General features: G+C 48.8%; 3 protein-coding genes across 8 annotated transcripts; 2 read left to right on the forward strand and 1 right to left on the reverse strand.

Annotated features, from left to right (window-relative positions):
* Positions 1-4,270: 4,270 nt before the first annotated feature.
* Positions 4,271-49,527, forward strand: ALS2CL (ALS2 C-terminal like). The gene is made up of 26 exons (XM_071560013.1): positions 4,271-4,354; positions 4,771-4,879; positions 8,751-8,943; positions 12,563-12,628; positions 14,875-15,040; positions 15,626-15,754; positions 17,296-17,415; positions 18,802-18,878; positions 20,034-20,100; positions 21,868-22,064; positions 23,175-23,240; positions 25,430-25,528; positions 27,711-27,869; positions 28,051-28,162; positions 30,960-31,037; positions 36,691-36,818; positions 38,094-38,267; positions 39,609-39,702; positions 40,192-40,349; positions 42,308-42,376; positions 43,469-43,642; positions 44,347-44,389; positions 44,547-44,608; positions 46,201-46,350; positions 47,556-47,652; positions 48,203-49,527. Exons 1-26 carry the CDS (start codon positions 4,274-4,276, stop codon positions 48,272-48,274), a joined length of 2,940 nt encoding a protein of 979 aa, XP_071416114.1. The 5' UTR covers positions 4,271-4,273; the 3' UTR covers positions 48,275-49,527.
* A 1,336-nt stretch (positions 49,528-50,863) lies between these two features.
* JMJD4 (jumonji domain containing 4) lies at positions 50,864-75,729 on the reverse strand. Its single transcript, XM_071560014.1, has 7 exons — positions 75,645-75,729; positions 70,340-72,642; positions 56,750-56,915; positions 55,406-55,531; positions 54,560-54,827; positions 52,436-52,582; positions 50,864-51,325 (listed from the first exon to the last, which is right to left on the reverse strand). Exons 2-7 carry the CDS (start codon positions 70,602-70,604, stop codon positions 51,014-51,016), a joined length of 1,284 nt encoding a protein of 427 aa, XP_071416115.1. The 5' UTR covers positions 70,605-72,642; positions 75,645-75,729; the 3' UTR covers positions 50,864-51,013.
* Positions 75,730-75,877: 148 nt separating this feature from the next.
* Positions 75,878-98,836, forward strand: SNAP47 (synaptosome associated protein 47). 6 transcript variants are annotated; one of them, XM_071560000.1, is made up of 6 exons: positions 78,678-78,734; positions 79,433-79,557; positions 85,233-85,785; positions 88,534-89,021; positions 93,934-94,064; positions 96,562-98,836. In XM_071560000.1, the coding sequence occupies exons 3-6, from the start codon at positions 85,289-85,291 to the stop codon at positions 96,706-96,708; spliced, it is 1,263 nt and encodes a 420-aa protein (XP_071416101.1). In that variant the 5' UTR covers positions 78,678-78,734; positions 79,433-79,557; positions 85,233-85,288; the 3' UTR covers positions 96,709-98,836. The 6 variants fall into 6 exon arrangements, with proteins under 6 accessions (XP_071416102.1, XP_071416097.1, XP_071416098.1 ...); XM_071559998.1 differs by lacking the exon at positions 78,678-78,734 and adding an exon at positions 78,738-78,806; XM_071560001.1 differs by lacking the exons at positions 78,678-78,734; positions 79,433-79,557 and adding an exon at positions 75,878-75,913.
* The last annotated feature ends 41,884 nt before the right edge of the window (positions 98,837-140,720 follow it).

Below are 140,720 nucleotides of genomic sequence, written 5' to 3' on the forward strand. Positions count from 1 at the left end.
TGCCCTCACTGTGCTCTTGGGTGGTCCCAATCCTTTCCTTTGCCCTCTGTGGCTGAGCAGGGGTGGTTTGGGTCACCAGGAGACCAAATTCCAGCCTTCTTTGCCTGGCTGAGCTGAGAGAAGTGTGGAAATAGTTGGGATATTTGGGGAAGAAAAAGTCTTTAGTGGGAAGGTGGGGAGATCCCAGAAAAGCAAAGCTGTGGCTGCTCCATCCTTGGGAGTGCCCAAGGCCAGGTTGGAGCAACCTGGGACAGTGGGAGGTGTCCCTGCCCATGGCAGGGGGTGGCACTGGATGATCCTTAAGCATTCCATGCCCCTGTGCCACCAGGGGCAGCTCCACCAGGCCTGGTGGGGAAAGGCTGGAAGTGGTGGCTGGAAGTGGTGACTGGAAAGTTTCTTTGTGGGATGAGGTGACAGGATGTGGCAGTTTGGTTGGGTTTAGTGTTTTCAAAGCTGCTGGTGCTGCTCTGCCACCCACAGGTGACCCTTCACCCACCTGCTCAGGCTGGAAGGGGCTCAGAAACCTTCAGGAAGGATGAGGACGTGGTTCCTGAAAAGGAAAAAAAAAACAAACTCAAAGCAAAGCATTTTGTTAAAACTCTACCAGGTTTGATGGCAAAGATCCAAACGTTTCTGGGGATTTTTTGGGAGAGTTACCTTGGCTGGTGCTGCTGTTGGGGTTTCCCAACCCATGGGAATGGTTTGGGATAATCCCAAGGGGTCTTCATGGGAAACAGCCCCTCAGTGGCCAAGGCAGGAGCAGGGAGGGCCCAGCTGATGGTTGGAAGGGATGATGTTTCCCCCAGGTCTGCCTTGGACATCCCTTTTCCTTCCAGATGCTCCTTAGGGAGGTCCCTACATGGCACTTGGGCTGGGTCAGGGATGTTCCTGTGGTGTTGGGAGTGGTCCCTCCAGCCCTGAGGAGGCTCCTCATCCTCATCGTGCTCCTCATCCCCATTCCCCATTCCCCAAATCTCCAAATCCCCATTCCCCAAATCTCCAAATCCCCATCCCCAAATCCCCATCCCCAAATCCCCATCCCCAAATCCCCATCCCCCAATCCCCATCCCCCAATCCCCATCCCCCAATCCCCATCCCCCCAATCCCCAAATCCCCAATCCCCCATTCCCTCAATCCCCCATTCCCTCAATCCCCCATTCCCTCAACCCCCCATTCCCTCAATCCCCCCTTCCCCCCTTCCCCCCCTTCCCCCCTTCCCCCCCTTCCCCCCCCTTCCCCCCCCTTCCCCCCCCTTCCCCCCCCTTCCCCCCCCTTCCCCCCCCTTCCCCCCCCTTCCCCCCCCTTCCCCCCCCTTCCCCCCCCTTCCCCCCCCTTCCCCCCCATTCCCCATTCCCCCACCCCCCTCCCTCTCCCCACCCCCCTCCCCACCCCCCCTCCCCTTTATTCTGCTTTTTTCCTGGCTCAGTTCCCTTCACTGGGAAGGGCCAGGAGGAGTTTGGGATTCTGGTTCTGGAATATCTGGAGTTTTCCTGTGGGAGGAATCATTGCAAAAAACAAAAACGAGTCTGGGGCTGCAGAGCTCGGTGGGTGGGAGGAGATGATGGATTTTCATCAGCTGAGGAGATGATGGATCTTCTGAGTGGCTCCAATGAATTCCAGGGGCAGATGCCTCCTTCATCCCTCTAGTCCTCCCTGCCTGGATCTGATCAACATTCCAGCTGCAAAGAATTCCTTGTCCTTCAGCACCAGCCCAGCCCAAGCTCCAGGATCACCTGCAGATGAAGCTCCTAAGAAGAGTTCAGTGATTTTTTAGGGAGCTCAAATTCCCATTTGGCAAAGGATCCACCCACGTGTGAAGCTCAAAAATGGCATTTCCCCACCCAGCTGAGTCACCTCCCCCTGGTGGGCTTTGTCCTGCCTGAGCTTCTGGAGGTATTTCCTCCCCATGGAGTGGAAATGAGGATTAGCTTTGGAAATCTGATTTCCTGATGGATCAGCAGGAGGGGAACTCATCAGACCTATTGTTTGGAGCAGTCAGGGTGGAGGCTCAGGATGTCTCGGGGTGTGACCCCAGCAGGGATCCAGCTCAGCTCCTCCTGGCACCAGGAAAAGCCTCTCGAGGGTTGGTTGTGTCTCCTTTAGTCAATTAGTGATGTCTGGAGGCAAGTTCTGCTCTCTGTGAGCAGGGACAGGACCCAGGGGACACCTGGAGCTGTGCCAGGGAAGGGACAGGGCACAGGGAATGGCTGGAGCTGTGCCAGGGCAGGGACAGGACCCAGGGGACACCTGGAGCTGTGCCAGGGCAGGGACAGGACCCAGGGGACACCTGGAGCTGTGCCAGGGCAGGGACAGGACCCAGGGGACACCTGGAGCTGTGCCAGGGCAGGTTTTGGTGGATCTCAGGACAAGGTTCTTCCCCCAGAGGGTGGTGGGCACTGCCCAGGCTCCCCAGGGCAGTGGGCACAGCCCCGAGGCTGCCAGAGCTCCAGGAGGGTTTGGATGATCCTCTGAGGGACAGGATGGGATTGTTGGGGTGTCTGTGCAGGGCCAGGGGTGGGACTGGATGGTCCTGGTGGTCCATGATCCTACAGAGCAGCTGCTTCCCTGTTTTCTCTCCCTCACTTTCCCAAGGAGGCCACATTGGCCCCAAACACCTAAAAGTTGTAGGATTGGGACCACCCCAACTATGATCCCTGTGACCATTCCTGGTGACCATTCCCACCACAGGCTCCTGCTTTTTGCTCCTTTTCCCTGGAAAATGAATCCAACAGTGCTGTTGTCCAAACCCTCCTGGGTTCTCCTGTGGCCCCTCCTTTCTCCTGAGAGTTCCCATGAGATGTTGGGCTTTCCAAAAAGGGTCTTGGGAATCTCCAAGCCAGGGGGTGTTTCTGGATGAAGGTGGGAAGTTCAGCTCATAGATCCCTTCCTTCTGCTCCCAACTGAAGGGGTCTGGGATTGAGGTTGGACTGGATGGTCCTTGGGGGTGCCTTCCAACTCTGTTCCATGATTCCAAGTCACCTGTTCCAAACACTCCCAGGACCACAGGGGCCTGTCTGGAGATGGTGCCCATTGGCACATCAAACCTGTGCCAAAGGCTCTGCCACCAACTCAGCAAAGGAAATGTTGGCACCACAATCCCATGTCCTTGTTTGATTCCCAGGAGGAAGTTTTGGGCTGAGGACAAAGTGGGCAGAGCAGCAGATGGTGACAGGACAAGGGAGATGGTTTTAAACTGAAGGAGAGGAGATTTAGGGGGGATATTGGGAAGGAATTCCTGGCTGGGAAGGTGGACAGGGACTGGGATGGATTTCCCAGAGCAGCTGTGGCTGCCCCATCCCTGGGAGTGTCCAAGGTCAGGTTGGAGCACCCTGGGACAGTGGGAGGTGTCCCTGGAACTGGATGACCTTTAAGGTCCCTTCCAACCCAAACCATTCAAGGATTCAGGATCAGATAAAAAGGGATTTAATTCAGACCAAAGGGTTCCATTGATGGCTTTTGACCTGAGTCATCAATTCAAGAAGCCAAACCTTTGTTTTGGTGGGTTTGGGAGTTTCTGTGACAGAACAACAGGGGATGGAGGAGAAGGAGGAGACAGGCAGGGGAAGGGAGGTTTGGGTGGGATCTTGGGAAGGAATTCCTGGCTGGGAGGGTGGGCAGGGACTGGGATGGATTTCCCAGAGCAGCTGTGGCTGCCCCATCCCCAACAGGGGATGGAGGACAAGGAGAAGACAGGCAGGTGAAGGAAGGTTTGGGTGGGATCTTGGGAAGGAATTCCTGGCTGGGAGGGTGGGCAGGGACTGGGATGGATTTCCCAGAGCAGCTGTGGCTGCCCCATCCCTGGGAGTGTCCAAGGCCTGGTTGGAGCACCCTGGGACAGTGGGAGGTGTCCCTGCCCATGGCAGGGGTGGCACTGGATGATCTTTAAGGTCCCTTCTAACCCAAACCATTCCATAATTCTATGTCCAACCCCTCGAGTTCTCTGTTTTGCTTCACAAAGTTCACATAATGTGGGAATTTCGTACTTTTGCCACCTTTGGTGACATCAGCTGATCCTGCCCAGGGTTTCTTCACCAGCTGAGCTTTGTGCAGGGCAGGGGTGACACACTCTCAGCTGGCTGTGCTCACATCCTCTGGTGATGCATCTTTGCTGGGAGCTGAGGCTGGGAAAGGAGGAACCTGCTGGGCTTTGCTCACGTGGCTTTGCTCCCAACTTCCACTTTGAGCAACTGCCCTGGGTGACGCAGCTGGTGACACAGAGCCAGCAGGGCACTGTCCTGCCAGGAAAGGAGCAGCCCCAGAGCTCTGCTCAGGCATGGCTGGCACGGCCCTGCAGGGCTGGGCAGCACCTTGGACCCCCCAGATGTGCAGGTTGAGGCCCCTGGGCAGGAGAGTGGTAAGAGGATGGGAGGAGATGCTTTGCTTCATCCCCTGGGAGATTCTCTGCTGGGAGAACAGACCTGGCACTGAGCAGGATTAAAGCAAGAAATTTAGGGCCTCTCCAGGCATTGTGACCCACCTGAGAAGATCTTGCCTTTGGAGCATCAGGAAAAACGGGCTGTAGCTTTGGTGGTCTCTGTGACAACAGGAGCTGTTTGGTCTCTTCCTCCTCTTCCAACATTTTTGGGGACAGCAGCAGCCCCTGGATGTGCTGCCAAGAGCAGAAGAGGCTGATGGTTTGCCAGGAGCACCAAAATCTTGGGAGATAAAGCCATGGGATTGGCCAGATGGGAAAAGACCTCAGAGATCTTCATGTCCCATCGATGCTCCTCGTGCAGTGGGGTTGATTTGTGCCTTCTGGTTTGTCTGCAGGACATGTGTGTGGCTGAAGCTGCAGCCTCTCTGCTCCAGGTGGAGGAGACCTTCTCAGCATGCCTGGCACGGATAGATGCCCTGGTGCTCAAGCCTCTGCTGCAGGCAGGTAAGTCACAGGGCACTGGCTTTGTCTGCAGTGCCCACCTTGAGCCCCTGGCACAGCTTTGGGGGGATGGAAAGTGGAAACTCCACGTCTGGAGCTCTTTTGTTGGAGTCTTTTGTGGAGGTGTTTGAGCTGGTGAGGTCTCTGGGGTGTCCATGGTCTTTCAGGACTGTGGTTCTGTGGGGGTTTGGGAGGACCATGCCCGTTTTAACCCCCTGCACACTCAGTGCCAGGCTGGTTCTGGGACTCCAAAATGAATCTCACTCCAACATGACCCCAAAACTGGTCCCATCCTCCCTGCTCTGGTCCCGTGCCCATCCCTGAAGGTCCAACCTGTGGGTGCAGGTTCTGAGCTGGCAGGAAATCAGAGCAGCTCCACTGGAATAACAAACCCAGGGAAATATTCCCAAGCCTGTCTGGCCCAAAGTGGTGGGACTGGATTGGGCACGGGGGTGGTTCCCTCTCGTGTCACTGCGGTTTGGTCTCTACTCCAAGGACACTGGGAATGTTCTTTGGGAAGGGGAAGAGAATTTCCATCTGGTGCTCCTGTCTGAGCATCACAGAGTTCATGGAGTGGTTTGGGATGGGAGGGAGTGGGACAGGTTTAGTTAGGCCAGGCTTTAGTTTCTTGTGTTTCTGTATTAGATGTAGGAAGGGACACAGGCCATGGGTGGTCAGCTGAGTTTGGGGACACAGGCTGAGGGTGACAATGGATTGGTCAGCTGGCCTGGGGACACAGGCTGAGTGTGGCCATGGGTGGTCAGCTGGCCTGGGGACAGCGTTTGGCCATGGATGGTCAGCTGGCCTGGGGACAGAGTTTGGCCATGGATGGTCAGCTGACCTGGGGACAGAGTTTGGCCATGGATGGTCAGCTGACCTGGGGACAGAGTTTGGCCATGGATGGTCGGCTGACTTGGGGACAGAGTTTGGCCATGGATGGTCAGCTGGCCTGGGGACAGAGTTTGGCCCTGGGTGCTCAGCTGGCCTGGGGACACAGGCTGAGTGTGGCCATGGATGGTCAGCTGGCCTGGGGACAGAGTTTGGCCATGGGTGCTCAGCTGGCCTGGGGACACAGGCTGAGTGTGGCCATGGATGGTCAGCTGGCCTGGGGACAGAGGCTGAGTGTGGCCATGGGTGGTCAGCTGGCTTCGGGACACAGGCTGATTGTGACCATGGATGGTCAGCTGGCCTGGGGACACAGGCTGAGTGTGACCATGGATGGTCAGCTGAGTTTGGGGACACGGGCTGAGTGTGGCCATGGATGGTCAGCTGGCCTGGGGGCACAGGCTGAGTGTGGCCATGGGTGGTCATCTGGCCTGGGGACAGAGGTTGGCCATGGGTGGTCAGCTGACCTGGGGACAGAGGTTGGCCATGGGTGGTCAGCTGGCCTGGGGACAGAGTTTGGCCATGGATGGTCAGCTGGCCTGGGGACAGAGTTTGGCCATGGGTGCTCAGCTGGCCTGGGGACAGAGGCTGAGTGTGGCCATGGATGGTCAGCTGGCCTGGGGACAGAGGCTGAGTGTGGCCATGGGTGGTCAGCTGGCCTGGGAACAGAGGCTGAGTGTGGCCATGGGTGGTCAGCTGGCCTGGGAACAGAGGCTGAGTGTGGCCATGGATGGTCAGCTGGCCTGGGGACAGAGGCTGAGTGTGGCCATGGGTGGTCAGCTGGCTTCGGGACACAGGCTGATTGTGACCATGGATGGTCAGCTGGCCTGGGGACACAGGCTGAGTGTGACCATGGATGGTCAGCTGAGTTTGGGGACACGGGCTGAGTGTGGCCATGGATGGTCAGCTGGCCTGGGGGCACAGGCTGAGTGTGGCCATGGGTGGTAATCTGGCCTGGGGACGGAGTTTGGCCATGGGTACTCAGCTGGCCTGGGGACAGAGGTTGGCCATGGGTGGTCAGCTGGCTTGGGGACACAGGCTGAGTTTGGCCATGGATGGTCAGCTGGCCTGGGGACAGAGGTTGGCCTTGGATGGTCAGCTGGCCTGGGGACAGAGGTTGGCCCTGGGTGCTCAGCTGGCCTGGGGACAGGCTGTCACCTGAGTTTAACTGACCAAAGAGAACATTCCACACCACCTGACACCAAGGCAGGTCTAAAAGGAGCAGGGAGGAGGTGCCCTGTGTCTCTCTCATGGCCTCCATCCTCAGGAGGTGCCATCCTGTGTGCCAGGGCCTGGGCCCTCCTCGCTGCATTTCTGGGGAAGGAGCTGCTTTTCTGTTGGCCTCACTCTTGTGTGTGCCTGTATATTGTTTTATTTTATTTTATTTCTTCTTTCCTGTGTAAAATATAATCTGCCTTATGGCAAATTGTAGTTTTGTAGGGTTTTTTTTTCTTTCCTTCCCCCTCTGGGGAGAAGGGGCTGCCATGGACTGGGTGAATCCTTGGCACAGGGACCTTAAAGCTCCTCTCACTCCACCCCCTGCCATGGGCAGGGACACCTCCCACTGTCCCAGGTTGCTCCAACCTGCCCTTGGACACTCCCAGGGATGGAGCAGCCACAGCTGCTCTGGGAAATCCATCCCAGTCCCTGCCCACCCTCCCAGCCAGGAATCCCTTCCCAATATCCCACCCAAACCTTCCTTCCCCTGCCTGTCTCCTCCTTCTCCTCCATCCCCTGTTGTTCTGTCACAAAAACTCCCAAACCCACCAAAACAAAGGTTTGGCTTCTTGAGTCAATAACTCAGGTCAAAAGCCATCAATGGAACCCTTTGGTCTGAATTAAATCCCTTTTTATCTAATCCTGAATCCTTGAATGGTTTGGGTTGGAAGGGACCTTAAAGGTCATCCAGTTCCAGGGACACCTCCCACTGTCCCAGGGTGCTCCAGCCTGACCTTGGACACTCCCAGGGCTGGGGCAGCCACAGCTGCTCTGGGAAATCCATCCCAGTCCCTGCCCACCCTCCCAGCCAGGAATTCCTTCCCAATATCCCACCTAAATCTCCACTTTTTCAGTGGGAAGCCATTCCCTGTGTCCTGTCCCTCCCTCCCTTGTCCCCAGTCCCTCTCCAGCTCTCCTGGAGCCCCTTCAGGCCCTGCCAGGGGCTCTCAGGTGTTCCTGGAGCCTTCTCTTCTCCAGGCTGGACAATCCCAACCCTCTCAGCTGCTCCAGCCCTCTGGTCCTCCTGGTGCCTCCCTGCTCTCATTCCTATTGGAATTCAGACATTTTCAGGCTGGCAAACCAAAGACAAGTTTGCAGGTGGAGCTTCCAAGATAAGAATGGAATTTGTCTGGAGACCTTGAGCTGGTGCAGAAGAAATGAAGCTGCAGAAACTCCACGGAGTGACATCAACAGAGCTCTTTTATAAAGTTAAAATAAGTTGCATTAAGGCTGTTTAGATCCAGCAACGTTTAGGAAATGGGTATTATTTAATAATTAGCTATGGCTGTGTGATGTTGGATGGTTTGCAAGGGGTGTGTAGGTTTTAAGATTGTGGGAAACTGTGTGAAAAGATAGTTCTGAATGTAGACCCTCCTGAAACTTGAATATTCTTGGGCAAGAATAGTTTAAATATTGTTGATGTAAACAGAGTTGTTCCCTTTTTCCTTCTTCTGCTCCTCTTCCCTTCTCTCCACAACCACCCAGGAACTGTAACCCACGATGGAGAGGACTGAGAAATAAACTACCAGAAAAAACCTCATAAAATTAGACACAATCAAGTGATTTATTTAACAGGGGTTGGAGCCCCTGAAAAGCCCCTAAAAGGCTCAGTTGAGACCTGTCTGTGGAGTTCAGTCATCGTGACACTTTCCCATGACATAAATGTGCTTTATACTGGAACTTGAGGCTGAGGATTGGATATAGGCACAGAATCCCACGAGCCAAGGCTTTCTCACAGTGTTTCCCCCCCTCCCTCACCTTTTCCTCAAAGAGCCCAATGACCAGAAGGGGAAGGAGCTCTTCAAGCTCTTCATGCTCCTCAACGATCGATTCCAAGCCCTGTGGAACCTCACGGAGGAAAACCATCGGCTCCTGAAACAGAAACGCAGCAGCTGCGAGTCCTTCTGCATCCAGGACATCTACACCATCTGGAAAGGGGACCTGTTCCTCAGCCTCTACATCCAGTAAGTGCAGAGGCACCTTGGAACAATGTCAGGGACCAAATGGATCAGGGATGACTTTGTGGGAGCAAAGCTGGAGGTGTCAGCAGGGCCATCAGGCACAGGCAGGGTGAGAGCCCTGGGGGGGTGAGGAGAGAAATGTCCTTGGGCCCAGATGAGATGATGGGTTTGGTCCACGTTTGAATGCCTTTGGCAAGGGGGATGGATGATGGGAAGTGATGGATGTGATGTGGAAGTGATGGATAATGGGAAGTGCTGGGTGTGATGTGAGCAGTGCTGGGTGTGACGTTCTGGCCAGGTGGGGGTTGGACTCTTCTCCCGGGCACTCAGCAATAGGACAAGGGGGCATGATGGAGTCAGGCCACACCTTGAGTGTTGTGTTCAGTTCTGGGCCCCTCAGGTCAGGAAAGATCTTGAGGGGCTGGAGCGGGGCCAGAGAAGAGCAACGAGGCTGGAGAAGGGACTGGATGTGGCACTGAGTGTCCTCTTAAACACCTCCAGGGACAGAGAATCCACCATGTCTTGATCCAACCCCACTGTGATCACCAGCCCAGGGCACAGAGTGCCCTGGGCTGGTGATCACAGTGGGGTTGGATCAAGGGTTGGATCAAGGGTTGGATCAAGGACTGGATCAAGGGTTGGATTTGATGATCTCAGATGTCTCTTCCAACCCAACTGAGAAGAGCAACGAGGCTGGAGAAGGGACTGGAGCACAAGTGCTGTGGGGAGAGGCTGAGGGAGCTGGGGGTGTTCAGCCTGGAGAAGAGGAGGCTCAGAGGTGACCTCAGCACTGTCTGGAACTGCCTGAAGGGAAGTTCTGGCCAGGTGGGGGTTGGTCTCTTCTCCCAGGCACTCAGCAATAGGACAAGGGGGCACGATGGGCTCAAGCTCTGCCAGGGGAAATTGAAGTTGGAGATCAGAAGAAATTCTTTGCAGAGAGAGTGCTCAGGGATTGGAATGGGCTGCCCAGAGAGGGGGTGGATTCCCCATCCCTGGAGGTTTTTCAGCTGAGCTTGGCCGTGGCACTGAGTGCCATGATCTGGTAAAGGGACTGGAGTTGGCCCAAGGGTTGGACTTGATGATCTGGGAGGTCTTTTCCAACCCAATCCATTCTGTGATTCTGTGATTCTGTGCTGTGAGAAGGGATGGAAGTGGTGTTAGAAGGGATGGAAGTGGTGTTAGAAGGGATGGATGTGATGTGAGAAGGGATGGGTGTGACGTCAGAAGGGATGGGTGTGACGTGAGAAGGGATGGATGTGACGTGAGAAGGGATGGATGTGACGTGAGAAGGGATGGGTGTGACGTCAGAAGGGATGGGTGTGACGTCAGAAGGGATGGGTGTGACATCAGAAGGGATGGGTGTGATGTCAGAAGGGATGGATATGACATCAGAAGGGATGGATGTGATGTGGAATTGATGCTGTTCCCATTACCAATCCCATCTGCTGCCCTTTGGTCTGCAACCCAAACTCAGGTATTTACTGGGGGCTCCATAGCAGGAGTTGATGTCCCACCATCAAACATCTGAGGTGACATCAAGGCCAGAAACTCTTCAACCCCTCACTCATCATGTGGGCCACAAATGTGGCCAGCTGGGCTTGACCATCTGTGCAGTCTGGGATGGACACGCTGGATCCTGGAATGCCCCTCATCCTGCCATGCTTTGGGTGGATTTGGGGCATGTGGAAGGGAGGAAGGACTACCCTTGTCTTGTTCTCCCTGGGACATGACTTTAGTAGTGGGAGAAGGGTTTGGAGCAACCTGAGTTTCCATTTGGGATCCCACCGGGGGAATTAAAGCTGGTTTGCCCCAGGCAAGTGCAAAGTGCAAACTTGGGCTGAGGTTTCCGGTGACAAAAAGGAGAAGTTTATCTTAAGATCTTATTTCCCTTCCCTTTGAAATTAAAACCAGCCTTTGTTGGGAGTCCTGTTAGAAGCAAGAAGGAGGTGGTTCCTCCCGATCCTCACTGGAATGGCAGAGGGGGAAGGAAAGCTGCAGGTCAGGGGCCTGAAAATCAGCTGTAAACGGGTGTCCCTGAGAGCTGGAATAAATGATAATTAGTGTGGAGGTTCTGCACGACTCAACTGCGAACACCACGAGAAAAACATGTGGCACTTGTTGGGAAAATAGAGCTGGAACTCCCTCTAGTGTGAGATGGGAGACATTGGCCAGGGACACCTCGGGGGGAATTTACCATCAGTGACAGAGACCTGATACTGTCACACCACCCCAGGATGGTTTGGGTTGGGAGGGACCTTTCCTACAATGCCAGGATGGTTTGGGTTGGGAGGGACCTTTCCTACAGTGCCAGGATGGTTTGGGTTGGGAGAGACCTTTCATAGAATCCCAGGATGGTTTGGGCTGGGAGGGACCTTTCATAGAATCCCAGGATGGTTTGGGCTGGGAGGGACCTTTCCTACAATCCCAGGATGGTTTGGGTTGGGAGGGACCTTTCCTACCATCCCAGGATGGTTTGGGTTGGGAGGGACCTTTCCTACAATCCCAGGATGGTTTGGGTTGGGAGGGACCTTTCCTACAATCCCAGGATGGTTTGGGTTGGGAGGGACCTTTCCTACAGTGCCAGGATGGTTTGGGTTGGGAGGGACCTTTCCTACAATGCCAGGATGGTTTGGGTTGGGAGGGACCTTTCCTACAGTGCCAGGATGGTTTGGGTTGGGAGGGACCTTTCCTACCATCCCAGGATGGTTTGGGTTGGGAGGGACCTTTCCTACAATGCCAGGATAGTTTGGGTTTGGAGGGACTTTTCATACCATCCCAGGATGGTTTGGGCTGAGAGGGACCTTTCATAGAGTCCCAGGATAGTTTGGGTTTGGAGGGACCTTTCATACCATCCCAGCATGGTTTGGGTTGGGAGGGACTGTAAATCCCAACCAGTCCCACCCCCTGCCATGGGCAGGGACACCTCCCACTGTCCCAGGGACACCTCCCACTGTCCCAGGGTGCTCCAACCTGGCCTTGGACACTCCCAGGGCTGGGGCAGCCACAGCTGCTCTGGGAAATCCATCCCAGTCCCTGCCCACCCTCCCAGCCAGGAATTCCTTCCCAATATCCCACCTATCCCTGCTCTGCTCCAGTTTGGAGCCTTTACCTTAAGCTCAGCCTTTACCTTAAGCTCAGCCTTTACCTTAAGCTCAGCCTTTGCAGATTTGCTCTCCAGCACTTGCCAGGTTTTCCTTCTGCTTTCGCTAATCCCAGGATGAGTTAAACTTCCTGTAACAACCCAAGTGCAACAGGGCAGATAAACCAAGGAACAGGGAAAGGGGACACAAGGATTGAGCCAAGGTGGCAAGTGCAGCACCTCCATCTCTCCTGGGGGTCCCTTGGAAAGGTGGACATGGCATGACATTTCCAAATGAGCTTCTTCTCCCTGTCACCAAATCATTTGGGCTGGAAAAGACCTCCAAGGTCATCAAGTCCAACCTTGGAGCAAACACCACCATAGCAACTGAACCACAAACCATCAGCCACGCTTTGAGCTGTGAGATTTCCTCTCTTCCCCCTTTGTGGGAGTAGAGGAACCACCCAGCAGTTTCAGCCCTCACCACTGGTGTCCATCTCCACCTCAGCTCACGTGTCCTGGTTATTCTTTTCTTGCCCACAGGTATTTTGTCACCTTTGCAAACTATGTGGTGGTCCACGGCTTCGAACACGTCACCAAGAGCAAAAGGTCAGTGGGGTGAGGGACACCAGCTGGAGGGGCTGGTGGGACCACAGGGGTGTTGGTTGGGTTGGACACCAACTGGAGTGACCAGCACTGACCATGACACCGCAGTGGGACCCTGCAGCCACTGGGGAGAGGTTCCAGGGAATCAGAGGATTCCAAAATGGTTTGGGTGGGAAGGGAACTTAAAGCCCAGCCAGTCCCACCCTGTGCCATGGGCAGGGACACCTCCCACCAGCCCAGGATACTCCAACCTGGCCCTGGACACTCCCAGGGCTGGGGCAGCCACAGCTGCTCTGCCCAACCTGTGCCAGGGCCTGCCCACCCTCCCAGGGAAGAAATTCCTCCCAATGTCCCACCTGAAGCTACTCCCTGTCAGTTTGAAGCCCTTCTCTCCTTCTCCTGTCACTCCACGTTCTTGAAGAAAGTCCCTCTCCATCTTCCCTGGCTTCCATTCAGCTCCAAAAAAGAATCCCAGAATGGTTGGGGTTGTAGGGACCTCAAAGCTCTTCCAGTGCCACCCCCTGCCATGGGCAGGGACACCTCCCACTGTCCCAGGGACACCTCCCACTGTCCCAGGTTACTCCAACCTGGCCCTGGACACTCTCAGGGATGGGGCAGCCACAGCTGCTCTGGGAAATCCATCCCAGTCCCTGCCCACCTTCCCAGGGAAGAAATTCCTCCCAATATCCCACCTGAAGCTACTCCCTGTCAGTTTGAAGCCCTTCCCTCCTTCTCCTGTCACTCCACGTTCTTGCAGAAAGTCCCTCTCTGTCTTCCCTGTGGCTTCCCTTCAGCTCCAAAAAAGAATCCCAGAATGGTTTGGGTTGGGAGGGACCTTCAAGAACATCAGTGCCACCCCCTGCCATGGGCAGGGACACCTCCCACCAGCCCAGGATACTCCAACCTGGCCCTGGACACTCCCAGGGCTGGGGCAGCCACAGCTGCTCTGGGAAATCCATCCCAGTCCCTCCCCACCCTCCCAGGGAAGAAATTCCTCCCAATATCCCACCTGAAGCTACTCCCTGTCAGTTTGAAGCCCTTCCCTCCTTCTCTTGTCACTCCACGTTCTTGAAGAAAGTCCCTCTCCATCTTCCCTGGCTTCCTTTCAGCTCCAAAAAAGAATCCCAGAGTGGTTGGGGTTGTAGGGACCTCAAAGCTCTTCCAGTGCCACCCCCTGCCATGGGCAGGGACACCTTCCACCAGCCCAGGTTACTCCAACCTGGCCCTGGACACTCCCAGGGCTGGGGCAGCCACAGCTGCTCTGCCCAACCTGTGCCAGGGCCTGCCCACCCTCCCAGGGAAGAAATTCCTCCCAATATCCCACCTGAAGCTACTCCCTGTCAGTTTGAAGCCCTTCCCTCCTTCTCCTGTCACTCCATGTTCTTGCAGAAAGTCCCTCTCCATCTTCCTTGTGGCTTCCCTTCAACTCCAAAAAAGAATCCCAGAATAGTTTGGGTTGGGAGGGACCTCAAAGCTCCTCCAGTGCCACCCCCTGCCATGGGCAGGGACACCTCCCACTGTCCCAGGGACACCTCCCACTGTCCCAGGTTACTCCAACCTGGCCCTGGACACTCCCAGGGATGGGACAGCCACAGCTGCTCTGGGAAATCCATCCCAGTCCCTGCCCACCCTCCCAGGGAAGAAATTCCTCCCAATATCCCACCTGAAGCTACTCCCTGTCAGTTTGAAGCCCTTCTCTCCTTCTCCTGTCACTCCATGTTCTTGCAGAAATCCCTCTCTATCTTCCCTGGCTTCCTTTCAGCTCCAAAAAACAATCCCAGAATGGTTTGGGTTGGAAGGGACCTCAAAGCTCCTCCAGTGCCACCCCCTGCCATGGGCAGGGACACCTCCCACTGTCCCAGGGTGCTCCAGCCTGGCCTTGGACACTCTCATGGATGGGACATTCTCTGTAGGTCTCTCTCCTACCCTTTCTGACCACACACAGCTCCTTTTTTGGGAGGAAAAGCTGTAAATTTGGCCTTTGGGGACCTTGGTGAGGGGTGGGACCTGAGAAAGGAGTCCATGGGAGTCTGGCAGGGAATCTCCACCGCTTTTCCTTGTCCTGGAGTCTCATGGAAAGAGCAGATGAAAACAAGACTGTTGGATCTTAGCAAATTCACAACCACTTGGTCATCTCCCTTCCAAGTCTTTCTCCCCTTTCTATGAGGGTGAGGTGGCACACCAAGTTTGGAAGGCAGTTTGCAGACAAACTGATTAATGAAGCTTGGTCTTAATTGCTCCCCTTGCAGTGAGGTCTGGAAGCTCCACAAGACGGTGCTGAAACAGTTCCTGGCAGACTTTACCTCTGAGACCTCCCTGGCCCTGGCCTTGCACACTGTCCTTCACAAACCCCTCCGAGATCACATCCAGCAGTACCTGCTGCTCCTCACCAAGCTCAACGAGGCCCTCAAGGAGGTGGGAAGCTTGATGTGATGTTCTTTGGGCTTACACTCACCCCTGATGGCTGGTGGGGCTTTAGGGATGAATCCAAAGCAGGATGGAAGGAAGATGATCTCCCGTGGGCAGATGAGGTGGGAATAACCAGCACTGGGGAAGCACAGCCCACCTGGAGGTCTCAAAGCAGCAAAGAGTGGCCTCTCCAGCACAGTGTGGGCTACTCATCATGGGGAACAGCAGCCAAAGGTCAAGTGACTGGCCGAGGGTTGCCCACTTCTGCTGGATTTAGGAGACATTCCTGGAAAAGGGGATTGGAGGGTTCATTCTCATGCCTGAACCAGAATCCTTAAGGTTGGAGAGGACCTCCAAGGTCAAGTCCAACCTTGGATCAAACCCCACTCTTCCCACTAAACCATGGCATGAAGTGCCACATCCTCTTGATTTTGAACTCTTCCAGGGGTGGTGACTCCAGGGGTGGTGACTCCAGGGGTGGTGACTCCAGCCCTTCCCAGATCAGCCTGTTCCAGGGTTTAACAACTGTAAGTGAAGAAAGTTCTCCCAATATCCAACCTGAACCTCCCTTGGCCCTGCCTTCTCCTACAGGGCTCTGAGAAGGACGTGGTCACCGGTGTCATCAAGGATTATGTGAAGTTGGACTCCTTCATCAGCCAAGTCCTGGATGAAGCCTGTTTCACCAAGGCCTTATGGAAGTCCCTGAGCTACAAGTTCACGGTGAGTCCTGGATGGAGAAGGGGGAACCTCTTCTGATAGGGGGTACCCCTTCTGAAAGGGGGTACCCCTTCTGAAAGGGGGAACCCCTTCTGAAAGGGGGTACCTCTTCTGATAGGGGGAACCTCTTCTGATAGGGGGAACCTCTTCTGAAAGGGGGTACCTCTTCTGAAAGGGGGTACCTCTTCTGAAAGGGGGAAACCTCTTCTGAAAGGGGGAAACCTCTTCTGATAGGGGAAACCTCTTCTGATAGGGGGAACCTCTTCTGAAAGGGGGTACCTCTTCTGATAGGGGGAACATCTTCTGATAGGGGGAACCCCTTCTGATAGGGGGAACATCTTCTGAAAGGGGGTACCTCTTCTGAAAGGGGGTACCTCTTCTGAAAGGGGATACCTCTTCTGAAAGGGAAACCTCTTCTGAAAGGGGGAACCTCTTCTGATAGGGGGAACCTCTTCTGAAAGGGAAACCTCTTCTGAAGGTCTCACATTTCTACATACCCACAGAAGGAATTTAATATGGATCAAGAATTTGAGGCTGGAATTCCACAGAGCAGGGCTGGGTGGAGGTGTTGGAGAAACCTGAGGGGGGTTTTAAAGTTGAGCTCTGGGTCCAGTTCTGCTCTTGCTGTCGGTTCAACCCCAGCTCAGATGGGCTCTGCAGGAGCTCTTGGCTTGAGTTGCATGTCCTGTCCCAACTCCTGGTGTTCCCTGGTGGTGTTGGTTGTTGTGTTGGTTTAAAGATAAACCAGCAGGAGAAATGAACCCAACACCAAAGAGATGATAAGTCAGAGCTACAATTTAATAACAATATTACAATCGATGCAATGGCACAAAGAGAAATTGGGTTTAACCCCCAAGCCCAGCAGTGGAACCCACCCCCTGGGGCACAAACACAGGGGGGTTTGGTGGCCCCTGTGCTGAGCCCCACGTGGTTCCCTCGAGGCCAAAGGAAAAGGAAGGGACAAACCTGTTGGTGCAGATGATGACACAGTCTGGGCCAGAGTGGTGGCTCCTCCTGGCCAGGGGCTGCTCCTCCTCTGGATCCCATGAGTGGTTCCAGAGGTCCCCAAACCCCCAGATTGTCTCCCCTCAGGTTTGGGTGGGAGCCCCCAGTGGCTCCCCCAGGGCAGGGAGTTCCACACTGGGGGATCTGACTCTGGCAGTCAGGGGGGAGTTTGGAATGGTTGGTGGCCCCTGGGCAGAGCTGAGCCCTCAGGTGGGTGTGGAGGTGCCAAGGAGTCCCTGCAGGGCAGTTCTCCCAGCTCCTCTGCCAGGCTTCTTTCCCAGCCAGCTCCCAGCCTGAGGGCTCAGCTGTGCCCTGGGCAGCTGCTGCCAATGGGCCCTTGGGAACAGTTGGTGGGCAATGAATGGAGGGTGGAGGATCCACAGCTTTGGTCACACCCACCCAGGGACAAACTGGTCCCACCTACTGAACTGGGACAGCTCTGCAGGAGCTCTTGGCTTGAGTTGCATGTCCTCCCCCAATTCCTGATGTTCCCTGGTGATGTTGGTCCTCCCTCCTGACCTCTGTGGTCCCCTGTGCAGGACATGCTCTGTGTTCCTGAACGGAGGCTGCTGGAGGACAGCAGGAACCTGCCCATCTCCACCAGCACCAATCGCTCCGACCGCGTCCTGCTCTTCGACGACGTCCTCGTGCTCCTCCAGGTGAGTCTGCAGCTCTCCACAGGGACTGGTTGCAGCAATGCCTGGCAAATTCAGGGACAGGCAAATCTGGGTTCCTCTGGTGCTGAAAACGCAGCAGAACTTGGCTGTTGGCAAAGCTTTGCCCCAAATCCAAATGGCCCTGGAGAGCAAAGGACAACCCAACTGGGAAGGAGAAGAGGAACCCACAGAACTTCCCTTGAGGAATGTGCCCCACAGGCACCTTTTGAGTGATCCAAGACCATTCCTGCAGGTGGTTTTGGTCCTTCCTTAGCCAAAGAGGTCCTGGTGGGTCAATGGTGTGATGCTGTGTGGGATTAAATAGGATCTTCCATGGTTGACTCTGGGAGTGGCACAACAGCAGATGCTGCAGGTGGTTTGGGGGCTGTTTGGGGTATTTTGGGGCAGACAGGGAGGGGTTTTGGGCTGTTTGGGGTATTTTGGGGCTGTTTGGGGTATTTTGGGGCAGACAGGGAGGTGTTTTGGGGTTGTTTGGGGTGTTTGGGGGCAGACAGGGAGGTGTTTTGGGGCTGTTTGGGGTATTTTGGGGCTGTTTGGGGTATTTTGGGGCAGACAGGGAGGTGTTTTGGGGCCGTTTGGGGTATTTTGGGGCCGTTTGGGGTATTTTGGGGCCGTTTGGGGTATTTTGGGGCCGTTTGGGGTATTTTGGGGCCGTTTGGGGTATTTTGGGGCTGTTTGGGGTATTTTGGGGCTGTTTGGGTTTTTTTGGGGCAGACAGGGAGGTGTTTTGGGGCCGTTTGGGGTATTTTGGGGCAGACAGGGAGGTGTTTTGGGGCTGTTTGGGGTATTTTGGGGCAGACAGGGAGGGGTTTTGGGGCTGTTTAGGATGTTTTGGGGCCGTTTGGGGTATTTTGGGGCAGACAGGGAGGAGTTTTGGGGTCATTTGGGGTATTTTGGGGCTGTTTGTGGTGTTTTGGGGCCGTTTGGGGTATTTTGGGGCCGTTTGGGGTATTTTGGGGCAGACAGGGAGGAGTTTTGGGGCTGTTTGGGGTATTTTGGGGCTTTTTGGGGTATTTTGGGGCAGACAGGGAGGAGTTTTGGGGCCGTTTGGGGTATTTTGGGGCAGACAGGGAGGTGTTTTGGGGCCGTTTGGGGTATTTTGGGGCCGTTTGGGGTATTTTGGGGCCGTTTGGGGTATTTTGGGGCAGACAGGGAGGTGTTTTGGGGCCGTTTGGGGTGTTTTGGGGCCGTTTGGGGTATTTTGGGGCTGTTTGGGGTGTTTTGGGGCAGACAGGGAGGTGTTTTGGGGCTGTTTGTGGATCACAAAGGTGCTGCCAGTGTTCCTCTGCCACCCAATAGACTGACAGAGTAGGGACAAAGTGAGACCTTTCCACCAATAACTGGAACATCTTCTCCCTTTTGTTCCAGGGAAACAGTTTCCAGAGTTTTGACCTGAAACTCGTGTGGGTGGATGAAAACTGTGGAGAGAAATCAGCTCCAGGACTGTGAGTGAGAAATTTCCACTTGGGGGTCCACAAAAAAGAACAAAAAATGTTCAAGTTGATTGTGAAACTGTGAGAAAATGGTTCAGAACTTTGGGTCATCTCCTTCCCAACCAGCTTTGGGTTTGGGCTGTGGTTGATTGAGGAACCTCTTGGGTGGGGTCACATCAGCCTGGGCTTTGCTCACCTTTGCTGGCAGACTGGAATCCCAGAATCACTGAGGTTGGAAAAGCCCTCCAAGGTCATCCAGCCCACCCTGTGCCCGATGCCCACCTTGGCACAGCCCTGCCAGCCCATGGAGCCCACCCTGTGTCCTATGCCCACCTTGGCAAAGCTCTCCCAACCCCTGGAGCCCACCCTGTGCCCGATGCCCACCTTGGCACAGCCCTGCCAGCCCATGGAGCCCACCCTGTGCCCAATGCCCACCTTGGCAAAGCCCTCCCAGCCCCTGGAGCCCACCCTGTGCCCGATGCCCACCTTGGCAAAGCCCTCCCAGCCCCAGGAGCCCACCCTGTTCCCGATGCCCACCTTGGCAAAGCCCTGCCAGCCCCAGGAGCCCACCCTGTTCCCAATGCCCACCTTGGCAAAGCCCTCCCAGCCCCAGGAGCCCACCCTGTTCCCAATGCCCACCTTGGCAAAGCCCTCCCAGCCCCAGGAGCCCACCCTGTTCCCAATGCCCACCTTGGCAAAGCCCTGCCAGCCCATGGACCCCACCCTGTGCCCGATGCCCACCTTGGCAAAGCCCTCCCAGCCCCTGGGCCCACCCTGTGCCCGATGCCCACCTTGTCCCCCAGCCCAGAGCTCTGAGTGCCACGGCCAGTCCTGCCTTGGGCACCTCCAGGGCTGGGCACTCCCAACCTCCTTGAGCAGCCCCTTCCAATGCTTGACCACTCTTTCCATGAGGAAATTCCTCCTGGTGTCCAGCCTGGACCTCCCCTGGCACAGCTTGAGGCCATTTCCTCTCATCCTGTCTCCAGCTGCCAATCAATAATTAAATGATGTAGATGATTAACAAAGATGAGTTGCCCTGTTGAGTGTCTCTCCAGAAGATAAAACCAAGTGTGAAAGCACCATCCTGGAGGGGAAGGGGAGAGCAGGAGGTGCTGCTGGGCTGGGAGATGTGTCCTCACAGCCTCTGTCCTGCCTTCTGCCTCCCAGGCACTGGCTGCGTGTGACAACCCCAGAGGAGACCTTCTTCCTCTCTGCCAAGGACCTGCAGGTGAAGGTCAGTCTTGGTGACTTGTTCACCTCTTTGTTATTTAAAGCAGAATGACCAGCAGGGTGGGGGTTGATTTGGGGGTTTTGGTGCCTTTGCTCCACCAATCCTGTCTTAGATGGCCAGGGGTGGCTTAGACAGTTCAATGAATGTTCTGGGTAGGAAGGACCCACAAGGATCATCAAGTCCACCCCTCAGCCCTGCATGGGACCATCCCCAAGAGTCACATCCTGTGCTCCAGAGGATCATCCAAAGGTTCCTGGAGCTCTGGCAGCCTTGGGGCCGTGCCTACTGCCCTGCTGATGGCAGATGGCAAATCCCCAGGTGGTGGCAGTGCCATGCCCTGGGCAGACACAGCATCCCATCCACAGGGTCCTGTGCCAAGGCCAGTTAGAGAGCCAGGCTTAAATGCCATGGAGTTGCTCAGTCCTGAGGTGTCCAACTTGCAGGACCCACAGTGGATGCTGTAGATGGGCCACACCCCAAGGGGTCTGGTGGGAACCCAGGGTGTTGGTGGGAACCCAAGGGGTCTGGTGGGAACCCAGGGGCCGTGTGGGAACACAGGGGTCTAGTGGGAACCCAAGGGGTTTGATGGGAACCTAGGGGTCTGGTGGGAGCCCAGGGATGTGGTGGGAGCCCAGGGGGTCTGGTGGGAACCCAAGGGGCTTGGTGGGAACCCAGGGGTCTGGTTGGAACCCAGGGGTCTGGTGGGAACTCAGGGTGTTGATGGGAACCCAAGGGGTCTGGTGGGAACCCAGGGGTCTGGGGGGAACCCAGGGGTCTGGGGGGAACCCAGGGATCTGGTGGGAACCCAGGGATGTGGTGGGAGCCCAGGGTGTTGGTGGGAAGCTAGGGTGTTGGTGGGAACCCAAGGGGTCTGGTGGGAACCCCGGGGTTTTGGTGGCAACCCAGGGGCCTGGTGGGAACCCAAGGAGCCTGGTGGGAGCCCAGGGATGTGGTGGGAGCCCAGGGATGTGGTGGGAGCCCAGGGGTCTGGGGGGAACCCAGGGGTTTGATGGGAACCCAGGGGTCTAGTGGGAACCCAAGGGGTTTGATGGGAACCCCGAGGTTTTGGTGGCAACCCAGAGCCTTGGTGGCAACCCAGGGGCCTGGTGGGAACCCAAGGAGCCTGGTGGCAACCCAGGGGTCTGGTGGGAACCCAAGGAGCCTGGTGGGAACCCAGGGGTCTGGTGGGAACCCAAGGGGTCTGATTGGAACCCCGGGGTCTGGTGGGAACCCCGGGGTCTGGTGGGAACCCAAGGGGTCTGGTGGGAACCCAAGGGGTCTGGTGGGAACCCAGGGGTCTGGTGGAACCCCGGGGTCTGGTGGGAACCCAAGGGGTCTGGTGGGAACCTCGGGGTTTTGGTGGCAACCCAGGGGCCTGGTGGGAACCCAAGGAGCCTGGTGGGAGCCCAGAGATGTGGTGGGAGCCCAGGGATGTGGTGGGGACCCAGGGGTCTGGTGAGAACCCAAGGAGCCTGGTGGGACCCCGGGGTCTGGTGGGAACCCAAGGGGTCTGGTGGGAACCCAGGGGCTTGGTGGGAACCCAAGGGGTCTGGTGGGAACCCAAGGGGTCTGGTGGGAACCCCGGGGTCTGGTGGGAGCCCAGGGATGTGGTGGGAACCCAAGGGGTCTGATTGGAACCCAAGGGGTCTGGTGGAACCCCGGGGCCTGGTGGGAACCCAGGGGGTTGTTGCCCTTTCCCCCAAGGTTGCTCCCACTGGCAGTTGTGCCACCCCCCCCCGCTCATGCCCCGCGCTGTCCCTGTGCCCACAGGCGGTGTGGCAGTGGAAGCTGAGCCAGGCTGTGCGCCAGGCCCTGACTGGCAAGAGGGATTTCCCGCTGTGGGGCAGCACTGGCGAGGGCAGCGAGCCCCCCGCCCGCCGCTTCTTCTCCTACGTCTTCAGGCTGGAGGGCAAGTTCCGGGGCGCAGCCTACGAGGGCGAGTGGCACTGCGGGAAGCCCCAGGGCAAGTAAGGAGCCCCTTTTGCCCCTTTCCCTGGGCACAGCCACCCAAGGGTGGCCCTGCTGGGGCTGTGGCACTGCCTGGACCCGGCGGATGCAGGAGGGGAGGTGTTGAATTATAGACTGTTAATGGTGGAAGGGATCTTAGTGATCACCTCGTTCCACCCCTGCCATGGGCAGGGGCACCTTCCACTGGCCCAGGTTGCTCCAACCTGGCCTTGGACAACTCCCAGTTGTGCCACGTTTGGGTGGTGCCACATTTGGGTGGTGTCACGTTTGGTTTGTGCCGTGATTGGTTTTGCCACGTTTTGGTTTTGCCACCTTTGGGCTGTGCCACCTTTGGGCTGTGCCACGTTGAGGCCGTGCCATGTTTGGGTTGTGCCGTGTGTGCCATATTGAAGTTGTGCCAGGTTGAAGCTGTGCCAGGTTGAAGCTGTGCCATGTTTGTGTTGTGCCGTGCCATGTTTGGGTTTTGCCATGTTTGGGTTGTGCCATGTTTGGGTTGTGCCATGTTTGGGTTGTGCCATGTTTGGGTTGGGTTGTGCCATGTTTGGGTTGGGTTGTGCCATGTTTGGGTTGGGTTGTGCCATGTTTGGGTTGTGCCATGTTTGGGTTGGGTTGTGCCATGTTTGGGTTGGGTTGTGCCATGTTTGGGTTGTGCCATGTTTGGGTTGTGTTGTGCCATGTTTGGGTTGTGCCATGTTTGTGTTGGGTTGTGCCATGTTTGGGTTGTGCCATGTTTGTGTTGGGTTGTGCCATGTTTGTGTTGTGTTGTGCCATGTTTGGGTTGTGCCATGTTTGTGTTGGGTTGTGCCATGTTTGGGTTGTGCCATGTTTGTGTTGGGTTGTGCCATGTTTGGGTTGTGCCATGTTTGGGTTGTGCCATGTTTGGGTTGGGTTGTGCCATGTTTGGGTTGTGTTGTGCCATGTTTGGGTTGTGCCACGCTGAGGTTGTGCCATGTTCATGTTCAGGCTGTGCCATGTTTGTGTTGCTCCACGTTTGGGCTGTGCCACGTTTGGGTTGTGCCAGGTTTGGCCTGTGCCCTGTTTGTGCTGTGCCTGCTGCTCTCAGCATCCCTTTCTGTGCCCTCCCTGTCTGACCCCCCTTTGCATTCCAGGGGCACCCTGAAGTGGCGCGACGGGCGCAACCACGTTGGGGACTTCCAGCAGGGCCTGGAGCACGGGTAAGCCTTGGCCAGCTGAGCCTTCCCTGGTGCCACCCACCCTCAGATGGGCCCTCCCAGGGGCACCTCTGCATCAACCTGAGAGTGGTGGCACCTGCAGAGGGCGGGGTGGTGGCACCTGCAGAGGGCGGGGTGGTGGCACCTGCAGAGTGTGGTGTTGGTAGCACCTGCAGAGGGTGGTGTTGGTGGCACCTGCAGAGGGCGGGGTGGTGGCACCTGCAGAGTGTGGTGTTGGTAGCACCTGCAGAGTGTGGTGTTGGTAGCACCTGCAGAGGGTGGGGTTGGTGGCACCTGCAGAGGGCGGGGTGGTGGCACCTGCAGAGGACGGGGTTGGTGGCACCTGCAGAGGGCGGGTGACACCTGCAGAGGGTGGGTCGGTGGCGCTGGCAGAGGGTGGGTTGGCAGTGAAGAACCTCAGGGAGATGAGCAGTTCAGTGCAGACATTCCCACTGGGCTGAGTGGACCTGACCCTGATCTCCAAATCCATGAGATTCAGGAACTTGGAAGTGGATTCTTCCCACTCCTTCCTGAGCATGGGAATGTTTCTGGCCTGGAATCCTCCCAGTGCAAAGCAAAGTCCAGGAGACACCTGGAGAACTCCTGTCCCTGTGCTCTGAGGAGGGGTTTGGTGTCAGCCATGGGGGCCCACCATGGGTTGGGAGGGACCTTGGAGACCATCCAGATCCAACCCTGCCATGGGCAGGAACACCTTCCATTGGGCCAGGCTGCTCAAGCCCCATCCAGCCTGGCCTAAATGTTTGGCCTGTGCCATGTTTGGGTTTGCCATGTTTGAGTTGTGCCACGTTGGGGTTGTCCCACGTTGGGGTTGTCTCACGTTGGGGTTGTCTCACGTTGGGGTTGTCCCACGTTGGGGTTGTCCCACATTTGGGTTGTGCCATGTTGAGTTTGTGCCATGTTTGAGTTGTTCCATGTTCATGTACATGCTGTGCCACGTTTGGGTTGTGCCACGTTTGGGTTGTGCCACGTTTGGGTTGTGCCACGTTGAGGTTGTGCCAGGTTGAGGTTGTGCCACGTTGAGGTTGTGCCACGTTTGGGTTGTTCCATGTTCATGTACATGCTGGGCCATATTTGGGCTGTGCCATGTTGAGGATGTCCCACGTTTGGGTTGTGCCATGTTGAGGTTGTGCCACGTTTGAGTTGTTCCATGTTCATGTATATTGCTGGGCCACGTTTGCCCTGTGCCACATTTGGGCTGTGCCACATTTGGGCTGTGCCATATTTGGGCTGTGCCACATTTGGGCTGTGCCACGTTTGCCCTGTGCCACGTTTGGGCTGTGCCACTTTGGGGCTGTGCCACTTTGGGGCTGTGCCATATTTGGGCTGTGCCACATTTGGGCTGTGCCACGTTTGGGCTGTGCCACGTTTGGGCTGTGCCACATTTGGGCTGTGCCACGTTTGGGTTGTGCCACGTTTGGGCTGTGCCACATTTGGGCTGTGCCACGTTTGGGCTGTGCCACGTTTGGGCTGTGCCACGTTTGGGTTGTGCCACGTTTGGGCTGTGCCACGTTTGGGCCGTGCCACATTTGGGCCGTGCCACGTTTGCCCTGTGCCACGTTTGGGCTGTGCCACGTTTGGGCTGTGCCACATTTGGGTTGTGCCACTTTTGGCTGTGCCACATTTGGGCTGTGCTACGTTTGCCCTGTGCCACATTTGGGCTGTGCCACGTTTGGCCTGTGCCACGTTTGCCCTGTGCCACATTTGGGCTGTGCCACGTTTGGGCTGTGCCACGTTTGGGCTGTGCCACGTTTGCCCTGTGCCACGTTTGCCCTGTGCCACGTTTGCCCTGTGCCATGAGAATTCATTCCCAGGAAGTTCCTTGGCAAAGTTATTTTTGGGTATCTTTGAAAACTTCTCTTTGTGAAGACTTTTCAGGGGTGGGTGAGAAGCCACAACCTGCAATTGAAGGATTCTTAATTATTTAGAGCTTTTCACCAGATTCCTCATTTTTACAAGAATTCCTGAATTAAGGATTTTTTTAAGGGGGAAGTATCTCAGATACTTCATGTGAGGAATAACAACACATTGAGCTCATCCCCTGAGGTGGGGCAGGGGCAGAGGAGGTAGAAGAAGGTTGGGAATCTGGAAGGGTTTTCAACTCCATCCACTACAAATGGGTCTCCTTTTTCCACCCTGACCTTCTCCATGTGCTTCTCCCTGTGCCACCCCAGCTTTGGCATCTGCCTCGTGCCACGCAGGGCTGAAGACAGGTATGATTGCTACAAGTGCCACTGGTACGAGGGCAAGATGAGAGGCTACGGCATCTGTGAGTAAGTGACACCCACAGGGGGGTCTGGGGCACAGGGTGGGGTGGTCCCACCTGGAATCTGTGAGTAGGTGACACCCACAGGGTGGGAGGGTCCCACCTGGAATCTGTGAGTGACATCCTTAGGGGGTTCTGGGGCACAGGGTGGGAGGGTCCCACATGGAATCTGTAGGTGACACCCACAGGGGGGTCTGGGGCACAGGGTGGGGTGGTCCCACCTGGAATCTGTAGGTGACACCCACAGGGTGGGGTGGTCCCACCTGGAATCTGTGAGTGACATCCTTAGGGGGTTCTGGGGCACAGGGTGGGAGGGTCCCACCTGGCATCTGTGAGTGACACCCACAGGGCGGGGTGGTCCCACCTGGCATCTGTGAGTGACACCCACAGGGTGGGGTGGCCCCACCTGGCATCTGTAGGTGACACCCACAGAGGGGGTTCTGGGGCACAGGGTGGGAGGGTCCCACCTGGAATCTGTAGGTGACACCCACAGGGGGGTCTGAGGCACAGGGTGTGATGGTTCCACCTGGAATCTGTAGGTGACACCCACAGGGTGGGATGGTCCCACCTGGAATCTGTGAGTGACATCCTTAGGGGGTTCTGGGGCACAGGGTGGAGTGGTCCCACCTGGAATCTGTAGGTGACACCCACAGGTTGGGATGGTCCCACCTGAAATCTGTGAGTGACACCCACAGGGTGGGGTGGTCCCACCTGGAATCTGTGAGGAAGTGACACCCACAGGGGGTTTTCTGGGGCACAGGGTGGGGTGGTCCCACCTGGAATCTGTAGGTGACACCCACAGGTTGGGATGGTCCCACCTGGAATCTGTGAGTGACACCCACAGGGGGGGATGGTCCCACCTGGAATCTGTGAGTGACATCCTTAGGGGGTTCTGGGGCACAGGGTGGGGTGGTCCCACCTGGAATCTGTGAGGGAGTGACACCCACAGGCGGTTCTGGTGGCACAGGGTGGGATGGTCCCACCTGGAATCTGTGAGGGAGTGACACCCACAGGCGGTTCTGGTGGCACAGGGTGGGATGGTCCCACCTGGAATCTGTAGGTGACACCCACAGAGGGGGTTCTGGGACACAGGGTGGGATGGTCCCACCTGGAATCTGTAGGTGACACCCACAGGGGGTTCTGGGCAAAGGGACATTCAGAGGGTGGGATGTTCCCATCTCTTCTGTCACTCCAAACTCTGGTGGTTACTTGGGTGGAGCCTGGTCTGGGCAGCACCGATTGTGGGCACGTGGAATCCTGGAATGGTTTGGGTGGGAAGGGACCTTTGAGCTCATCCAGTGCCACCCCTGCCATGGGCAGGGACACCTCCCACTGTCCCAGGTTGCTCCAACATGGCCTTGGACACTTCCAGGGATGAGACACCCACAGCTTCTTTGGGCAACCTGTGCCAGGGTCTGCCCACCCTCCCAACCAGGAATTCCTTCCCAATATCCCATCTAAACCTCTTTTCTTCCAGTTTGAAGCCATTCCCTGTGTCCTGTCACTCCATGCCTTGTCCCCAGTCCCTCTCCAGCTCTCTTGGAGCCCCTTTAGGCACTGGAAGATGCTCTCAGGTCTCCCTGGAGCCTTCTCTTCTCCAACAGCATCCTCACCTCTGCTGAGGTCCCACATGGCTCATACCCAGCTGAGTTGGCCAATGAGCAGCCTGGACTGTCCGTGGCTGCTTCTTTCCCTGCACCAGGTGGGATGAGAGAGCAGAGTCCAACATTCCAGCTGGGACAGGCCTATGGGACAGGCCACCTGCCTCCCTCCAAGCTTGTTCTGCACCTTGTGACTCAGAGTAGCTCAGAGAGAAGACCATCCCAGGAGAAGGGGTGGTTGACCACCACAGAAAGGCTTCCTATTGATCTCATCTTCTATTCTGGGTCAACCAGTGGTCACTGTGACCCAGCTGGTGACAGCTCAAGGCCTGAGTGGCCTCTCCTAGGACAGCTGCAAGCCAATGTGTTGTGTCCTGGAAACAGTGGGGTGACTGGTTGGTGATGCCCATTCCTCTCAGGGAACATCTCCCAGCTCCAGAGCCATCACTCAAACACTGGGAATACTTTGCAGGAAGGTGACCCTTACTGTAGAATCATCATAGAATCAGTTGGGTTGGAAGAGACCTCTGAGAGCATCAAGTCCAACCCTCAAAGAGCCACAGCCTGAAGCTGTGCCCCTCCCTGCAGGTATGGCAATGACATGGTCTACAAAGGTTACTTCCGAGACGACGTCCGCCAGGGCTTCGGGATCCTGGAGAGCTCCTCGGCCCAGAGGAACTTCAAGTACACTGGGCAGTGGGAGAACGACAAGAAGAACGGCTACGGGGTCTGGGAGGACAGAGACAGGTCAGGGTGGCACGAGGACAGCTCCTGGTGGGGAGGTGGGGTGTGGTCAGCCTTTTCTGGAAGGCTTGGACTCCTGGGAAAGATGGAGTTGGTGTGGGGCACATGGGAGTTGTCACAGTCAATTCCTGAAGAGCTCAGAAAACAGGGAAAACCCCATGATTTGTTTTCTGCTGCATTCCAGAGGGGAGAGATACATTGGGACGTGGCTGGATGACCACAGGCATGGCCAGGGCATTGTGGTGACCCAGTCTGGGGTCTGCTACCAAAGGACGTTCCATGCTGATAAGATGGTGGTGAGTGCTCGTTGTTGGTGGGCTCTGCCAGTCAGGGGGAGGTGGAACTCACCATCAGGGGAAAGGTTAATGTTTCACCTTGTAATTAATCTGGAAGGGTAATTAGAAAGTGAGAAGACACACTCAGACCTCCAGACATTCCCAGAATGGTTGGGTTGGAAGGACCTTAAAGCCCATCTTGTTCCCACCCCCTGCCATGGGCAGGGAAACCTCCTCCTATCCCAGGTTGCTCCAACCTGGCCTTGGACACTCCCAGGGCTGGGGCAGCCACAGCTGCTCTGGGAAATCCATCCCAGTCCCTGCCCACCCTCCCAGCCAGGAATTCCTTCCCAACATCCAATGGAAACCCACTCCCTGTCAGCTCAACCGAGGATGGTGCAACACCAAAACCATGACGTGGTTGTTTGACCTTCACTGGGATTGTTGTTCCAAACCCCCCAAAAGTCACAGTCATCCCAAGTGGATTTAAAATCCATCTCCTTTGGCTTTGTTGGTAGGAAGGTCAGCAAAGGGGAGCAAGCCAAAGAGGAGAAGGGAACAGCAGGAGCTGTGCCAGGGCAGGGACAGGGCACAGGGAACGGCTGGAGCTGTGCCAGGGCAGGGACAGGGCACAGGGAATGGCTGGAGCTGTGCCAGGGCAGGGACAGCACCCAGGGAATGGCTGGAGCTGTGCCAGGGCAGGGACAGCACCCAGGGAATGGCTGGAGCTGTGCCAGGGCAGGGACAGCACCCAGGGAATGGCTGGAGCTGTGCCAGGGCAGGGACAGGGCACAGGGAATGGCTGGAGCTGTGCCAGGGCAGGGACAGGGCACAGGGAATGGCAGGAGCTGTGCCAGGGCAGGGACAGCACCCAGGGAATGGCTGGAGCTGTGCCAGGGCAGGGACAGGTGGGATCTCAGGGAAAGGTCCTTCCCCCAGAGGGTGGTGGGCACTGCCCAGGCTCCCCAGGGCAGTGGGCACAGCCCTGAGGCTGCCAGAGCTCCATGAGGGTTTGGACAATGGGACAGGGTGGGATTGTTGGGGTGTCTGGGCAGGGCCAGGAGTTGGACTGGATGATCCCTTCCAGCTCAGGGTATTCCATGATTCCATGTCTGCTCCAGCCATGGGGATGGTTGAAGCAACTTTGGAGTGGGAGTGTCCCCTTGCCCCACAGCAGCCCCTCTGGGACACTGGGACAGGACAGTGGGAATGCAGATGTTTCTGCTGGAAGCCCCATTTCCCACTCCCACAGCTCTGCCTCCCCCTCAGAGGTGGCCCTGCCACCCAGGCCAGGTTGGCTGCTCCACGACCTTCCATCAGCAGCAGGTCCCACAGCAGAGGAATTCCAGGAGTGGGAAGGAAAGGCAGGTCATGGAGCAACCCAAAGCCCAGAGTTTGGGACACTGAAGTCACTGAATTCTGCCACCAGTTTCCCAGGATGCCTCAATGAAGTCACCAAAGGGGAGCAAACCAAGGAGGAGAAGGGAACACCTGGAGTTGTGTCAGGGGAGGGTTGAGATGGATCTCAGGGAAAGGTCCTTCCCCCAGAGGGTGGTGGGCACTGACCAGGCTCCCCAGGGCAGTGGGCACAGCCCCAAGGCTGCCAGAGCTCCAGGAGGGTTTGGACAATGCTCTGAGGGACAGGGTGGGATTGTTGGGGTGTCTGTGCAGAGCTTTGATGACCCTTGTGAGTCCCTTCCATCCTGGGTTATTCCATGATCCTACGGAGCAGCTGCTTCCCTGTTTTCCCTCCCTCACTTTCCCAAGGAGGCCACATTGGCCCAAACCACCTCAAAAGTTGTAGGATTGGCACCACCCCAAGTGTGACCCTTCCTGCTGACCCTTCCCGGCGACCCTTCCCGGCGACCCTTCCCGGCGACCCTTCCCGGCGACCCTTCCCGGCGACCATTCCTTGCTGACCATTCCTTGCGGACCATTCCTTGCGGACCATTCCTTGCGGACCATTCCTTGCGGACCATTCCTGGCGACCATTCCTGGCGACCATTCCTTGCTGACCATTCCCGGCGACCATTCCCGGCGACCATTCCCGGCGACCATTCCCGGCGACCATTCCCGCTGACCATTCCCCGCTGACCATTCCCCGCTGACCGTTCCCCGCTGACCGTTCCCGGCGACCGTTCCCGGCGACCGTTCCCGGCGACCGTTCCCGGCGACCCTTCCCGGCGACCCTTCCCGTCGACCATTCCTTGCTGACCATTCCTTGCTGACCATTCCTTGCTGACCATTCCTTGCTGACCATTCCTTGCTGACCATTCCCGCCGACCATTCCCGCCGACCATTCCCGCCGACCCTTCCCGCCGACCCTTCCCGCCGACCCTTCCCGTCGACCATTCCCATCGACCATTCCCATCGACCATTCCCGCTGACCATTCCTTGCTGACCATTCCCGGCGACCATTCCTTGCTGACCCTTCCCGCGGACCATTCCCGCCGACCATTCCCGCCGACCATTCCCGCCGACCATTCCCGCCGACCATTCCCGCCGACCATTCCTTGCTGACCATTCCTTGCTGACCCTTCCCGGCGACCCTTCCCGCTGACCATTCCCGCCGACCATTCCCGGTGACCATTCCCACCACAGGCTCCTGCTTTTTGCTCCTTTTCCCTGGAAAATGAATCCAACAGTGCTGTTGTCCAAACCCTCCTGGGTTCTCCTGTGGTCCCTCCTTTCTCCTGAGAGTTCCCATGGGATGTTGGGCTTTCCAAAAGGTTCTTGGGACTCTCCAAGCCAAGGGTTGTTTCTAGATGAAGGTGGGAAGTTCAGCTCATGGATTCCTTCCTTCTGCTCCCAACTGAAGGGATCTGGGATTCTGCTCTTGGAGGACGACTCCATCTACGAAGGGAACTTCACGGAAGATCTGACCTTTGTTGGGAAGGTGAGAAGTTCCTTCCCCTCCACCTGCACTTCCCCCTTCCTGCTCCTGCCTCCCAGAAATTCCCATTTTCCCGTTTTTTGGGGCTATTTTTGCCTTACATGGAGCAGGTTCAGAGGGGGAGGCTCAAGCTGAGCGACTTTGGGGAGGAGTTTTGGGCTTTAATGTTTGATTTGTGTTCAGGATCTTGAGGGTTTGGGGGTTTTTTGGTGGGTTTTGGATTTTTTGGTGGTTTTTTATTTATTTATTTCGTTTTGTTCTTGTTTGGGTCTTTTGTTTTCTTCCACTTGGGTTTGTTTGGTTTTTTTTATTTCCTTTTTTGGTTGTTTTTTATTTTTGCTTTTTTTTTTGGTGGGGTTTTTATGACTGGATTTGGTTTTGACTTTTTTGATTTCTTTTTTTTTGGTTTGTTTTGGGTTTTTTTTGCCCTTTTTTGTTTGTTTTCTTGGTTTTTTTTGGGTTTTTTGGGTTTTCTTATTTACTTTTTTGTTTGTTTTTGTTGTTGGGTTTGTTTTGGTTTTGGGTTTTTTTTGGTTCAATTTCTTGCTTTTCTTATTTTCTTTGGAGGTTTATTTTTTTTTGTCTTTTTTTTGTCTTTTTTTTCCATTTTTTCCCTTGAGTTTCTTTGCCCTTTTTTGTTTGTTTTCTTGGGTTATTTTGGTTTTTTGGGGGTTTCTTATTTACTTCTTTTTGTTTGTTTTTGTTGTTGGGTTTGTTTTGGTTTGGGGTTTTTTTTAGTTCAATTTCTTCCTTTTTTTGTTTCTTTGGAGATTTTTTTTTTGTTTTTTGGCCTTTTTTTGTCATTTTTTGCATTTTTTTCCTTGAGTTTGTTTTGCCCTTTTTTGTTTCTTTTCTTGGGTTTTTTTTTTGTTTTTTTGGGTTTTCTTATTTACTTTTTTTGTTGTTTGTTTTTGTTGTTGGGTTTGTTTTGGTTGTGGTTTTTTTTTTGGTTCAATTTCTTACTTTTTTTTATTTTCTTTGAAGGTTTATTTTTGGGTTTTTTTTGTCATTTTTCCATATTTTTTTCCCTTCAGTTTCTTTGCCCTTTTTTGTTTGTTTGGGGTTTTCTTATTTACTTTTTTTTGTTGTTTGTTTTTGTTGTTGGTTTGTTTTTCTTTTATGGTTTTTTTTTTGTTCAATTTTTTCCTTTTTTTGTTTCTTTGGTCATTTTTTTTGGTCTTTTCTTTGTGTTTTTTTCCCCTGAGTTTCTTTGCCCTTTTTTGTTTTTTTTTTCTTGGTTTTTTTCGTTTTTTTGGGTTTTCTTATTTACTTTTTTTGTTGTTTGTTTTTGTTGTTGGGTTTGTTTTTGTTTTAGGGGTTTTTTTTAGTTCAATTTCTTCCTTTTTTGGTTTCTTTGTGTATTTTTATTTGTTTTTTTGGTCTTTTTTTTTTCATTTTTTTGCTTTTTTTCCCTTGAGTTTCTTTGCCCTTTTTTGGTTTTTTTCTTGGTTTTTTTTTTGTTTTTTTTGGTTTCTTATTTACTTTTTTGTTTGTTTGTTGTTGGGTTTGTTTTGGTTTGGGGTTTTTTTTAGTTCAATTTCTTCCTTTTTTTGTTTCTTTGGAGATTTTTTTTTTGTTTTTTTGGCCTTTTTTTGTCATTTTTTGCATTTTTTTCCTTGAGTTTGTTTTGCCCTTTTTTGTTTGTTTTCTTGGAGTTTTTTTTATTTGTTTGGAGTTTCTTATTTGCTTTTTGGTTGGTTTTTTGTTTGTTTTTTGTTGGGTTTGGTTTGGTCTTTTTTTTTTGTTTGATTTCTTCCCTTTTTTTGGTTTCTTTGGGGATTTTTGTTTGTTTTTTTTGTTTGGTTTTTTGTCATTTTTTTGCATTTTTTCCCTTGAGTTTCTTTGCCCTTTTTTGGTTTTTTTTGGGTTTCTTATTTATTTTTTTTGTTGTTTGTTTTTGTTGTTGGGTTTGTTTTGGTTTTGGGGTTTTTTTTTGGTTCAATTTCTTGCTTTTTTTATTTTCTTTGGAGGTTTATTTTTGGGTTTTTTTGTCATTTTTTTTCATTTTTCCCCCTTGAATTTGTTTTGCCCTTTTTTGTTTCTTTTCTTGTTTTTTTTTTGGGTTTTTTTTGGGTTTCTTATTTACTTTATTTTGTTTGTTTTTGTTCTTGGGTTTGTTTTGGTTTTGGGGTTTTTTTTGGTTCAATTTCTTCCTTTTTTATTTTCTTTGAAGGTTTATTTTTGTTTTTTTTTCTTTTTTTTGTCATTTTTTTCCCTTTTTTTTCCCTTGAGTTTCTTTGCCCTTGTTTGAGTTTTCTTATTTACTTTTTTTTGTTGTTTGTTTTTGTTGTTGGGTTTGTTTTGGTTTTGGGGGTCTTTTTTTTGTTCAATTTCTTACTTTTTTATTTTCTTTGGGAATTTTTATTTGGTTTTTTTGGTCTTTTTTTTGGTCATTTTTTTGCGTTTTTTTCCTTGAGTTTCTTTGCCCTTTTTTGGTTTTTTTGTGTTTCTTATTTACTTTATTTTGTTGTTTTTGTTGTTGGGTTTGTTTTGGTTTGGGGTTTTTTTTAGTTCAATTTCTTACTTTTTTGGTCTCTTTGTGGATTTTTATTTTGGTTTTTTTGGTCTTTTTTTTTGTCTTTTTTTGTGTTTTTTTTCTTTGAGTTTCTTTGCCCTTTTTTGTTTGTTTTCTTGTTTTTTTGTTTGTTGGGTTTTCTTATTTACTTTTTTTTGTTGTTTGTTTTCGTTGTTGGGTTTGGTTTTTTTTAGGGGTTTTTTTGGTTCAATTTCTTGCTTTCATTATTTTCTTTGGAGGTTTATTTTTGGTTTTTTTGTCTTTTTTTTTGTCATTTTTTTGCCTTTTTTTCCCTTGAGTTTCTTTGCCCTTTTTTGTTTGGTTGGTTTTTCTTATTTATTTTTTTTTGTTTGTTTGTTTTTGTTGTTGGGTTTGTTTTGCTTTTGGGTTTTTTTTTGGTTCAATTTCTTGCTTTTTTTATTTTCTTTGAAGGTTTATTTTTGTTTTTTTTCTTTTTTTTTTTGTCATTTTTTTCCCATATTTTTTCCCTTCAGTTTCTTTGCCCTTTTTTGTTTGTTTGGGTTTTTCTTATTTATTTTTTTTGTTGTTTGTTTTTCTTGTTGAGTTTGTTTTTGTTTTATGTTTTTTTTGGTTCAATTTTTTCCTTTTTTTGGTCTCTTTGTGGATTTTTATTTGGTTTTTTTGGTCTTTTTTTGTCATTTTTTTGCATTTTTCCCCTTGAGTTTCTTTGCCCTTTTTTGGTTTTTTGGGGTTTCTTATTTATTTTTTTTTGTTTGTTTTTGTTGTTGGGTTTGTTTTGGTTTTAGTTTTTTTTTTGTTCAATTTCTTGCTTTTTTATTTTCTTTGGGAATTTTTATTCGGTTTTTTTGGTCTTTTTTTTGGTCATTTTTTTGCGTTTTTTTCCTTGAGTTTCTTTGCCCTTTTTTGGGTTTTTTTGTGTTTCTTATTTACTTTATTTTGTTTGTTTTTGTTGTTGGGTTTGTTTTGGTTTGGGGTTTTTTTTAGTTCAATTTCTTACTTTTTTGGTCTCTTTGTGGATTTTTATTTTGGTTTTTTTGGTCTTTTTTTTGTCTTTTTTTTGCATTTTTTCCCCCTTGAGTTTCTTTGCCCTTTTTTGTTTGTTTTCTTGGTTTTTTTTGGTTTTTTGGGTTTTCTTATTTACTTTTTTTTGTTGTTTCTTTTTGTTGTTGGGTTTGTTTTGGTTTTGGGGTTTTTTTTTTGGTTCAATTTCTTCCTTTTTTTATTTTCTTTGAAGGTTTATTTTTGTTTTGTCTTTTTTTTTTCATTTTTTTTGCGTTTTTTTCCTTGAGTTTCTTTGCCCTTTTTTGGTTTTTTTTGTGTTTCTTATTTACTTTATTTTGTTTTTTTTTGTTGTTGGGTTTGTTTTGTTTTAGGGGTTTTTTTGGTTCAGTTTCTTGCTTTTTTTAATTTCTTTGGAGATTTTTTTTTGTTTCTTTGGTCTTTTTTTTTTGTCATTTTTTTGCCTTTTTTTCCCTTGAGTTTCTTTGCCCTTTTTTGTTTGTTTGGGTTTTCTTATTTCCTTTTTTTTGTTGTTTCTTTTTGCTGTTGGGTTTGTTTTGGTTTTGGTTTTTTTTTTTTTTTGTTCAATTTCTTACTTTTTTATTTTCTTTGGGAATTTTTATTTGGTTTTTTTGGTCTTTTTTTTGGTCATTTTTTTGCATTTTTTCCCTTGAGTTTCTCTACCCTTTTTTGTTTTTTGGGTTTTCTTATTTACTTTTTTGTTTGTTTTTGTTGTTGGGTTTGTTTTGTTTTAGGGTTTTTTTTGGTTCAATTTCTTCCTTTTTTTATTTCTTTGTGGATTTTTATTTGGTTTTTTTTTGTCTTTTTTTTGTCACTTTTTTGCATTTTTTCCTTGAGTTTCTTTGCCCTTTTTTGTTTGTTTTCTTGTTTTTTTGTTTCTTTGGGTTTTCTTATTTACTTTTTTTTGTTGTTTGTTTTCGTTGTTGGTTTGTTTTGTTTTAGGTGTTTTTTTGGTTCAATTTCTTGCTTTTTTATTTTCTTTGGTGATTTTTTTTGTTTCTTTGGTTGGTTTTTTTGTCATTTTTTTGGCTTTTTTTCCCTTGAGTTTCTTTGCCCTTTTTTGTTTGTTTTCTTGGGGTTTTTTTTGTTTGGTTGGTTTTTCTTACTTTTTTTTGTTTGTTTTTTGTTGTTGGGTTTGTTTTGCTTTGGGTTTTTTTGGTTCAATTTCTTGCTTTTTTAATTTTCTTTGAATGTTTATTTTTGGTTTTTTTGTCCTTTTTTTGTCATTTTTTTGCTCTTTTTTTCCTTGAGTTTCTTTGCCCTTTTTTGTTTGTTTTCTTGTTTTTTTTTTGTTTTTTTGGGTTTTCTTATTTACTTGTTTTTGTTGTTTGTTTTTGTTGTTGGGTTTGTTTTGGTTTTGGTTTTTTTTTGGTTCAATTTCTTGCTTTTTTATTTTCTTTGAAGGTTTATTTTTGGGGTTTTTTTGTCTTTTTTTTGTAATTTTTTTTGTGTTGTTTTCCTTGGGGGTTTTGCCCTTTTTTGTTTGTTTTCTTGGTTTTTTTTGTTTGTTTGGGGTTTCTTATTTACTTTTTTTTGTTGTTGGGTTTGTTTTGCTTTGTGGCTTTTTTGGTTCAATTTCTTGCTTTTTTTATTTTCTTTGGAGGTTTATTTTTGTTTTTTTTGTCCTTTTTTTGTCATTTTTTTTCCTCTTTTTTCCCTTGACTTTCTTTGCCCTTTTTTGTTTTTTTTTGTGTTTCTTATTTACTTTATTTTGTTTGTTTTTGTTGTTGGATTTGTTTTGTTTTAGTTTTTTTTGGTTCAATTTCTTGCTTTTTTTATTTTCTTTGAAGGTTTATTTTTGTTTTTTTTTGTCTTTTTTTTTGTCATTTTTTTTTCTCTTTTTTCCCTTGACTTTCCTTGCCCTTTTTCATTTGATTTCCTGAACGTTTCTTCCCTTGGGATTTGCAGGGAACAAAGAAGGAGTTTCCCTCTGGGCTCGTGGGCTGTGTTGGCTCCACTTGCCCCCCTCGAAGGCCACCATTGCCTTGGGGGGGGTGGAACCTCCCCCTCCCTGGTGCTGCTGGGGGGGTTCTTCTCACCCACCTTTGAGGAGCTGCCACTGTTGGAAACTCAACTCAGCTCTGGCTCCATCTCCTTGGTGAGATGTTGGCAGAGTGACCTCTGGTTTCTCCTCCTCAGGGCAAGCTCTCCTTTGCCAACGGCTTCATCCTGGAGGGAACCTTCAGCACCAAGTCTGGCCAAGGCCTGCAGACCCACGGGGTGCTCAACACCTGTGGGGAGCAGCTGGAGGAGAACATGTCCAAAACGTGAGCAGAACCTTCCCTGGGCTGTGCTTTGGGGTTGGGCTCCTGGAGCATCCACGTGATGAATGTTTTTAGGATCAGGTGACCCACCTGGTGGATGAGGGGAAGGCTGTGGGTGTGTCTGTCTGGACTTCAGCAAGGCCTTTGACACTGTCTCCCATAATATACTCCTGGAAAAGCTGGTAGCCCATGGCCTGGACAGGTGTACCCTCTGCTGGGTCAGGAGCTGATCCAGAGAGTGCTGGTGAATGGAGCTGCATCCAGCTGGTCACCAGTGGTGTCCCCAGGGGTCTGTGTTGGGTCCAGTCCTGTTTAACATCTTTAGTGATGATTTAGATGAGGGGATTGAGTCCATCAGCAGCAAATTTGCTGCTGACACCAAGTTGGGAGGGAGTGTCGAGCTGCTGGAAGGCAGGAGGGCTCTGCAGAGGGATCTGGATGGACTGGAGAGATGGGGCTGATTGCAATGGGATGGAGTTGAACAAGGCCAAGTGCAGGTCCTGCCCTTTGGCCACCCCAACCCCCTGCAGCGCTCCAGGCTGGGCACAGAGTCATCAACATTTCCAGTCCATCAGAGTGTTCCTGTTGCAGAACCAGCTGCTGGTGGTGGTTGCTCAGCTCCTCTTGCCCTCAGCCTCTTCTGCAGGTTTTGGGGTGGGATAAAGAGTCCATATTTAGGGACCTCCATCAGTGGAGCACAAAGTCCATGATCCATTCACCAGATTATTTATTTTCCATGCCCCAGGAATTTTTTTTTTCACCCAAAGCACCTCATTGTCAGTACAAGAGACTTGAGTTGCTTTTGTTGGATGACCATTTGGGCACTGCCAAGTCCCTCATCATGGAATCATCATGGAGGGGCTTGGGGTGGAAGGGACCTTAAAGATCACCCAGTGCCACCCCTGCCATGGGCAGGGACAACTTCCACCATTCCAGGGTGCTCCAGCCTGGCCTTGGACACTCCCAGGGATGGGGCAGCCACAGCTGCTCTGGGAAATCCATCCCAGTCCCCACCCACCCTCCCAGCCAGGAATTCCTTCCCAATATCCCACCTAAATCTCCACTTTTCCAGTGGGAAGCCATTCCCTGTGTCCTGTCCCTCCCTCCCTTGTCCCCAGTCCCTCTCCAGCTCTCCTGGAGCCCCTTCAGGCCAAGGGCAGGGGCTCTCAGGTGTCCCTGGAGCCTTCTCTTCTCCAGGTGAACCCCCCAGAGGCTCCAGAGTTCCAGGAGGAGGTCCAGCCCTCTCTTCAAATCCTAATACCATGTCCCATTTCTCAGCCAGCTGGGCCTCAGGGACTTCCCAGTGGAGAAGAGGTGGAAGGGCATCCATGACCAGTTCCTGGAATTCATCCGGTCTGGCTGCAGAGAAGAAATGGAGGAGTCTTTCATGGGATTCCACATCCAAACGAGCAAGGAGCTGAGGAAATCCCAGGAATATCTTTTCTGCCAAAGGTAGGAGTGTGCCAGGACCTCTCTGCCAGGGAGGAGCATATTTGAAATCACAGAATGGATTGAGTTGGAAAAGACCTCCCAGATCATCAAGTCCAACCCTTGGTCCAACTCCAGTCCCTTTACCAGATCATGGCACTCAGTGCCACGGCCAAGCTCAGCTGAAAACCCTCCAGGGATGGGGAATCCACCCCCTCTCTGGGCAGCCCATTCCAATGCCTGAGCACTCTCTCTGCAAAGAATTTCTTTCTGCTCTCCAACTTCAATTTCCCCTGGCAGAGCTTGAGCCCATCGTGCCCCCTTGTCCTATTGCTGAGTGCCTGGGAGAAGAGACCAACCCCCACCTGGCCACAACTTCCCTTCAGGCAGTTCCAGACAGTGCTGAGGTCACCTCTGAGCCTCCTCTTCTCCAGCCTGAACACCCCCAGCTCCCTCAGCCTCTCCCCACAGCACTTGTGCTCCACTCCCTTCTCCAGCCTCGTTGCTCTTCTCACTTGGGTTGGAAGAGACCTCTGAGATCATCAAGTCCAACCCTTGATCCAACCCCACTGTGATCACCAGCCCAGGGCACAGAGTGCCCTGGGCTGGTGATCACAGTGGGGTTGGATCAAGACATGGTGGATTCTCTGTCCCTGGAGGTGGATTCTCTGTCTCTGGCCCCGCTCCAGCCCCTCAAGATCTTTCCTCAACTGAGGGGCCCAGAACTGAACACAACACTCAAGGTGTGGCCTCCCCAAGGCAGAGTCCAGGGGAAGGGTCACTGCCCTGGGCCTGCTGGCCACGCTACTTTGGATCCAGGCCAGGATCCCCTTGGCCTTCTTGGCCACCTGGGCACACTGGTGGCTCCTGTTGAGCTTCCTGTCCCTCAGTCCCCCCAGGTCCCTCTGCCTGGCTGCTCTCCAGCCACTCTGTGCCCAGCCTGGAGCGCTGCAGGGGGTTGGGGTGGCCAAAGGGCAGGACCTGCACTTGGCCTTGTTCAACTCCATCCCATTGCAATCAGCCCATCTCTCCAGTCCATCCAGGTCCCTCTGCAGAGCCCTCCTGCCTTCCAGCAGCTCGACACTCCCTCCCAACTTGGTGTCAAGTTGACTCAATCCCCAGAGCTTTAGACCAGGCCCTTCCATGATTTCCCTGAGCCTTTCCCAGTTGTTCCTCCCCACAAGGCAGGAGGATGAATTTTACCCCTCAGTTGAAGGTTTTGCTGCTGGGACTGGTTGTCCTAAGTGGAAAATTCATTTCTGCTCATTGTCTGGTTGTCCCTTTGGGATCCAGCAGTGACACCATCCTGGATTTATCCCAGGCTCTCCTTCTGGGCTTTTCCCATCTCCCTTTTCATCTTTCCAGGGGGACTGAGGACATATCCTGGAAGATAGAAGATATTCTTGAAGAGCTGGTGCAACACCAGGAGCTGGAGTCACTCCAGAGTTATTTGGAGAAGGTAAAGGTTGTATTGATCCAGCTTTGCCCACCAGACATGGACACAGGTCCAGGAAAATCACCGTTACCTTCTGACAGCACATCAAGTATTGCCAGAAACTGCAAGAACTTCTCTGAGCTGTGAGAAGGACAGAGTTGTCCCTCATGGTTTTTCCACCCTCCTTTTGTGTAGAGGCCAGGAGGGGATGATAAAGCTTCACTCTTGATCCTCAAGCTGCTGGGAATGAGTCATCAAGTTCCTTGTGCTCTTGGAGGTGGTTTTTGCTCTATTCAACCTTTCCCTGGAGCACTTTGTTCTCCTGGAGTATCCCAGCAGTGCTTGGTGTGAGAAGGGGAGGAGAAGGGACTTGTGGCAGCAAAGCCAGACCAAAATTAAGATTAATCACCTTTGGGCTTGTCCTCTGCTGCCCAGGGGAGGTTGGGTGGTTGGTGTGACCCTCTGTGATGGCAAGGGCTGACAGGTGGAACTGAATTGTCCTCCCCTATGCAGGCCCTGAAGTCCTCCCTGCACCCCCTGGGGAAGCTGCTGAGGGTCCTCACAGTGGCTTTCCAGGCCACCTACTCCGGGACTGGGGCCAACAGGCACCTGCTGACCATGGCACAGGAGGAGGTCAAGTTCTATGCCAAGAAAATCTGGGAGTTCTACCAGTGAGTGGAGCATGTTGAGTCCTTCCAAAGGGGGTGGGCACGGAGGGCTCGGGGAGTGGAATGTTGGGATTGTGTTTTCAGGGATGGGTTTTATTCCCAGAGTGTTTCTTGCCAGAGGTTCTTCAGGATGGTGGCAGAGAAGGAGTTCTCTGCAGTGACTGAGGCCACGTGGAGATGAAAGGTCCCTCCCAACCCAACCCACCCTGGGATGGTATGAAAGGTCCTCCCAAACCAAACCATCCTGGGATTCTATGAAAGGTCCTCCCAACTCAAACCATCCTGGATGGTATGAAAGGTCCCTCCCAACCCAAACCATCCTGGGATTCTATGAAAGGTCCTCCCAACCCAAACCATCCTGGGATTGTAGGAAAGGTCCCTCCCAACCCAAACCATCCTGGGATGGTAGGAAAGGTCCTCCCAACCCAAACCATCCTGGGATTCTATGAAAGGTCCCTCCCAACCCAAACCATCCTGGGATGGTAGGAAAGGTCCTCCCAACCCAAACCATCCTGGGATGGTAGGAAAGGTCCTCCCAACCCAAACCATCCTGGGATGGTATGAAAGGTCCCTCCCAACCCAAACCATCCTGGGATTCTATGAAAGGTCCCTCCCAACCCAAACCATCCTGGGATTCTATGAAAGGTCCCTCCCAACCCAAACCATCCTGGCACTGTAGGAAAGGTCCCTCCCAACCCAAACCAGCCTGGGATTCTATGAAAGGTCCTCCCAACCCAAACCATCCTGGGATTCTATGAAAGGTCCCTCCCAACCCAAATCATCCTGGGATGGTAGGAAAGGTCCCTCCCATCCCAAACCATCCTGGGACTCTATGAAAGGTCCCTCCCAATCCAAACCATCCTGGGATGGTAGGAAAGGTCCTCCCAACCCAAACCATCCTGGGATGGTAGGAAAGGTCCCTCCCAACCCAAACCATCCTGGGATTCTATGAAAGGTCCCTCCCAACCCAAACCATCCTGGGATGGTAGGAAAGGTCCCTCCCAACCCAAACCATCCTGGGATGGTAGGAAAGGTCCCTCCCAACCCAAACCATCCTGGGATTGTAGGAAAGGTCCCTCCCAACCCAAACCATCCTGGGATGGTAGGAAAGGTCCCTCCCAACCCAAACCATCCTGGGATTGTAGGAAAGGTCCCTCCCAGCCCAAACCATCCTGGGATTCTATGAAAGGTCCCTCCCAGCCCAAACCATCCTGGGATTCTATGAAAGGTCTCTCCCAACCCAAACCATCCTGGCACTGTAGGAAAGGTCCCTCCCAACCCAAACCATCCTGGCATTGTAGGAAAGGTCCCTCCAAACCCAAACCATCCTGGGGTGGTGTGACAGTATCAGGTCTCTGTCACTGATGGTAAATTCCCCCCGAGGTGTCCCTGGCCAATGTCTCCCATCTCACACTAGAGGGAGTTCCAGCTCTATTTTCCCAACAAGTGCCACATGTTTTTCTCGTGGTGTTCTCAGTTGAGTCGTGTAGAACCTCCACACTAATTATCATTTATTCCAACTCTTGGGGAGTCTTTTCCAACCTCAATTATTTAGGTGGGATATTGGGAAGGAATTCCTGGCTGGGAGGGTGGGCAGGGACTGGGATGGAATTCCCAGAGCAGCTGTGGCTGCCCCAGCCCTGGGAGTGTCCAAGGCCAGGCTGGAGCACCCTGGGACAGTGGGAGGTGTCCCTGGGACAGTGGGAGGTGTCCCTGCCCATGGCAGGGGGTGGAATGAGGTGATCCTTAAGGTCCCTCCCAACCCAAACCATTCTGGGCTTCCAGGAAACATCAAGACAAAGCCCCTCAAACAGCAAACCAACAAACACAGCAGGAATTCCAGGGAGCTTTCACATCCCACCTGGGGCTGGGCCAGCTGAGCTCCTCACTTGGGAATAACAAATTATCCCAAAACAAACCAGGAGGGAGGGAACTAAGCCTTGTTCCTGCTGCTCTTCCAGGGCTTTGCTCCACCTGGCACTGGAACAGAAAGGCCAACTGGCCCCCAAGTGTGTGGATGGAGACACGAGGTAGGTGTCACCACCTGGGGTTTGATTCTGAACTGTGTGGGCTTCTGGGGTGTCTTCTCTGAGCTGTGTGGGCTTCTGGGGTGTCTTCTCTGAGCTGTGTGGGCTTCTGGGGTATCTTCTCTGAGCTGTGTGGGCTTCTGGGGTGTCTTCTCTGAGCTGTGTGGGCTTCTGGGGTGTCTTCTCTGAGCTGTGTGGGCTTCTGGGGTGTCTTCTCTGAGCTGTGTGGGCTTCTGGGGTGTCTTCTCTGAGCTGTGTGGGCTTCTGGGGTGTCTTCTCTGAGCTGTGTGGGCTTCTGGGGTGTCTTGTAAAACACACCAAGTGCTGAACTCATTGTCTGGCTCAGTCTGAGTCAGGTTTGGTGCCCACACTTGTCTCTGAGTGCAGAGTGTTCAGCAGTTCTGCTTGAAGCATGAGAAGAGCTGCTCTTCCTCCTGTTCTGGAGCAGAAGACATTGGCAGGGGAGGTTTGTAGTGACCCAGCTCAGGAGGAACAGCTGGAGATCAGTTTGTAGTGACCCAGCTGAGAAGGAACAGCTGGAGAGGAGTTTGTAGTGACCCAGGTCAGAAGGAACATCTGGAGATCAGTTTGTTGTGACCCAGCTGAGAAGGAACATCTGGAGAGGAGTTTGTGGTGACCCAGTTCAGAAGAAACATCTGGAGAGGAGTTTGTAGTGACCCAGATGAGAAGGAACATCTGGAGATCAGTTTGTGGTGACCCAGATGAGAAGGAACATCTGGAGAGGAGTTTGTAGTGACCCAGTTCAGAAGAAACATCTGGAGAGGAGTTTGTAGTGACCCAACTCAGAAGGAACATCTGGAGACAAGTCTCTGGTGCTCCAGGTTTCTCCCAGGGATTCAGGAAATCTTGTGGAGGTCTGTCCTGTCCCACAGCACAAGATGCACTTGTGGGCACATGGATGAGTGTCCTGTAGGTCACCAGAGCCCAACTGTGTTCTGGAACTCAGGAAGAGGAAGGAGGGGACAACAAGGAGAACACCTTGATGTCTTGGAAGCTTCCCTTGTGGGCTGTGTGGGTTTGGGGGATATTTAGGATTGTAACCTCACTGCAGGACTGTTTTTCTCTCTGCCCCAGTGACCAGAAGGCCTCCAGTGTGGTCCTGCCCCTGATCCTGCCCTGCTTCTACCCCGAGCTCTTCATGCTCTACATGCTCTACCACGAGCGAGAAGATGATCTCTACTGCCAGGGCATTGTGGACCTCAGCCTGTTCCCTGACATCAAACTCCTGGAGTTCCTGGATGTGCAGAAGTAAGTGGCACTTCTCCAACCCTGGATTCGAGTCCATGGTCCTGGAGAGGACCTGGAGGTGCTCCTGGTCCACCAGTGGCACTGAAGTTCTGTGCTGCCAGAGGAAATCCTGCCATGGAGGTCCTGCCTGTCCTGGAGGGACAACACTGACCAGGGAAAGCTGAAATTGTCTGCACTGATCTTAATTTTTGGGTGGAAACCCCTTTATTTGCTCACCAAATGCTTTGCTCCAACTTGGGACCAATCAGGCAGAGCTTAGAAATGTCTTTAGAAGGGGCAACAGTGGCATCTGCTGTAAGTGAGCAGACACAGAGTCAACAGAGGGCAGCCAGATGTTTCCCTCATCCATTCCTGCTGCCAGATCCACCTTTGGAAGGGACATGTGGGACCAAATGGCTCAACCTCCTATCTCAGCTTTCCTACCACAGCATCTTCTGCACCTCAAGGAGACCCTGAGTGTCAACTTGGTTCACTCTGTGCTCAGTGAGAGGAATTAAATTAATGGGAAGTTCTGGGATGTTCTGAGGAGCATCTCTGAGTAAATGAAACCCTCAGTCAGAGCTGCTAATTTTTCCTGGAGAGGAGCAAACCCATCCTCCTGCACCTCCCAGGCTTTAACATCACCTTGAATGAGGAGACAGGACAACCAGGAGGGACTTGGGGTGGGCTCAGACCTTCTCAATGTCTCTGCAATCTCCTTTCAGGCACCTGTGGCCTCTCAAAGACCTCACCTTGACAACCAACCAGGTAGGAAACAACTCAGCCCATCTTTGGTGTGGTGGGGAGGGACTTTGGGCCACATGGGGGTGCTTCATCTAATTAACCACAGCAATTAGAGCTCTGTGAGAGTTGTTAATTAGTTCTGTGCCTGGAGATGGTTCAAAGGTGTCTCTTTCCCTTCCAGAGGCGCTCCCTGGTGAAGGACAAGTGTTTCCTCTCTGCCACTGAGTGTTTGCAGAAGTTGATGTAAGTCCTGGCCAGCAGCTCCCCCTGATCACCCAGGGGAAGTATCTGGAATTTCTGGGCTTTGCTGGGAAGCACCTGGAATTTCCACCCATCCCAAAAGCATTTTGGGGTCAGCCTACAAGGTTATGGAAACCAAACCTCTTTGTGATGCCTTCTGTGGGAATTGTTTCCCTCAAAAACTCCCTGAAGGCAACACCAATGTTCAAGTGCAGCTCATTCCTCCCCTGGATACTCCAGAGATGTTCCTTAGGGAAAAATTATTCCTTGGGAGGGTGGGGAGGGACTGGGATGGATTTCCCAGCAAAGCTGTGGCTGCTCCATCCCTGAGAGTGTCCAAGGAGCAACCTGGGGCAGTGGAAGGTGTCCAGGCAGGGGGTGGCACTGGTAGGGCTTTAAGGTCCCTCCCAACCATCCTGGGATGAGGATTCTACAGAGGATTTATGGAATAAAGGGGTTCCCTCCTGTCAGTGTAGAGCAAACTGGGCCTGGGGGTGACTCCTGGTCCCGTTGCTCTGGACATGTGGAGCTCCATGAGGATCATCCCCCAGTATGGCACCCCCAGTTATGGATGTGGCACCCCCAGAGGTTGATGTGGCTCCCTCAGAAGATGATGTGGCACCCCCAGAGGTTGCTGTGGCACCCCCAGAGGTTGCTGTGGCTCCCTCAGAGGTGGATGTGGCTCCCCAAAGGGTGATGTGGCACCCCGAGAAGCTCCTGTGGCACCCCCAGATGCTCCTGTGGCACCCCCAGGGGTTGATGTGGCACCCCCAGATGTTGATGTGGCACCCCCAGGGGCTGCTGTGGCACCCCCAGAGGTGGATGTGGCTCCCCCAAAGGTTGATCTGGCACCCCCAGAGGCTGCTGTGGCACCCGCAGAGGCTGATGTGGCTCCCCCAGATGTTGATGTGGCTCCCCCAGATGTTGATGTGGCTCCCCCAGATGTTGATGTAGCACCCCCAGATGTTGATGTGGCACCCCCAGAGGCTCCTTTGGCACCCCCAGAGGTTGATGTGGCTCCCTTAGAGGTTGATGTGGCTCCCCCAGAGGCTGCTGTGGCACCCCCAGAGGCTCCTGTGGCATCCCCAGAGGCTGCTGTGGCATCCCCAGAGGCTGCTGTGGCACCCCCAGATGCTCCTGTGGCACCCCCAGGGGTTGATGTGGCACCCCCAGAGGTTGATGTGGCACCCCCAGAGGCTCCTGTGGCACCCCCAGAGGCTGCTGTGGCACCCCCAGAGGCTGCTGTGGCAAAGCAGAGCTCAGCTGTAGCAGCTCAGCTTTGTCTCTTGAAGCCCAGCCTGGGTGGTGGCTCTGTGGAGGAAGTTCAGGGAAATGCTGTGGATCCACCAGCCCTGGAGCTCTCAGATCCCTCAATCCTGAAGAAGGCCTTCCCAGGACAGCCACTGTGGTTCCCTAACAGGTTGTCACAGGCAGAAGTCTCATGTCCCACCTTGGAGATGTCCCTTGTTGACTCCCCTTTGGTGCAGATGATTGATGGCCTCAGTCCTCTGATTTTGGGGTGTTTCCAAGTTCTGCTCCCTCTCTCGAACCCTGTGGTGGGAGCAGCTCTGACAGGGCTGTTTGCCCACCCTCAGCACCACGGTGGACCCCAGGGAGAAGCTGCTGATCCTGCAGAAGACCTACGAGGAGATTGAGGGCACGGTGTCCAGGGTGCTGGAGAAGGACTACAAGCTGCCCATGGATGACCTGCTGCCCCTCCTGATGTACGTGGTGTCCCGAGCCAAGTAAGTGGGAGCTGGTCCTTTCCTGGTCCTGGTGGGGTGGGATCCCTCAGGGAAAGGCCAACCACAATCCCAGCCCACGGGGTTTTAATTAAAACCAGGAGTTTGTGGTTTAATTAGGCTTTGCCCTGAGCTGGGTTTGGGTTTCTGTGGGCTGGGCTGGTTGTTGGCCAGGATGGAAAGGGATGAAGGACTTCCTGAGGGTCCAACTCTTATCCTTGAGGATAACTCAGGGTTGTCATGGGAAATAAAGTCTCATTTTAGCACAGGAAACAGGAACATGAAGCCCCTGAAGCTCAAGGTTTGCTGAAGGCATCTATGATGCCTTCAAGGAATTATAGATGTCCCACCTCTCCTCTTTTCCATTCCCAGCTGGGCCCTGGGATTCAGTTTGGAGGCTGGGAAGGTCCTGAACATTCTATTAATTAATTAGAGTGTTCCTGGGTGGGAATGTCTGTGGAGGTGACACCTTTTCTGCCACAGAGGCTCTGTCTGTGCTGCTCCCAGTGGAACTGCAGGAACCTCCTTTCATCCAGCACAATCCAACTGTTTCCTGGCAAACCTGAGGCAAAATCCTTGCCTGGCTTCCTGGATATGCTCCAAAATAGGGTGGAATATTTGACCTTGCAGGCATGAAATTCATATATTTGGTTTTTTAACAGAATTATGAAGGTTAAAAAGGTCACCATGTCCACCCAACACCACCACGTTCACTCAACCACATCCTCAAGTGCCACATCCACATTTTTTGAACAATTCACTCCATCCCTGTTCTAATGTTTGACAACCCTTTCCATGAAGGAATTTTTCCTAATATTTAGTGTAATCCTCTGGTGCTCCTTGAAGGTGTTCCCTCTTTTCCCATCAAAATATCCCATGGCTGTGTTGGATGATGGAGATTTTCTTGGGGTCTTTCTTGGCTCTAAATGAGACCAGAAGGGAATAAAAGAGTGAAAAGTGAAGTTTTGTTAAGATTGAACATCACTAATTGTGGCTGCCCCATCCCTGGGAGTGTCCAAGGCCACCTTGGACAGGGTTTGGAGCAACCTGGACTGGTGGGAGGTGGCAAATAGTGGAAGAGTCAAAGTGGATGATCCTTGAAATCCATTTCAACCCATGTTTGTGCCTCCTCCTCTCCAAGATCTGATCTCCAACACACCCCAAAGTGCCCAGAGATGTGTCCTAACTGTGACCTTCTCCTTTCCCAGGATCCAGCACCTGGGAGCTGAGATCCACCTGATCAGGGACTTGATGGATCCCACCAACCAAGGGGGAATGTTTGACTTCCTGCTCACAGCCCTGGAGGTGAGGAGATGTCCCAGCAGTGCCTGAGGAGCAAAGCTGGGCTGGAACTGGATTTTAGGGGCTGTTTCTGTGCCTGGAACAGGAGGGGATTTCCCTGAGTCTGGGGAATATCCTTATCCTTCATTTACAAAGGATCTAATCCTGCCTTTGGAGCAGCACAGCTTGTCTGCAAGAGCCCTGACTTTGGCCCTGAATTCCCTGATTTTGGCCCCGAGATCCCCAATTTTGGCCCCGAGATCCCCAATTTTGGCCCCGAGATCCCCAATTTTGGCCCCCAGTTCCCCGATTTTGGCCCCCAGTTCCCCGATTTTGGCCCCCAGTTCCCCGATTTTGGCCCCCAGTTCCCCAATTTTGGCCCCCAGTTCCCCAATTTCGGCCCCCAGTTCCCCAATTTCGGCCCCCAGTTCCCCAATTTCGGCCCCCAGTTCCCCAATTTTGGTCCCAAGCTGGAAGATTTTGGCCCCAAGTGTGGAGATTTTGACTCCAAGTTCCCCAGTTTTGGCCCCCATTCCCCAATTCCTCCCTAATGTGTTGCTCTTCCCTTGCCCAGTCGTGCTACGAACACATCCAGAGGATGAGGCTGCACCAGAGGGAGAACTGTCCCCTGTCCCAGAGCTCCTGATTCCCAGGATCCCAAGGGAATGTCCCTCCTGACCAAACCTGGCTGAAGAATCCATCAGAATCCATCAGAAGGGAAGGATTATGGATCACCTGAGGGTTCCCTTGGCCTGGCTCTGCTCCCAAAGCCCAGGAGCTCTCCAAGCCTTCCAGATCCAACCTCAGCTGGTGGTTGGGAATGTCTTTCCAAGTGGAGGAGGTTCCTTCTGCCCTGTGGTTTCCTTTCCCTGTGCCCTGGAAGCTCCTTGTGCTGTTCTCTGGGATGTTTGTCCTGCCCTGGGGAACTGTCAGGAAGGAAAAGGGATTATTTTATTTTGGAGAAACCACAACTCAATGGGACCATTTCTGGTTGGCATGGCCAGGAGAGCTCCTAAAAAACCCCAATCCTGGAGGGAGAGAGGTGGTTTTTCCTTCTCTTAGAGGAAGGTTTATCCACTCCTCCTCCTCCCCATGCCAAGTCAGGAAGGAAAAGGGATTATTTTATTTTGGAGAAACCACAACTCAATGGGACCATTTCTGGTTGGCATGGCCAGGAGAGCTCCTAAAAAACCCAATCCTGGAGGGAGAGAGGTGGTTTTTCCTGCTCTAAGAGGAAGGTTTATCCACTTCTTCTCCTCCCCATGCCAAAGTCAGGACCCCTCCATGGTGTTAAAGCTGCTACTGACCCATTTCCTTGTTTTATGATACTAAAATGTGTGTATTTATACTCTGCTCACTCCTGTGAAGCCTCAGGGATGTCACACCTGCACCTTTGGAACATGCTCTGGAATTCTCCAGGGATTCCTGTGAGCCTGGAAGAGAGAAGGTTATTCTGGGGTGAGAAACTCAAATCCTGGGAAAAGAAAACCAAAATCCCACCTGGATTTGTGCCCTGTCTGAGCTGCTTTCCCAAAGGACCCCAAAACACACGCTGGGGTTGTTGTGCCCTTGGAAAAGGCAAAGGGATGTTTGGAGTCTTGTCCCATTCCCACAAAAACAGTCAAGGCTGAGCTGCATTTTTAGAGCTCTGGCTTGAGATTTTAACCTGCTTTTTTTTGTGGTTTTTACAGTTTGTTTTTTTAGTTGTGCAGGGCAGTGACTTCAGGGAAACACAACAGAACTGGCCAGGCTGTTTCCTGCTGTTTCTCACAAGTAATTATGCTTTAATAAATAACACACTGATTACAAGAATTAATATATTGGTATCAGAGGCTCCTAATGAATGTTTGACAGTAACCTGGTATTTAAATAAAGCTGTTGGAATTTTTTTAAGAGAGATTCCAGGCTTGCATGCTCTTTATTCCAATCTCCTTTCAAGAATTTATTTCTTTAAGTTTAGAAAACACGTGGCTCTTTTCCTGCCATGGGAATGAAGGATTTGAGCCACAAATCTGCCTCAAGAAATCTCATTTTTGTGCTTCTTTTCCCAGTGAGAGAACGTGGCTCAGGCCACTGTCCCAGCATGCAGTGAGGAACACAAAGCCAAAAACATGCTTTTCCTACCAAAACACTGATTCCCAGCTGGAAATCCTTCTTCCTCCCCTTTGGGAAATCTCCTTTCATTCATCTAAAGTCCAGTTTGTTTTGCAGAGTGGGAAAACAGCCCTAAGGAACAGCTGGGAATTTGGAATTTCACACTTGCTTCCAACTGGTGCTTTTCCAGCCTAAAACCTTCTAGGCAGAGTTTGGATGACTGAGGTGGTTGAACTCAAAAAAAGGGCTGTTTTCTCCACGTTTTTTCCATGCCCTGGGTGAGGATTTTTCATTTCAGGTGCTACTCAAAATGCAGAATTTTTTTCTCCTAGAAAAAGGACATGCAAAGTGCATGCGAGTACAAACCCAGGGAATTTTCTAGAAAACAAGGAATTTCTCACAGCCTGCTCAGGGTTTCTACTCCTAAACATCCAGGTTGGAGCTGCTTTCCCAGAGTGGTGGGAAATCCAGGAAGTTCTGGAGCAATAATTAGGTATGAAGGTAACAGTGTGCAGCCATTTGTGCCTCTCCAGGCTTTGCCACCAAGTGGGAGAGCAAAAGGGATGTTTTATTGGGAATAGCTGAGCCCAAGGGTGGCATTCCAGTTGGGAATTGTGCTGTGGAACCATGCAAAGTGCTGGTTGCTTTTGTGGCAGCTGAGAGGAGGTTCCTGCTTGATTTCCCTGATAAATCCCTGCTCTTGGGAATGCTGTGCCTTGGAAGAGCCTGTGGGAAGGTGGGAGGACATTCAGATTCCTCCTTAGCAGCTTGGGTGGGTGATATGCTTAATTAACAGTGCTCTAATTGCAATCAGGGCTGTAGCTTCCTAATTGGGGTGTGAAATCAAACCCTGGAGCAGTTTGAGGGCTGACTCTGCCTGAGAATTCCAGATTTTCAGGACTCAGGGAGGAGCCAGCACTTCCACATCCAGGCTCCAGCTCAGCCTAACTAGTTCCCTGGAAAAAAAAGAAGGAAAGGATAAGCTGAGCTGCACCTGGAAGCAGGAAAGGTCTTAAAATCCTTGAGCTGTGAGCAGACAAAGCAGAGCTCAAGTGCAGTTTGGAAGCACAGGGAATGTGGTTCAGTGTTTTATCCACAGGGAATTTCTGTCCCCTTCCCTGAATGCATGTTCAGAATAAAATAAGATTTGGGTTTTCCTTTATCTGGGAGTATTTTATCCCTTTCAAAGCTGATGAATGTGCTCCCTCCCTACCTTGTAGTAAAGCTCTTTGTACTGGTAACCAGGGAAGGGAGTGAGTTTTCTCCAAACCCTTTGGAAAAAACTGGGAATTCAGAGCAGGGCTGTATCTATTGCTGCTTTCAGGTGGTGCAGCAAAGCCTCAGGAGGTGGGGACAGGGAGCTCAGGTCCAGCTTCTTGAAATCCTCGTTAGCACTCAAGGATGTCAACACCTTCACAGTCCTCTTGAGGTCAAACACAGCATGGAGCATTCCCAAGGTGGAAATGGCAGCTTTGGGAGTGTTCTTGGCTGAAGTCTCCTCATCCAGGCCCTTTTCCAGCACAGCAATCCTGTTCTCTGCAATCACTTTGAGGAAGTTGTAGAACTCCTTGTAGTCAATGCCCGTGCAGGACTTCATGATCAGCTAAAGGGGAAAAGGGGGAACAGCATGGAAATGGAAACAGCACAGTGAAATTCCCAGGAAAAAAACACAAAATCACATTGTAATTATATGGAATCACAAATAATGATGTTTCATAATGTTTTGGTGATTGGTATTTGAAATGGCAGCAGCCCCAAAGCAAAGTCTCTTCCTCCCCATGTCCTGAATTGCTGTTTGGAAGGAAATGGGCCCAGCATTAACAGCTTCCAGAAATAACCTTTCCATTGGTTTCTTGGCTAAGGTTGTGGAAGGGAATGAATTCTTTCCCAGGCCAAACCAGGGCAGCACAGAAGACAAAACCCTGCTCAGGATAAAGACATTCTCTTGAAGCATCACTGTGCAGACCCAGGAACCTGCTGGCACATCCACCTGAACGTTGCTTGTTTTGGATTCCCTGCTTGGAATTCCAGGATGGTTTGGGTGGGAAGAGACCTTAAAGCCCATCCAGTGCCACCCTGCCATGGGCAGGGACACCTCCCACTGTCCCAGGGTGCTCCTTGGACACTTCCAGGGATGGGGCAGCCACAGCTGCTGTGGGAAATCCATCCCAGTCCCTTCCCACCCTCACTCACAGCCAAGAATTCCTTCCCAGTATCCCTCTGGCAGTGGGAAGCCATTCCCTGTGTCCTGTCCCTCCCTCCCTTGTCCCCAGTCCCTCTCCAGCTCTCCTGGAGCCCCTTCAGGCCCTGCCAGGGGCTCCCAGGTGTCCCTGGAGCCTTCTCTTCTCCAGGTGAACTCCCCCAGCATTCCCAGCCTGGCTCCAGAGCAGAGCTCTCCAACCAGGAATGATCTTGAGAAGATAAACTGAAGGAGAGCAGTTAAACATTTGCTTTCCAGACAACATCCCATGGGTTGGACTTGATGATCTCAGGGGTCTTTTCCAACCCAACTGATTCTATGATAACAAACACCCTCTGGCACAAGCTGATGAAGGGAATATTTGACTTCCTGCCCAACAGAGCTGTCACCACTTCCTAATTCTTTATGAAACATGGAAATTCCAGGTAGGAGGTGAAGGACTCAGAGTGGTTCAATGAACCCCTGGAATTTGGGATCCCTGAGCAGATTCAGGCAGGCAGAGCCACACTGTACCTGGCATTGCAGGTGCCAATCATCCATAGGGTCCTTCCACTGGTTGATCTCCCTCTGGACAGCTGCCAGTTCATCCTGCAGGAAGCACCACATGATGGCCACGTTGCAGCCATTCACCCAGTTGTGGTTGATGGAGATGGTGTCCTCCTGCAGGGAGGAATAACAACAAGGACTGTTCCAGTTGGGAGGTTTCCTCAGCAAAGGAAAAGCTCCCCTGGCACCAATACCAAGGTGTCTCTTTCCATGTTGCTGATTTGTGCATTTAAGAGTGGGAGAAGGTGAGGGGAGAAAGGGGAGTGGTTGTTAATTTGGGGATGTGATGATGAAGATCAGTTTGGTGGCATTTTCATTGTTAAACTACAATTTACAGTCAGAACCCAAGAATAACCTCCCCACAGGTCTCTGTCCCTCCTGCAATCCTGTTTCTGAGTGACTGGAAGGATTTAATGACAAAAAGAACAGGAAAAGAGGATGCAGGGAGTGGTTTCATTGCATATTTCCCTATGACCCCGGGAGCTTTGGAATTCAGGTTGGGTTTCAGCCATCAGACAAGCCCAGAATGGCTTGGGTTGGAAGGATCTTAAAGACCATCCCATTCCATGGGCAGGGACACCTCCCACCAGCTCAGGTTGCTCCAGCCTGGCCTTGGACACTCCCAGGGGGCATCCAGTGTCTCTGTGCCAGGTGGAATTCCTTCCCAACATCTCAGGTTGCTCCAACCTGGCCTTGGACACTCCCAGGGGACATCCAGTGTCTCTGTGCCTGGTGGAATTCCCTCCCACCATCTCAGGTTGCTCCAACCTGGCCTTGGGCATTCCCAGGGATGGGGCATCCAGTGTCTCTGTGCCAGGTGGAATTCTTCCCAACATCTCAGGTTGCTCCAACCTGGCCTTGGACACTCCCAGGGGACATCCAGTGTCTCTGTGACAGGTGGAATTACCTCCCAACATCTCAGGTTGCTCCAACCTGGCCTTGGACATTCCCAGGGGGCATCCAGTGTCTCTGTGCCTGGTGGAATTCCCTCCCAACATCTCAGGTTGCTCCAGCCTGGCCTTGGACACTCCCAGGGGACATCCAGTGTCTCTGTGCCAGGTGGAATTCCTTCCCAACAGCCACGGATTGACCTTCCCTCCTAAACCTTTTGCTCTCTCTACATTTTTTGCCTTTTAAACATTCTGGGATCCCTGTTGGGCAATGAGAGTTTGAGCTGCTCCAGCCTGGCCTTGGGCATTCCCAGGGATGGGGCATCCACAGTGTCTCTGTGCCAGGTGGAATTCCTTCCCAACATCTCAGGTTGCTCCAACCTGGCCTTGGACACTCCCAGGGGACATCCAGTGTCTCTGTGCCTGGTGGAATTCCCTCCCACCATCTCAGGTTGCTCCAACCTGGCCTTGGACATTCCCAGGGGGCATCCAGTGTCTCTGTGCCAGGTGGAATTCCTTCCCAACATCTCAGGTTGCTCCAACCTGGCCTCGGACACTCCCAGGGGGCATCCAGTGTCTCTGTGCCAGGTGGAATTCCTTCCCAACATCTCAGGTTGCTCCAACCTGGCCTCGGACACTCCCAGGGGGCATCCAGTGTCTCTGTGCCAGGTGGAATTCCTTCCCAACATCTCAGGTTGCTCCAGCCTAGCCTTAGACATTCCAAGGGATGGGGCATCCACAGTGCCAGGTGGAATTCCTTCCCAACACCCCCTTGAACAGCCACCTCCCACCAGCTCAGGTTGCTCCAGCCTGGCCTTGGGCATTCCCAGGGATGGGGCATCCACAGTGTCTCTGTGCCAGGTGGAATTCCTTCCCAACAGCCACGGATTGACCTTCCCTCCTAAACCTTTTGCTCTCTCTACATTTTTTGCCTTTTAAACATTCTGGGATCCCTGTTGAGCAATGAGAGTTTGAGCTGCTCCTGCCTGGCCTTGGGCATTCCCAGGGATGGGGCATCCACAGTCTCTGTGCCAGGTGGAATTCCTTGAGCAGACACAGATGGATCTTCCCTCCTAAACCTTTTGCTCTCTCTACATTTTTTGCCTTTCAAACCTTCTGGGACCCCTGTTAACCCCCTGGACAACGAGAGTTTGAGCTGCTCCTGCCTGGTTGTGCCCCTGGCTGTCCCCAGGTGTCTCACCAGGTTGTACACCTGGTGGTGCCACCCACTGGGGATGAAGACAATCTCGCCAGGCTCCTGCAGGATCTCCAGGGGGGGCTGGCTCTGCCCATAGCGAGGGTACACCCTGCTGTCCTGCAGGCTGGGGGCAGTCACATCGAAGGGGAGGTTGCCATGCAGGTCCTTCAGGAACTCCTCCTGCCCTGCTGGGTACAGCAGCCACTTCTTCCTGCCACAGATGTTGGCAGACCAGCTGTAGGAGCGGAAAACGTCGGCGTGGAACGGTGTCCTGTGGGCAGAGCAGAGGGGTGAGCAGAAGGTCATCTTGCAATTCATCTTGAAGTCTCAGATTCAGAGATATTGATCCTTTTCCTTCATGGAATTTTATGTGGTTTTATCTCTATAGGTTTATCTGGACCTACACTGAGTGTTTTCCATCCTCTGTGCTCCTCCATCACTTTAGTTTTTAAGGTATCCCACAAATCCCAGCAGGAGATTCTGTGATGGGAACTGATGAAAATCCTTCAACCAAAGCAGGGTTGAAATTGTCACCTGCAGAACATCTGACTCATCTGAGGCTTCTGCTGACCCTGCAAATCACAAGTGGCTGATGATCCCAAGGGAATTTCTGGTCTAAATCCTTACATAAGGTACAAGATAATTTTTGGCAGGTTTTGTGTGGACAATTCAGGGCTTTTCCTTTCCTAGAGGGGTCAGCTCAGAACCAAATGAGCTGCCTGGGAGATGAGGCTGGATGGATTCAGGTAGAAGAGTGTGGTGATATCCTCAAGGAGAATGGGAGAATCCCTTGGGAAATTAAACCCCAAAATGAGTATCTAGAAGGAGAGAGACCCCCTCAGTGCTTACCAGGAGCCCTTGGGTCCCATGTAGACAAACCTATAGTCATCCACAGCCACAGCATCCCAGTATTCATTGAGCCAGTCCGAGGAGAAGTACACGGGGGTTGTGTAAACATCCTGCTCTGGGAAGGCCCTGGGAAAGGTCAAGGGTTGGAAAGGGGGCTCAGGAAAATGGGACAATGCTCCTTTCCCTCCAGAGTCCAGATGCAAAGAGCAATCAGCTCTATCCTTTAAAATCCCAGGATGGTTTGGCTTGAAAGGGAACTTAAGGATCATCCAATCCCAACCTAGTGGACACCTTCCACTTTCCCAGGTTGCTCCAGCCTGGACATGGACACTTCCAGGGATGGGGCAGCCACAGCTGCTCTGGGAAATCCATTTCAGTCCCTGCCCACCCTCCCAGCCAGGAATTCCTTTCCAGTATCCCATCTATCCCTGCCTTCTGGCAGTGGGAAGCCATTCCCTGTGTTCTGTCCCTCCAGGCCTCTCCATCTTTCCTGGAGCTCCCCCAAATCCTGGAAGGCCACCATAGAATCATAGAATGGATTGGGTTGGAAAAGACCTCCGAGATCATCAAGTCCAACCCTTGGTCCAACTCCAGTCCCTTTACCAGATCATGGCACTCAGTGCCACGGCCAAGCTCAGCTGAAAAACCTCCAGGGATGGGGAATCCACCCCCTCTCTGGGCAGCCCATTCCAATCCCTGAGCACTCTCTCTGCAAAGAATTTCTTTCTGCTCTCCAACTTCAATTTCCCCTGGCAGAGCTTGAGCCCATCGTGCCCCCTTGTCCTATTGCTGAGTGCCTGGGAGAAGAGACCAACCCCCACCTGGCCAGAACTTCCCTTCAGGCAGTTCCAGACAGTGCTGAGGTCACCTCTGAGCCTCCTCTTCTCCAGGCTGAACACCCCCAGCTCCCTCAGCCTCTCCCCACAGCACTTGTGCTCCAGTCCCTTCTCCAGCCTCGTTGCTCTTCTCACTTGGGTTGGAAAAGACCTCCCAGATCATCAAGTCCAACCCTTGATCCAACTCCAGTCCCTTTACCAGATCATGGCACTCAGTGCCACGGCCAAGCTCAGCTGAAAAACCTCCAGGGATGGGGAATCCACCCCCTCTCTGGGCAGCCCATTCCAATCCCTGAGCACTCTCTCTGCAAAGAAGTTTTTCCTGCTCTCCAACTTCCATTTCCCCTGGCAGAGCTCGAGCCCATCGTGCCCCCTTGTCCTATTGCTGACATTTGCTGACCTTTAGGCCACCCCAAAGCTTTCCCTTTCCCAGGCTGAGCAATCCCAGCACTCCCAATTAATTCCCAGGGCTCTGTGGGCACACAGAGGTGCCCCCCAGTGCTCCCACCTGCTCAGGTGCCAGTCCTTGAGGTAGAGGCAGCCCCGGGAGGAGCGGTGCCCGTTCCGGATGTATTCCTGCCAGTACTGCACGTATTCCTTGAAGGGCAGCTGCTCCTTGGGGTTGGAATTGTACTCCTTGGCATCACAGTTGGCCACGGGCACCACGGCCTCTCCTGGGAAAGGAGCTCAGGTGAGCAGGGAAGGATCAACTCCCTTCCCTCCCCTTCCCCCCCTGCAGTGGCCCCGGGGACCTCCAGGTGTCCCAGGTCCCATCCAAACAAGGAACAATCCCAGTCCCGGGATCCTCATTCCAGGCAAACCGACTCAAACCAGATCCCATTTATGGAATGGCACCTGAATTTCCAGGGATTTAATTCACGTGTCCCAAATTTTCCTGGGATTTATTTAATATGACCTGAAATTCCCTTTTAAACTCCACGAGAAGTGGGCTCTGGATTACTATTAAATATGTTAACTATTAATATTAATCTATTAGCTAATTATGTTACATTAATTATTAGTTATAATAATTATACAATTATTAGTTATAGTAATTAATATATTAACTAATATTAACAAAATCTATATTATTAAATAAAATATTAACATATTACTGATACATATGAACTATATATTATCTACTTGTCATATTAATTATTAGTTATAACAATTAGTTATAGTAATCAATGTATTAATTAATAAAAATATTAATTAACATTAACAAAATCTGTATTATTAAATAAAATATTAACATATTACTGATACATATGAACTATACATTAACTACTTATTTGTCATATTAAATATTAGTTATAACAATTAGTTATAGTAATCAATGTATTAATTAATAAAAATATTAATTAACATTAACAAATTCTATATTATTAAATAAAATATTAACATATTACCTGATACAAAACAACTATATATTAATTAATTAATTGTTATATTTTTAGTTATAATAACTAGTCATATAATTATAAGTTATAGTAATTAATATATTAATTATTTAATCTATTAACTAATATTAACAAATTCTATATTATTAAATAAAATATCAACATATTACCTGATATATATTAACTCTATATTAACTAATTATTTGTTATATTGATTATTATTTATAACAATTAGTTATAGTAATCAATGTATTAATTAATTAAAATATTAACTAACATTAACAAATTCTATATTATTATATAAAATATTAACATATTACCTGATACATAATAACTATATATTAACTAATTATTTCTTATACTTTTAGCTATAATAACTAGTCATTTAATTATAAGTTATAGTAATTAATATATTAATTAATTAATATATTAACTAACATTAACAAATTCTATATTAAATAAAATATTAACATATAACCTGATATACATTAACTATATATTAACTAATTATTTGTTATATTATTAGTTATAATAATTAGTTTTGTAATTATTATAGTAATTATCATATTAACTAATTAATATATTAACTAATTAACATTAACTAATTCTATATTATTATATAGAATATTAACATATTACCTGATATATATTAATTATTTATTAACTAAGTATTTGTTATCTTATTAGTTATAATTAGTCATATAATTATAGTAATTAATTTATTACCTAATTAATATATTAACTAACATTAACAAATTCTATATTATTAAATAAAATATCAACATATTACCTCATATATATTAACTATATATTAACTAATTATTTGTTTTATTAATTATTTGTTATAATTAGTTATATAATTATTAGCTACAGTAATTAATATATGTCCTAGTTCAGCTGGAGGGACCAGCTAACCCTGTGTGGGGGTGATCAAACCTGTGTATTCCACCCCCTCTATTCATTCCCCAAGGACAATGGGCCATTAGCAGCAGCTGCCCAGGGAGCCATTATCAGCTTCACACCCAGCCTGAGGGGGGCGGAGCTGCTAATGGGCCATCAGCAGCTCAACAACCCCTGGCTCCCAGAGTTAATCACCCATTGTGTGAGTCCCCGCCCAGGGGGAGGGACTGAGAGCTCCCTGAGGGTACATAAGTGGTGGGTAAGAAGACCTCGGGGACCTTCTCGTTGGATCCAGAGCAGCAGCAGGACCTCGACAGCAGGAGATCACCACTCTCGCCCAGACCACAGCCCTCGCCTGCACCAACAGGTTTTTCTTTTCCTTTTACTCTGGACTTGGGGGAGCCACAGGGGTCTCAGCACAAGGGCAAACAAACCCCCCCTTGGGTTTGTGCCCCAGGACACTGGGTTATACTGCTGGGGTATTGTGAGTTGAAAGCAATTTCCCTTGTGTATCAGTGTTGTTATTGTAATATTATTATTAAATTTTAGGTCTGACTTATAATCTCTCTCGTGGTGAGTTCATTTTCCCTGCTGGTTCACCTTCAAACCAGCACATCTTTTGGCGCCCAACGTGGGGCACGAGAGAGAAGTCAGAACTACAATTTCATTTTGTGTATTTGGGTACAGAAACTCCCTGACTACCATGTTGCTTGATGTATTCATGTGGATGGTGTATCTGGGCCTGTTCATATTTCGACACATGGGGAACCATGTGCCTGTTTTGATGCTCTCTTTAATACCAGGGAGAAGGATCAAAATTGCTTTATTAATATACTATGTTTATGTTGTCATAACATCAGAAGCAATGAATTTCATTGTGAATGTATATTCAGTCTGGTCTGCCTGTCCTGGTTTGGGTTGTTACCTCTGGGGTCTCATTAAAAATAGCACCGAGACTGTGGGGAAAACAGGCGGAGATGGTTACTTCCACCTTTTCACCTCTGCTACAACAATCATTGAAAATATTGAGCTTCCTTTTGATGTTAGGGACAGCATAATCCTGCTGTTAGTGTTGCTTTGTCTCCTCTGTACTGTATACACCATGTTTAGGGTCAGAACTGGGCTCTCTAAGGAGACTTGCTGGAGACCTGCCCTGGGAGCGGATGATGTTGAGTGGCACGGGAAGTGGGAAGATATGGGCCAGTATTTGGAGACCTTCTCTCCTCAAATGATCTGGAAATTCACCCCGGAACAACTGCAGGACCCTGCCAAAATGCTAAGCTATGTGAAAGGAAGATGCTCTGGTAGTCCCAGAGATGTGCAGCTCACAGCAACCTGCTGGGCCCTGGCCACTGCCTACCGCACACTGCTTGGTGTGGTACAGCATCATCAGGAGGAGGAGAAAAGGAGCAAATCCACAGGCGCCATGTCCACCCAGACCATGACTGAGCCAGAGAGGAAGAGAGATACATCAACCAGCGCCATGTCCACACAAACCATGGAGGAGCCAGAAGGACAACAGAAACCGATAGCAGTTGCCCCTGTCCAGAAAAGAAAATCAAAGACCAAATCAGTTCGTATAGTGCATGACGAGGAAGAGTCAGGACCTTCATCTCAGGCAGAAGAAATGGAGCCAGAAATAATCACCCGGTCCCTATCCCTGGGAGAGCTGCGTGAGCTCCGGAGAGAGTTCACACGACAGGCAAATGAGTCCATCTTGACCTGGCTACTTCGAATCTGGGATGCTGCAGCCAATGATACAATTCTAGATGGGAGTGAGGCAAGGCAGCTGGGATCCCTGTCTCGAGATGTTGTCATTGATCAGGGCATTGGAAAGAGACAGGAAACTCTCAGCCTCTGGCGGCGACTGTTGTCAAGCGTGAGGGAGAGATATCTTTGTAAGGAGGACCTCCACGTACAGCAAGGACAGTGGAACACGATGGAACAAGGTATCCGGTGCTTAAGGGAATTAGCCGTACTGGAGATAATCTTTTCAGAGGATGAGAGATTCCCTAAAAGTCCAGATGGTGTCCAGTGCACATCCCAGATGTGGTTAAAATTTGCACGACTTGGGCCAGAAATGTATTCTCGCTACCTTGCAACATTGCAGTGGAGAGAGGGAGAAGACAAGGTGGGTGCACTGGTCAGCAAACTCAGGATTTATGAAGACACTGTCACTGCTCCATTACGAGCCCATGTCTCAGCTGTGGAAACAAAACTGGCTGAACTGGAAGAGAAGATTAAGGAAGGACTCTTTCATATCTCTCCAGAACAAACAAGAGTCTCGGCCATCAGAAGCAGGCGTCTTCCAGCTAAGGAGAAAGGGTACACTCCACGCGGCAATCTGTGGTTTTACCTCCATGAGCATGGAGAAGATATGAGGAAGTGGGATGGGAAACCCACCTCTTCCTTAGCAGCTCGGGTACGTGAATTGCAAAGAGGCACAACTAACACAGGGAATTCTTCAAGGTTGAAGGCTGCTCCGGTCTCTCGTGGGCAAGGCTCCAGACAGTATAGGAATGATGATGTTATGCCCGATCCTCTTGAAGGAACCTCCCGGTCATATTCACAGGGAGAGCGCAGTGAATACCATGACCAGAACTAGGGGGGCCCTGCCTCTAGCCAGGTAGAGGAGAGGGACAATCGGGTTTATTGGACTGTGTGGATTCGGTGGCCTGGCTCATCAGACCCACAGAAATACAAAGCTTTAGTGGACACTGGTGCACAATGCACGTTGATGCCATCAGGATACGTCGGGGCAGAATCCATCTCTATTTCTGGGGTAACAGGGGGATCCCAACAGCTGACTGTACTGGAAGCTGAAGTCAGCTTGACTGGGAAGGAATGGCATAGACACCCCATTGTGACTGGTCCAGAAGCCCCGTGTATCCTTGGCATAGACTACCTGAGGAACGGATATTTCAAAGACCCAAAGGGACTGCGTTGGGCCTTTGGCATAGCTGCTGTGGAGACAGAGGAAATCAGACAGCTGAGCACCTTGCCTGGCCTCTCAGAGGACCCTTCTGCTGTGGGACTGCTGAAAGTTGAAGAACAATTGGTACCGCTGGCCACAGCCACAGTGCACCGTCGGCAATACCGCACTGACCGAGACTCTGTGACCCCCATACACAAGATCATTCGTGAGCTGGAGAGCCAAGGGGTGGTCAGCAAGACTCACTCACCCTTTAATAGCCCCATATGGCCAGTACGAAAGTCCAGTGGAGAGTGGAGGCTGACGGTGGATTACCGTGGTCTCAATGAGGTCACACCCCCCCTGAGTGCCGCTGTGCCGGACATGCTGGAGCTTCAGTATGAGCTGGAGTCCAAGGCAGCCAAGTGGTATGCCACCATCGACATTGCCAATGCCTTTTTCTCCATTCCGTTGGCAGCAGAGTGCAGGCCGCAGTTCGCTTTCACCTGGAAGGGGGTGCAGTACACCTGGAATCGACTGCCCCAGGGGTGGAAACACAGTCCCACCATTTGCCATGGACTGATCCAGACTGCATTGGAAAAGGGTGAGGCTCCAGAACATCTACAGTACATCGATGACATCATTGTATGGGGGAACACAGCAGGGGAGGTTTTTGAGAAAGGAAAGAAGATAATCCAGACTCTCCTAAGAGCTGGTTTTGCCATTAAACGAAGTAAGGTCAAGGGACCTGCTCAGGAAATTCAGTTCCTAGGAGTGAAGTGGCAAGACGGGCGTCGTCAGATTCCAACAGAGGTGATCAACAAAATAGCAGCTATGTCCCCACCGACCAGCAAGAAGGAAACTCAGGCTTTCCTAGGCGCCGTGGGCTTTTGGAGGATGCATATCCCAGAGTACAGTCAGATTGTAAGCCCTCTCTACCTTGTGACACGGAAGAAAAATGATTTCCAGTGGGGCCCTGAACAACAACAAGCCTTTGAGCAGATTAAACAGGAGATTACCCATGCAGTAGCCCTTGGGCCAGTCAGGACAGGACAGGATGTGAAGAATGTGCTCTACACTGCAGCCGGGGAGAATGGCCCATCCTGGAGCCTCTGGCAGAAAGTACCTGGGGAGACTCGAGGACGACCGCTGGGATTCTGGAGTCGGGGATACAAAGGATCTGAGGCCAGCTACACCCCAACGGAGAAAGAGATCCTGGCAGCTTATGAAGGAGTTCGAGCTGCCTCAGAAGTGATTGGCACTGAGGCACAGCTCATCCTGGCACCCCGACTACCAGTGTTGGGCTGGATGTTCAAAGGAAAAGCTCCTTCTACCCATCACGCCACTGATGCCACATGGAGTAAGTGGATTGCTCTGATCACGCAGCGAACCCGGATAGGGAATCCTAATCGCCCTGGGATTTTGGAAATCATCACCAACTGGCCGGAAGGTGAGAGTTTTGGATTGTCCTCTGAAGAAGAAGAGGAGCAGGTGACTCGAGCTGAGGAGGCCCCACCATATAACCAGCTACCAGAAGAGGAGAAGCGATATGCTCTCTTCACAGATGGCTCCTGCCGCATTGTAGGGACAAGCCGGAAATGGAAAGCAGCTGTATGGAGTCCTACACGTCGAGTTGCAGAAGCGACTGAAGGACAAGGTGGATCAAGTCAGGTTGCAGAGCTGAAAGCTGTTCAGCTGGCTTTGGATATCGCCGAACGAGAGAAGTGGCCAAGACTCTACCTTTACACTGACTCGTGGATGGTGGCCAATGCTCTGTGGGGATGGCTGGAGCGCTGGAGAAAGGCCGGCTGGCAGCGCAAAGGGAAACCCATCTGGGCGGCTGAGATGTGGCAGGACATCGCTGCCCGGGTAGAGAAGCTGAGTGTGAAGGTCCGTCACGTAGATGCTCATGTACCCAAGAGCCGGGCTAATGAGGAGCATCGTAACAACGAGCAGGTGGATCGAGCTGCCAGGATCGAAGTTTCTCAGGTAGATCTGGATTGGCAGCATAAAGGTGAATTGTTTCTAGCCCGATGGGCCCATGATGCCTCTGGTCATCAAGGCAGAGATGCAACATACAGATGGGCTCGTGACCGAGGGGTGGATCTAACCATGGACAGTGTCTCACAGGTTATCCATGACTGTGACACATGTGCTGCCATCAAGCAGGCCAAGCGGGTGAAGCCTCTATGGTATGGTGGACGGTGGTCGAAATACAGGTATGGGGAAGCCTGGCAAGTTGACTACATCACACTTCCCCAAACACGCCAAGGCAAGCGCTATGTGCTGACCATGGTAGAGGCAACCACTGGATGGCTGGAGACATACCCCGTATCTCACGCCACTGCCCGGAATACCATCCTGGGCCTTGAGAAACAAGTCCTGTGGAGACACGGCACCCCAGAGAGAATAGAGTCTGACAATGGCACCCACTTCAAGAACAGCCTCATAGACACCTGGGCCAGAGAGCACGGCATTGAGTGGGTGTATCATATCCCCTACCATGCTCCAGCTGCCGGGAAAGTTGAGCGATGTAATGGACTGCTGAAAACAACCTTGAAGGCGTTGGGTGGGGGAACTTTCAAACACTGGGAGCTGCATTTGGCAAAGGCCACCTGGTTGGTCAACACCCGGGGCTCCATCAATCGAGCTGGCCCTGCCCAATCAGAACTCTTGAATACTGTAGATGGAGATAAAGTCCCTGTGGTCCATATGAGAGGTATGTTAGGAAAGACTGTTTGGGTTAGTCCCACCTCAAACAAAGGCAAACCCATCCGAGGGATTGTCTTTGCTCAAGGACCTGGTTGCACTTGGTGGGTAATGCAAAAAGATGGAGAAACACGTTGTGTACCACAAGGGGACCTAATTTTGAGTGAGAAGAGTTTGTAATGTTTCATTGTATATATGTGTATATATATGTATAGGTAAAAAGGGGGTTAATTTGGGAATGACTAGATGGAGTGGAATAAGGGGTGGATAATGTCCTAGTTCAGCTGGAGGGACCAGCTAACCCTGTGTGGTGGTGATCAAACCTGTGTATTCCACCCCCTCTATTCATTCCCCAAGGACAATGGGCCATTAGCAGCAGCTGCCCAGGGAGCCATTATCACTTCACACCCAGCCTGAGGGGGGCGGAGCTGCTAATGGGCCATCAGCAGCTCAACAACCCCTGGCTCCCAGAGTTAATCACCCATTGTGTGAGTCCCCGCCCAGGGGGAGGGACTGAGAGCTCCCTGAGGGTACATAAGTGGTGGGTAAGAAGACCTCGGGGACCTTCTCGTCGGATCCAGAGCAGCAGCAGGACCTCGACAGCAGGAGATCACCGCTCTCGCCCAGACCACAGCCCTCGCCTGCACCAACAGGTTTTTCTTTTCCTTTTACTCTGGACTTGGGGGAGCCACAGGGGTCTCAGCACAAGGGCAAACAAACCCCCCCTTGGGTTTGTGCCCCAGGACACTGGGTTATACTGCTGGGGTTTTGTGAGTTGAAAGCAATTTCCCTTGTGTGTCAGTGTTGCTATTGTAATATTATTATTAAATTTTAGCTCTGACTTATAATCTCTCTCGTGGTGAGTTCATTTTCCCTTGCTGGTTCACCTTCAAACCAGCACAATATATTAACTAATTAATAAACAAATTAATATTAACCAATTCTATATTATTATATGAAATATTAACATATTGCCTGATATATATTAACTATATTTTAACTAATTATTTGTTATATTAATTATTAGTTATAATAATTAGTTTTATATTTATTATAGTAATCATCATATTAACTAATTAATATATTAACTACTTAACATTAACTAATTCTATATTATTACATAGAATATTAACATATTACCTGATATATATTAACTATATATTAATTAATTATTTGTTATATTATTAGTTATAATGATTAGTCATATAAGTTATAGCAATTAATTTATTACCTAATTAATATATTAACTAACATTAACAAATTCTATATTATTAAATAAAATATCAACATATTATTGTTATATTATTTGTTATATTATTACTTATAACTAGTTACATAATTATTGGTTATAGTAATTAATATATTAACTAATTAATATATTAACTAACATTAACAAATTCTATATCATTATGTAAAATATTGACATATTACCTGACATATATTAACTAAAATTTAACTAATTATTTGTTATATTATTAGTTTTAATAGTTATATAATTATTAGTTATAGCAATAACTATATTAATTAATATATTAACTAATTAATATATTAACTAATTAACATTAACAAATTCTATTTTATTATATGGAATATTAACATATTACCTGACATATATTAACTGCATATTAAGCAATTATTTGTTATATTTTTAGTTATAATAACTAGTTATATAATTACAATTATATAGAATATTAACATATTACCTGATATATATTAACTACATATTAACAAACTGTTATATTATTAGTTATAATTAGTTACATAATTATTAGTTATAGTAATTGTTATATTAAATAATTAATGTATTAACTAATTAACATTAATTCTATATTATTATATAGAATATAAACATATTGACTGATATATATTAACTATATATTAACTCATTTGTTAATAATTAGCTGATGACTGGTCTAATATTAGCCATAATTTATAGATATTATTTATAGTATTTCTAAATACTCTTGCTTAGTTAAATATAAATATTATTATTCATATTCCTTATAATGTCTAGAATTAATTCTATATATTTAGTGTTTATAATATATAAATATAAATATATATAATTATATAAATATATATAATTATATAAATATATATAATTTTATATATATTATATATAAATATATATAATATATATAATTATATATATATTATATATATAAATATATATAATTATATAAATATATATAAAATTATATAAATATATATAGTTTTATATATATTATATATGTTATATATAAATATAAATATATATAATTATATAAATATATATAATTATATATAAATATATATAAATATATATAATTTTATAAATATATATAATTTTATAAATATATATAAATATAAACAATATAAATCTATCTCTATATCTACATCTATATATTTAAATAAATAATATCCATAGGTATTATATTAGATATTCTTTTTGCCATTAAACATATTTATATTAATTATACTGAATTTAATATATTTTGCTATTAAATATATTGATATTAGAGATTATTTTTTCTATGAAATATTTAGCTATTTTACAGCCTGAGGGGAAATTTCACTGGAACTACAAAAATATTTTCCTTTTCCTGAGGAAAGTTTCAGGTTGTTCCTCTGGTTAATGTTGAGCAGGGAAATAAATTGGTTTGGTTTAATCATACAATGGTTGTTTTTTTTAATTTATTTTAATGTGGGATTTAATTTGGGATTGAAATCTGCAAAGCAAAGTGGGAGGAAGGACAGAAAAAGGGTAAATATAATAAGTGTAATAAGGGAAGTATTAATGTAATTAATTAGAGGAAAAGGATCAAGGTAATAAGGAAAAATCAAAGAAAAAGGATCAGTATAATAAGGAAAAATAGAGGAAAAGGATCAATATTATAGGGGAAGAGGAGAGGAAAAGGAACAATATAATAAGGAAAAATGAAAGGAAAAGGATCAATATAAGAAGGGAAAAATAGAGGAAAAGGATCAACATAATAAGAGAAAAATAGAGGAAAAGGGACAATATAATAAGGAAAAAGGAGAGGAAAAGGATCAATATAATAAGGGAAAAATAGAGGGAAAGGATCAATATAAGGAAAAATGAAAGGAAAAGGATCAATATAAGAAGGGAAAAATAGAGGAAAATGATCAATATTATAAGGGAAGAGGAGAGGAAAAGGATCCATATAATAAGGAAAAAATGAAAGGAAAAGGATCAATATAATAAGGAAATTGAAAGGAAAAGGATCAATATAAGAAGGGGAAAATAGAGAAAAAGGATCAACATAATAAGAGAAAAACAGAGGAAAAGGATCAATATAATAAGGAAAAATGAAAGGAAAAGGATCAATATAATAAGGAAAAATAGAGGAAAATGATCAATATTATAAGGAAAGAGGAGAGGAAAAGGATCAATATAATAAGGAAAAATGAAAGGAAAAGGATCAATGTAAGAAGGAAAAAAATAGAGAAAAAGGATCAACATAATAAGAGAAAAATAGAGGAAAAGGGACAATATAATAAGGAAAAAGGAAAGGAAAAGGATCAATATAATAAGGAAAAAATAGAGGAAAAGGATCAACATAATAAGAGAAAAACAGAGGAAAAGGATCAATATAATAAGGAAAAATGAAAGGAAAAGGATCAATATAATAAGGAAAAAGGAGAGGAAAATGATCAATATAATAAGGAAAAATAGAGGAAATGATCAATATAATAAGAGTAGAGGAAAAGGATGAATATTCTAAGGAAAAAGGAGAGGAAAATACCAATATAATAAGAAAAAAATGGAGGAAAATATCAATATAAGGGAAAAGTAGAGGAAAAGGATCCATATTATAAGGAAAGAATAGAGGAAAAGTATCAATATCATGAAGGGAGAGGAAAAGGATGAACATTATAAGAAAAAGGAGAGGAAAATACCAATGTAATAAGGAAAAAATAAAGGAAAATAGCAATATAAGGAAAGAATAGAGGAAAAGGATCTATATAATAAGGGAAAAGGAGAGGAAAATATCAATATAATAAGGAAAAAATAGAGGAAAATCATCAATATAATAAGAGGAGAAGAAAAGGATGACTATTATAAGAAAAAAGGAGAGGAAAATACCAATATAATAAGGAAAAAATAAAGGAAAATAGCAATATAAGGGAAAAGTAGAGGAAAAGGATCCAAATAAATAAGGAAAAAGGAGAGGAAAAGGATTCATATAATAAGGAAAAAGAAGAGGAAAACAAAATAAGGAAAAAATAGAGGAAAGTATCAATATAATAAGGAAAAAATAAAGGAAAATGATCAATATAATAAGAGGAGAGGAAAAGGATGAACATTATAAGGAAAAAGGAGAGGAAAATACCAATATAATAAGGAAAAAATAAAGGAAGATATCAATATAAGGGAAAAGTAGAGGAAAAGGTTCCAAATAATAAAGAAAAAGGAGAGGAAAAGGAACAATATTATAAGGAAAAAGGAGAGGAAAACAAAATAAGGAAAAAATAGAGGAAAGTATCAATATAATAACGAAAAATAGAGGAAAATGATCAATATAATAAGAGGAGAGGAAAAGGATGAATATTATAAGGAAAAAGGAGAGGAAAATACCAATATAATAAGGAAAAAATAGAGGAAAGTATCAATATAAGGGAAAAATAGAGGAAAAGGATCCAAATAATAAGGGAAAAGGAGAGGAAAACAATAAAATAAGGAAAAAGGAAAACAATACATGAGGAAAAAATAGGGGAAAATGTCAATATAAGGGAAAAGGAGAGGAAAATATCAATATAATAAGGAAAAAATAGCAGAAAATATCAATACAAGGAAAAAGCAGAGGAAAAGGATTCATATAATAAGGAAAAAAAGAGGAAAATCATCAATATAATAAGGAAAAAGGGGAGGAAAAGAATATAATGAGGAAAGGTAAAACAATATAAGGAAAAAATAGAGGAAAGTATCAATATAAGGGAAAAGTAGAGGAAAAGGATCCATATAATAAGGAAAAAGGAGAGGAAAAGGACCAATGTTATAAGGAAAAAATAAAGGGAAAAAATATAAGGAAAAAGTAGAGGAAAAGGATTCATATAATAAGGAAAAGGAGAGGAAAATATAATAAGGAACAAATAGAGGAAAAGGATCCATATAATAAGGAAAAATAGAGGAAAATGATTAATATAAGGGAAGAGGAGAGGAAAAGGATCAATATTATAAGGAAAAAATAGAGGGATGCATCAATATAAGGAAAAAGTAGAGGAAAAGGATCCAAATAATAAGGAAAAGGAGAGGAAAATGATCAATATTATAAGGGAAAAATAGAGGAAAATTATCAATATTATGAGGGGAGAGGAAAAGGATGAGTATTATAAGGAAAAATGAGAGGAAAAGGAACAATATAATAAGGAAAAAATAAAGGAAAATAGCAATATAAGGAAAGAATAGAGGAAAAGGATCCAAATAATAAGGGAAAAGGAGAAGAAAACAATAAAATAAGAAAAATTAGAGAAAAGTATCAACATAATAAGGAAAAAATAGAGGAAAATCATCAATATAATAAGAGGAGAAGAAAAGGATGAATATTATAAGGAAAAAGGAGAGGGAAATACCAATATAATAAGGAAAAAATAAAGGAAAATATCAATATAATGGAAAAGTAGAGGAAAAGGATCCAAATAATAAGGAAAAAGTGGAGGAAAAGGATCAATATTATAAGGAAAAAATAAAGGAAAAAATATAAGGAAAAAGTAGAGGAAAAGGATTTATATAATAAGGAAAAGGAGAGGAAAATATAATAAGGAAAAAGGAGAGGAAAACAAAATAAGGAAAAAATAGAGGAAAGTATCAATATAATAAGAGGAGAGGAAAAGGATGAATATTATAAGGAAAAAGGAGAGGGAAATACCAATATAATAAGGAAAAAATAGCAGAAAGTATCAATATAAGGGAAAAGTAGAGGAAAAGGATCCAAATAATAAGGAAAAAGGGGAGGAAAAGGATCCAAATAATAAGGAAAAAAGAGAGTAAAACTATCAATATAATAAGGAAAGAGGAGAGGAAAAGTAACAACATAATAAGGAAAAAGCCCAGGAAAAGCAGAGGAAAATGATTTCAATTTAGGAACAGCAGAGAGTGGGTTCAGTTCAGTGTTCCATGCCTAAAATTCCATAAAAACAAGCCGTGTCCCATCATCCCAACGCTTCCCAGACTCACCAAACTCCCTCAGCAGGTGCTCAAAGTTGGGTTTCCCATCCCGGGTGACCCAGAACCTCCTGCTGGGCCAGCCCTCGGTGAGCGCGGCCGAGAAGAGGCAGGGCCGGTTGGGAATGAGGAATTCCCGGAAAAAGTCCGAGTAGCTGAAGGAATCCACGCGCTCGATGAAATCCACGTGGCCCCCCGGGATCCCCGCGGAGCCCTGGGGGGAACCGCTGGAGTCCCGGAAAAAGGCGGTGGAGCGGGCGAAGGTGGCCCTGTCCATGCGGGAGAGAGGGAGGGAGGGAATCCCTGCGGAGGGAGGGAATTCCTGAGGGAGGGAGGGAATCCCTGCGGAGGGAGGGAATTCCTGAGGGAGGGAGGGAATCCCTGCGGAGGGAGGGAATTCCTGACTGAGCTGGGACAGGATGGAGGGAATTCCTGACTGAGCTGGGACAGGATGAAGGGAATTCCTGCTGAGAGAGGGAATCCCTGCTGAGCTGGGACAGGATGGAGGGAATTCCTAACAGAGGGAGGGAATCCCTGACTGAGCTGGGACAGGATGGAGGGAATTCCTGACTGAGCTGGGACAGGATGAAGGGAATTCCTGACTGAGGGGGGGAATTCCTGCTGAGCTGGGACAGGATGGAGGGAATTCCTAACTGAGGAAGGGAATCCCTGACTGAGGGAAGGAATTCCTGCTGAGCTGGGACAGGATGGAGGGAATTCCTGCAGAGGGAGGGAATTCCTGCTGAGCTGGGACAGGATGGAGGGAATCCCTAACTGAGGGAGGGAATTCCTGCTGAGAGAGGGAATCCCTGACTGAGCTGGGACAGGATGGAGGGAATTCCTAACAGAGGAAGGGAATCCCTGACAGAGGGAGGGAATTCCTGCTGAGCTGGGACAGGATGGAGGGAATTCCTGTAGAGGGAGGGAATCCCTGCTGAGCTGGGACAGGATGGAGGGAATTCCGGCTGAGGGAGGGAATCCCTGACTGAGGGAGGGAATCCCTGCTGAGCTGGGACAGGATGGAGGGAATTCCTAACTGAAGGAGGGAATCCCTATTGAGCTGGGACAGGATGGAGGGAATTTCTGACTGAGGGAGGGAATCCCTGCTGAGCTGGGACAGGATGGAGGGAATTCCTGCAGAGGGAGGGAATCCCTGACTGAGGGAGGGAATCCCTGCGGAGGGAGGGAATCCCTGACTGAGCTGGGACAGGATGGAGGGAATTCCTAACTGAAGGAGGGAATCCCTGTTGAGCTGGGACTGGATGGAGGGAATTCCTGCAGAGGGAGGGAATCCCTGCTGAGCTGGGACAGGATGGAGGGAATTCCTGCCTAAACCAAGATGCAATTCCTGACTGAGCCGGGACAGGATGGAGGGAATCCCTGCGGAGCCAGGACAGGCTGGAGGGAATTCCTGCCTTAGCCTGGATAGGCGGGAAGGAATCCCTGACTGAGGCTGGATAGGCGGGAGGGACAGGATGGAGGGAATTCCTGCCTAAACCAAGATGCAATTCCTGACTGAGCCGGGACAGGATGGAGGGAATCCCTGACTGAGCTGGGATGGAGGGAATCCCTGCTGAGCTGAGACAGGCGGGAGGGAATTCCTGACTGAGGGAGGGAATCCCTGACTGAGCCTGGACAGGATGGAGGGAATCCCTAACTGAGGGAGGGAATCCCTGACTGAGCTGGGACAGGATGGAGGAAATTCCTGACTGAGGGAGGGAATTCCTGACTGAGGGAGGGAATCCCTAACTGAGGGAGGGAATCCCTAACTGAGGGAGGGAATTCCTGCTGAGCTAGGACAGGATGGAGGGAATCCCTGACTGAGGGAGGGAATCCCTGCTGAGCTGGGACCAGCTGGAGGGAATTCCTGACTGAGGGAGGGAATCCTTGACTGAGGGAGGGAATTCCTGCTGAGCTGGGACCAGCTGGAGGGAATTCCTGACTGAGGGAGGGAATCCCTGACTGAGCTGGGACAGGATGGAGGGAATTCCTGCCTGAGCCAAGATGCAATTCCTGCCTGAGCCGGGACAGGCTGGATGGAATTCCTGCCTTAGCCAAGATGCAAATCCTGCCCAAGCCAAGATGCAATTCCTGGTTTAGCCAAGCAGAGCAGATTCTGTTATCCCACAGAAAAACCCCTGGGATTTGAGTCTCTTAAGTCTATAAAACCTCATGGGGAAATAGAGGGAAAACAAGGAGTTGTGCAGGAGCATCCCAGAGTGTTGGGATAACTGGGATCTTCCATAGTCTGTTCCCTGTGGATGGTGGAGCTGCTGCTGGTCCCTTGTCACCTTCTTGCCAGGGCTGGTTCCTTCCTGAAACAGCAGGAACAGGAAAATCAGTGGGATATTCCTGTGGGATTGATTAAGGGCAGGGATGGAGGGAAGGAAAACTCCTGAATATTTGGGGATTTCCCACCTTTCCCTGGCATTTTTCTGTGGATCTGGCAGCAATTATGGCTTAAAAATAAGGGGAATAATTAGGAATAATAAGCAGGGAAGGGGGAAAACTGAGCACAGAGGGGAAGGGAAGGCAAATAAATCCCATGGGATGCAGGGATGGGCTTTGGGAGACACTGAGGGTGAGGATGAAGGGGCTGCCAGGAGGGAATTTCCTCTCATGGAGCTCCAAGGGGACACCACAGTGGGATTAAGGAGCATCCCTGAGGGAATTCCCTCTCATGGAGCTCCAAGGGGACACCACAGTGGGATTAAGGAGCATCCCTGAGGGAATTCCCTCTCATGGAGCTCCAAGGGGACACCACAGTGGGATTAAGGAGCATCCCTGAGGGAATTCCCTCTCATGGAGCTCCAAGGGGACACCACAGTGGGATTAAGGAGCATCCCTGAGGGAATTCCCTCTCATGGAGCTCCAAGGGGACACCACAGTGGGATTAAGGAGCATCCCTGAGGGAATTTCCTCTCATGGAGCTCCAAGGGGACACCACAGTGGGATTAAGGAGCATCCCTGAGGGAATTTCCTCTCATGGAGCTCCAAGGGGACACCACAGTGGGATTAAGGAGCATCCCTGAGGGAATTCCCTCTCATGGAGCTCCAAGGGGACACCACAGTGGGATTAAGGAACATCCCTGAGGGAATTCCCTCTCATGGAGCTCCAAGGGGACACCACAGTGGGATTAAGGAGCATCCCTGAGGGAATTCCCTCTCATGGAGCTCCAAGGGGACACCACAGTGGGATTAAGGAGCATCCCTGAGGGAATTCCCTCTCATGGAGCTCCAAGGGGACACCACAGTGGGATTAAGGAGCATCCCTGAGGGAATTCCATGTCATGGAGCTCCAAGGGGACACCACAGTGGGATTAAGGAGCATCCCTGAGGGAATTCCCTCTCATGGAGCTCCAAGGGGACACCACAGTGGGATTAAGGAGCATCCCTGAGGGAATTCCCTCTCATGGAGCTCCAAGGGGACACCACAGTGGGATTAAGGAACATCCCTGAGGGAATTCCCTCTCATGGAGCTCCAAGGGGACACCACAGTGGGATTAAGGAGCATCCCTGAGGGAATTCCCTCTCATGGAGCTCCAAGGGGACACCACAGTGGGATTAAGGAGCATCCCTGAGGGAATTCCCTCTCATGGAGCTCCAAGGGGACACCACAGTGGGATTAAGGAGCATCCCTGAGGGAATTCCCTCTCATGGAGCTCCAAGGGGACACCACAGTGGGATTAAGGAGCATCCCTGAGGGAATTCCATGTCATGGAGCTCCAAGGGGACACCACAGTGGGATTAAGGAGCATCCCTGAGGGAATTCCCTCTCATGGAGCTCCATGAGGACATTGCAAGGGATTGAGGAAGTTCCATAAGGGAATTCCCTCTCATGGAGCTCCAAGGGGACACCACAGTGGGATTAAGGAGCATCCCTGAGGGAATTCCATGTCATGGAGCTCCAAGAGGACACTCCAAGGGATTAAGGGACCTCCATGTGGGAATTCCAGCTTCCAGGAGGGAATTCCCACCTCAGGAAGCTCCAGGGAGCACCACAGTGGGATTAAAGGGATCCAGGAGGGAATTCCCTCCCTCATGGAGCTTCAAGGGAACATCCAGACACAACATTGGGATTGAGGGATTTCCATGGGAGAATTCCCCCTCAGGAATCTCCAGGGAACACTACAGTGGAATTACAGGGATCCAGGAGGGAATTCCCTCTTCCATGAAGGAATTCCCCCCTCAGGAATCTCCAGGAACCACCACAGTGGGATTAAAGGGATGCAGGAGGGAATTCCCTCTTCCATGAAGGAATTCTCCCCTCAGGAATCTCCAGGAAACACCATACAGGGATAAAGAGCCCTCCAGGAGGGAATTCCCTCTTCCATGAAGGAATTCCCTCCTCAGGAATCTCCAGGAACCACCACAGTGGGATTAAAGGGATGCAGGAGGGAATTCCCTCTTCCATGAAGGAATTCTCCCCTCAGGAATCTCCAGGAAACACCATACAGGGATAAAGAGCCCTCCAGGAGGGAATTCCCTCTTCCATGAAGGAATTCCCCCCTCAGGAATCTCCAGGAACCACCACAAGGGATTAAGGGCCCTCCAGGAGGGAATTCCCTCTTCCATGAGGGAATTCCCCCCTCAGGAAGCTCCAGGGAACAACACAGCGGGATTACAGGGATCCAGGAGGGAATTCCCTTTTCCATGAGGGAATTTCCCCTCAGGAATCTCCAGGGAACACCACACTGGGATTAAGGGCCCTCCAGGAGGGAATTCCCTCTTCCATGAAGGAATTCTCCCTCTCAGGAAGCTCCAGGGAACAACACAGCGGGATTACAGAGATCCAGGAGGGAATTCCCTTTTCCATGAAGGAATTCTCCCCTCAGGAATCTCCAGGGAACACCACAGTGGGATTACGAGATCCAGGAGGGAATTCCCCCTTCCATGAAGGAATTCTCCCCTCAGGAAGCTCCAGGGAACACCACACAGGGATAAAGAGCCCTCCAGGAGGGAATTCCCTTTTTCATGAAGGAATTCCCCTCTCAGGAATCTCCAGGGAACACCACACTGGGATTACAGGGATCCAGGAGGGAATTCCCTCTCAGGAAGCTCCAGGGAACACCACACCGGGATTAAGCGGATCCATGAAGGAATTCTCCCCTCAGGAATCTCCAGGGAACACCACATTGGGATTAAGGGCCCTCCAGGAGGGAATTCCCTCTCACGCACCTGCCGGCTGCGGGGGGGGGGGGGGACCCGGACACCACAGGGCGTCGCACACGCCATCCCCACACGGCACCGCCGTTCCTCCCGCCCTCCCTCCCGCCTCCCGCCGCCGCCAGCAGCCCGAGGAGGGGCCGCTACTCACCCCGGCCCGTCGCGGGGCATCCCCGCGGGGCGAAGGGCGGCGGTGCCGGCTGTGGGTGGTGATGGCGGCGCGGCCGGAACCTCCGCGCGGGGCGGGCGGGGCCGGGGGGGAGGCGAACAGGGGAGCGCAGCGGCGGCGCGGAGCTCGGCCAATGGGAGCGCGCGGGGCGCGGGGCTTGGCCAATGGGAGCGCGCGGGGCTCGGGGCTCGGCCAATGGGAGCGCGCGGCGGGCGCAGGCGCGGAGCGGGGTCGGTGCCGCGGTGAGGGAGGTGCGTGGGGGGCGATGGGGGGGACGTGGGGAGGGTTTGGGGGTTCGGGGGGAAATTGGGGTTTGGGGGGTTGAATTGGGGTTTGGGGCGTCCGAATTGGGGTTTGGGGCGTCCGAATTGGGGTTTGGGGCGTCCGAATTGGGATTTGGGGGGTCCGAATTTGGGCTGGGGGGCTTGAATTGGGATTTGGGGGATCCGAATTGGGGTTTGGGGGGGTTGAATTGGGATTTGGGGGGGTCCGAATTGGGGTTTGGGGGAGTTGAATTGGGATTTGGGGGGGTCCGAATTGGGGCTGGGGGGCTTGAATTGGGATTTGGGGGGTCCGAATTGGGGTTTGGGGGCTCCGAATTGGGTCTGAGGGGGTTGAATTGGGGTTTGGAGGGTCCGAATTGGGTCTGAGGGGGGTTGAATTGGGGTTTGGGACGTCCGATTTTGGGATTTGGGGGGTTGAATTCGGATTTGGGGGGGTTGAATTGGGATTTGTGGGGGTTCAGTTTGGGCGGGGGGTCTTCAGTTGGGATTTGGGGGGTTCGAATTTGGGCTGGGAGGGCTTGAATTGGGATTTGGGGTGTCCGAATTGGTGTTTGTGGGGTTTAATTTGGGCTCGGGGAGGTGGAATTGGGGTTTGGGTGGTTCAAATTTGGGATTTGGGGGGTCTGAATTGGGATTTGGGGGGTCTGAATTGGGATTTGGGGAGTTGAATTGGGGTTTGGGGGGTTTAAAGTGGGATTTGGGGGGTCTGAATTTGGGCTCGGGGGGTCCGAATTGGTATGAGGGGGGTTGAATTGGGGTTTGTGGGGGTTCAGTTTGGGCTCAGGGAGGTGGAGTTGGGGTTTGGGGGGGTTGAATTTGGGATTTGGGGGGGTTGAATTTGGGACTTGGGGGGTCCGAATTGGGGGGGTGGGGGGTGGAATTTGGGTTCGAGGGTGTTAAATTGGGGCTCGGGGGGTCCAAATTGGGATTTGGGGGGGTTGAATTTTGGATTTGGGGGGGTCCAAATTGGGATTGGGGGGGTCCGAATTGGGATTGGGGGGGTTGAATTTGGGATTGGGGGGGTTGAATTTGGGATTGGGGGGGTTGAATTTGGCATTTGGGGGGGTCCAAATTGGGATTTGGGGGGTCCGAATTGGGATTTGGGGGGGTTGAATTTGGGATTTGGGGGGTCCGAATTGGGATTTGGGGGGGTTGAATTTGGGATTTGGGGGGGTTGAATTGGGGCCGGGGGGTCCGAGTTGGGATTTGGGGGGGTCCCAGTTGGGGTTTAGGGGGTCTGAATTGGGGCTGGGGGGGCTCTGAGCAGGACTGGAATGGCTCTAGTTGGGAATGGGGGGCTCTAATTGGGAATGGGGTGCTCTAATTGGGAATGGGGTGCTCCAAACTGGGGCTGGGAGACTCTAATTAGGAATGGGGTGCTCTAATTGGGAATGGGGGGCTCTAATTGGGAATAGGGAGCTCTAAACTGGGGCTGGGAGACTCTAATTAGGAATGGGGGGGCTCTAATTGGGAATGGGGTGCTCCAAACTGGGGCTGGGAGACTCTAATTGGGGCTGGGGGGCGCTAATTGAGAATGGGGGAGCTCTAATTGAGAACGGGAGGCTTTAATTGGGGCTGGAGGGCTCTAATTGGGAACGGGGCGGGGGGGGGCTCCAAACTGGGAATGGGGGGCTCAAATTGGGAGTTGGGGGCTCTAATTGGGAACGGGGGGGCTCCAAACTGGGGCTAGGGAGCTGTAATTGGGACTGGGGGGCGCTAATTGAGAATGGGGGAGCTCTAATTGGGAATGGGGGGGCTTTAATTGGAGCTGGAGAGCTCAAACGGGGAATGGGGGGGGGGGGCTCCAAACTGGGAATGGGGGGTCTCCAAACTGGGAATGGGGGGGCTCCAAACTGGGAATGGGGGGCTCTAATTGGGAATGGGGTGCTCCAAACTGGGAATGGGGGGAAGCTCAAACTGGGAATGGGGCGGCTCCAAACGGGCTGAGGGGCTCAAACTGGGAAAGGGGGGTGGCTCAGACTGGGAATGGGGGGGGCTCCAAACGGGCTGAGGGGCTCTAATTGGGAATGGGGGGAGCTTGAACTGGGGCTGGAGTGACTTGAACTGGGGCAGGGGGAAGCTGGAACTGGGAATGGGGATCTGGTTTGTGGGGAGAAGGGATTGGGAGAGGGTTTATGGATGGAGGGAGGGAGGGATGGACTGATGGAGTGGGATGGAGGGATGGATGGAGAGATGGATGGAGAGATGGATGGACAGATGGATGGACAGATGGATGGGGGGAGGGATGGACGGACGGATGGACGGACGGATGGACGGACGGACGGACGGACGGATGGACGGATGGATGGACGGATGGACGGATGGATGGACGGACGGATGGACGGATGGATGGACGGATGGACGGACGGATGGATGGATGGATGGATGGATTGACGGATGGATGGATTGACAGATGGACGGACGGACGGATGGACGGATGGATGGATGAAAGGATGGACGGATGGATGGATGGATGGATGGATGGACAGATGGATGGATGGATGGATGGATGGATGGATGGATGGATGGATGGACGGATGGACGGACGGATGGACAGATTGATGGATGGACGGATGGACGGACGGATGGCCGGATGGATGGATGGATGGATGGATGGACAGATGGATGGATGGATGGACAGACAGATGGATGTCCAGACTGCCCCCAGGGTTTGGTTTCCTCCTCAATACTCAGGATGGGGGATCGAGGGCACCCCCAGGGAAGTCCCGGATAACACCCCTGGGGTGGGATGTGGATCTGCTGGAGGGCAGGACAAGCTCCATCCTGGGTGAGGTCCAAGGTCCCAGATCCTTCCCTTGGATCCCAACAAGCCCTTGGGACACTCCAGGCTGGGCACAGGGTGGGTGCAAAGTGGGCAAAGGACCCCCTGGGGGTGACAGTGGCTGGACATGGAGGGACAGGACAGAGGGAATGGCTTCCCACTGCCAGAGGGCAGGGATAGGTGGGATATTGGGAAGGAATTCCTGGCTGGGAGGGTGGGCAGGGATGGGGATGGATTTCCCAGAGCAGCTGTGGCTGCCCCAGCCCTGGGAGTGTCCAAGGCCAGGCTGGAGCACCCTGGGACAGTGGGAGGTGTCCCTGCTCATGGCAGGGGTGGGATGGGATGATCCTTAAGTTCCTTCCAATCCAAACCATCCTGGAATTCTGTGCTGTAGCAGGTGCCTGTTTTGTGTTTGGAGCAAGGAGGAAGTTTTTGTCCTGGGAAAAAGGAAGAGGAAGAAGGGCTGGAAATCCTTTTTCAAGATGGAGGAGTTCTGGGTTGGGATAAAGAAACATCTGGAGAGGTTTGGGGTTGGCACTGCAGGAGGAATGAGGGGAATTCTGGAGGAAAGAAGGACCCTTGAGGACTTGGAGCATCTTTTGGAGAATCCCAGAGTTGGAAATTTCATGGAAATGTGTCTTGGCTGAAACACAGGAGGGATTCACTTCACACCCTCAGGAATATTTTTATTGTTGTGCCCACAGGAGCTTCCAACTCATCATTTGGTAAATCTGGGAATAAACTTGGGAAAAGTCCAGCCATGAGGGAGGAGAGCCAGTAACAGGAAGCACAGGATGTGGCTGGGAATGTTGTGCTGATCATTCCCAAGGTGAGGGAGGACAATCCACGACTGAAACGTGGTGGACATACTGGAAGGGGATTCTCTGTGTGTGGCTAATTAGGAACACTCCCCTTTAATTAGGGAGCTCAGGGGAGGAGTCACCTCCTTTTTATAGAGCTGTGTCTCACCTGAGGAATGTCCTGCTGGAGCTGACACAGCCGGAAATCCCATCCCAGCTCCCAATCCCGGGGATTGGGGCTCTGCAGGATTTTGGGGCAGGTGTGGCCAAAGGTCCAGGTATTTCTTACAAAACTGTTGATTTATAGAAGCTTTTCTTTGCTTTGGTTTCGTGGTTTGGGTCTTTCCTTCGCTCTGGTTGGTTTGGTGTTTCTTTTTGTTCTGGTTTCACTTTGGTTTGTTTTGGTTTCTTCTTTTTGTTCTGGTTTCTTCTTTTTGTTTTGGTTTATTTGTTTTAGTTTCTTTTTGTTTGGTTTCCTTTTCTTTGGTTTCTTTTTTTTTTTGTTTCTTTTTTCTTTGGTTTCTTTTTTCTTTGGTTTCTTTTTTTTTTGTTTCTTTTTTTCTTTGGTTTCTTTTTTTCTTTGGTTTCTTTTTTTCTTTGGTTTCTTTTTTTCTTTGGTTTCTTTTTTTCTTTGGTTTCTTTTTTCCTTTGGTTTCTTTTTTTCCTTTGTTTCTTTCCTTTGTTTTTTTTCCTTTTTTTTTCCTTTGGTTTTTTTTTTCTTTGTTTTTTTTCCTTTGGCTTTTTTTTCCTTTGGTTCCTTTTTTTCCTTTGGTTCCTTTTTTTCCTTTGGTTCCTTTTTTTCCTTTGGTTCCTTTTTTTCCTTTGGTTCCTTTTTTTCCTTTGGTTCCTTTTTTTCCTTTGGTTTCTTTTTTCCTTTGGTTTCTTTTTTTGCTTTGGTTTCTTTTTTTCCTTTGTTTTTTTTTCCTTTGTTTTTTTTTCCTTTGGTTCCTTTTTTTCCTTTGGCTTTTTTTTTCCTTTGGTTCCTTTTTTTCCTTTGGTTTCTTTTTTCCTTTGGTTTCTTTTTGTTTTAGTTTTTTTTTCTTTGGTTTCTTTTTTTCCTTTGGTTTCTTTTTTCCTTTGGTTCCTTTTTTTCCTTTGGTTCCTTTTTTTCCTTTGGTTCCTTTTTTTCCTTTGGTTTCTTTTGTTTTAGTTTCTTTTTTTCTTTGGTTTCTTTTTTTTTCTTTGGTTTCTTTTTTTTTCTTTGGTTTCTTTTTTTTTTCTTTGGTTTCTTTTTTTCCTTTGATTTTTTCCTTTGTTTTTTTTCCTTTTGTTTTTTTTTTCCTTTGTTTTCTTTCCCTTTTTTTTCTTTGTTTTTTTTCCCTTTTTTTCCCTTTGTTTTTTTCCCTTTGTTTTTTTCCCTTTGTTTTTTTTTCCTTTGTTTTTTCCTTTGTTTTTTTTTCCTTTGGTTTTTTTCCCTTTGGTTTTTTTTCCTTTGGCTTTTTTTCCTTTGGTTTTTTTTCCTTTTTTTTTCCTTTGGTTTCTTTTTTTCATTTGGTTTCTTTTTTCCTTTGGTTTCTTTTTTTGTTTCGTTTCTTTTTTGTTTGGTTTCTTTTTGATTTGTTTTCTGTTTTGCCTTTTTGACATTTTTTGTTTGGGTTTTTGTGGTTTTTTGTTTCTTGGGTTTTGTTTTGGGTTTTAATTTTGATGTTTTGTCTTTTGTGGTTTTTTTTCCTTTAGTTTTTGTTTTCTTGTTTGGGTTTTTGGGGGTTTGTTTTGGGCTTTTTCTGTGTTTTGGGTTTGGGTTTGGGTTTTTCTTATTTTTATTTTTCTTTTTCCTTTTCTTTTTTCTTTTTTTCTTTTCCTTTTTTCTTCTTTTCTTTCTTCTTTTCTTTCTTCTTTTCTTTCTTCTTTTCTTTTTCCTTTTCTTTTTCCTTTTCTTTTTCCTTTTCTTTTTCCTTTTCTTTTTCCTTTTCTTTTTCCTTCACTTTTTCCTTCTCTTTTTCCTTCTCTTTTTTTTCCTTCTCTTTTTTTTCCTTCTCTTTTTTTTCCTTCTCTTTTTTTCCTTCTCTTTTTTTTCCTTCTCTTTTTTTTCTTCTCTTTTTTTTCCTTCTCTTTTTTTCCTTCTCTTTTTTTTCCTTCTCTTTTTTTTCCTTCTCTTTTTTTTCCTTCTCTTTTTTTTCCTTCTCTTTTTTTTTCCTTCTCTTTTTTTTCCTTCTCTTTTTTTTCCTTCTCTTTTTTTTCCTTCTCTCTTTTTTCCTTCTCTTTTTTTTCCTTCTCTTTTTTTCCTTCTCTTTTTTTCCTTCTCTTTTTTTTCCTTCTCTTTTTTTTCCTTCTCTTTTTTTTCCTTCTCTTTTTTTTCCTTCTCTTTTTTTTCCTTCTCTTTTTTTTCCTTCTCTTTTTTCCTTCTCTTTTTTCCTTCTCTTTTTTCCTTCTCTTTTTTTTCCTTCTCTTTTTTTTCCTTCTCTTTTTTTTCCTTCTCTTTTTTTTCCTTCTCTTTTTTTTCCTTCTCTTTTTTTTCCTTCTCTTTTTTTTCCTTCTCTTTTTTTTCCTTCTCTTTTTTTTCCTTCTCTTTTTTTTCCTTCTCTTTTTTCCTTCTCTTTTTTTTCCTTCTCTTTTTTCCTTCTCTTTTTTTTCCTTCTCTTTTTCCTTTCCTTCTCTTTTTCCTTTCCTTCTCTTTTTCCTTTCCTTCTCTTTTTCCTTTCCTTTTTTCCTTGTTTCTTTTTCTGGTTTCTCTTTTCTCTCTTCTCTTTTCTCTCTTCTCTTTTCTCTCTTCTCTTTTCTCTCTTCTCTCTTCTCTTTTCTCTCTTCTCTTTTCTCTCTTCTCTTTTCTCTCTTCTCTTTTCTCTCTTCTCTTTTCTCTCTTCTCTTTTCTCTCTTCTCTCTTCTCTTTTCTCTCTTCTCTTTTCTCTCTTCTCTTTTCTCTCTTCTCTTTTCTCTCTTCTCTTTTCTCTCTTCTCTTTTCTCTCTTCTCTTTTCTCTCTTCTCTTTTCTCTCTTCTCTTTTCTCTCTTCTCTTTTCTCTCTTCTCTCTTCTCTTTTCTCTCTTCTCTTTTCTCTCTTCTCTTTTCTCTCTTCTCTTTTCTCTCTTCTCTTTTCTCTCTTCTCTTTTCTCTCTTCTCTTTTCTCTCTTCTCTTTTCTCTCTTCTCTTTTCTCTCTTCTCTTTTCTCTCTTCTCTTTTCTCTCTTCTCTCTTCTCTCTTCTCTTTTCTCTCTTCTCTTTTCTCTCTTCTCTTTTCTCTCTTCTCTTTTCTCTCTTCTCTTTTCTCTCTTCTCTTTTCTCTCTTCTCTTTTCTCTCTTCTCTTTTCTCTCTTCTCTTTTCTCTCTTCTCTTTTCTCTCTTCTCTTTTCTCTCTTCTCTTTTCTCTCTTTTCTTCTCTTTTCCTTTTCTTTTCTTTTTTCTTTTTTCTTTTTTTCTTTGCTTTTTCCTTGCTTTTTATTTTTATTTAATTTTTATTTTCTATTCTGTTTTAATTTTAATGTTCTTTTCCTGCCTTTTCTTTGCCTGCTGTTCTAAAGGACTGAATTACTCCTATTTGTTGGATTTCTCTGTGATTTCTATGGATTTATGGAGCATTTCCCACTTCAATCTCCAGTTTTTGGGTGAATTTGGGGCTCATTTTTCCCATTCCTCCCTACAGTTAATGATGAAAATAAAATATGAAAAAGTCCCTGAGGAGAAGGTTGGAAACCCAAAGGGAAGGTTTTTATGGGATATTTATAAACTCTGACCAATCCTTCTCCCCATGGTGTGGAATTTGGAGTATATTTAATTAAAAATATAATTGGAACTGGACTTTTTAGGGGACATTAATCCTGGAGCAACCTGGGAGATCCCAGTGGGTTCTGTGGGAATTCCCACCTGGAAAAACCTGCCCTGTTTGCTCCAGGATTCCCAGACAGTTCCTGGAGGGAGCAGATTGTGATGTAATTAGGAAGTGTAATTAGTGTCAGCCTAATTGGGGATTTAGGGACTCAACTTCCCGTTGTTCCCTCCAGAGGGAACACCTTGGGCTCATGTTCTGGGATTAATCCAGGAATTATCCCATGATCCATCAAAGCCTTGGAGGAGACAAGGAGGTGGTGAGTGATTAAATCCTCGGGACAGTTTAATTGCTGTTCCCAAATTAGCTGTGGGATGTTAATTGCTCAGCAAAGAGGAGCAATGAGAGCGACTCACAGGGAGCAATCCCACCCTTGGGAACAGGAAACCTCTGGAATTGTGGGCAGGAGCCACTCCAGGGATGTTCTGTTTGACTTCCCATTCCAAAGCTCAGGTGGTTTGGAGAGAGGGAATTGCCAGCCCTTTGTTTTCTTCCTGGGGCTGCAGATTCCAGTGAGGAATTCCCATGGGATTGATGTGTCATCCAAGAGCATCTTGTGCTCCCAGGAAAACATGGACCCATCATGGACATGCTGGGATTATTTCACAGGACCAAAACTATGGATTTGGGAATTCTTTGGGCTGGTGGTTCCACCAGAAGTTTCAGGATCCACCTGGATTTGTAAGGAAGATGATTTTTCCAAGAGGGATGGGCTGAGCTGGATCAACAATCTTCAGGAATTGTCATTATTTATGGATGGGAGTTCCTGCTTTTTAATCTTTGGGAATTCTGCTCAGGATGTGCCCAGGGTTGGACTAGATGGGCTGTAAGGTCCTTCCAACCCAAACCATCCTGGATGGAATTCCATGGACTGGATGAACATTCTGGTGGGCTGTAAGGTCCTTCCAACCCAAACCATCCTGGATGGAATTCCATGGACTGGATGAACATTCTGGTGGGCTGTAAGGTCCTTCCAACCCAAACCATCCTGGATGGAATTCCATGGACTGGATGAACATTCTGGTGGGCTGTAAGGTCCTTCCAACCCAAACCATCCTGGATGGAATTCCATGGACTGGATGAACATTCTGGTGGGCTGTAAGGTCCTTCCAACCCAAACCATCCTGGATGGAATTCCATGGACTGGATGAACATTCTGGTGGGCTGTAAGGTCCTTCCAACCCAAACCATCCTGGATGGAATTCCATGGACTGGATGAACATTCTGGTGGGCTGTAAGGTCCTTCCAACCCAAACCATCCTGGATGGAATTCCATGGACTGGATGAACATTCTGGTGGGCTGTAAGGTCCTTCCAACCCAAACCATCCTGGATGGAATTCCATGGACTGGATGAACATTCTGGTGGGCTGTAAGGTCCTTCCAACCCAAACCATCCTGCATGGAATTCCATGGACTGGATGAACATTCTGGAGTGTTCCCAACATTCCTGGATGTTGGGATACCACAGTGGCAGGAGGAGGAGCAGTTACTGATGGAGGTTCCTGGAGATCCACATTAATGAGGTGGTGTTTGGGATATCCTGGATTTTCTCTAGGGAAAGCAGGAAGGATGAGCAGGAAAATGGGAATATTCCAGGATATTTTGGCAGTAATTCTTGGAATTCTGTGCTGGTGCAGATGGTGTGGCCAATAATGTTGGTGGTGTAAATGGTCCAATAATGTTTCCAGTCCTTCCCAAAGGAAATGTTTGGGTGCTTGGAAATGGTTATGGAGCAATGAATGGATTGAATTCCCAAATAATGGGGTTTTGTTTGGAAAATTCAGGTAAAGCTTTGGAGCCCTCAGAGGAGTCAGACTCATCCACATCCATCCACAATCCATCTTGGAATCCACCTGGAATCAAACTCTTCATGGGATCAATCCTTGTGCTTTAACACTAAAGATTCCTGCTTTTTTCCCCCCCCATTTTTCCTTTTATTCCAGTTTTTCCAGGCTTGGGAAGCCTTTCCCTTGGAGAGGAGCCTCAGCAGAGCGAGCCGATGAACGAGGACATCCGGATCCACAGCTGGCCTTGCTCCTACTACCTGGACTCTGGGAAGCAATGGATCCCTGGGAAGCTCTCCTTGAATCCCACTGGCATCAGATTCACAGCTGACAAGACTGGGGAGCTCCTGGTGGATCTGCCCCTTTCTGGGATCAACGAGATCAAGAAGGAATCCTCCAACCTGATCTTCAGCTCCCTCACCATCCTGGAGAAGAGCACCAAGCACTGGTTCAGTTCCCTGCAGCCCAGCAGGAATGTGGTGTTCAACATCCTGGAGCACTTCTGGAGGGAGCAGCTGCTGGAGAGCCCAGGGGCAGGAGCAGAGGGAGGAGCCCTGAGGACATCCAAGGGCAAGGAGCTGACTGGAATGTTGGCAGGATCCCAGAGGAGCTTGGAGGACACGGCCAAGGTGCTGCAGCACCAGGGGGAGCAGTTCGACAACATCATGAAGGGGCTCCACAAGATCGAGGGGGACATGGATGTGGCTGACAGGTGATGGAGCCAGGGGGGGTTCCTTGGGCCTGGAATTCCTGGGGAGGGTCCACAGGGGGGTCTGGAGGGGGTTCCTTGTGCCTGGAATTCCCGGGCAGGGGTCCACAGGGAACCAGGAGGGTCTGGGAGGGTGTTCCTTGTGCCTGGAATTCCTGGGCAGGGGCCACAGGGGGGTCTGGAGGGGCTTCCTTGGGCCTGGAATTCCTGGGGAGGGGCCACAGGAAGGTCTGGGAGGAGCTTCCTTGGGCCTGGAATTCCTGGGCAGGGTCCACAGGGGGGGTCTGGAGGGTGTTCCTTGTGCCTGAAATCCTGGGGAGGGGCCACAGGGGTCTGGAGGGGGTTCCTTGTGCCTGGAATTCCTGGGGAGGGTCCACAGAGAACCAGGGGGGTCTGGGAGGGTGTTCCTTGATCCTGGAATTCCTGGGGAGGGTCCACAGGGGGATCTGGAGGGGGTTCCTTGATCCTGGAATTCCTGAGGAGGGGCCACACAGGGTTCTGGAGGGGCTTCCTTGGGCCTGGAATTCCTTGGGAGCATCCACAGAGGGCTCAGGGAACCAGGAGGATGTGGGAGGGTGTTCCTTGATCCTGGAATTCCTGAGGAGGGTCCACAGGGGGGTCTGGGAGGGGGTTCCTTGGGCCTGGAATTCCTGGGGAGCATCCACAGGGAGCTCAGGAAACCAGGAGGATGTGGGAGAGTGTTCCTTGGGCCTGGAATTCCTGAGGAGGGGCCACACAGGGGTCTGGAGGGTGTTCCTTGTGCCTGGAATTCCTGGGGAACATCCACAGGTGGCTCGGGGAATTAGGAGGATGTGGGAGAGTGTTCCTTGATCCTGGAATTCCTGAGGAGGGGCCACAGGGGGGTCTGGAGGGGGTTTCTTGTGCCTGGAATTTCTGGAGAACGTCTGTGAGGGGTCTGGGAGGGTGTTCCTTGATCCTGGAATTCCTGGGGAGGAGCCACAGGTGGCTCAGTGAACCAGGAGGATGTGGGAGAGTGTTCCTTGTGCCTGGAATTCCTGGCGAGGGTCCACAGGGGGATTTGGGAGGGTGTTCCTTGTGCCTGGAATTCCTGGGGAAGGTCCACAGGGGGATTTGGGAGGGTGTTCCTTGTGCCTGGAATTCCTGGGCAGAGTCCACGGGGGGTCTGGGAGGGGGTTCCTTGTGGTTGGAATTCCTGGGGAGGAGCCACAGAGGGGTCTGGGAGGGGCTTCCTTGGGCCTGGAATTCCTGGGGAGGGCACCAGAGTGTGGGATTGAGGGATAAAGGAGCAGGAAGAGGCAGTGGAGGGGCTGAAGGAATGGAGGGATTGAAGGAAAGGAGTGTGGGCTGAGGAACAGACCTGGGTCAGTTGGCCTGAAAAATTCCAGTGGAAGTTCAGTTTCTTCCATCCCAACTGTGGTGAGATTTTGGGACAATTTTCCAAGTTTCTTACATCCCAACTGTGGAGAGATCCTGGGACATTTTTTCCAAGTTTCATGGTGAGATTCTGGGACAGTTTTCCAAATTTCTTCCATCCCAACTGTGGTGAGATTCTGGGACAGTTTTCCAAGTTTCTTCCATCTCAACTGTGGTGAGATCCTGGGACAGTTTTCCAGGTTTCTTCCATCCCAACTGTGGTGAGATCCTGGGACAGTTTTCCAGTGTTTTAGCTGGGGTTTGGAATGGGTGGATCCTGGGAAGGTGGGAATAGGTTTGAGGAGCAAAGTAACAGCAGGCTGGATTCAGGATTATGGAATCTCCATGTCTGAAGTGTTTGCTGGGAACTGGTGGGATCAGAGCACCTTCCCACTGGTTTTCCCTCTCATAGAATCATGGAATCGATTGGGTTGGAAGAGACCTCTGAGATCATCAAGTCCAACCCTTGATCCAACCCCACTGTGATCACCAGCCCAGGGCACTCTGTGTGCCCTGGGCTGGTGATCACAGTGGGGTTGGATCAAGACATGGTGGATTCTCACTCAGTGCCACATCCACAGAATCACAGAATCATGGAATGGATTGGGTTGGAAAAGACCTCCCAGATCATCAAGTCCAACCCTTGGTCCAACTCCAGTCCCTTTACCAGATCATGGCACTCAGTGCCACGGCCAAGCTCAGCTGAAAACCCTCCAGGGATGGGGAATCCACCCCCTCTCTGGGCAGCCCATTCCAATCCCTGAGCACTCTCTCTGCAAAGAATTTCTTCCTGATCTCCAATTTCTCCTGGCAGAGCTTGAGCCCATCGTGCCCCCTTGTCCTATTGCTGAGTGCCTGGGAGAAGAGACCAACCCCCACCTGGCCAGAACTTCCCTTCAGGCAGTTCCAGACAGTGCTGAGGTCACCTCTGAGCCTCCTCTTCTCCAGGCTGAACACCCCCAGCTCCCTCAGCCTCTCCCCACAGCACTTGTGCTCCAGTCCCTTCTCCAGCCTCGTTGCTCTTCTCACTTGGGTTGGAAGAGACCTCTGAGATCATCAAGTCCAATCCTTGATCCAACCCCACTGTGATCACCAGCCCAGGGCACGGAGTGCTCTGGGCTGGTGATCACAGTGGGGTTGGATCAAGACGTGGTGGATTCTCACTCAATGCCACATCCATAGAATGACAGAATCATAGCATGGATTGGGTTGGAAAAGACCTCCGAGATCATCAAATCCAACCCTTGGTCCAACTCCAGTTCCTTTACCAGATCATGGCACTCAGTGCCACGGCCAAGCTCAGTTCCAGGGATGGGGAATCCACCCCCTCTCCTGACCCTCTGTTCTCCCTGCCAGGTTGTTGACTGAGCTGGAATCTCCTTCCTGGTGGCCCTTCAGCACCAAGCTCTGGAAAGCCCCTCTGGAATCCAAGCCCAAGGAAGCAGCAGCTCCCGTTTCGGAGCCGAAGGACCAGGAAGGAATCCTGCTGAGGATCCCGGTGATCATCACCCACCGCACAGACTGCAGTGCCAGGCCTGGCAGGCTCACCCTGGGGGGCTCCGGGCTGGAGATCAGTGACTGCCGGGGGCAGGTGCTCCACACCTTCCAGGGCAGGGACGTGGACGACATCCGGGTGCACTCCCCGTACGAGGTGAGCGTCCGGCAGAGGTTCATCGGCAAACCCGACACCTGCTACAGGCTCCTCTCGGCCAGGATGCCACAGGCCATGCCCATCCTGGAGAGGCACTTCGGCTCCAAGATGCAGTTCCTGGAGGATGCCCTGGGGTTGGCAGCAGCCAGGAAGTCACCACAGATGGATCTGGGGAACTCCGTCTGGCAGGCAGGTATGGGACACACGGTCCTGGCAGGCAGGTATGGGACACATGGTCCTGGAAGGGAGGTGTGGGGGACACAGAGAGCCCTGGCAGGGACACAGAGAGCCCTGGCAGGTGTGGGACACACAGTCCTGGAAGGGAGATAGGGGACACACAGAGAGCCCTGGCAGGTGTGGGACACACAGTCCTGGCAGGGAGGTATGGGGGACACAGTCCTGGCAGGGAGGTATGGGGGACACACAGTCCTGGAAGGGAGGTGTGGGACACACGGTCCTGGCAGGCAGGTGTGGGACACACCGACAGTCCTGGAAGGGACACACAGAGAGTCCTGGAAGGGACACACAGAGAGTCCTGGAAGGGACACACAGAGAGTCCTGGCAGGCAGGTGTGGGACACACGGTCCTGGCAGGCTGGTAGGGGACACACAGTCCTGGAAAGGACACACAGAGAGTCCTGGCAGGTATGGGACACAGTCCTGGAAGGGAGGTGTGGGACACACAGGCCTGGCAGGCAGGTGTGGGGGACACAGAGAGCCCTGGAAGGGACACACAGGGAGTCCTGGCAGGTATGGGACACACAGAGAGTCCTGGAAGGGAGACACAAAGAGCCCTGGCAGGAAGACACACACAGGCCTGGCTGGTGTGGGACACACAGTCCTGGAAGGGACACACAGACAGTCCTGGAAGGGACACACAGAGAGTCCTGGCAGGCAGGTATGGGACACACGGTCCTGAAAGGGAGGTGTGGGACACACGGTCCTGAAAGGGAGGTGTGGGACACATGGTCCTGGCAGGCAGGTGTGGGACACACGGTCCTGAAAGGGAGGTGTGGGACACATGGTCCTGGCAGGGAGGTGTGGGACACACAGTCCTGGAAGGGAGATACACACAGTCCTGGCAGGCAGGTATGGGAGACACAGTCCTGGAAGGGAGATACACACAGTCCTGGAAGGGAGGTGTGGGACACACAGTCCCGGAAGGGACACACAGAGAGTCCTGACAGGCAGGTGTGGGACACACACAGTCCTGGAAGGGAGATGTGGGACACAGTCCTGGCAGGGAGATAGGGGACACACAGAGAGTCCTGGAAGGGACACACGGAGAGTCCTGACACAGGTGTGGGAGGCACACACACACCTGGCACAGGTGTGGGAGGCACACACAGGGCTGGCACAGGTGTGGGAGGCACACACAGTCCTGGCAGGCAGGTGTAGGAGGCACACACACGCCTGGCACAGGTGTGGGAGGCACACACACCCCTGGCACAGGTGTAGGAGGCACACACACACCTGGCACAGGTGTAGGAGGCACACACACACCTGGCACAGGTGTGGGAGGCACACACAGGGCTGGCACAGGTGTGGGAGGCACACACACCTGGCACAGATGTGGGAGGCACACACAGGCCTGGCACAGGTGTGGGAGGCACACACAGGGCTGGCACAGGTGTGGGAGGCACACACAGGCCTGGCACAGGTGTGGGAGGCACACACAGGCCTGGCACAGGTGTGGGAGGCACACACACACCTGGCACAGGTGTGGGAGGCGCACACACCCCTGGCACAGGTGTGGGAGGCACACACAGGTCTGGCACAGGTGTAGGAGGCACACACAGGGCTGGCACAGGTGTGGGAGGCACACACACCTGGCACAGATGTGGGAGGCACACACAGGCCTGGCACAGGTGTGGGAGGCACACACAGGCCTGGCACAGGTGTGGGAGGCACACACACCCCTGGCACAGGTGTGGGAGGCACACACAGGCCTGGCACAGGTGTGGGAGGCACACACACACCTGGCACAGGTGTGGGAGGCGCACACACCCCTGGCACAGGTGTGGGAGGCACACACAGGTCTGGCACAGGTGTAGGAGGCACACACACCCCTGGCACAGTTGTGGGAGGCACACACACACCTGGCACAGGTGTGGGAGGCACACACACACCTGGCACAGGTGTGGGAGGCACACACACCCCTGGCACACCTGGCACAGGGTCCTGCCAGTTAAATACAGGAAGTTTAACCCAAATATCCACTCCAGCAATTCACTAAAACATGGGATAAGATCATGTTGATTTTCAAATCCTAAAAAAAACCCCAAATTTTGGCAGTTGGGAAGTTCAGGAGTTTGAATTTGGGACATTTTAGGTCTCTGAGTTGAATCATTTAAAAAGCCCCCAGAGACTGAAATGCTTTCACAGCAATAAAATTGACATTTATTAGAAATATTAATTCTAAAATCCCAGGGTGGGTTTTTTCCTTTATTTTTTTTTGTAATCCAAGCCTGGATTCAGTTGGGATTTTAGGAATTTATTTGTGTCAACACCCCCAATCCTTTTTTTTTTCCCCCTAATTATTGGTGACAAAGGAGGAGAGCAACAAATGGATTTATTCCCAACATATTAAACCCAAACAGGAAATAAAATAAAAGACCAGATTAAGATATTTTTAAACCCCAAACTAAACTAAAGCAGGGAGAGGATTTTGAAGAATCCTCAGCTGGAAAATTCCTGTTAATTTTTTCAGGAAGGGCTTTGTTGCTGTCACAAGGTGGCACCCACGGGCTGTGTTTGACCCAGCTCTGCCCTTGGTGCTCCAGGTGGTTGGGGGAGAAGTTTCCTTCCTGCTGCTAAGTGGGAAAAATTTGGAATAAAATCCATCCTGACCCTGGACAGTTCCAGAGATGGGGCAGCCACAGCTTGTCTGGGCAATCCATGCCAGTCCCTGCCAGGCAGGAATTCCTTCCCAAAATCCCCCAGGCAGTGCTAGTGTGACCATGGAAATCCAGGCATTGAGTGCCACAGGGATCACAGTGGGGTTGGATCAAGGGTTGGATTTGATGATCTCAGAGGTCTCTTCCAACCCAACTGAGAAGAGCAACGAGGCTGGAGAAGGGACTGGATGTGGCACTGAGTGTCCTCTTAAACACCTCCAGGGATGGAGAATCCACCATGTCTTGATCCAACCATGTCTTGATCCAACCCTACTGTGATCACCAGCCCAGGGCACAGAGTGCCCTGGGCTGGTGATCACAGTGGGGTTGGATCAAGGGTTGGATTTGATGATCTCAGAGGTCTCTTCCAACCCAACTGATTCTATGATTCTCTTCTATGATTCTGTGATGGTGAACTCTCTATCCCTGGAGGTGTTTAAGATGAGACTGGACATGGCACAGAGTGCCCTGGGCTGGTGATCACAGTGGGGTTGGGTCAAGGGTTAGACTTGGTGATCTCAGAGTTCTCTTCCAACCCAACTGAGAAGAGAAGAGCAATGAGGCTGGAGAAGGGACTGGATGTGGCAATGAGAGTCCTCTTAAACACCTCCAGGGACAGAGAATCCACCATGTCTTGATCCAACCCCAGAGTGCCCTGGGCTGGTGATCACAGTGGGGTTGGATCAAGGGATGGACTTGATGATCTCGGAGGTCTTTTCCAATCCAATCCATTCTATGATTCTGTCATTCTATGGATGTGGCACTGAGGGAGAATCCACCATGTCTTGATCCAGCCCTACTGTGATGGGCTGGTGATCATAGAGGGGTGGGATCAAGGGTTGGATTTGATGATCTCAGAGGTCTCTTGCAACCCAAGTGAGAAGAGCAACGAGGCTGGAGAAGGGACTGGAGCACAAGTGCTGTGGAGAGAGGCTGAGGGAGCTGGGAGTGTTCAGCCTGGAGAAGAGGAGGCTCAGAGGTGACCTCAGCACTGTCTGGAACTGCCTGAAGGGAAGTTCTGGCCAGGTGGGGGTTGGTCTCTTCTCCCAGGCACTCAGCAACAGGACAAGGGAGCACGATGGGCTCAAGCTCTGCCAGGGGAAATTGAAGTTGGAGATCAGCAAGAAATTCTTTGCAGAGAGAGTGCTCAGGGATTGGAATGGGCTGCCCAGAGAGGGGGTGGATTCCCCATCCCTGGAGGGTTTTCAGCTGAGCTTGGCCGTGGCACTGAGTGCCATGATCTGGTAAAGGGACTGGAGTTGGACCAAGGGTTGGACTTGGTGATCTGGGAGGTCTTTTCCAACCCAATCCATTATATGATTTCAAATATGCCCCTCCCTGGCAGAGAGGTCCTGGCACACTCCTACCTTTGGCAGAAAAGATATTCCTGGGATTTCCTCAGCTCCTTGCTCGTTTGGATGTGGAATCCCATGAAAGATTCCTCCATTTCTTCTCTGCAGCCAGACTGGATGAATTCCAGGAACTGGTCATAGATGCCCTTCCACCTCTTCTCCACTGGGAAGTCCCTGAGGCCCAGCTGGCTGAGAAATGGGACATGGTATTAGGATTTGATGGGGCTCCCTTCAATGGCTTCACTTTCAAATATGGAGGATTCTCCAGAACTGCATCTGAAGAGAGGGCTGGACCTCCTCCTGGAACTCTGGAGCCTCTGGGGGGGTCACCTGGAGAAGAGAAGGCTCCAGGGACACCTGAGAGCCCCTGGCAGGGCCTGAAGGGGCTCCAGGAGAGCTGGAGAGGGACTGGGGACAAGGGAGGGAGGGACAGGACACAGGGAATGGCTTCCCACTGGCAAAGTGGAGATTTAGGTGGGATATTGGGAAGGAATTCCTGGCTGGGAGGGTGGGTAGAGACTGGGATGGATTTCCCAGAGCAGCTGTGGCTGCCCCTGAATCCCTGGGAGTGTCCAAGGCCAGGTTGGGGCAACCTGGGATGGTGGGACTCTGTGCCCTGGGCTGGTGATCACAGTAGGGTTGGACCAAGGGTTGGACTTGATGATCTGGGAGGTCTTTTCCAACCCAATCCATTCTATGGATGTGGCACTGAGGGAGAATCCACCATGTCTTGATCCAACCCCACTGTGGTCACCAGCCCAGGGCACTCTGTGCCCTGGGCTGGTGATCACAGTGGGGTTGGATCAAGGGTTGGATTTGATGATCTCAACCCAACCCATTCTCTGGTTCTCCTGCAGCCACAGGTCTCCTGGCAGGGGTGGTGCCCCCTGGAGCTCCCTCTGGAAGCCAGGAAGGGCTGGACAAGGAGCAGCTCCAGCTGCAACAGCACCAGAAGGTCTCTCAGGAAGAGGCAAAAGAGCTGAAACAGGTAAAGGTTGGGATGGATTTGCCAAGAATTTGTTTCCCTCCCTTTTTTTTCCCTTCCAAACACACATTTTGCATCATCCCAAAGTCGTTGCCAGAACAAAATATTCCTACAAATAAATGGCCGTGGGAATGTTTTAAAATTTCCTCAAGGCTGTGGTTGAAATCCCTCTTAAAATATAAAATCTGTGTTTCTTTATAACCTTTTTTTGTACCAGTCAGGGATCATCAGGAAAAGATGTGGAGTGAGAGGATTTTCCCCTCTGCTCTGCCATTCCAGGCAGGAATTGCAGCTCCACTCCAGGCACATCCACAAAACAGAATTTTGAGCCAACCCTGCAGTTTCCCAGCTAGTTTAGTTTATTTTATTTTATTTTATTTTATTTTATTTTATTTTATTTTATTTTATTTTATTTTATTTTTTAAATTTATTTTATTTTATGTTGTTTTGCTTTATTTTATTTTATATATTTTATTTCATTTTTTAGTTTTATTTCATTTTTATTTCACTTCATTTTATTTCACTTTTCCCCCCTTTTTCCCCCCTTTTTCCCCCCTTTTTCCCCCCTTTTTCCCCCCTTTTTCCCCCCTTTTTCCCCCCTTTTTCCCCCCTTTTTCCCCCCTTTTTCCCCCCTTTTTCCCGTCTTTTTTCCCCTTTTTTCCCCTTTTTTCCCCCTTTTTCCCCCCTTTTTTCCCCCTTTTTTCCCCCTTTTTTCCCCCTTTTTCCCCCTTTTTCCCCCTTTTTCCCCCTTTTTTCCCCCTTTTTCCCCCTTTTTTCCCCCCCTTTTTTCCCCCCCTTTTTTCCCCCCCTTTTTTCCCCCCCTTTCTTCCCCCCCTTTCTTCCCCCCCTTTCTTCCCCCCCTTTCTTCCCCCCCTTTCTTCCCCCCCTTTCTTCCCCCCCTTTCTTCCCCCCCTTTCTTCCCCCCCTTTCTTCCCCCCCTTTCTTCCCCCCCTTTCTTCCCCCCCTTTCTTCCCCCCCTTTCTTCCCCCCCTTTCTTCCCCCCCTTTCTTCCCCCCCTTTCTTCCCCCCCTTTCTTCCCCCCCTTTCTTCCCCCCCTTTCTTCCCCCCCTTTCTTCCCCCCCTTTCTTCCCCCCCTTTCTTCCCCCCCTTTCTTCCCCCCCTTTCTTCCCCCCCTTTCTTCCCCCCCTTTTTCCCCCCCTTTTTCCCCCCCTTTTTCCCCCCCTTTTTTCCCCCCTTCCCCCCCTTTTCCCCCCCTTTTTCCCCCCTCTTTCCCCCGCCCTCTTCCCCCCCCTTTCCCCCCCCCTTTCCCCCCCCCTTTTCCCCCCCCCTTTTTCCCCCCCCTTTTTCCCCCCTCTTTTTCCCCCCTCTTTTTTCCCCCCTCTTTTTTCCCCCCTCTTTTTTCCCCCCTCTTTTTTCCCCCCTCTTTTTTCCCCCCTCTTTTTTCCCCCCTCTTTTTTCCCCCCTCTTTTTTCCCCCCTCTTTTTTCCCCCCTCTTTTTTCCCCCCTCTTTTTTCCCCCCTCTTTTTTCCCCCCCTCTTTTTCCCCCCCTCTTTTTCCCCCCCTCTTTTTCCCAACTTTTTTGCCCCCCCCCCTTTTTTGGTCCCCCCCCTTTTTTTTATCCCCCCCCTTTGTTTCTTCCCCCCTTTTTTCTTCCCCCCTTTTTCCCGCCCCTTCCTATCTTGGAGGGGCTCCCACCTCCTGCTTGGCTTTGGGGACCAGACCCAGGGTCCTGTCTTGGGTTTCCATCCAAATTCCCTCCTGGCACAGGAGGCAGAGCGGTGGCACCGCTGGAGAAGTGGGAACAGCACCTTTGGCTTTGGAAAATCAGTGGCCAACCTTGGCCAAACTTCCCATTCCCGAGTTGGAAAAGCATCTGAACCATTTGTGGTGCCTTTGGATGGAGCAGCAACACTTGGGCTGGAGGTGCTGAAGGTCAAAGGGGGGAGAGTTTATTGCCTTTAATTAATTCTCTTAAGCCAAGAGAATTAACAGATCAAAGTGGGGTGTGAATGACCCAATTAACCCCCTAATTAAGCCCCAAATGAAACCCCTGGGCCATCACCCCCTGGGTTTCCAGCAGAGCCTCCTTGGCAGGTGACCAGAACAGGGCCCTGGAGCTCCTGAGTTGGTGCTTCCAAAGCTTTCCTGTTCCCAACTGTTGTGTCTTTTCCTGGGAGTTCTCCAGGGCATGCAAAGCCCGGCAGGAAGGAGCTGGTTGGAAACTCCCCCTGGTTTTCAAGGCAGGGATTTGCTGGTACATGAGATGTCTCAGAGAGGTGGGCAGGGAGGAATCCCTGATGGATTCCTGTATCCTCCTCTCACCTCCATGGAATGAGGGACCCTTCTGGGAGTGTCCCAGCTTGGAGCACCCTGGGACAGTGGAAGGTGTCCCTGCCCATGGCAGGGAGAGGAATGAGATGATCCTTAAAGTCCCTCCAACCCAACCCACGGCATTTAAAGCCCTGGAGTGCCTCATTCCCACCGTTCCGTGCCCTTTCCCAAAGCTCCCTGTGATCCCTCTGTCCCTTCTCTCCCGCAGATCCTGCAGAAGCTGAAGGGCCTTGCCCTGGAGACGGAGGCTGAGCTGGAGCGACAGGACGAGGCCCTGGAGTCCATCAGCAGCTCCGTGGACAGGGCCACGCTCACCATCGACCGGCACAACCGGCGCATCCGGCGCCTCACGTAGCCCTGGGGCGGGAATGGGCACGGGAAGGGCACGGGAAGGGCACGGGAAGGGCACGGGAAGGGAGTGGAGCCACCCACCCTGCCCTGCCACGGCCACTGAGGGTGCTGGGACATGTCACTGCCACACAGCAGGTCCGGAGGGACTGGAAGCGTTTCCAAGATGTTCCAGGATGGCTTGGACTTCCAGGATAGCTTGGAATTCCAGGATGGCTTTGACTTCCAGGATGGCTTGGAATTTCAGGATGGCTTTGACTTCCAGGATAGCTTGGAATTCCAGGATGGCTTTCATTTCCAGGATGGCTTGGACTTCCAGGATGGTTTTGATTTCCAGGATGGCTTGGAATTCCAGGATGGCTTGGAATTCCAGAATGACTGGGAATTCCAGGATGGCTTTGACTTCCAGGATGACTTGGAATTCCAGGATGGCTTGGACTTCCAGGATAGCTTGGACTTCCAGGATAGCTTGGACTTCCAGGATGGCTTGGAATTCCAGGACGGCTTGGAATTCCAGGATGGCTTGGAATTCCAGCGCTGGTTGCGGCTCCTTCCCTAAAGAAAAGGTGGAAAATAGGGAGGGGTGGGACAGACCTGCCCCAGCTTGGATGTGCTCTGTCATTTTGCTGCTTTTCTCCGTGGAAGGAGCTGCATTTGACACTAATTTAGTTCATTAACACCCAATTAATTCCCTCTGGAGGTGCTTTAAATTCCTTCCTGGCTGAATTAAAGCCCAAATGTCCAAAGCAAGTCACAGGTTTGGGTCAATTAATGCCCAGGTGGGGAAATGGTGGGGACAAAACCCTCGTGTTTGCTGAGCAGACAGTTGGGATTCTGCTCTTGATGCACCCAGCAATTAATTGATTAATCAATTAATTAATTAATCCTTCTAATGCACCCAGGAATTAATTGAGTAATCCTCCTCTTAATGCACCCAGGAATTAATTGATTGATCCTGCTCTTATTGCACTCAGGAATTAATTTATTAATCCTGCTCTTAATGCACCCAGGAATTAATAGATTAATCCTACTTGTAATGCACCCAGGAATTAATTGATTAATTAATTAATTAATTAATCAATCAATCCTTCTAATGCAGCCAGGGATTAATTTATTAATCCTGCTCTTATTGCACCCAAGAATTAATTTATTAATTCTGCTTCTATTGCACCCAGGAATTAATTGATTAATCAATTAATTAATTAGTCCTTCTAATGCACCCAGGAATTAATTGAGTTATTAATCAATGGATTAATTAATCCTTCTAATGCACCCAGGAATTAATTGATTAATCCTACTTTTAATGCACCCAGGAATTAATTTATTAATTAATCAGTTAATTAATTAATCCTTCTACTGCACCCAGGAATTAATTTATTAATCCTTCTTTTAATGCACCCAGTAATTAATTTATTCATCCTGCTTCTAATGCACCCAGGAATTATTCGATTAATTAATTAATCCTTCTAATGCACCCAGGAATTAATTTATTAATCCTTCTTCTAATGCAGGCAGGAATTAATTTACTAATTCTGCTTCTATTGCACTAAGGAATGAATTGATTAATTAATCAATTACTTAATCCTTCTAATGCACCCAGGAATTAATTGATTAATCCTACTTTTAATGCACCCAGTAATTAATTTATTCATCCTGCTTGTAATGCACCCAGGAATTAATTTATTAATTCTGCATCTAATGCACCCAGGAATTAATTGATTAATCAATTAATTAATTAATCCTTCTAATGCACCCAGTAATTAATTTATTCATCCTGCTTCTAATGCACCCAGGAATTAATTTATTAATTCTGCATCTAATGCACCCAGGAATTAATTGATTAATCAATTAATTAATTAATCCTTCTAATGCACCAAGCAATTAAATGATTAATCTGCTTCTAATGCACCCAGGAATTGATTAATTAATTAATTAAATAATCCTCCTAATGTGCCCAGGAATAAATTGATTAATTAATTAATTAATTACTCCTTCTAATGCACCCAGGAAGTAATTTATTAATCCTACTTTTAATGCACCCAGCGATTAATTTATTAATTCTGCTTTTAATGCACCCAGGAATTAATTGGTTAATCAATTAATTAATCCTTCTAATGCACCCAAGAATTAATTGATTAATCAATTAATTAATCCTTCTAATGCACCCAGGAATTAATTGATTAATCAATTAATTAATCCTTCTAATGCACCCAGGAATTAATTGATTAATCAATTAATTAATCCTTCTAATGCACCCAAGAATTAATTGATTAATCAATTAATTAATCCTTCTAATGCACCCAGGAATTAATTGATTAATCAATTAATTAATCCTTCTAATGCACCCAGGAATTAATTGATTAATCAATTAATTAATCCTTCTAATGCACCCAAGAATTAATTGATTAATCAATTAATTAATCCTTCTAATGCACCCAAGAATTAATTGATTAATCAATTAATTATTTAATCCTTCTAATGCACCCAGGAATTAATTGGTTAATCAATTAATTAATCCTTCTAATGCACCCAGGAATTAATTGGTTAATCAATTAATTAATCCTTCTAATGCACCCAAGAATTAATTGGTTAATCAATTAATTATTTAATCCTTCTAATGCACCCAGGAATTAATTGGTTAATCAATTAATTAATCCTTCTAATGCACCCAAGAATTAATTGGTTAATCAATTAATTAATCCTTCTAATGCACCCAGGAATTAATTGGTTAATCAATTAATTAATCCTTCTAATGCACCCAGGAATTAATTGGTTAATCAATTAATTAATCCTTCTAATGCACCCAAGAATTAATTGGTTAATCAATTAATTATTTAATCCTTCTAATGCACCCAGGAATTAATTGGTTAATCAATTAATTAATCCTTCTAATGCACCCAGGAATTAATTGGTTAATCAATTAATTAATCCTTCTAATGCACCCAGGAATTAATTGGTTAATCAATTAATTAATCCTTCTAATGCACCCAGGAATTAATTGATTAATCAATTAATTAATCCTTCTAATGCACCCAAGAATTAATTGATTAATCAATTAATTATTTAATCCTTCTAATGCACCCAGGAATTAATTGATTAATCAATTAATTAATCCTTCTAATGCACCCAAGAATTAATTGATTAATCAATTAATTATTTAATCCTTCTAATGCACCCAGGAATTATTTGGTTAATCAATTAATTAATCCTTCTAATGCACCCAGGAATTAATTGGTTAATCACTTAATTAATCCTTTTAATGCACCCAGGGATTAATTGATTAATGAATTAATGATTTAATCCTCCTGATGCACCCAGGAATTAATTTATTAATTCTGCTTCTAATGCACCCCGTAATTAATTGCCTGGAGTAATGAAGCCCTTGTGGCCAGGGCTGTGCATGTTCAGTGTCCTGGTCCAGCCTTGGTGTCGCTTTAATTAGTTAATTAATTAATTAATTCTCCATTTGCACTTAAGTGGTGATGAAACATTTCACGATTTCTTCTCGTTCACACCTTTATTTCTAAAATAAAAGGGAATTCTGTCCATTGGGGCCTTTGGGATTTTCCAATGGGAATAGAGGATTTTTTTTTAAGTGTCTTTTTTTTTTTAATTAATTTATTCTGGTGTTGTTTTAATTACCCCAATTCCAGTCCAACATTCCCAGCTGGGGAAGCTTCAAACTGGTTGTGCCACTTTTCCAGGGGCAGTTCAGCCTCAATTCCAGAGGGAAGGAAACACAAGAACTGCTGGGGAGTGTGTTGTGTTTTCCAGCTTTTTCCAATGGGATTAGAGGATTTTTTTTTAAGTGTCTTTCTTTTTTTAATTAATTTCTTCTGGTGTTGTTTTAATTGCCCCAATTCCAGTCCAACATTCCCAGCTGGAGAAGCTTCAAACTGGTTGTGCCACTTTTCCAGGGGCAGTTCAGCCTCAATTTCAGAGGGAAGGAAAGACAAGAACTGGTGGGGGACTGTGTTGTGTTTTCCAGCTTTTTCCAGTGGGAATAGAGGATTTTTTTTAAAGTGGTTTTTTTTTTAATTAATTTCTTCTGGTGTTGTTTTAATTACCCCAATTCCAGCCCAACATTCCCAGCTGGGGAAGCTTCAAACTGGCTGTGCCACTTTTCCTCTTCCAGGGGCAGTTCGGCCTCAATTTCAGAGGGAAGGAAACACAAGAACTGGTGGGGAGTGTGTTGTGTTTTCCAGCTTTTTCCAATGGGAATAGAGGATTTTTTTTCAGTGTCTTTTTTTTTTAATTAATTTCTTCTGGTGTTGTTTTAATTACCCCAATTCCAGTCCAACATTCCCAGCTTGGGAAGCTTCAAACTGGTTGTGCCACTTTTCCTCTTCCAGGGGCAGTTCAGCCTCAATTTCAGAGGGAAACACAAGAACTGGTGGGGAGTGTGTTGTGTTTTCCAGCTTTTTCCAATGGGAATAGAGGATTTTTTTTTAAGTGTCTTCTTTTTTTAATTAATTTATTCTGGTGTTGTTTTAATTGCCCCAATTCCAGTCCAACATTCCCAGCTGGGGAAGCTTCAAACTGGTTGTGCCACTTTTCCAGGGGCAGTTCAGCCTCAATTTCAGAGGGAAACACAAGAACTGGTGGGGAGTGTGTTGTGTTTTCCAGCTTTTTCCAATGGGAATAGAGGATTTAAGTGTCTTTTTTTTTTAATTAATTTATTCTGGTGTTGTTTTAATTACCCCAATTCCAGTCCAACATTCCCAGCTGGGGAAGCTTCAAACTGGTTGTGCCACTTTTCCTCTTCCAGGGGCAGTTCAGCCTCAGTTTCAGAGGGAAGGAAACACAAGAACTGCTGGGGAGTGTGTTGTGTTTTCCAGCTTTTCCTCTGCCTTGCTTTGTGTCCCTTCAGGAATTTCCCATTCCCAAGTTGTTCCTGGCATGAACTTTGATGCTGAATTGTGGTGATTGTTGTATGGAAATAATTCTTTGCTGGGGCTCTCCTGGTTTTCCCCAGCCCCAAATCCCTCTTGTTTCCCCTGGGAAACCCACACCAGCTTTCCACAGGGATTCCTTTCCTGCATTTCCACATGGATTTTGTCATCCACTGCCTAATAAATCTCTTGGAATATGGAAACTGATTTGTGTAAAAATCCATCCCTGATATTCCCAAATTATTCAGAGCCTCCCAAATTCCCTCCTGATTCAGTTTTGCTCCAACATGGAGAGACTTTGTTTTTATGGGAAATAAAAAAAACAGGTAAGAGATTCTAAGTCTAAAAATAAACAGATTTTCCTTGGAAAAGCTCCTGAAAAATAGGACTGGCTTGTCCTGGATCATGTGGGGGGTTTGTAATCCAAGGAATTTTCATGGAAGTGAAGGGTCCTGGGAATTGTGGCTTTGGAGCTGCTGCAGCTCTTGGAAAAGGGATTAAGAATTCCTTGGATATGTCATGGCCTCTTGGTACTTAAATATTTGACTCTCATTAAAACTTGTCTTATTATGGAAAGATCCATCCCTGATATTCCCAAAAATATTCAGAGGGTCCCAAATTCCCTCCTGATTCAGTTTTGCTCCAACATGGAAAGAGAGACTTTATGGGAAATAAAAACTGGTAAGAGATTCTAAGTCCAAAAAAACCAGATTTTCCTTGGAAAAGCTTTTCAGCTCCTGCAAAATAGGACTGGCTTGTCCTGGATCATGTGGGGGGGTTTGTAATCCAAGGAATTTTCATGGAAGTGAAAGGTCCTGGGAATTGTGGCTTTGGAGCTGCTGCAGCTCTTGGAGAAGGGATTAAGAATTCCTTGGATATGTCATGGCCTCTGGTAGTTTAAAGATTTAATACTGATTAAAACTTGTTATGTAAAAATCCATCCCTGATATTCCCAAAAATATTCAGATCCCCCCAAATTCCCTCCTGCCTCAGTTTTGCTCCAACATGGAAAGAGAGACTTTATTTTTATGGGGAAAAACTTTAATTGAAGAGATTCTAATTCTGAAATTATAAAACCACATTGGTTGGAGCTCAGTGTTTGCACCAGCCCAAAAAAATCCCCTGTGGGGCCCTGAGTGGCTCCAGCAGAGATTTCGGGGTGGTGTCCCCTGGGAATTGGGCAGAATGTCCCAGGGAGGGGATGGGCAACTTGGTGGGGCACTGATTGCTCGTTAATTCAGAGTTAATTAACACACATCTGTCCCTATCCTTTCATTTTGTTCTCTCCTGACACTCAGATGGGACCCGGAATTAAAATCATGGGATCACAGGATGGTTTGGCTTGGAAGGGGCTTTAAAGGTCATCCCATCCCATCCCACCCCCTGCCATGGGCAGGGACCCCTCCCACTGTCCCAGGGACCCCTCCCACCGTCCCAGGGACCCCTCCCGCTGTCCCAGGGGCACCTCCCACTGTCCCAGGGACCCCTCCCACTGTCCCAGGGGCACCTCCCACTGTCCCAGGGACCCCTCCCACTGTCCCAGGGGCACCTCCCACTGTCCCAGGGACCCCTCCCGCTGTCCCAGGGACCCCTCCCACTGTCCCAGGGGCACCTCCCACTGTCCCAGGGACCCCTCCCACTGTCCCAGGGACCCCTCCCACTGTCCCAGGGGCACCTCCCACTGTCCCAGGGACCCCTCCCACTGTCCCAGGGGCACCTCCCACTGTCCCAGGTTCCTCCAAGCCCCATCCAACCTGGTCTTGGTTGGAAGGGACCTTAAGAATCAGCAATTCCACCCCTGCCATGGGCAGGGACACCTCCCACTGTCCCAGGGACACCTCCCACTGTCCCAGGGTGCTCCAACCTGGCCTTGGACACTCCCAGGGCTGGAGCAGCCACAGCTGCTCTGCCCAAACTGTGCCAGGGCCTGCCCAGCCTCCCAGACAAGAATTCCTTCCCAATATCCCACCCAAACCTTCCTTCCCCTGCCTGTTTCCTCCTTCTCCTCCATCCCCTGTTGTTCTGTCACAAAAACTCCCAAACCCACCAAAACAAAGGTTTGGCTTCTTGAATTGATGACTCAGGTCAAAAGCCATCAATGGAACCCTTTGGTCTGAATTAAATCCCTTTTTATCTAATCCTGAATCCTTGAATGGTTTGGGTTGGAAGGGACCTTAAAGGTCATCCAGTTCCAGGGACACCTCCCACTGTCCCAGGGTGCTCCAGCCTGGCCTTGGACACTCCCAGGGCTGGGGCAGCCACAGCTGCTCTGGGAAATCCATCCCAGTCCCTCCCAGCCAGGAATTCCTTTCCAATGTTAACCTCAAACATCATCTTGGAGGTCATGGACTCATCCTATTCCATGCAGGAAAACTTAGAATTCAAAGCCATCCTTGCTCAGGTTCTTCCAGGTAAGCAGCACTAACCCAAGGTCTGTGTTGCTCTCCATGGACAAACACCTGAAGTTTACAAGGTCCTAAACCATCCAAGTTGTGATTAAACAGCAGCTTGGGAGGTTTGAAGGAAATCTTGGCACTGTTGTGTCAGAGAAATGAGGATCCAACAGAATTGTGGCCAAGGAGGTGACTCTGCTCAGGTGAGACCCCCCTGAGGAGCTGCTCCACCCCTGGGGTCTCCAGGAAGCACATGGAGCTGCTGGAGAGAGCCCAGAGGAGGCACCAGGATGGGCAGAGGATGGGAGGAAAGGCTGAGAAAATTGGGATTGTTCAGCTGGAGAAGGGAAACTGGGAGAGGGGACTAACTATGGCCTTCCAGGACCTGAAGAAGCTCCAGGAAAGATGGAGAGAGACCATTGACAAAGACCTGGAGGGACAGGACACAGGGAGTGGCTTCAAAGAGCCTCACTGATGGCCCAGACCTTCCCTGCAGCACAGGGATCCTGATTCTTCCAAGGGACAATCCAGCTGGACACCTCTGGAACATCCTCTGGGATGAGCTGGGTCCCCCTCTGGCATCCCCCAGGGTCTCCTTGGTGGCTGTAGATGGGTCAGTTTGTGGGATCCCCCCCTGGCATCCCCTGGGGTCTCCTTAGTGGCTGTAGATGGGTCAGTTTGTGGGATCCCCCCCTGGCATCCCCCGGGGTCTCCTTGGTGGCTGTAGATGGGTCAGTTTGTGGGATGAGCTGAATCCCCCCCAGGGTCTCCTTGGTGACTGTAGATGGGTCAGTTTGTGGCATCCCCCCCTGGCATCCCCCCCTGGCATCCCCCAGGGTCTCCTTGGTGGCTGTAGATGGGTCAGTTTGTGGGATCCCCCCTGGCATCCCCCCAGGGTCTCCTTGGTGGCTGTAGATGGGTCAGTTTGTGGGATGAACTGGATCCCCCCTGGCATCCCCCATGGTCTCCTTGGTGGCTGTAAATGGAGCTGGATCCCCCTCTGGCATCCCCCCAGGGTCTCCTTGGTGGCTGTAGATGGGTCAGTTTATGGGATCTCCCCTGGAATCCCCCCCCCAGCATCCCCCAAGGTCTCCTTGGTGGCTGCAGATGGGTCAGTTTGTGGACCCAGGGGTAGAAATCACTCCAGAGAAGCCCAAATTTCCCATGTCCTGCTGGTTTGGGGGTTCATTCCTGGCCCATTCCCTGTCCCAGGTGGACAAAGCCCCAAATGAAGCTCCCAAACTCCTCCTGGGTCCCTCCAGCTCAGTCCCTGCCCTCTGGAATGCCCTGTCCTTGCCCAGGGCTGAGCCTGGAGAGCCCCAAATTCCTCCTTCCCTAATCCCACCCATCCTCTCCAAAGCCTCCTCACCCCTCCCAGGTGGGAAAAAGCCCTCGGGGTGAGTCAGGCTTGGAAAAGAGGATTGGAAGAAGGTCAAGGGAGGGAGCCAGGGGTGTTGGAACCCTGAGAGTGCCAACCCTGCGGTGCCACCTCTGCCAACCATGCCCTGTGCCCCCAGGGCTGCCCTGCCTGTGGTTTGACAACGCCAAGGACAATTCCCGGGGGGAGGAAAAGCTCATTCCCAGGGGGAGGAAAAGCTCATTCCCAGGGGGAGGAAAAGCTCATTCCCGGTGGGGTTTGTGCTTCGGGCTCATCCGCAGCCAATGCCCTCGGGTTGTATCCCGGAGTGCCATTTATTTGGGAAAGGATTCCAAGGGCAGAAAAGGTGCAAAGCTGCGGAAATTGGCTTTTCACCGGCCGTAAAAACAAAAGGCAGAGGGAACCGGAGCCCATAAACACCCGCGCAGAAACACCAGGGTGGTTTTTCAGCTCCTCTCTCCTTGGATTTGGCCACTTGTGGGGCTTTGGGTCTGTTTTTAAAGGTGTGGAAATCACAGGGGGGAAATGGAGTTGAATTTATCCGGGGAAATAAATTGGGATAAATTATTGTAGAGAGAAACAGAGAGAAAAGAAAGGAAGAAAGGAAAAGAAGGAAGGAAGGAAGGGAGGAAGGAAAAGAAAGGAGGGGGGAGAGAGGGAAGGAGGAAGAAAGGAAAGAAAGAAAGAAAGAAAGAAAGAAAGAAAGAAAGAAAGAAAGAAAGAAAGAAAGAAAGAAAGAAAGAAAGAAAGAAAGAAAGAAAGAAAGAAAGAAAGAAAGAAAGAAAGAAAGAAAGAAGAAAAAGAAACAAAAAAGAAAAGAAAAAGAAAGAAAAAAAGAAGAAAGAAAGAAAAGAAAAAAGAAAAAGAAACAAAAAAGAAAAGAAAAAGAAACAAAAAGGAAAAGAAAAAGAAAAAGAGAGAAAAATGAAAAGAAAAAGAAAAAGAATGAAAAAAGAAAAGAAGAAAGAAAGAAAAAGAAAAAGAAACAAAAAAGAAAAGAAAAAGAAAAAAGAAAAAGAAAAGAAAAAGAAGAAAGAAAGAAAGAAAGAAAGAAAGAAAGAAAGAAAGAAAGAAAGAAAGAAAGAAAGAAAGAAAAGAAAAAGAAAAAAGAAAAAGAAACAAAAAAGAAAAAAGAAAGAAAAAGAAAAGAAAAAGAAAGAAGAAAGAAAAGAAAAAAGAAAAAGAAACAAAAAAGAAAAAAGAAAGAAAAAGAAAAGAAAAAAGAAAAAGAAACAAAAAAGAAAAGAAAAAGAAAGAAAAAAGAAAAGAAAGAAGGAAGGAAGAAAGAAAGAAAGAAAAGAAAAAAGAAAAGAAAAAAGAAAAGAAAGGAAAGAAAGAAAGAAAGAAAGAAAGAAAGAAAGAAAGAAAGAAAGAAAGAAAGAAAGAAAGAAAGAAAGAAAGAAAGAAAGAAAGAAAGAAAGAAAGAAAGAAAGAAAAGAAAAGAAAGAAAAGAAAAGAAAGAAAGAGCCCATCCTGGAGGGAGCTCCTCAAACAGGGAGAGGCCCCAGGTGTTGTCCTGGTCACTCTTTGAGAGCAGGGACCACATTTGGGGTTGTTGTGTGAGCTCTGACTCCCTTTGGGGCTCAGGGAGGTTCCTTCCCAAGCCCAAAGCAGCAGGAAAAGGGACCCAATTCCCACCTTGCCCAGTGCCAAGGGGGTTGGCACTAAAACTAAGCAGCTTGTTGGTGTCTGGCAGTGCTGGGGCTGATTTGCACCAAACCCCGTTAAAGGATTACAAGAGCCTGTTAAAATCATGTTTATTCCTTGTTGGAAGGGGAACAGGAACCAGCAGAAAAGGTTCTCTCAGCCCCAGGGTCAGGGCTTGGAGAAGAGGAAAAAAAAAAAAAGGGACAGCACTGCCAAGTCTTGGGGAAATAGAAAAACACACAGAGGTTTGTCTGGAAATATAAAGTGAGTTTTGTTTTGTTGCTGCCATTAAAAAAAAAAAAAAGAGAAAGAATTAACAACTCCCCCCACCACTTAATCTAATTAGCCCTGATGTTTGGCCACTGCATTAAAGGTTGGACCTCTGAGAAATGATCAATTAAAAGCAAAGGGAAGGAAGACATTCCAAAGGGGAGTTGCTAAATTTGCCTTTTTATTGGGCTGGATTACACCTGGTTTGGAAGCTGAGAGGAACAACAGAACAGTGAAATGTGTTGGCCACGAGTGGTTCTGTTTTCCAAATAAAACATGGAAGGCTGGAGGCCTCATCACAAACCTCCAAGTGGACTCAGTGCATGTGGAGGTTGTTCCATCCTTGGGTTTCCCACTGGGGTCATCCCAGACCAGGAAGGGGACTCTTGGCATGTCATTCCAACCTTGGATTTCACACCTGGATCACCACAAACCTCCAGGTGGACTCAATGCAGGTAGAGGTCACTCCATCCTTGGGTTTCCCACCAGGATCACCCCAGACCAGGAAGGGGACCTTTTGCATGTCATTCCAACCTTGGATTTCACACCTGGATCACCACAAACCTCCAGGTGGACTCAATGCATGTGGAGGTTGTTCCATCCTTGGGTTTCCCACCTGGATCACCCCAGACCAGGAAGGGGACTCTTGGCATGTCATTCCAACCTTGGATTTCACACCTGGATCACCACAAACCTCCAGGTGGACTCAATGCATGTGGAGGTTGTTCCATCCTTGGGTTTCCCACCTGGATCACCCCAGACCAGGAAGGGGACTCTTGGCATGTCATTCCAGCTTTGAGTTCACACCTGGATCACCACAAACCTCTAAGTGGACTCAATGCATGTAGAGGTCATTCCAGTCTTGGGTTTCCCACCTGGATCACCCCAGACCAGGAAGGGGATCCTTGGCATGTCATTCCAGCTTTGAGTTTCACACCTGGATCATCACAAACCTCCAAGTGGACTCAATGCATGTAGAGGTCACTCCATCCTTGGATTTCCCACCTGGATCACGTCAGACCTGGCAGAGGACTCTTGGCATGTCATTCCAACCTTGGATTTCACACCTGGATCATCACAAACCTCCAAGTGGACTCAATGCATGTGGAGGTTGTTCCATCCTTGGGTTTCCCACTGGGATCACCCCAGACCAGGAAGGGAACTCTTTGCCCATTGAGGTAATTCCATTCTTGGGTTTCCTATCTGGATCATCCCAGCCTTGGCAGGGAACTCTTGGCATGTCATTCCAGCCTGGAGTTTCACACCTGGATCATCACAAACCTCCAAGTGGACTCAATGCAGGTAGAGCTCATTCCATCCTTGGATTTCCCACCTGGATCACCCCAGACCTGGCAGGGGACTCTCTGGATGTCATTCCAACCCTGAATTTCCCACCTGGATCACCCCAGACCAGGAAGGGGACTCTTGGCATGTCATTCCAGCCTGGAGTTTCACACCTGGATCATCACAAGCCTCTAAGTGGACTCAATGCATGTGGAGGTTGTTCCATCCTTGGGTTTCCCACCTGGATCACCCCAGACCAGGAAGGGGACTCTTGGCATGTCATTCCAGCTTTGAGTTCACACCTGGATCACCACAAACCTCTAAGTGGACTCAATGCAGGTAGAGGTCATTCCAGTCTTGGGTTTCCCACCTGGATCACCCCAGACCAGGAAGGGGATCCTTGGCATGTCATTCCAGCTTTGAGTTTCACACCTGGATTAACAGAAACCTCCAAGTGGACTCAATGCATGTAGAGGTCACTCCATCCTTGGATTTCCCACCTGGATCACTCCAGACCTGGCAGAGGACTCTTGGCATGTCATTCCAACCTTGGATTTCACACCTGGATCATCACAAACCTCCAAGTGGACTCAATGCAGGTAGAGCTCGTTCCATCCTTGGGTTTCCCACCTGGATCACCCCAGACCTGGCAGGGGTTGGTTCTCTTTGCCCATGGAGGTAATTCCAGCCTTGGGTTTCCCCCCTGGATCATCCCAGACCTGGTAGGGGACCCTTTGCATGTCATTCCAGCTTTGAGTTTCACACCTGGATCATCAGAAACCTCCAAGTGGACTCAATGCAGGTAGAGGTCACTCCATCCTTGGGTTTCCCACCAGGATCACCCCAGACCAGGAAGGGGACCTTTTGCATGTCATTCCAACCTTGGATTTCACACCTGGATCACCACAAACCTCCAGGTGGACTCAATGCATGTGGAGGTTGTTCCATCCTTGGGTTTCCCACCTGGATCACCCCAGACCAGGAAGGGGACTCTTGGCATGTCATTCCAACCTTGGATTTCACACCTGGATCACCACAAACCTCCAGGTGGACTCAATGCATGTGGAGGTTGTTCCATCCTTGGGTTTCCCACCTGGATCACCCCAGACCAGGAAGGGGACTCTTGGCATGTCATTCCAGCTTTGAGTTCACACCTGGATCACCACAAACCTCTAAGTGGACTCAATGCATGTAGAGGTCATTCCAGTCTTGGGTTTCCCACCTGGATCACCCCAGACCAGGAAGGGGATCCTTGGCATGTCATTCCAGCTTTGAGTTTCACACCTGGATCATCACAAACCTCCAAGTGGACTCAATGCATGTAGAGGTCACTCCATCCTTGGATTTCCCACCTGGATCACGTCAGACCTGGCAGAGGACTCTTGGCATGTCATTCCAACCTTGGATTTCACACCTGGATCATCACAAACCTCCAAGTGGACTCAATGCATGTGGAGGTTGTTCCATCCTTGGGTTTCCCACTGGGATCACCCCAGACCAGGAAGGGAACTCTTTGCCCATTGAGGTAATTCCATTCTTGGGTTTCCTATCTGGATCATCCCAGCCTTGGCAGGGAACTCTTGGCATGTCATTCCAGCCTGGAGTTTCACACCTGGATCATCACAAACCTCCAAGTGGACTCAATGCAGGTAGAGCTCATTCCATCCTTGGATTTCCCACCTGGATCACCCCAGACCTGGCAGGGGACTCTCTGGATGTCATTCCAACCCTGAATTTCCCACCTGGATCACCCCAGACCAGGAAGGGGACTCTTGGCATGTCATTCCAGCCTGGAGTTTCACACCTGGATCATCACAAGCCTCTAAGTGGACTCAATGCATGTGGAGGTTGTTCCATCCTTGGGTTTCCCACCTGGATCACCCCAGACCAGGAAGGGGACTCTTGGCATGTCATTCCAGCTTTGAGTTCACACCTGGATCACCACAAACCTCTAAGTGGACTCAATGCAGGTAGAGGTCATTCCAGTCTTGGGTTTCCCACCTGGATCACCCCAGACCAGGAAGGGGATCCTTGGCATGTCATTCCAGCTTTGAGTTTCACACCTGGATTAACAGAAACCTCCAAGTGGACTCAATGCATGTAGAGGTCACTCCATCCTTGGATTTCCCACCTGGATCACTCCAGACCTGGCAGAGGACTCTTGGCATGTCATTCCAACCTTGGATTTCACACCTGGATCATCACAAACCTCCAAGTGGACTCAATGCAGGTAGAGCTCGTTCCATCCTTGGGTTTCCCACCTGGATCACCCCAGACCTGGCAGGGGTTGGTTCTCTTTGCCCATGGAGGTAATTCCAGCCTTGGGTTTCCCCCCTGGATCATCCCAGACCTGGTAGGGGACCCTTTGCATGTCATTCCAGCTTTGAGTTTCACACCTGGATCATCAGAAACCTCCAAGTGGACTCAATGCAGGTAGAGGTCACTCCATCCTTGGGTTTCCCACCTGGATCACCCCAGACCAGGAAGGGGACCTTTTGCATGTGATTCCAACCTTGGATTTCACACCTGGATCACCACAAACCTCTAAGTGGACTCAGTGCATGTGGAGGTTGTTCCAGCCTTGGATTTCCCCCCTGGATCATCCCAGCCTTGGCAGGAGACTCTCTGGATGTCATTCCAACCTTGGATTTCACACCTGGATCATCACAAACCTCCAGGTGGACTCAATGCATGTGGAGGTTTTTCCATTCTTGGATTTCCCCCCTGGATCACCCCAAACCTGGCAGGGAACTCTTTGCATGTCATTCCAACCTTGGATTTCACACCTGGATCATCACAAACCTCCAGGTGGACCCAATGCATGTGGAGCTCATTCCATCCTTGGGTTTCCCATGGGCAGAAGGTGACAAGGGGAAAGGGTTTAAACTTAAAGAGTGGATGTTAAATTGAGATTTTAGGAGGAAATTCCTCCCTGGGAGGGTGGGCAGGGCCTGGCACAGGTTGGGCAGAGCAGCTGTGGCTGTCCCTGCATCCCTGGGAATGCCCAAGGCCAGGTTGGAGCAGCCTGGGCTGATGGAAAGGGGTTGGAACAAGATGATCTTTAAGGTCCTTCCAACTCCACCATCCTGGGATTCTGGGATTCTGTGAGGAGTGAACTCCCTTGGGAAGGGCTGTCCATGCCACATTCCCACCACCAGACCCCTGATCCACGGCAGAGACCCCCCTTGGTGACACATCAGCATCCATAAAAGCACCTGGAAATCCAAACCTGGTGATGGAAATGGTGGTGGTGGTGGAGGTAGAACATGGAGAGCTCCAACATGGGAATGGAAGGAGGTTCAAGGGCTGGACTGAAACAGCCACTCCAACAGTGACCTGGGAGGGATTCAAAGGTTTTATTAACCCCAAGTTTAATTCTCTGCCTCTGACAGCCCTGGCAGGAGCCTTAGAAGGTCACAAGGTCTTCTCCTCCTCTGGCAGGGCTGGCACCTCATGGCACGAGGGAGTCACCCCAGGACCAGTTGGTGTCCAAAAGGGACAATGAAATGGAGGAGACCCATCAAATCCAGGCTCTTAGACCTGGTGAAGAGTCACCCAAGTCAGGCATGAGAATCCACACAGGGCATGAGGGAGTCACCCCAGGACCAGTTGGTGTCCAAAAGGGACAATGAAATGGAGGAGACCCATCAAATCCAGGCTCTTAGACCTGATGAAGAGTCACCCAAGTCAGGCCTGAGAATCCACACAGGGCCTGGAATTTGCTGCTGGAATGCAACAATCAGGTGGTTCTGCAGGTCCAGGGGACACTTTGATTCTCAGACATCCTTCAAACATTGGTGGGGTTTTTGGTTGATGGTTGGACTTGATGGTTTTAAGGGGTTTTTCCAACCTAAATTATTGTCAGTTTTTTTGGATCAGGCCTCTAAAGGAGGAGGATCTACAAGGATCCTCCTGCCACCTGCCCACCCTCCACCTGATGTCCCAGGAGCTGGAGAGAAGCCCAGATTCCTGCTCCAGCTGGGCCTGGCCTGGGATGGGGGTCCCAAAAGGGGCTGGTGAGGACAATTCCCAGTTCTTGGTGTGTCCATGGACCTGAAGATGTTCTCACAAACCCCACAGGATCCTCCAGACATAGCCCAGGTCAGGCCATCCTGGTGCCTGGGACATCTTGGGAGCAGGAGAAAATCCTATGGGATTATAACCAGGAAAAGGGTTGGAACATGAGGGAAGAGGCAGAAAGGAGGACCTGGAGGATTCCACAGAGCTGAGGAGACCTCAGTGACCCCCAAAATAAGTCTGAGGGATGTGAGGGAGAATATAAAATGAATATAAAATTGGTGCAATCCAACAGGGAAAAGCATCCCTAGGGAATTCACTGGAAATATTTACCAGGCAATGCCAAGGCTTTGCTGCCCAGAATGCCCAGGGCAAATTCCAGGGCACAGTGGCAGCTTTCAGGCTCCCTCAGCAGCTGCATTTGGGCTTCCCAGAAGAGGTCAGTGTTTCCCAAGGATTTGGGATGGGATGCCCGAGGCTTCCAAAGGAAAGCACGATGGATAAAACCAGGGAATATCAAAGAGCTGCAGCCTCAGGTGACACCCAACTCACCTGGGGGATTTGGAGTTGTGCCCAGGCTGTGGGATGGCACTGCCTTGGTGCCAGCTGGGGATGGAAATGCCCAGAAAATGCTCCACATTCCCATTTTCCTTCCCCTCAAATCCACTCCCCCCGTGAAAATCCTTCCCACTCCTGCAAAGCTCCAACCTGGGCTTGGAAAAATCTGACTCTGGAAGGAAATGAAGCCCCAGTGAAGCCCCAGTGAAGCCACAATGAAGCCACAATGAAGCCACAATGAAACCCCAGTGAAGCCACAATGAAGCCACAATGAAGCCACAATGAAACCCCAGTGAAGCCACAATGAAGCCCCAATGAAGCCCCAGTGAAACCCCAATGAAACCCCAATGAAGCCACAATGAAGCCCCAGTGAAGCCCCAATGAAGCCACAATGAAACCCCAATGAAGCCCCAATGAAACCCCAATGAAGTCCCAGTGAAGCCCCAATGAAGCCCCAATGAAGCCCCAGTGAAGCCACAATGAAGCCCCAGTGAAGGCCCAATGAAGCCACAATGAAACCCCAATGAAGCCCCAGTGAAGCCCCAATGAAACCCCAATAAAGCCCCAATGAAGCCCCAGTGAAGCCCCAATGAAACCCCAATAAAGCCCCAATGAAACCCCAATGAAGCCCCAGTGAAGCCCCAGTGAAGCCCCAATGAAACCCCAATGAAACCCCAATGAAGCCCCAGTGAAGCCACATTGTTTAACATCTTGATTGATGATTTAGATGAGGGGATTGAGTCCCTCAGCAGCAAATTTGCTGCTGACACCAAGTTGGGAGGGAGTGTCGAGCTGCTGGAAGGCAGGAGGGCTCTGCAGAGGGATCTGGATGGACTGGAGAGATGGGCTGATTGCAATGGGATGGAGTTCAACAAGGCCAAGTGCAGGTCCTGCCCTTTGGCCACCCCAACCCCCTGCAGCGCTCCAGGCTGGGCACAGAGTGGCTGGAGAGCAGCCAGGCAGAGGGACCTGGGGGGACTGAGGGACAGGAAGCTCAACAGGAGCCACCAGTGTGCCCAGGTGGCCAAGAAGGCCAAGGGGATCCTGGCCTGGATCCAAACTAGCGTGGCCAGCAGGCCCAGGGCAGTGACCCTTCCCCTGGACTCTGCCTTGGGGAGGCCACACCTTGAGTGTTGTGTTCAGTTCTGGGCCCCTCAGTTGAGGAAAGATCTTGAGGGGCTGGAGTGGGGCCAGAGACAGAGAATCCACCTCCAGGGACAGAGAATCCACCATGTCTTGATCCAACCCCACTGTGATCACCAGCCCAGGGCACAGAGTGCCCTGGGCTGGTGATCACAGTGGGATTGGATCAAGGGTTGATGATCTCAGAGGTCTCTTCCAACCCAACTGAGAAGAGCAACGAGGCTGGAGAAGGGACTGGAGCACAAGTGCTGTGGGGAGAGGCTGAGGGAGCTGGGGGTGTTCAGCCTGGAGAAGAGGAGGCTCAGAGGTGACCTCAGCACTGTCTGGAACTGCCTGAAGGGAAGTTCTGGCCAGGTGGGGGTTGGTCTCTTCTCCCAGGCACTCAGCAATAGGACAAGGGGGCACGATGGGCTCAAGCTCTGCCAGGGGAAATTGAAGTTGGAGATCAGAAGGAAATTCTTTGCAGAGAGAGTGCTCAGGGATTGGAATGGGCTGCCCAGAGAGGGGGTGGATTCCCCAGTGAGGTTGGATCAAGACATGGTGGATTCTCTGTCCCTGGAGGTGGATTCTCTGTCTCTGGCCCCGCTCCAGCTCCTCAGTCTCTTTCCTCAACTGAGGGGCCCAGAACTGAACACAACACTCAAGGTGTGGCCTCATCAAGAGGGTCTCCCATTCCACATCTCTTTCCTTGGATTCAGGGCCCTGCTGGTGCTGGCACAGCAGCTGGGCATGGGCACTGTGCCAGCCTAACAGATTGGCAGATGCTTCAAAGACCCTGCTCAGGTTTCTCTCCGAGGTGTTAACAGGAAGACTCTGCTGCTCCAGGGGCTCCTGCAGGAGCTCAGCCACTCCAGGGGATTTGTTGGGATAATTTCACTCCTGAGGCCTTCCCTTCCTGCCCCAGATCATCCCAGAGCCTTAAAAAGGTGGAGCTGATCTCCTGAGAACCCCCAGACTCATCAAGGGCAGGAATCAGGATCCCCTTTCCAGGATCTAAAGGGGATTCCAAGAGCTGGAGAGGGACTGGGGACAAGGGAGGGAGGGACAGGACACAGGGAATGGCTTCCCACTGTCAGAGGGCAGGGATGGGTGGGATACTGGGAAGGAATTCCTGGCTGGGAGGGTGAGGAGGAACTGCAATGGATTTCCCAGAGCAGCTGTGGCTGCCCCAGCCCTGGGAGTGTCCAAGGCCAGGCTGGAGCACCCTGGGACAGTGGGAGGTGTCCCTGCCCATGGCAGGGGGTGACACTGAATGGGCCTTAAGGTCCCTTCCCACCCAAACCATCCTGGGATTTGAGGATTCTGGGATAAGTAGTTGTTGGGTCCTTCCCTGTGCTTGTTGGACAGTGACACCTCCAGGAGTGAAGTGTCCCCTCCAGGCTCCAACACATCCCAGAAGATCTGGAATCCCAGTGGGATGCAGCAGGTGTCACTTTGTGTCCTTCCAGACCTCCAGGCTGGGCCACCTGGGATGGGATTCCTTAGGAAGGTGCCCAGGACAGGACAATTGAGTTGCTTCATGGACCTCTGGGAGGGAGAACTCAACAACTGGGATGTTGAGGGAGCTGGGGGTGTTTAGCCTGGAGAAGAGGAGGCTCAGAGGTGACCTCAGCACTGTCTGGAACTGCCTGAAGGGAAGTTCTGGCCAGGTGGGGGTTGGTCTCTTCTCCCAGGCACTCAGCAATAGGACAAGGGGGCACGATGGGCTCAAGCTCTGCCAGGGGAAATTGAAGTTGGAGATCAGGAGGAAATCCTTTGCAGAGAGAGTGCTCAGGGATTGGAATGGGCTGCCCAGAGAGGGGGTGGATTCCCCATCCCTGGAGGTTTTTCAGCTGAGCTTGGCCGTGGCACTGAGTGCCATGATCTGGTAAAGGGACTGGAGTTGGACCAAGGGTTGGACTTAATGATCTCAGAGGTCTTTTCCAACCCAATCCATTCCATGATTCTGGGATTCTACTGGGGTCACACTGGGAATAATTCCAGAGGATCTGCCCTCTGTCTAGTGGACCATTTCTGGGCAGGATTTTGGGCTTCTGCTTCTCACCAGCTGCACATCACAAATCTGACCTGGAGACTTGACTTCCTTTTCCAAACATTTCCAAGGAAAAGCAAAAGGTGAAGCTTTAATTATGAAGTTTTAATTTACCTCTTGAGAACTCGTGTTGGTGAAAAGCAAAGCAATTCCATCTCCCAACACTCCCACCTCCACTCCTGGAAGGAATCCTGGGAAGCCACAAAAGCCAAGGAATTATGGGATGCTGAACTGGTGTCCTGGAACGTTGAAATGTGAAGATTTTAGACAGTTCTCCTGCAGAAAATCCAACAAGGAAGAATTTATTTCTCTGGGATAGTCCATGAAAAAAGCAAAATTAATTAATTAGTTCTGGTTTTAATGGAATGTGTCTCTCCCCAGGGCAGGATGGATGATCTTTAAGGTCCTTTCCAGCCCAAACCATTCCAGGATTGTGAGATGAGAGTGATTTGAGCCAGGGAAGGTCCTACTGGTTGGACCTTCATAATTAAATATTCACAGCTGAGTTTGTGCTCTGAAAATTCCTTCATTTCCCAAACCAGGTGCCCTCTGCAAGCCTTGAGTGGGAAGTCAGAATTATCTCACCCTAATTTCAAAGTTTTATTTAAAATTTGGTTTAAAATTCAGCTTTTGGGGCAGTCACTTCCCACTGAAGTGGAAAAATCCAGCTGGGATATGGGATAAAACTTCTGGATCTTCACAAACCTGAGGCTGAGACAACAAACACCTTAAATTAGTGACAATAATATTCATTGTCCCAATTTCAGCCCCCAAAATGTGGATGTTTGGAACAATCTGAGGTTTTAATCTCATTTGAGGGTTGATAAAAGAACCTGCAGGTCCTGATTGGTCCCACCAGGAGTGGAGTTTAAAGTGTTTGAGCCTCAGTTGTGCTTAGGTTAAAAAAAAAAGGAAAAAAAAAGAAAAGAAAAGAAAAAAACAAGAAAAAAAACAACAAAAAAGAAAAAACAAGAAAAAAAGAAAAAAGGGGAAAAAGAAAACAGAAAAAAGAAAGAAGAAAAAAGAAAAAAAGGAAAAAAAGAAAAAGAAAAAAGAAAAAAGAAAAAAGAAAGAAAAAAGAAGAAAAAAGAAAAAAGAAAAAAGAAAAAGAAGAAAAAAGAAAAAAGAAAGAAGAAAAAAAGAAAAAAAGAAAAAATAGAAAAAAGAAAATAGAAAAAAGAAAAAAGAAAGAAAAAAGAAAAAAAGAAAAAAGAAAGAAAAAAGAAAATAGAAAAAAAAACAAAAGAGAAAAAAGAAAAAAGATAAAAAAGAAAAAAGAAAAAAGAAAAAAAAGTAAAAAGAAAAAGAAAAAAGAAAAAAGAAAGAAACGAAAAAAGAAAAAAAAAGAAAAAGAAGAAAAAAGAAAAAAGAAAGAAGAAAAAAGAAAAAAAAGGAAAAATAGAAAAAAAGAAAAAAGAAAAAAGAAAATAGAAAAAAGAAAAAAGAAAAAAGAAAGAAAAAAGAAAAAAGAAAAAAAAAAGAAAAAAGAAAATAGAAAAAAGAAAAGAGAAAACAGAAAAAAGAAAAAAGAAAAAAGAAAAAGAAAAAGAAAAAAGAAAAAACAAAGAAAAGACAAAAGAAAAAAGAAATAAAAGAAAGGAAAGAAAAAAGAAAATAGAAAAAAGAAAAAAAGAAAAAAGAAGAAAGAAAAAAAAAGAAAAAAAGAAAAAAGAAAAAAGAAAAAAAGGAAGATCCTGGCAGTGGTTTTGGTTTGTATTTTGGGGTTTGGGGTGGTTTTTGGTTGTTGTTTTGCATTTGTTGTTTATCTGGACTGGAATGTGGTCGGCAGAGAGATTTAATTTAATTTAATTTAATTAATTTTGGTAACACACAGATTTAATAAAATAATAAATGAATGTTTTTAAGCAACTGAACGTAAGGAATGGGGATTTATCCCAATGGCTCCATCTCTGTGGGTCATCCTGAGCTTCCTGATGGACACCAGTTTGTAGAGGATCAGGGGCATGGAAGTGTTCCCAGAATTCCAATCCAACCTCCACTCAGAGCAGGAAGGAGGAACGGGATTGTTGGAACTGTCATTGGAAACACCATCAGAATCCAGAGCTAAGGCTGGACAGGGTTTGGAGCAACCTGGGACAGTGGGAGGTGTCCCATGGCAGGGGTGGCACTGGGTGGGCTTTGAGGTCCCTCCAACCCAAATCATTCCATGATTTACATGGAATAATCCAGGTTTATGGAGATGAATTCATGTCTGACACTCAGTTCACCCAAAAGGGAATAAAATCCAAGAGCTCAGGGTTGGAAAAGTCCCCCAAACACAGAGCACAGAAACCACCTTCCTCCAGACTATTTAACTTCTCCTTAAATCCAGTTGGGATCTTTCCCCACTTTTCCAGAGTTATTATTTCCTGGGTTCCCCCTTTCCCAATTAGAAAAAAACAAGAATAAGGAAAAATAAATCCCCTCAGGCTCTGCAGCATTAAAATCTTTCCCCACAAAAGTGTCCAGGGGGGGATCCAGGTGATCTTTAGGTCCCTTCCAACCCAAACCATTCCATGATTTACATGGAATAATCAAAGTTTGTGCTGATGGAGTTCATGTCTGACAGTTCACCTCGAGGGGAATGAAATCCAAGAGCTCAGGGCTGGAAAACCTCCCCAAACACAGAGCACAGCAAATCATCCTCCAGAATTTATTTAACTGCTCCTTAAATCGAGTTGGGATCTTTCCCCACTTTCCCAGAGTTATTATTTCCTTGTTTCCCCCTTTCCCAATTGGAAAACACGGGAATAAGGAATCCCCTCAGGCTCTGCAGCATTAAATCTTTCCCTAGAGAAGTGTCCAGGGGGGGATCCAGCTGATCTTTGGGGCCCTTCCAACCCAAACCATTCCATGATTTACATGGAATAATCAAAGTTTGTGCTGATGGAGTTTATGTCTGACAGTTCACCTTGAGGGGAATAAAATCCAAGAGCTCAGGGCTGGAAAACCTCTCCAAACACAGAGCAGAGCAAACCACTGTCCCAGTTCAGTAGGTGGGACCAGTTTGTCCCTGTGTGGGTGTGACCAAAGCTGGGCATTCTCCACCCTCCATTCATTGCCCACCAACTGTTCCCAATGGCCCATTGGCAGCAGCTGCCCAGGGCACAGCTGAGCCCTCAGGCTGGGAGCTGGCTGGGAAAGAAGCCTGGCAGAGGAGCTGGGAGAACTGCCCTGCAGGGACTCCTTGGCACCTCCACACCCACCTGAGGGCTCAGCTCTGCCCATGGGCCAGCAACCATTCCAAACTTCCCCCTGACTGCCAGAGTCAGATCCCCCAGTGTGGAACTCCCTGCCCTGGGGGAGGCACTGGGGGCTCCCACCCAAACCTGAGGGGAGACAATCTTGGGCTTTGGAGACCTCTGGAACCACTCATGGGATCCAGAGGAGGAGCAGCCCCTGGCCAGGAGGAGCCACCACTCTGCCCAGACTGTGCCATCATCTGCACCAACAGGTTTGTCCCTTCCTTTTCCTTTGGACTCGGGGGAACCACGTGGGGCTCAGCACAGGGGCCACCAAACCCCCCTGTGTTTGTGCCCCAGGGGGTGGGTTCCACTGCTGGGCTTGGGGGTTAAACCCAATTGCTCTGTGTGCCATTGCATTGATTGTAATATTGTTATTAAATTGTAACTCTGATTTATAATCTCTGTTGTGTTGGGTTTGTTTCTCCTGATGGTTTATCCTTAAACCAGCACAATCACCTTCCTCCAGACTTTATTTAACTGCTCCTTAAATCCAGTTGGGATCTTTCCCCATTTTTCCAGAGTTATTATTTCCTGGGTTCCCCCTTTTCCAATTAGAAAAACCAAGAATAAGGAAAAATAAATCCCCTCAGGCCCTTCAGCATTAAATCTTTCCCCAGAAATGTGTCCCTGCCCATGGCAGGGCTTGGAATGGGAAGGTCTTTAAGGTCCTTTCCAACCCAAACCACTCAAGGATTTTATGAAAATATTTCCCTCCTTTATTTCTCTTACAGTTTGCTTAAAAACATATTTATAATTATTATTATTATTTTTTTTTCTGCCACAGGAAGTTGGTGCCTTTTAAACCTCCCAAATCCCCAGGATGCCAAAGCCCAAATTTCCCATCAGGAACTGGTCGGGATGGAGCATTTTCCAAAGTGCTTTTGGAAAACAGCAACAAAGACAATGAAGGGGAAAAGCAGAAATAAAAAAGGCTGAAAAGTTTGGGAATGTTGGAGGGGCAAAGGGGGAGAGAAAAGCCTGAATTTCCTGCTCCCAAATTCTCATGGAAAAACAAGAATAGAAAAGGCTGAAAGGTTTGGGAAATTTGGAGGGGTAAAGAGGGACAGAAAATCTTCCCAGTGTGAATTTCCTGTCCCCAAATTCACAGAGAAAATCAAGAATAAAAAAGGCTGAAAATTTGGGAACCACCAACTTGGAGGGGGCAGAAAATCTTCCCAACCTGAATTCCCTGATCCCAAATTGTCAGAGAAAAATAAGAATAAAAAAGGTTGAAAGGTTTGGGAGCCCCTGACTTGGAGGGGGCAAAGAGGGAGACAAAAGCCTGAATTTCCTGCCCCCAAATTCTCTGGAAAAAAAGAAGAATAAAAGAGGCTGAAAGGTTTGGGAACCTCTGACTTGGAGGGGGCAGAAAATCTTCCCAGTCTGAATTTCCTGATCCCAAATTTTCAGAGAAAAACAAGAATAAAAAAGGCTGAAAGGTTTGGGAACTTTGGAGGGGTAAAGAGGGACAGAAAATCTTCCCAATGTGAATTCCATGCCCCCAAATTCTCAGAGAAAAACAAGAATTAAAAAGTTTGAAACGTTTGGGAGCCCCTGACTTGGAGAGGAAAAAGAGGGGCAGAAAAGTCTGAATTTCCTGCCCCAAATTGTCAGAGAAAAACAAGAATAGAAAAGGCTGAAAGGTTTGGGAGCCCCTGACTTGGAGGGAGCAAAGAGGGAGAGAAAAGCCTGAAATTCCTGCCCCCAAATTCTCTGGAAAAAAAGAATAAAAGAAGCTGAAAGGTTTGGGAACCACAGACTTGGAGGGGGCAGAAAATCTTCCCAGTCTGAATTTCCTGATCCCAAATTCTCAGAGAAAAGTAAGAATAGAAAAGGCTGAAAGGTTTGGGAACTTTGGAGGGGTAAAGAGGGGCAGAAAATCTTCCAAATCTGAATTCCATGCCCCCAAATTTTCAGAGAAAAACAAGAATAGAAAAGGCTGAAAGGTTTGGGAACCACCAACTTGGAGGGAGCAAAGAGGGAGAGAAAAACCTGAATTTCCTGCCCCCAAATTCTCTGGAAAAAAGAAGAATAAAAGAGGCTGAAAGGTTTTGGAGCCACAGACTTGGAGAGGAAAAAGAGGGGCAGAAAAACCTGAATTTCCTGCCTCCAAATTCTCAGAGAAAAACAAGAATAAAAAAGGATGAAAAGTTTGGGAACCTTGGAGGGGCAAAGAGGGGCAGAAAATCTTCCCAGCCTGAATTTCCTGCCCCCAAATTCTCAGAGAAAAACAAGAATAAAAAAGGATGAAAATTTGGGAACCACCAACTTGGAGGGGGCAGAAAATCTTCCCAGCCTGAATTCCCTGATCCCAAATTGTCAGAGAAAAATAAGAATAAAAAAGGCTGAAAGGTTTGGGAGCCCCTGGCTTGGAGGGGGCAAAGAGGGAGAGAAAAGCCTGAATTTCCTGCCCCAAATTCTCAGAGTAAAACAAGAATAAAAAAAGGATGAAAAGTTTGGGAAATTTGGAGGGGTAAAGAGGGACAGAAAATCTTCCCAACCTGAATTTTCTGCTCCCAAAATCCTCAGAGAAATGTAAGAATAGAAAAGGCTGAAAGGTTTGGGAGCCCCTGACTTGGAGGGAGCAAAGAGGGAGAGAAAAACCTGAATTTCCTGCCCCCAAATTGTCAGAGAAAAACAAGAATAAAAGAGGCTGAAAATTTGGGAACCTCTGACTTGGAGGGGGCAGAAAATCTTCCCAACCTGAATTCCCTGATCCCAAATTCTCAGAGAAAAACAAGAATAAAAAAAGCTGAAAGGTTTGGGAACCTTGGAGGGGCAAAGAGGGACAGAAAATCTTCCCAGTCTGAATTTCCTGCTCCCAAATTCTCAGAGAAAAAGTAAAAATAGAAAAGGCTGAAAGGTTTGGGAGCCCCTGACTTGGAGAAGAAAAAGAGGGGCAGAAAAACCTGAATTTCCTGCCCCAAATTGTCAGAGAAAAACAAGAATAAAAAAGGCTGAAAGGTTTGGGAACCACCAACTTGGAGGGGGCAGAAAATCTTCCCAACCTGAATTCCCTGATCCCAAATTTTCAGAGAAACACAAGAATAGAAAAGGCTGAAAGGTTTGGGAGCCCCTGACTTGGAGGGGAAAAAGAGGGAGAGAAAAGCCTGAATTTCCTGCCCCCAAATTCTCTGGAAAAAAGAAGAATAAAAGAAGCTGAAAGGTTTGGGAACCTCTGACTTGGAGGGAGCAAAGAGGGAGAGAAAAGCCTGAATTTTCTGCTCCCAAATTCTCAGAGAAAAACAAGAATAAAAAAGGATGAAAAGTTTGGGAACTTTGGAGGGGTAAAGAGGGACAGAAAATCTTCCCAGTGTGAATTTCCTGCCCCCAAATTGTCAGAGAAAAACAAGAATTAAAAAGGTTGAAAGGTTTGGGAGCCCCTGACTTGGAGAGGAAAAAGAGGGGCAGAAAAACCTGAATTTCCTGCCCCAAATTGTCAGAGAAAAACAAGAATAAAAAAGGCTGAAAATTTGGGAACCACCAACTTGGAGGGAGCAAAGAGGGAGAGAAAAGCCTGAATTTCCTGCCCCCAAATTCTCTGGAAAAAAGAAGAATAAAAGAGGCTGAAAGGTTTGGGAACCTCTGACTTGGAGGGGGCAGAAAATCTTCCCAACCTGAATTCCCTGATCCCAAATTTTCAGAGAAAAGTAAGAATAGAAAAGGCTGAAAGGTTTGGGAGCCCCTGACTTGGACGGGGCAAAGAGGGGCAGAAAAACCTGAATTTCCTGCCCCCAAATTGTCAGAGAAAAAGAAGAAGAAAAAAGGCTGAAAGGTTTGGGAACTTTGGAGGGGTAAAGAAGGGCAGAAAATCTTCCCAGCCTGAATTTCCTGCCCCCAAATTCACAGAGAAAAACAAGAATAAAAAAGGCTGAAAATTTGGGAACCACCAACTTGGAGGGGGCAGAAAATCTTCCCAACCTGAATTCCCTGATCCCAAATTCTCAGAGAACCAGAAGTGCTCAAGATAAGAACTTAAAACATGGTGCCCTCCATGCCCAGGGGTGGTGCCCTCCATGCCAGGGGTGGTGCCCAGGGGTGGTGCCCTCCATGCCAGGGAGTGGTGCCCAGGGGTGGTGCCCTCCATGCCAGGGAGTGGTGCCCAGGGGTGGTGCCCTGCATGCCAGGGGGTGGTGCCCAGGGGTGGTGCCCTGCATGCCAGGGGGTGGTGCCCAGGGGTGGTGCCCAGGGGTGGTGCCCTCCATGCCCGGGGGTGGTGCCCAGGGGTGGTGCCCAGGGGTGGTGCCCTCCATGCCCGGGGGTGGTGCCCAGGGGTGGTGCCCTCCATGCCAGGGGTGGTGCCCTCCATGCCAGGGAGTGGTGCCCAGGGGTGGTGCCCTCCATGCCAGGGGTGGTGCCCTCCATGTCAGGGATTGGTGCCCAGGGGTGGTGCCCTCCATGCCAAGGGTGGTGCCCTCCATGCCAGGGAGTGGTGCTCAGGGGTGGTGCCCTCCATGCCCGGGGGTGGTGCCCAGGGGTGGTGCCCTCCATGCCCAGGGGTGGTGCCCTCCATGCCAGGGGGTGGTGCCCAGGGGTGGTGCCCTCCATGCCAGGGGTGGTGCCCTCCATGCCCAGGGGTGGTGCCCAGGGGTGGTCCCCAGGGGTGGTGCCCTCCATGCCAGGGGGTGGTGCCCAGGGGTGGTGCCCTCCATGCCAGGGGTGTGGTGCCCGGGGGTGGTGCCCTCCATGCCAGGGGGATGGTGCCCATGGGGTTGTGCCCTCCATGCCAGGGGGTGGTGCCCTCCATGCCAGGGAGTGGTGCCCGGGGGTGGTGTCCGTCCCTCCTCGGCTGTGCCCCGATAACATTCCCTGCTGAAAGGCCCTGGCAGGGATGGCAGGGAGGGCTGGGGTGCCCTCAAAGCCCCCCATTGTTGCTCCAGCCCAGCAGGACAAAGACCCTCTGAGGTGCCAGACCTGGATCTTTGCCACCCCCTGGAATGCCATCCTGGGTCCTTCACCCCTGGCACAGCTTCACAGGAGCCTCCCAGGGCTCTGCCAGCCCCACCCGGGGCACTCGGGGGTCACCTGGGCAGGTGCTGGAAGGACAGAGAGCTCCAGGTTGAGGGGATGTTCCCAGAAATCCCTACAGGGGGAATTTTCCTCGGGAAATTCTTATTCCCAGATTTGCTTCTGTGTGACCCAGGTGAGAGTTTTAGGGATGTCATTCCCTGGGAGTGTCCAAGGCCAGGTTGGAGCAATCTGGGACCATGGGAGGTGTCCCTGGAACTGGATGAGTTCCAAAGTCCCTTCCAACCCAAACCATTCAAGGATTCAGGATTAGATAAAAAGGGATTTAATTCAGACCAAAGGGTTCCATTGATGGCTTTTGACCTGAGTTATTGACTCAAGAAGCCAAACCTTTGTTTTGGTGGGTTTGGGAGTTTTTGTGACGGAACAAAAGGAGATGGAGGAGAAGGAGGAGACAGGCAGGGGAAGGAAGGTTTGGGTGGGATATTGGGAAGGAATTCCTGGCTGGGAGGGTGGGGAGGGACTGGGATGGATTTCCCAGAGCAGCTGTGGCTGCCCCATCCCCAACAGGGGATGGAGGACAAGGAGAAGACAGGCAGGTGAAGGAAGGTTTGGGTGGGATATTGGGAAGGAATTCTTGTCTGGGAGGGTGGGGAGACCCTGGCACAGGTTGGGCAGAGCAGCTGTGGCTGCCCCATCCCTGGGAGTGTCCAAGGGCAAGTTGGAGCAACCTGGGACAGTGGAAGTTGTCCCTGCCCATGGGACCGGATGATCTTCCAGATCCCTTCCCACCCAAACCATTCTGGGGTTGTCTGAAGATGACAAGTCAGGCTGTGATGTCACAGTCCCACCCCCACTGGAAGGATGATGAGGTTGAGAACCACCAGCGTGGTCTGAAGGTCTCACACGAACGTCGACACGACCAAATCCAGCCCACATGAGAAGAACAACAGAGAGAGAGAGAGTTGATGTTTTCTCAAGGCTTTTCTCCCACACTTCTCATCAAGATCTCCACATTTGCTGGCCCAGAAGAGCAATTCTCTGAACACCATCTGAATTTGCTGCTTTTGGCCAGCCCAGACCTGCCCCGTGGTGTCTTTCTGAGGCTGGAGGAAATTACAAGTGGTGAACAAATAAAAGCCTAATTGGGCCAGATGTGGGACCTTTTGGCAGCCTCTTGAGTTCCAACAATCTGATTATGTCTCTTTTCTTCCTTCATTTCAGGGAACAAAACCTCATAATAAAATCTTCTTGGAAAACACCCCCAAACCCGAGGCTTTTAATTACAAAAAGAAACAGCACATTAAAAGTGTAATTGCAAACTGAGGTTTCTGGGCCTGAATTTTCCTACTGGAAAGTTGGAAAAGGTTCTTGGAATAAACACTTGGCTTTTTTTTGGCCTGTGCCTAAACATTTTTATTACAAAGAACAAACGTGTTTCCTGGATTGGGAAAATAAAAATAAAAAGCTTGAGAGTGTTTTTAGGGAAGAAATTTTTGGTAATATCCAGAGAAATGTCCCCTGGGGCAACCTGAGGATGTTTCTTCATCCTGTCCCTTGTTTTCTGGGAGCAGAGCCTGACCCTTATTTGGGTCCAGCCTCCTGTCAGGTGGTTGTGGAGAGGGAGAAGGTCCCTCCTGGGGTATTGGTACATCTGATGGTCCTGAGCAGGACTGATGGAGGTGACATTCCTGCTCCAGAGGGTAAAAGTGGGCATGAGAGAAGAATCCTCCTTCCCATGGATGGGCCAATTCAGCCCCAAAGTGAGTTATTCATCTCTGTCCTGAAAGTCCTTCCACTTCCCAGACTTTTATTTCCCTTGATCTATTTCTTATCAGCAATTTAATTAATTTTCAGTCCTGAAAATATCAGAGCATTTGTTGAACCACACACTTCCCTCCCTCCTGGTGTCCAAATAATCCATCTCTGCATCTTCACTTTGAATCCCAGCACTGCATTTGGAGATTCATCAGTGACTCTGGAAACCCAAAGCTGCCCAACCCCAATCTGGGTCCACCCTCCTGTCAGGTGGTTGTGGAGAGGGAGAAGGTCCCTCCTGGAGTATTGGTGCAACTGATGGTCCTGAGCAGGACTGATGGAGGTGACATTCCTGCTCCAGTGGGTAAAAGTGGGCATGAGAGAAGAATCCTCCTTCCCATGGATGGGCCAATTCAGCCCCAAAGTGAGTTATTCATCTCTGTCCTGAAAGTCCTTCCACTTCCCAGACTTTCCTTATTTCCCTTGATCTATTTCTTATCAGCAATTTAATTAATTTTCAGTCCTGAAAATATCAGAGCATTTGTTGAACCACACACTTCCCTCCCTCCTGGTGTCCATCTCTGCATCTTCACTTTGCATCCCAGCACTGCATTTGGAGATTCATCAGAGACTCTGGAGAAGATGCTGGAGGGCTGGAGCATCTCTGGGAGCAGGAAAGGCAGAGGGAGCTGCAGTTCTGATTGGGAGCTCTGAAGTATCAGAGAACCACTCGGAAAGTCTGTGCCTTTTTAAATAAATATTTTATTTCTCTATTTTTAATTTTATATATCTGTAGATGTAGATGAATGTATGTGCATGTATACATATGTGTATAAAAAGTGTATATAGATGTATATATATGCATATATATGTATAAACACATATAATATATATAATATATTGTATATTATATATTATTGTAACATATTAAATAATAGAATATATATTATATTTTAATATATAATAGATTATATATTATGATAATATATAATATAATGATATAATAAGGTAATAATATAATAATATAATAAGAGCATAATAATATAAGATATATGAAAATATAATATATATTATATTTTCATATATAATAGATTAAATAATATGATAATATATCATAGAATGATATAATAATGTAAAAATATAATAATATAATAATATCATAATAATATAGGATATATGAAAATATAATACATATTATATTTTAAAATATAATATAATTATATAATAAGGTAATAATATCATAATGTCATAATAATATAGGATATATGAAAATGTATACTATATTTTAATATATAATATAATGATATAATAAGGTAATAATACAATAATATAATAATATAGGATATATGAAAATATAATATATATTATATTTTAATATATAATATAACGATATAATAAGGTAATAATATAATAATATCATAATATCATAATAATATAGGATATATGAAAATATAATATATATTATATTTTAATATATAATATAATGATATAATAAGGTAATAATAATATAATAATATCATGATATCATAACAATACCTGATATATAAAAATATAATATATATTATATTTTAATATCTTATATAATTATATAATAAGGTAATAATATAATAATATCATAATATCATAATAATATAAGATATATGAAAATATATATTATATTTTAATATATAATAGAATGATATAAGAAGGTAATAATATAATAATATCATGATATCATAATAATACATGATATATGAAAATATAATACATATTATATAATTATATAATAAGGTAATAATATAATATAATATCATAATAATATAGGATATATTAAAATATATACTATATTTTAATATATAATATATAATATATAATATAATGATATAATAAGGTAATAATATAATAATATCATAATATCATAATAATATATGATATGTGAAAATATAATATATACTATATTTTAATATATAATATAATGATATAATAAGGTAAGAATATAAGAATATAATAATGTCATAATAATATAAGATATATAAAACTATAATATATATTATATTGATGCCGTGAGTGACCCCCCCCAGCAGAACTCTGAGCAGGTTAGTGCAGGGTAAGATAAGAGGTAAAGGTCCTTTAATACCCCAGGCCCATGGCCCACAGGAACACAGGATGACATGCACGTGTCCCAGTTCTTGTTTCCATGGCTTTTATAATAAGATCCCTCCAATCGTTGCTTTACACATTTCTCAGTCCAGCCCCAGTCCCACCCCTGGTCCAACCCCTGGAATTGGGTCTGGGGTCATCAAGACCCTCTGTCTTCATCAGCTCTTCTTCCTCAGGCACACAAAGGTCTCTTGGAGTTCATCCAATTCTGGCTTTTGGGTCACTCTGACCTGTGTTTATGTTTCATTCTGTGGGTCTCTGATATCCTTCAGCTCTACCTTGGAAAGGAGAATAAACAAGATTAATTAACGAAAGGAATTTGAGCTCCCTGTTCTGGGACAGGGGCAGTGATAGAAAGGCATTAAACTGAAACTGTTGGAAATATTAACCCTCTAAAAATCCACAACTGCTGTGTGCCTAAAATCTACAAAATGGGAAAATCAGAACAAAAACCCCTTTGGCATCAATATATAATATATTTATATAATATTATAATGTATTTATATATTATATATATATATATTAAATATATTATATATTATAAATATATTTATATTTATATATATAATATATAAATACATTATACATTGATGCCAAAGGGGTTTTTGTTCTGATATATTGTATACAATATATTATATATAATATATTATATATTTAATATTATATATATAATATTATATATTATATATTTATATTATATATTATATAATTATTCTATATATAATTATTATATATTATATAATTATTATATATTATATATTATATAATTATATTATATATATTATATATATAAATATAAATACAGTTATATATATAATATATATCATATATAATATATATTCTATATATAATATATATAAATACATTATAATATTATATATAATATATAAAATTATATATATATATTTATATATATATATAGATGCCAAAGGGGTTTTTGTGCTGATATATTATATATAATATATTATATATTATATATTTTATATTATATATTATATTTATATAATTATAAATATTATATATAATATTATAATGTATTTATAGAATATATATATATTACATATATTTTATATTATATATATTATATATTATAAATACATTTATATTTTATTATAATGTATTTATATATTTATATACATTTTATATACATTTATTATAATGTATTTATATTATATATATTTTATATTATATTATATATATTATAAATATATTTATATTGGAATGGGCTGCCCAGAGAGGGGGTGGATTCCCCATCCCTGGAGGTTTCTCAGCTGAGCTTGGCCGTGGCACTGAGTGCCATGATCTGGTAAAGGGACTGGAGTTGGACCAAGAGTTGGACTTGATGATCTCGGAGGTCTTTTCCAACCCAATCCATTCTATGATTCTAATTATTAATTATGTTAATTGGCACCTGGTATGGTTTCACTTCCAAGTGAGCTTTGCAGAGCAGCTTCTTTTTGCACCGAAGGTTCTTCACACACCCCAAGTCTGTCATTCCACCATGGAGCAAATCCCCTTCCTGGCTGGCTGGCTGTAATTCCTTCCACGAGCTGTAAAGCTCCACATGTGGCTTTATTACCCTGGAGTTATTTTAATAAGGATTCCCCTCAGGCCTGGCCAGACAGCAGATTCCATCAGCTGTGGAAATGAAACTCCTCAGCTGAGGCTCCAAACCTTTCAGGAGGCTCATAAAACACACCTGGAGGCTTTGGAGCAAGTGGGAATTTCAGGAGGCTCTGGGTGCACACGGAGGTTGGGGAATGAACAGGTAGAAAAGGTCTCTTTTTGTTTTCCAGCCTTGCCTTGTCTGGGAGTTCTTTTCACGAGTCCCAGGTTGGAGTTAAACACTCTCTCATTTCTTGAGCTGCTGGTGGTTTGTGCCACATAAATCTCAAGACAAGCCACTCATTTTCTACCTTTTTTTTCTTTTTTGGTGCTGCTTCAGTTCTGTTGGTGTTGCTGGAGGGCAGATGTGGAGCTGGTTCATAAACAAAACTTCAGCAGTGATGGGGAATGTTTGGGCTTCCACACAAAGCCTCAAAAGTCTGGGAATAAGGACATAAATCCTAGTGGGCTTTTATGGTTGGAAGCAGAGCAGGGCAGGTGATGTCTGAGCCCAGCAGTGCCTACAACACCTTCTCATCCAGGAATTCTTTCCTACCAACCTGGGTGTCCTTCCACCTTGTTGGAGCTTTCTCAGTTATGATTTTTTGGGTTAAATGGGTGTTTAAGTGCCAAGAGTTGGGGGGTGAAAAGGGCACACTTTGGATTCTCTGCCCAGGAATTCAACACAGTTTGCAGGGACTGTGACAGAAGGTCCATGGAAGGATCCACCATAAATTCCTCCTGTACAGGAATGAGCAAAATCCATCTGAAAGCTGTGAAAGAACAAAAAGAAAGGAAAAAAAAAGGAGTGAAATGCTAAAACCACCTATTGCTCCTCCTGCCTCCAGACATGTCTCACACAAAGCACCAAAACATTCCTATGATTGTGGAATCATGGAATGGCTTGGGTAGGATGGACATTAAAGATCATCCAGTTCCCCTGCCATGGGCAGGAACACCTCCCACTAACCCAGGTTGCTCCAAACCTGGTCCATGATGATGGAGACCTTAATTCTCCTCCCACCACTTCCACAGCCCACTCTGGCCCCAGATATAGAATCATAGAGTGGATTAGAAAAGACCTCCCAGATCATCGAGTCCAACCCTTGGTCCAACTCCAGTCCCTTTACCAGATCATGGCACTCAGTGCCACGGCCAAGATCAGCTGAAAAACCTCCAGGGATGGGGAATCCACCCCCTCTCTGGGCAGCCCATTCCAATCCCTGAGCACTCTCTCTGCAAAGAATTTCCTTCTCATCTCCAACTTCAATTTCCCCTGGCAGAGCTTGAGCCCATCGTGCCCCCTTGTCCTATTGCTGAGTGCCTGGGAGAAGAGACCAACCCCCAGCTGGCCAGAACTTCCCTTCAGGCAGTTCCAGACAGTGCTGAGGTCACCTCTGAGCCTCCTCTTCTCCAGGCTGAACACCCCCAGCTCCCTCAGCCTCTCCCCACAGCACTTGTGCTCAAGTCCCTTCTCCAGCCTCGTTGCTCTTCTCACTTGGGTTGGAAGAGACCTCTGAGATCATCAAATCCAACCCTTGATCCAACCCCACTGTGATCACCAGCCCAGGGCACTCTGTGCCCTGGGCTGGTGATCACAGTAGGGTTGGATCAAGACATGGTTGGATCAAGACATGGTGGATTCTCCATCCCTGGAGGTGTTTAAGAGGACACTCAGTGCCACATCCAGTCCCTTCTCCAGCCTCGTTGCTCTTCTCTGGCCCCGCTCCAGTCCCTCAAGATCTTTCCTCAACTGAGGGGCCCAGAACTGAACACAACACTCAAGGTGTGGCCTCCCCAAGGCAGAGTCCAGGGGAAGGGTCACTGCCCTGGGCCTGCTGGCCACGCTACTTTGGATCCAGGCCAGGATCCCCTTGGCCTTCTTGGCCACCTGGGCACACTGGTGGCTCCTGTTGAGCTTCCTGTCCCTCAGTCCCCCCAGGTCCCTCTGCCTGGCTGCTCTCCAGCCACTCTGTGCCCAGCCTGGAGCGCTGCAGGGGGTTGGGGTGGCCAAAGGGCAGGACCTGCACTTGGCCTTGTTCAACTCCATCCCATTGCAATCAGCCCATCTCTCCAGTCCATCCAGATCCCTCTGCAGAGCCCTCCTGCCTTCCAGCAGCTCGACACTCCCTCCCAACTTGGTGTCATCAGCAAATTTGCTGCTGATGGACTCAATCCCCTCGTGATGTGCTGGATCTTGTCCTTCAAAGCAACAATTGGGAATCCAGGGGGGATTGGGATCACATCTCTGAACTGAGATGCCCCAAACACAAGAAGATGGAAGTCCACCATATGCTGATGGGATACAAGGAAGCACATGAGCCAGCCTGGACCCAAATTCCATGTTTTTCCCTGGGATTTTCCATCAGGTGCAAACTGTGCACTCCCAAGTCACCAGAGACATTTGCTCGAGGGCAGAGGAACCAAGTCCATCCTGTTTGAACTTTGTACTGGCAGAATTCAGAGCTAAGAGTTTCTTTTCCCTTTATTTTTTTTCCCTTGCCATGTTGGCAGGACCTGCCAGGAGAAATTCCAACCCCCACCATATTTCCTGCAGCTCAATAAACACCATAACACAAATAAACACCGTGGAGTTCAAACCCCTCCAGTTGTGGAGGGGAAATATTTTATTAGAAACTTTCATGAAGTCCAACCTCAGATTTGGGGACTGACTTGATTAAAAAAAAAAAAAAAACAGAATATTTTTGGCACTGATAAGTGAATATTTTCCATCTTCTTTTTCTGAGTTTCCCAAGGTTGTACCATTAAATTGTGGTTGTTTTTGGAGTGGGGAAACAGTAGCAACTCACCAGCAGTTCTGCTTTTTTATGGTGCCAACCACCAACATGACCAGGGCACTTCCTTCCCTCTGCACTCTTGGAAGGGTTTTCACCTTCTTACCTGTGTTATAATAATTTTCCCTTTCCTGTACAAATTTCAGTTGGCAAAAATATCCCCATTTTGCTTAAAATGAAAGCCCTGTGGAGTATTTTTCTTTAAAAAAAAAAAACTAGTAAAGAAATATCTCAATTCATAAGTGGCTGAAGTTGAACTGGGAGACATCAAGGTTTGGTTTTATTGATTTGAAAAATAAAGCTGAGTCTTTGATAGTTCAGGTGTGGTTTTAACCACCACATTTCCAGCTGGTTTTTGGTGGGTTTTACCCTCATTTTGGATACAAATTCCAACCCCAGAGCAGAGTGACCTTCCCCAAGGAAGGCTCTGGTGAAACCACCACAGCAACAGCTTTCCAGGATGGTGTGAAATGAAGGGATGTCCTTTCCAGATTTATTAATCTGAATATTAAACCACAAAGTGGTTCTTCTGACATTGTCAACAGAAAAATGAGACACTGAATTTCCACCCTGTGGGAAATTTGTGTTCACTGAATGTTTACAGCCCTTTAAAAAAAGTCCTGAAACCCCCAAAGGATCAAAGCTTTGGTAGAACGTGGTTCTGATAATCCAGGTTGATGATTTCAGGGATGAGCAGAGACCTCTCCTGTCCATGGAATTCTGAACTTTCCCCTTCTCCACCAGCAGCAGAAATTCTGTGTTTGCCATTTGATTGCTGAGCTCCATAAAATATTTCTTTCTGAGGAAACAACATTGAATGGGATCCTTTTCCAATTTTTTTGGAGGGGGAAGGAAAAACCAACCTGAAGGAAAAACCAACCCAAAGCAAAACAAGGAGCAAAGAAAATGTCACAGCCAAAGCCATTGGTTTGGCCCTGATTTCTCTGGGAACATTCAGCATTCCTAGAAAATTCCATATGAATTCCTGTGACCAAGGGTTTAATTATTTACATGTATTTAAGCCAGTCTTAAACTGGTATATTTGATTTGTCTCAGCCTTTCCTTAATGTTCCTTTGGTGATTTGGGTTTAACTTCATGTTGTGGAAGAGTGAAAATTTTGTCACATTAATGGTTTGTGTTTTACTCAGATGTTTAACCCAACCAAAAATAAACTTCTCATGGAGTGGTTTGGGTTGGGAGGGACCTTAAGGATCATCCAGTGCCACCCCTGCCATGGGCAGGGACACCTCCCACTGTCCCAGGTTGCTCCAACCTGGCCTTGGACACTCCCAGGGATGGGGCAGCCACAGCTGCTCTGCCCAACTTGTGCCAGTCCCTGCCAACCCTCCCAGCCAGGAATTCCTTCCCAATATCCCACCCAAACCTTCCTTCCCCTGCCTGTCTCCTCCTTCTCCTCCATCCCCTGTTGTTCTGTCACAGAAACTCCCAAACCCACCAAAACAAAGGTTTGGCTTCTTGAATCAATAACTCAGGTCAAAAGCCATCAATGGAACCCTTTGGTCTGAATTAAATCCCTTTTTATCTGATCCTGAATCCTTGAATGGTTTGGGTTGGAAGGGACCTTAAAGGTCATCCAGTTCCAGGGACACCTCCCACTGTCCCAGGGTGCTCCAACCTGCCCTTGGACACTCCCAGGGCTGGGGCAGCCACAGCTGCTCTGGGAAATCCATCCCAGTCCCTGCCTGCCCTCCCAACCAGGAATTCCTTCCCAATATCCCACCTGTCCCTGCCCTCTGGCAGTGGGAAGACATTCCCCCTTGGCCAGTCAAGGTTGGCTCTCCTGCATTGGCACCACCACAGGAACATTCCAATTCAGGAGGAATTTCTCCATGGAAAGGGTGGTCAGGCACTGGAAGGGGCTGCCCAGGGAGGTTTGGAGTGCCCAGCCCTGGAGGTGCCCAAGGCAGGACTGGCCGTGACACTGAGTGCTCTGGGCTGGGGGACAAGGTGGGCATCAGGCACAGGGTGGGCTGCAGGGGCTGGGAGGGCTTTTCCAAGGTGGGCATTGGGCACAGGGTGGGCTCCAAGGGCTGGCAGGGCTTTGCCAAGGTGGACATTGGGCACAGGGTGGGCTCTGTGGGCTGGCAGGGCTTTTCCAAGGTGGGCATCGGGCACAGGGTGGGCTCCATGGACTGGCAGGGCTGTGCCAAGGTGGGCATCAGGCACAGGGTGGGCTCCAGGGGCTGGGAGGGCTTTGCCAAGGTGGGCATTGGGCACAGGGTGAGCTCCATGGGCTGGGGGACAAGGTGGGCATCAGGCACAGGGTGGGGTCCATGGGTGGGCATGAAGCACAGGGTGGGCTCCAGGGGCTGGGAGGGCTTTGCCAAGGTGGGCATTGGGCACAGGGTGGGCTCCAGGGGCTGAGAGGGCTTTGCCAAGGTGGGCATTGGGCACAGGGTGGGCTCCAGGGACTGGGAGGGCTTTGCCAAGGTGGGCATCAGGCACAGTGTGGGCTCCAGGGACTGGGAGGGCTTTGCCAAGGTGGGCATCAGGCACAGGGTGGGCTCCAGGGGCTGGGAGGGCTTTGTCAAGGTGGACATTGGGCACAGGGTGGGCTCCATGGGCTGGCAGGGCTGTGCCAAGGTGGGCATCAGGCACAGGGTGTGCTCCAGGGCCTGGGGGACAAGGTGGGCATTGGGCACAGGGTGGGCTCCATGGATGGGCATCAGGCACAGGGTGGGCTCCATGGGTTGGGAGGGCTTTTCCAAGATGGGCATTGGGCACAGGGTGGGCTCCAGGGGCTGAGAGGGCTTTTTCCACCTCTGGGATTCAGGGATTAGGGACTGAATGCTCCAAACCTTCTTGTGTTGCCCTCAGTTTGCTCCAGGAGCTTCAACCCCTCGGGGTTCCTGCTGATTTCAGGAGCCTCAGCTCATCCCAAGGTGGAGGGAGGAACTCCAGGACTCGTGGTGGACCCACAGCCCAGCTCTGGAGCAGCCACTGAGCCAGAGCAACACCCTGAAGGGCTCAGGAATTCATGGGGTGGGACATCTACACTTATTTTTCTTCTGGAGACATCATGAGCAATTATTCTGCTCTTGTTTCTCTCCCCACAACCTGCAAAGCCATGAAAATGATTCCAGTCACTCTGGATTTGGAGAAATCCAGGAAGTGGTTGGATCCAGGGGACATATTTTTCAGTCAGATTTCCATAAAATCCACACACAAAACGAAAATAATCAAAATATTGAAACAGAGCTGGTTGTGAAAGTTCCTTTTGTCCTGCGAGAGCTTCAGATTTGATAAATTTTCCTGTCAAAACCTGATAATTTTTCACAGTAATCTCTGAAAAAAAATGTCTCAGCTGAGATATTTTTGGTCTTTAAAAATACAAAAAAAACAGACAATAGGAAAGTTACGGGAAGAGTCACTGAAAAACAAAATTAAAGTGTTTTCTTCAATGAAGCTCAAAGTTGTAAACAACTTCAACACCAATTTTTTCCTTAATTTTCTATTTTTAATGGTAATTTTCCCCCTGAGCTGAAGGGAATGGCTTCAGTTCAGGGACTCAGGGCTCTTTCTAGGAAAAAAAAAGGTGGGAGCAGAAAATTCCCAGCCAATTCTAATCCACAAATTCCACTGTTCCTCATTTCCTGAACGAGCAAGGGCGAGGAGGGAAAGGAAAGAGAGGCAAAAATGCAGCAAGGGGTGGCAGGGAAAGGAAAAGTGTCACTTTTAGGTCCTTTTTTTTCCCTGCAGTGACTCCTGAGGGCTCCTTGTCCCACATTCACCTGCTCTGCAAGGAAAAGGAGCTGGAGCTGCAAGGATGGGCTCCAGCTGGACCTGAAGGGGTTCCAGGAGAGCTGGAGAGGGACTGGGGACAAGGGAGGGAGGGACAGGACACAGGGAATGGCTTCCCATTGGAAAAGTGGAGATTTAGGTGGGATATTGGGAAGCAATTCCTGGCTGGGAGGGTGGGCAGGGACTGGGATGGATTTCCCAGAGCAGCTGTGGCTGCCCCAGCCCTGGGAGTGTCCAAGGCCAGGCTGGAGCACCCTGGGACAGTGGGAGGTGTCCCTGCCCATGGCAGGGGTGGCACTGGGTGATCCTTCAGGTCCCTCCAACCCAAAGCATTCCATGATTCCAGGATTCCTTAAGCAGACTCGCTTCCTTTTTACCTTGATTTGTCAAAGAACTTCCTCTTGAGATGCTCATCCTCTTCTCAGGAGAGGGGAGGGAAGGGAAGGGAAGGTTTGGGAAGGGAAAGGAGGGTTTTGGAAGGGAAGGTTTTGGAAAGTTTGGGAAGGGAAGGGAAGGGAAGGGAAGGGAAGGGAAGGGAAGGGAAGGGAAGGGAAGGGAAGGGAAGGGAAGGGAAGGGAAGGGAAGGGAAGGGAAGGGAAGGGAAGGTTTGGGAAGGTTTGGGAAGGGAAGGTTTGGGAAGGTTTGGGAAGGTTTGGGAAGGTTTGGGAAGGTTTGGGAAGGGAAGGGAAGGGAAGGTTTGGGAAGGGAAGGGAAGGGAAGGTTTGGGAAGGGAAGGGAAGGTTTGGGAAGGGAAGGGAAGGTTTGGGAAGGGAAGGTTTGGGAAGGGAAGGGAAGGTTTGGGAAGGGAAGGTTTGGGAAGGTTTGGGAAGGTTTGGGAAGATTTGGGAAGGGAAGGTTTTGGAAGGGAAGGTTTGGGAAGGGAAGGGAAGGTTTGGGAAGGGAAGGTTTGGGAAGGGAAGGTTTGGGAAGGTTTGGGAAGGTTTGGGAAGGTTTGGGAAGGGAAGGGAAGGGAAGGGAAGGTTTGGGAAGGGAAGGGAAGGTTTGGGAAGGGAAGGGAAGGGAAGGGAAGGGAAGGGAAGGGAAGGTTTGGGAAGGGAAGGGAAGGTTTGGGAAGGGAAGGGAAGGTTTGGGAAGGTTTGGGAAGGTTTGGGAAGGTTTGGGAAGAGAAGGGAAGGGAAGGGAAGGGAAGGGAAGGGAAGGGAAGGGAAGGGAAGGGAAGGGAAGGGAAGGGAAGGGAAGGGAAGGGAAGGGAAGGGAAGGGAAGGGAAGGGAAGATTTGGGAAGGGAAGGGAAGGGAAGGGAAGGGAAGGGAAGATTTGGGAAGGGAAGGTTTGGGAAGGAAAGGTTTGGGAAGGGAAGGTTTGGGAAGGTTTGGGAAGGTTTGGGAAGGGAAGGTTTGGGAAGGTTTGGGAAGGTTTGGGAAGGTTTGGGAAGGTTTGGGAAGGGAAGGTTTGGGAAGGGAAGGGAAGGGAAGGGAAGGGAAGGGAAGGGAAGGGAAGGGAAGGGAAGGGAAGGGAAGGGAAGGGAAGGGAAGAGGGAAGAGGGAAGGACAGAGCTAAGGACAGAGGGAAGGAGAGAGGGGAGAGAATGGGATGAGAAATCTTTTACTCCTGGAGCTGTAACTGTGCAACCTGAGGAATCAGGAAGGAAATGACTCCACTGGCAGTGGGAGGAACAAACCCACACATCCTCCAACAGAAAAAGTCAATTTTTCCAAGTTCCTCTTCCTGCAAAGGTCAGTTCAGAGGTTATTTGAAAAACAGCCTTGTTTGTGCTCCTGTTTTGTTCAAACTGGGTTTTTCCTGAATATTGGGAATTTCCTGCAGTGGATTAATGTTGTCACAGAGAACAACTTGCTTTTTTTTGCTCCAGTCTTTTATCCCATTGAGTAGATGGTGGGAATGGTGTCAGCAAAGGAGAAAAACAGGGACTCCAACAATGAATTAATTAATTCCCACCTCCAATGGTCAGTGTGCCATAGAAACCTTCCAGCAACAGATTTAAAAGAGGAAAATTCCTGTACAATAATTCCTGCTTGGTTTGGATGTTCTGATCCATGACCTTGTGTAGAGTAAGGAAATGATTTAACTCATCTAAATCTGTCCATGGGATCATAATGGAAGGTGAAACCATGGAATTGCACTTGAAGGAAAGTTGGGAATGTGAGTTAATGCCAACAGGGAGAAGCCTGGTGGGATTTGGGGTCATGTTCTCCCCTTGGCCCTTCACCCTGCAGACATATATTAAGAGCTTTTTTTTTTTTAATTCTAATTTATGACCAAATCCAGTGAAATTAAATAGGTTTGAAAGTCTGAATTTCTCCTGAATTGACACAAATAACCTTTGGCTACTCCAACCCCCTGCAGAGCTCCAGGCTGGGCACAGAGTGGCTGGAGAGCAGCCAGGCAGAGGGACCTGGGGGGACTGAGGGACAGGAAGCTCAACAGGAGCCACCAGTGTGCCCAGGTGGCCAAGAAGGCCAAGGGGATCCTGGCCTGGATCCAAACTAGCGTGGCCAGCAGGCCCAGGGCAGTGACCCTTCCCCTGGACTCTGCCTTGGGGAGGCCACACCTTGAGTGTTGTGTTCAGTTCTGGGCCCCTCAGTTGAGGAAAGAGATTGAGGGGCTGGAGTGGGGCCAGAGACAGAGAATCCACCTCCAGGGACAGAGAATCCACCATGTCTTGATCCAACCCTACTGTGATCACCAGCCCAGGGCACTCTGTGCCCTGGGCTGGTGATCACAGTGGGGTTGGATCAAGGGTTGATGATCTCAGAGGTCTCTTCCAACCCAAGTGAGAAGAGCAACGAGGCTGGAGAAGGGACTGGAGCACAAGTGCTGTGGGGAGAGGCTGAGGGAGCTGGGGGTGTTCAGCCTGGAGAAGAGGAGGCTCAGAGGTGACCTCAGCACTGTCTGGAACTGCCTGAAGGGAAGTTCTGGCCAGGTGGGAGTTGGTCTCTTCTCCCAGGCACTCAGCAATAGGACAAGGGGGCACGATGGGCTCGAGCTCTGCCAGGGGAAATTGAAGTTGGAGATCAGGAAGAAATTCTTTGCAGAGAGAGTGCTCAGGGATTGGAATGGGCTGCCCAGAGAGGGGGTGGATTCCCCATCCCTGGAGGGTTTTCAGCTGAGCTTGGCCGTGGCACTGAGTGCCATGATGTGGTAAAGGGACTGGAGTTGGACCAAAGGTTGGACTCGATGATCTGGGAGGTCTTTTCCAACCTAATCCATTCTATGATTCTCTGATTCTATTTGAATCCAAACCAAGTGGGTTTCAGTCTCTGAGGTGGATGGGGGGTGCCCTCACCATCTAAGTTTATTTTGTAGAGTCAGGGAATATCCTGTTCCCAAAAGGATCTCCAAAATCCATCTCCTGGAAGTTCTAAATCCAGAAAGTGAAAATTTTAGGGCAAAAATATCCCCCCTGGAAGTTCTAAAACCGGAAACTGAAAATTTTCAGGTAAAATTATCCCCCCATGGAGCTGCTTTGTGGTGAGTGATTCCTTCCACCAAACAACTGGAAGATATTTGAGGTAACAAAGCCCTTAGAGAAAGAAATTCCACCTGCTTTGCCTTCTCTGCAGGAGCCTCACAAAGCTCTTGGCTCATCCTGAGTCAGGATTCCAGCCTGGAAAGAGGAAAAACCTTTGGGATGAGGAGACCTTGCTGTTGGATTTCCCTCCTTCCTCCTTCCAAGCTTTCCCCAAAGGCTGCAGAACAAATTCCTCCTGTGCAGGAAGTGCTGGAGCTGCAGAGCAAAGTGCTAATCCAGGAGTTCAAAGCCTGTGTGAGGAAACCTGATCCTTCCTCCAGGGAATTCTCAGGGAAAGTGGTTGACCACAAGAAAATAAAGTCTCTCTTGGCAGCTGATGGGAATCCTGAGCCAGAGGGTTGTTGAGGAGGCTCCCAGGAATGAGTGACATTCCAGCTGGTGAACCAGCAAGGAAGGAGCAACCCAGGCCAGTTTTTGGGACAGACTTGGGATGTCTGTCCCCTCTCAAACCGTGGGAATCCTGCAGGGAAACAACCTGAGGATTGGGGGAAGTCAAAGGTAAAACAACTCTTGGTCTGTGAAGACACAAAGATTTTGTGGGTGGGAATTTCCTGGTTGAATTTATCTGTGTTTAATACCAATTTCAGGGAATCTGAATGTCCTCTGGATTTTCCCACAT

Source organism: Pithys albifrons, chromosome 7 (assembly GCF_047495875.1).
Source record: "Pithys albifrons albifrons isolate INPA30051 chromosome 7, PitAlb_v1, whole genome shotgun sequence".
NCBI classification, from domain to species: Eukaryota; Metazoa; Chordata; class Aves; order Passeriformes; family Thamnophilidae; genus Pithys; species Pithys albifrons.

Excerpts from the sequence above, each read along its gene's own strand:
- SNAP47 (XM_071559996.1), top strand. The coding sequence starts at position 78,512 with ATGGACGGATGGACGGACGGATGGCCGGATGGATGGATGGATGGATGG. Across the intron at positions 89,022-93,933 it reads GAACTCCGTCTGGCAGGCAG|CCACAGGTCTCCTGGCAGGG; the intron begins GTATGGGACACA and ends GTTCTCCTGCAG. Across the intron at positions 94,065-96,561 it reads AGGCAAAAGAGCTGAAACAG|ATCCTGCAGAAGCTGAAGGG; the intron begins GTAAAGGTTGGG and ends TCTCTCCCGCAG.
- ALS2CL (XM_071560013.1), top strand. The coding sequence starts at position 4,274 with ATGGCTGGCACGGCCCTGCAGGGCTGGGCAGCACCTTGGACCCCCCAG. Across the intron at positions 22,065-23,174 it reads TGCGGGAAGCCCCAGGGCAA|GGGCACCCTGAAGTGGCGCG; the intron begins GTAAGGAGCCCC and ends TTTGCATTCCAG. Across the intron at positions 39,703-40,191 it reads TCCAGAGTTATTTGGAGAAG|GCCCTGAAGTCCTCCCTGCA; the intron begins GTAAAGGTTGTA and ends TCCCCTATGCAG.
- JMJD4 (XM_071560014.1), bottom strand. The coding sequence starts at position 70,604 with ATGGACAGGGCCACCTTCGCCCGCTCCACCGCCTTTTTCCGGGACTCC. Across the intron at positions 56,916-70,339 it reads GCACCTGCTGAGGGAGTTTG|GAGAGGCCGTGGTGCCCGTG; the intron begins GTGAGTCTGGGA and ends CTCCTTTCCCAG. Across the intron at positions 55,532-56,749 it reads AAGGACTGGCACCTGAGCAG|GGCCTTCCCAGAGCAGGATG; the intron begins GTGGGAGCACTG and ends GACCTTTCCCAG.